This window comes from Cyprinodon tularosa, unplaced genomic scaffold (genome assembly GCF_016077235.1).
Source record: "Cyprinodon tularosa strain WSP-4 unplaced genomic scaffold, ASM1607723v1 ctg64, whole genome shotgun sequence".
NCBI lineage: Eukaryota > Metazoa > Chordata > Actinopteri > Cyprinodontiformes > Cyprinodontidae > Cyprinodon > Cyprinodon tularosa.
Genome location: NW_024039385.1, coordinates 239,090 through 358,546, shown reverse-complemented (window position 1 = coordinate 358,546; position 119,457 = coordinate 239,090). Strand labels below are relative to the sequence as shown.

Genomic DNA, 119,457 nt, shown 5'->3' with positions numbered 1-119,457 from the left:
GTAACAGTTTGTTAATAATTGAACTTTACTGATCTCACATTGCAGAAGTTTACCTCTGCATTAACCCACTGCCTTGGAGAGCAGTGGGCTGCCATTGTGGAGCGCCTGGGGAGCAATGTGGGGCTAATGCTACGTTCACACCAACCGCAACAAGAGCAGCAGAAATGCTGCTTCATTTCTGATGCTTTTACAAGTTTAATTCTAGCTGCGCGGCGGAAAAGTGAGAGACAGCAAGCTCAATTCGTGGCAGTGGCTGTGTTGCAGCAGTTCCGGTGGCAGTTCTGGTGGCAGTTCTGGTGGCTCGATGGCTCGCTGTGGCTCGTTGCAGCAGTTCCAGTGGCTCGTCGTTATTTTACTGGCAGGAGCCACTAAATTATTTTTTCATGTAGTTTTTTAATCCCTTTTTTTTGGTATTATTCTTGCCTTATTTATAGTACTTCTAAATCGATTGTTTTTTCCTTAATATTGTGATGTGATTGCTTAATAAACTGCATTAAAACTTTTATAATGTCACATTTAATGGATGGAACGGAGTAGTTTGTCTGCCAATAAGTGGCCTCGGCCGGCAGCAGGCACCATCAGCCACTACGGGGGCAGCATCTGCCGGCAGCGGCCACCACCGGCCACTACACAGTCACTCCATCGGCGACTACGCAACCACTCCGGCAATATTTGGAGGTGTGTTTAGGGTCATTGTCCTGTTGTAGGATGAAATTGGCTCCAATCAAGCGCTGTCCACTGGGTATGGCATGGCGTTGCAAAATGGAGTGATAGCGTTCCTTATTCAGAATCCCTTTTACCCTGTACAAATCTCCCACCTTACCAGCACCAAAGCAACCCCAGACCATCACATTACCTCCACCATGCTTAACAGATGGCGTCAGGCATTCTTCCAGCATCTTTTCATTTGTTCTGCATCTCACAAACGTTCTTCTTTGTGATCCAAACACCTCAAACTTGGATTCATCCGTCCACAACACTTTTTTCCTGTCTTCCTCTGTCCAATTTCTGTGTTCTTTTGCCCATCTTAATCTTTTTCTTTTATTGGCCAGTCTCAGATATGGCTTTTTCTTTGCCACTCTGCCCTGAAGCCCAGAATCCCGCAGTCCGCCTCTTCACTGTAGATGTTGACATTGGTGTTTTGCGGGTACTATTTAATGAAGATGCCAGTTGGGGACCTGTGAGGCATCTGTTTCTCAAACTAGAGACTGTAATTTATTTATCTTCTTGCTCAGTTGTTCAACGTGGCCTCCCACTTCTTTTTCTATTCTGGTTAGAGCCTGTTTGGGCTGTCCTCTGAAGGGAGAAGTACACACCGTTGTAGGAAATCTTCAATTTCTTAGCAATTTCTCGTATAGAATAGACTTAATTTCTAAGAACAAGAATAGACTGTGGAGTTTCAGATGAAAGTTCTCTTTTTCTGGCCATTTTGAGCGTTTAATTGACCCCACAAATGTGATGCTCCAGAAACTCAATCTGCTCAAAGGAAGGTCCGTTTTGTAGCTTTTGTAACGAGCTAAACTGTTGTCAGATGTTGCACAAGGGTTAATATATATACATATATATATATATATATATATATACATATATACATATATACATATATATACATATATATACATATATATATATATATATATATATATATATATATATATATATATATATATATATATATATATATATATATATATATATATACATATATACATATATATACATATATATACACACATATACATATATATACACACATATACATATATATACACACATATATATATATATATATATATATATATATACACTCCCATCCTAGAGGCTGCAGAGTGCAGGTACCACTGGCCACTTAAGCAATAACATCACAATATTTAAACAACAATCTACTTAGAGGTACTATAAATAAGTCATTTGGTGGCTATGGTCACTATGGTCGCAGCGGCCACTATGGTCTCAGTCTCTGCTGGCAGCGGCCACTACACTGACACTGTGATGGCACCATAGTGGCAGCGCTGCCCCCGGAGTGGCTGCGTATTGGCCGATGGTCAGAGATGGGAAGTAACGAAGTACAAATACTTCGTTACTGTACTCAAGTAGATTTTTCTGATATTTTTACTTTACTACTTATTTTTATGGCGACTTTTTACTTCTACTCCTTACATTTTTACACAAATATCTGTACTTTCTACTCCTTACATTTTAAAAAATTGGCTCGTTACTTTAGTTTTGAATCATTTCAGTTGAGTTACCGTTATTATTTTTCACGTCATCAATACCAAATTCAATCTAATTGGATGGGAATCTACGTTGCATTTGACGCACCACTACAAGATGAATCGACAGATTCGGCGGTATTCATTTGCGGCAAATCATTGCAGCTTGGTGGCGGTGGCGTTAGCATAGTAGCATGGACGACGAGATGATTGAAAATGAACACAACGGAGATCTAGTCCTATTGGCAGACATCCATTTAAAATGTAGGCAACGGCATGAAAAAAGTGGTTTCTACTTTTAATTTTATACTTTAAGTGAATTTACAAGCCTGTACTTTGTTACTTTTACTTGAGTAAAGAAGTTTAATCAGTACTTCCACTTTTACCAGAGTATTTTTTAACACAAGTATCTGTACTTTTACTCAAGTACGGAAAGTGAGTACTTTTGCCATCTCTGCCGATGGTGCCCGCTGCCGGCAGTTCTGCCCCCGGAGTAGCTGATGGTGGCCGCTGCCGGCAGATGCTGCCCCCGGAGTGGCTGGTGGTGCCCGTTGCTGGCCGAGGCCACTTATTGGCAGACAAACTACTCCGTTCCATCAAATAAATGTGACATTATAAAAGTTTTAATGCAGTTTATTAGCAATAACATCACAATATTAAGAAAAAAAAACTATCTAGTTAGAAGTACTATAAATAAGGCATTTGCCGAAAAACGGCAAGAAAGATACCAAAAAAGTTATTAAAAAACTACATGAAAAAACAATTTAGTGGCTGCTGCCAGTTATACGCCGTGCCATTTGCCGACGAGCCACCGGAACTGCTGCAACAAGCCACAACGAGCCAACGAGCCACCGGAACTGCCAACGGAACTGCTGCAATGCAGCCAATGCCACAAATTGAGCTCGGCCCTGCTGGAAAAAAATGGGTCTGACACGCGTTGGGTGGAGCTACCGTATCCTTTCTTTGCCCTACAGCTATATTTGCTGTGATCAGTGGGAATAAAGTAGTTTTAATATGTTTTTTAAGTGAGAAAGTCTGACTGAAAACTTCATCAGTTCAGACAGTTCATTCAGATTACCATCCTGCCTTCAAATATTATTTCTATGTCGGAGCAGCTCAGACCCCCACATTTAGCTGTGCGCTGTCACTGGGAATCCCATTCAACAGCAGCCTATGACCCGATCGCAGTCGTTTTTCATGTACATAATCCAAACTGCAGACACCAGGATAATACAAAGAAAACATGTTTTGTCGGTAGGTTTCAGCATTTTAAGTTAATTTGGGCGTTAATAAACTATTTCAGAGAAGTGAACTCAGTGATCTGTATCAGCAGTGCTGTGTCTGTCTCCCTGCCAGCTCCTAGATCAGCTTCTCTGATTGGTTGATGCGGCGCATCGAGCAGCTAAATTTTTCCAACTCCTGCGTTTGCGTTTGCGCCGCAGCTGCTCAGACGCTGTGGGACATTTTGCTGCGCCTTGATGGGCGTCAACCATTGACTTTTTATGTAAACTAGCTGCTCCTGCTACCTCTGGTTTGAACGTAGCATAGGGTCCTGCTCAGAGACCCAGACTGTGGGAGTTGAACTCTTTACGCCCTAACTATGGGGCCAAAATGGTAGCTTTAATATTTGTAAATGTGTGTGGAGAGTTGTGTGTCTGTATCTCGATTTGTGTGTGTGCAGTGGGATTTGAAAATGTGTAAATAAATCTGTAAATGTGTGAGGAGATTTGTGTGTCTGTACAACAATCTGCAAATGTGTAAAACTACTTGTGTGTAATCCGTTTTGCAAATGTGTAAAAAATCCACAAATCTGTATTCAGATCTGCAAATGTGTACTGAGATTTGCAAATGTGTAAAAAATCCACAAATCTGTATTCAGATCTGCAAATGTGTACTGAGACTTGCAAATGTGTAGATCAATCTGTAAGCACACACAGAGACACTTGCGTCTGAAGTATTTTCGCTTCAAGACCCAGAAATACAGACAAATCATTGGTTACAAGTCAAGCGGTTTTTCGGTTGGCTCTCTTTACACACGTGATTTTTGCTACTCTTCTGCCGCGTGAGATGCACAAATGTGTAGAAGGATTTGTATGTGTATTTTCGCGATTTGTAACCCCTTGCGCAGGCTCGCAGGCTCACATGCTGCCCTGACCGCAGGCTCGCAGGCTCACAGACAGCCTCTACCTTTTTTTCCCCTCCGCTGCGGGAGTTGACGTGACAAGGACATATTGATACCATTCAGTAAGGAAAAAATTTAATCTATTATTAAACAAAAGGTTACGGAAAGATGGCAGAAGCTGTGGGAAGAGCATAGAACTGGAAGTTGGCTTTATAGTATTCAAAGGAAAATTGGTGAAATGAGGAGAACGGAAAGGAATAAAAAAGAGGTTATATCTAGATTAAGTTTCGGAAACACGGGGTTAAATGGAAACTTATTTAGAATGGGAACAGGAGGTTGTGGTTTTTGTTATCAAGGGGAGACGGTGGAGCATGTTTTGTTGTTTTGTTATAAATATTCTATGGAGAGAAGGGTTACAAGAAAATAAATTACAGTTAAATATACAAGATATTTTGGGGGGGGGAAATCTACTTATGATTATTTTTGTAATTTGATAAACAATCCTGAAAAAACGAAATTGGTAGAAAGGATATAAGTTTATTTATGTAAATATTGTTAATATTTATTTTTATTTTTCAGTGGGAAAATACATAGCATCCCGATCCACACTCCACTGAAGTAGATGGTGGTAATGCACATCATAAAGTTGCTTGCCAACCGCCATAAAACAGAAGCAGAAGAAGAAGAAACAGTTTTACTAATGCAAACTATAGGAAAAATTAAAGAAATATACTTACAGAAAGCTGACGGGATTCCATTGCTCTCAACTTAGCAGGTACAACCCCTAGGACCCCAGTAACGTCACGTACTGTACAATACCGCCAACTGGTGGTATGTGGCTGTATGTGAAGCAAGTTGTGCTGAACTGCCGCAGCAGAGAGAGGCTGTCTGTGAGCCTGCGAGCCTGCGGTCAGGGCAGCATGTGAGCCTGCGAGCCTGCGCAAGGGGTTACAAATCGCGAAAATACACATACAAATCCTTCTACGCATTTGTGCATCTCACGCGGCAGAAGAGTAGCAAAAATCACGTGTGTAAAGAGAGCCAACCGAAAAACCGCTTGACTTGTAACCAATGATTTGTCTGTATTTCTGAGTCTTGAAGCGAAAATACTTCAGACACAAGTGTCTCTGTGTGTGCTTACAGATTGATCTACACATTTGCAAGTCTCAGTACACATTTGCAGATCTGAATACAGATTTGTGGATTTTTTACACATTTGCAAATCTCAGTACACATTTGCAGATCTGAATACAGATTTGTGGATTTTTTACACATTTGCAAAACGGATTACACACAAGTAGTTTTACACATTTGCAGATTGTTGTACAGACACACAAATCTCCTCACACATTTACAGATTTATTTACACATTTTCAAATCCCACTGCACACACACAAATCGAGATACAGACACACAACTCTCCACACACATTTGCAAATATTAAAGCTACCATTTTGGCCCCATATAAATGTTATGATTTTTTCTTCGTCTTCAGTGGATATTTTGTGGATTTTATATTCAGATGGAGCCACAGTAGATCAGGTCAGTCTGTTCTCTTTTACTTTAGGTCAGTTTTTATGGGGCCAAAATGGTAGCTTTAATATTTGTAAATGTGTGTGGAGAGTTGTGTGTCTGTATCTCGATTTGTGTGTGTGCAGTGGGATTTGAAAATGTGTAAATAAATCTGTAAATGTGTGAGGAGATTTGTGTGTCTGTACAACAATCTGCAAATGTGTAAAACTACTTGTGTGTAATCCGTTTTGCAAATGTGTAAAAAATCCACAAATCTGTATTCAGATCTGCAAATGTGTACTGAGATTTGCAAATGTGTAAAAAATCCACAAATCTGTATTCAGATCTGCAAATGTGTACTGAGACTTGCAAATGTGTAGATCAATCTGTAAGCACACACAGAGACACTTGTGTCTGAAGTATTTTCGCTTCAAGACCCAGAAATACAGACAAATCATTGGTTACAAGTCAAGCGGTTTTTCGGTTGGCTCTCTTTACACACGTGATTTTTGCTACTCTTCTGCCGCGTGAGATGCACAAATGTGTAGAAGGATTTGTATGTGTATTTTCGCGATTTGTAACCCCTTGCGCAGGCTCGCAGGCTCACATGCTGCCCTGACCGCAGGCTCGCAGGCTCACAGACAGCCTCTACCTTTTTTTTCCCTCCGCTGCGGGAGTTGACGTGACAAGGACATATTGATACCATTCAGTAAGGAAAAATTTTTATCTATTATTAAACAAAAGGTTATGGAAAGATGGCAGAAGCTGTGGGAAGAGCATAGAACTGGAAGTTGGCTTTATAGTATTCAAAGGAAAATTGGTGAAATGAGGAGAACGGAAAGGAATAAAAAAGAGGTTATATCTAGATTAAGTTTCGGAAACACGGGGTTAAATGGAAACTTATTTAGAATGGGAACAGGAGGTTGTGGTTTTTGTTATCAAGGGGAGACGGTGGAGCATGTTTTGTTGTTTTGTTATAAATATTCTATGGAGAGAAGGGTTACAAGAAAATAAATTACAGTTAAATATACAAGATATTTTGGGGGGGGGAAATCTACTTATGATTATTTTTGTAATTTGATAAACAATCCGGAAAAAACGAAATTGGTAGAAAGGATATAAGTTTATTTATGTAAATATTGTTAATATTTATTTTTATTTTTCAGTGGGAAAATACTTAGCATCCCGATCCACACTCCACTGAAGTAGATGGTGGTAATGCACATCATAAAGTTGCTTGCCAACCGCCATAAAACAGAAGCAGAAGAAGAAGAAACAGTTTTACTAATGCAAACTATAGGAAAAATTAAAGAAATATACTTACAGAAAGCTGACGGGATTCCATTGCTCTCAACTTAGCAGGTACAACCCCTAGGACCCCAGTAACGTCACGTACTGTACAATACCGCCAACTGGTGGTATGTGGCTGTATGTGAAGCAAGTTGTGCTGAACTGCCGCAGCAGAGAGAGGCTGTCTGTGAGTCTGTGAGCCTGCGAGCCTGCGGTCAGGGCAGCATGTGAGCCTGCGAGCCTGCGCAAGGGGTTACAAATCACGAAAATACACATACAAATCCTTCTACGCATTTGTGCATCTCACGCGGCAGAAGAGTAGCAAAAATCACGTGTGTAAAGAGAGCCAACCGAAAAACCGCTTGACTTGTAACCAATGATTTGTCTGTATTTCTGGGTCTTGAAGCGAAAATACTTCAGACACAAGTGTCTCTGTGTGTGCTTACAGATTGATCTACACATTTGCAAGTCTCAGTACACATTTGCAGATCTGAATACAGATTTGTGGATTTTTTACACATTTGCAAATCTCAGTACACATTTGCAGATCTGAATACAGATTTGTGGATTTTTTACACATTTGCAAAACGGATTACTCACAAGTAGTTTTACACATTTGCAGATTGTTGTACAGACACACAAATCTCCTCACACATTTACAGATTTATTTACACATTTTCAAATCCCACTGCACACACACAAATCGAGATACAGACACACAACTCTCCACACACATTTGCAAATATTAAAGCTACCATTTTGGCCCCAAACATTTACTGCGATGGGACAGCAGCTCACTGAGCGCTACGCCGTTAGCTATGGAGGACCGATCCTGCCATAATTAAAAATATGTACAGAAATAAATGAAGGACTTAATAATATAAAATTGCTTTAAAAAGTAGCTAATAATATGAATTTGTGTGTCATTAAATGGGACAAAATAATAAAAAGAAGATATTTCTTCAACAATTGATAAATTATTCATCAAAAAACGTATATATATATATATATATATATATATATATAAAACTTACTTTTATAGGGCTCGGGATCCGCTTTGCATTCTGGGACGTGGTTGCCATGTTGACGGCTACGCTAACAATTTCATAGCGCCGACATAATGTATTTGCACGAGGAAAAGCAGAAGAGAAGAACGATGTTGAAGTCCCGAAAAGGATCCGGAATTTACCGGGATACACTTAATAGAGAAGCCAGGGACCGGTATGTAGACAAAATCAGCATCATAAATAATTTGGATCCGTATGAGGTTCCAAATAATGAGTGGAGCACCAACGACGAGTTGTTGCCCCTGTTCTCCTTCTCTGACGTCTTCGGCTACCTTGTGTGTGGAGTAAGCGCATATACACTATATTGCCAAAAGTATTTGCTCACCTGCCTTGACTCACATATGAGCTTAAGTGACATCCCGTTCCTAATCCATAGGGTTCAATATGACGTCGGTCCACCCTTTGCAGCTAGAACAGCTTCAACTCTTCTGGGAAGGCTGTCCACAAGGTTTAGGAGTGTGTTTATGGGAATTTTTGACCATTCTTCCAGAAGCGCATTTGTGAGGTCGCACACTGATGTTGGACGAGAAGGCCTGGCTCTCAGTCTCCGCTCTAATTCATCCCAAAGGTGTTCTATCGGGTTGAGGTCAGGACTCTGTGCAGGCCAGTCAAGTTCATCCACACCAGACTCTGTCATCCATGTCTTTATGGACCTTGCTTTGTGCACTGGTGCACAGTCATGTTGGAAGAGGAAGGGGCCAGCTCCAAACTGTTCCCACAAAGTTGGGAGCATGGAATTGTCCAAAATGTCTTGGTATGCTGAAGCATTCAGAGTTCCTTTCACTGGAACTAAGGGGCCAAGCCCAGCTCCTGAAAAACAACCCCACACCATAATCCCCCCCTCCACCAAACTTTACACTTGGCACAATGCAGTCAGACAAGTACCGTTCTCCTGGCAACCGCCAAACCCAGACCCGTCCATCAGATTGCCAGATGGAGAAGCGCGATTCGTCACTCCAGAGAACGCGTCTCCACTGCTCTAGAGTCCAGTGGCGGCGTGCTTTACACCACCGCATCCGACGCTTTGCATTGCACTTGGTGATGTATGGCTTGGATGCAGCTGCTCGACCATGGAAACCCATTCCATGAAGCTCTCTGCGCACTGTTCTTGAGCTAATCTGAAGGCCACATGAAGTTTGGAGGTCTGTAGTGATTGACTCTGCAGAAAGTTGGAGACCTCTTCGCACTATGCGCATCAGCATCCGCTGACCCCGCTCCGTCAGTTTACGTGGCCTACCACTTCGTGGCTGAGTTGCTGTCGTTCCCAAACACTTCCATTTTCTTATAATACAGCTGACAGTTGACTGTGGAATATTTAGGAGCGAGGAAATTTCACGACTGGATTTGTTGCACAGGTGGCATCCTATCACAGTTCCACGCTGGAATTCACTGAGCTCCTGAGAGCGACCCATTCTTTCACAAATGTTTGTAAAAACAGTCTGCATGCCTAGGTGCTTGAATTTATACACCTGTGGCCATGGAAGTGATTGGAACACCTGATTCCAATAATTTGGATGGGTGAGCAAATACTTTTGGCAATATAGTGTACCTCAGAACAATACAGAAGCTACAAGTCCTTGGAGTCGCATGTGCAGTTCACCAATGGATGGGTTCAGGAGCTGCAGATCATAAAGCCAGCAAACACTGGGAACACAGTGATACGCACCAAGGTAAGCTGTGTTCAGACGAGCTCTGACAACTGCTAGTTTAGCAACTTCTAACCGCTAGTGCTGACAACCACTGACGCATGTAATGTTCTTTTAACTAGCTGCTATGTGTTTCAAAGGTGTAGTTTGTAACGGTAACTGCCAACCCTCCGGGTTTCTCACGTATCTGAGCCTTTTCCTGCTGCAGATGTAGGATCAACATGAACGTTAGCCAGACCCGGCTGCAGAAAGAACTTAAAGGGAGGGGGGCATTCCATTTGATTTACTTCAAGCTTAACACTAGCTTTGTGACCATTCATTCAGTGAAAGGAATCTCAAATCTTCATCAAAACATTTATTCAAATTATTTAAAAAAATTTTAAGAATAATTTGCTGAAATAGAAATCAGCATTTGTTTGATTCTTAGTGTTAGAAAAAAATGTGTCCTGACAGGTTTTCTGAACCATCTTCTGATCTAGTCTCCCCCAGCTGCTGGTAGAAACAAGATTTTTTACCATCATTCAGAAACTGGATAGGTGTTACATCTGTATTTTGTTGAAAATCATTTATTGAACATTGTTATTAATAAAATTTTAAGGAACAGATTAAATAGTCAAAGATCCGCAAAATAAAAAAAAATAAACAATAGTGCAGTGCTGTGGCCATTCAAGTTAACTCCTAGTTTGAATCAGAGTCTTTCAAAGTGAACTATTTAGAAAAATGAGTGCAGTATTGACTGCGGGTTATTAAATCTGACCTCATAAAACACTGTAACGGGTAACTTTGAGCTTAAATCATTCAGTCAGAGGCATTATGCAGGTTTAAATGTCCTGTGCTCATTTCATTTCTTTTAAGTGATATAACAATATAACAGCGTGGTTGTTATACTTTACTGTTGTATAACTGTGATTTATATGATATGTATACACATGCATGAGGGGTTGAGGTTAACGTTTGTTTTCCTGCATAGAATGAAATATAATGGTGTCCTTACCTGCATAATTTATGTCTATTTTTTTTCTCCTCAGGTCTTGCACTCTCAGCGCATTAATGAGACTCCCCTGAAGCCATGGGTCATCATAGACATTTTTTATAAAAAGCATGTAGTTTTTATTATTACATTGTATTGTTATATTTGCATATTGTAGGGGCTAAGCCACGCTTAAAGCCACTGGAATGTTTTTAAACCGGAATCTTATGGTTGACGCGCTTTGCCGGGGTTAGATGGTGTGAATAGGAAATGTCCAGACGCTGTTCTTGCTGTTTAAAAGGCTGATTTATTCCCACTCTTGCTGCTTACAAAACAAAAAAAAATTATACAACAGCCAGCTGTGAGTTGACAGCGTTTCCCCGCCATGCGGTCAAACCGATTTGCCCTTTCCGGTGAAACACACGCCCATACACACATCATTTCCCTCTTTTATAGAGCTTATACATAATGGCTTCTACATACCGGCCCCTAATTGTTAGACATAACAATTCCACAGTACATATTTTTACAAGCCAAGAATATTTAAATCAAGACCATAAGTTACATTTCATGCAAAAGACACAATTTGGTGATGGGCCGCTCAAAAACACCACTCTTTGTTTGCAACTTTACAGTGCGAACAAAACCCCTTTTGTCAGGCAAAACCTCTAATACTCTTCCCAAACACCAAGAACCTCGTGGTGCTAAAGAGTCAATGATTATAACAATGTCCCCAATAATCAAGTTTCTTTTAGTTTGGTTCCATTTTTGCCTTTCTTGGAGCAATGATAAGTATTCCCTGGCCCATCGTCTCCAGAACAGATCAGAGATGTATTGAATCTGCTTCCAGCGTCGTTTTGCATACAAATCCGCTGTATCAAAAAGTCCAGGTGGTAGTGCTGGTTTGCCTTTCAGTAACAGCAAATGATTAGGTGTGAGTGGTTCCAAATCCTTTGGGTCTTCTGAGAGCTTTGTGATTGGACGATCATTAAGAATGGCTTCAATTTCACACATAACTGTGTTAAGACCATCCATATTCAATGATTGCTTTTGTAAAACTGAGCTTAGAATGCGTTTTATCATGCGTGGGTGGGTTAAAACTCCATTCTACTCCAGATGAAATTAGTGTCTTTTGAATCTTCTCGTGATTTAATGCATCCAAAGCTTCTTTCAGTTCTCTTGCTGCACCGACAAAGTTTGTTCCATTGTCTGATCTTATGTGAACTACTTGACCTCTTCTACTGATGAAGCGACGTAAAGCATTTATACAGTCATCGGTACTTAAAGAATTTGCAACTTCCAAATGTACAGCTCTACTTGTTAAACAGGTAAAAATGACACCATAGCATTTTTCTGTTGTTCTTCCTCTTTTCACCTCAATGGGTCCAAAATAATCAACTCCGACATTGGTAAATGGAGGTAAATCAGGAGTAATTCTCTGCTTTGGAAGGTCTGCCATCTTTTGGTTTACTGGTCTTGCATTGTGACGTCTGCAAAATTTGCATTCAGAAATCACTTTTCTTACTGCAGAGTGTCCATGTAGAATCCAATATTTCCTCCTAACAACAGCCAGAGTATGATTGCGTCCACTGTGACCTAGTGTTTCATGAGTATGTCTGAGGATGAGCTTGGTTATGTGCTGATTTTTTCCGAGAATGATGGGATGTTTCTCTTCCATAGGCATGGCTCCTTTATGCAGTCTTCCTCCAACACGTAGAAGATTGTCCTCCCAAATAGGGTCCAGCCTATGGATGGAGCTTTGTTTGCTGATCACGCCCCTTTCAGCCAATCCTGCCATTTCCTCTTTGAACTGCTGTTGCTGACAATAGCGTACGATGTCAAACTCTGCCTGTGACAGATCCTCTAAATTCAGAGCAGATTTCTCATTCAGTTCATCTTGAGAAAATTTGTTGGTAGTTTTTCTCCTTCTACAACGCTTGAGTAGGATGGATTTTAGCTTGGTAAACCAAGCGACTGATTTTTTCAGCCTTTGCCAATCAGAAAAGTAACTGATGAGCCGATCAGTAGGATTTAATTCATTACAAGAAGACACATTCACAGCTGCACTTTTGTGGACCTCAGGATCATCAACTTCTATCACAGGATCAAAGGAAGCTTGTGGCCATTCCTGGTCAGATTTCCATAAAAAATTGGGCCCTTTAAGCCAGATTTGATGTTCAACAAAGTCTGATATTCTCATTCCTCTTGAGGCGGCATCTGCTGGATTGCCCTCTGAGCAGATGTGTCTCCATTGAGAAGGATGTGAAGCCTCTCTTATAGCAGAGACTCTATTTGCCACAAACACTTGAAATCGTGTGCCTTCATTGTAGATGTACTTCAATACTGACATACTGTCGGTCCAGAACACAGAATCATCAATCCATAGTGGCAGCTCCGCTTTCAACAGGGTATCCACCCGAGCAGCCAGGACAGCAGCTGTTAATTCCATTCGTGGGATTGTGATGGTCTTCAGTGGAGCAACTCGTGCCTTGCCTAATAGAAAAGCAACGTGGATGTCATTCTGGGAGTTCTTTTGCCGAATGTATGACACAGTGCCATAACCATCTTTGCTGGCATCAGCAAAATGATGCAATTCTGTACAAACAGACTCCCCAAAGTCTTTTGGTAGAATGCATCGTTTCATCTGAAATGATGTCAAGAGTGCAAGCTCTTGAGTCCATGAATTCCATTTTTTCAAAATATCTGGAGGTAAAGCCTCATCCCAACCACATTTTCTTTTGCAGAGTTCCTGTTGCAACATCTTGGCATAGAGAGTGACAGGTGCAAGAATTCCCAAAGGATCATACACAGAGCTGGTTACTGACAGCATACCACGTCTAGTGAGACATTGCTGTTTTACTTCAATCTTGAACTTGAAATCATCCGATTCCACACACCAGAGTAGCCCTAAAGCTCTCTCCATAGGAAGTTTGTCCCGATCTAGGTTGAGCTCTTTTAGATCCTTTGCCCACCGATCTTCTGGAATACTTTGCAAAACCTCTCGATTGTTACTGATCCACTTTTCCAGAGTAAAGCCTCCTTTCTCACAGAGAATGCTTAGATCTTTTATCACCTGTTTGGCTTTTTTCTCTGAACCAAAACTGATTAAGCAGTCATCCACATAGAAATTTTGTTTAACCGCTTTCACCACATCATGAGAGAAATCAGCCTTGTTGTCATCAGCCGTCTTTCTCAGTGCATAGCTGGCACAGCTAGGTGATGACACAGCACCAAATAAATGAACAGTCATCCTGAAGTTTTGAACTTCCTTCTTCAGATCTCCGTCTTCCCACCAGAGGAAACGAAGAAGATCTCTCTGGTGCTCTGCAACCTTTACTTGATGAAACATAGCATGTATATCGCCCATACATGCTATTGGCCTCTGTCTAAACCTGATGAGGACTCCAAGCAGAGAGCTGGTGAGATTGGGACCTTGTAGTAACTCCTTATTGAGGGATCTTCCTTTGAAAGTGGCTCCACAGTCAAAAACCACTCGTAGAGCTCCTTTTCTTGGATGGTATACACCATGATGTGGAATATACCATACTTTTCCTGATTTTCCTTCCAACTCTTGCTCTGGCACCTTTTCTGCATACCCTAGCTTTATTACATTTTGCATGTATGACACATACTCTTGACAAAACTGCGGGTTGCTCACTAGCCTTTTCTTTAAGCTAAGAATCCTCTGCTTTGCCATAGAAAAGTTATTGGGTAATGTCATAACTGGATTTCTTAGGGGTATGTTAAGAACATATCTGCCTTCCTTCAGATGTGCAGTAGAATCCATTATGTCCATAAATTTCAAATCCTCCCTTGACATCTCTTTACCTGCTGAGGGTTTTTCATTAAAGTCATGATTGTACTGGTTTTGTAGCATTAGCTCCAGATTTGTCACAGAAATTCTGTTCACAACTGCTGTTCTGCTCATTTCGTTTCCATGCGTCGGTCCATTGATGACCCATCCCAATACTGTCCTTATAGCGTAAGGGCCATCCGATCTGCTGTTGATTACTTCCCAGGGCTCCAATAGCTTGGGTGCGTTGGTTCCTATCAACAACTCAACAGTAGCATCTATGTTGGGAATAGAAATCTTTGACAAATATGGAAATCTTTTCAGATCTGCAGGTGTAGCAATATTTGACTTTAATACTGGCATTTCCTTTTGTGTTAAAACCTCTGGAAGCAGGTGGAAAGTGTTTGAATTTATCCCTGCAACTTCAATTCCAAACAACAGGTGTGCTGGAACCATCTTTTCCTGTCCCATTGTAGTCAACAAAAACTGAGTTTGTCTTCCTTTAATCTTTAATTTTTTCATAAGCTCTTCGGTGCAAAATGTAGCAGAATTACCAGGATCGAGAAATGCATAAGTCTGCACCTCTTCAGTTCCTGTAGTGGACTTGACACGAACTGGAACGATGGATAAAAGACAGTCTTTTCCGGCCCCTGTAAGACCACATGTTTGTGTAGGAGTAGAAACAAGATTAACAGGTGAATTTCGTTCCTTGATTGGACTAATATGAAGCACAGTTGGATGCTGCTGGCCACAGGTTTGACAGCTCAGACGATTAGTACAATTACGACTCATGTGCCCTATGCACAGGCAACCAAAGCAAACCCCTTTCTCTTTTAGAAAAGAGATTTTATCTCTGTTTTTTTTACTTTTGAACAGTTTACAGTTGTCTAGACGATGAGTGTGCGAACAGCAACAACACAGCTCCATTTGAGAACCATCCAACACACCTTTGTTGTCAGAGTTCACTGGTTTCACAGTAGTGGCGAAGCTTCCCTTTACTCCTCCAGAACGTTGTGCCCTTTGTATAGATACCCTTGAACTGTTTCGTTGTGCATGCTCGATGTCTCCATAAATGGGATTTAAAAGAATCCGTACTTGACGTTCTAAATATGTCACCAAGTCATGTAAGTGAGCTCTTCGGTTGTGTTGTTCCATGATGTCATGGGCCTTTGTCCTCCATCCTTCCCTTAACTTGTATGGTAATTTAGAGACCATGATTTTTATATTTGTTGGCATGTTCAATTCTTCCACATATTCAAGCTCCTGCATCACATTGCGACATCCACGCAAATATAAAGCATATGCTTGAAGTGATTTGCCATCCTCTGATTTTATTGTATGCCAGGCCAAAACTTTTTCAATATAAGCATTAGCAAGCTTATACTCATTTCCAAAGTGTTCTTTTAGAAGTTGCTTGGCCATACTGTATCCATTTTCAGGAGCCATATGCTGGCAACTACGGACCAATTCCCTTGGCTGTCCTCTGGTAAATTGCTCCATATAATAAATACAGTCTGCTTTGCTGGCCTTCTCTTCAACGCCTTGTTCAAATGCTTTTATAAAATGGTGATACTGCAATGGATCTCCATCAAAAATAGGAATGTCCCGTGGTTGAAGAGTCAAACAACGTTGCTGATGCACAACTGCTTCCATAATCCTATTCTGTTTCTCCATGATGGTGAACATGTTACTTGATAAAGCTTGATCATTTTTTTGATCTTGGGTTTCTGCAGTGTCTGTTGCCTTTCTTTGAGCTGTATTTAATGGTTCCACTGACAAACAATATGCTTCTTGGTCGTCTTGCCTGTATTGTAGTTTGTAGTCCTTTTCTTTAGGATTAAGTGAGAGAGATATTGACTTCCTTTCCCTTTCCAAATAAGAGTTCATGCCATTGGATTTTGCAGTTGAACGTTGATCCTCCATAGCCTAAAAAATGTCCAGTTTAGCTGTGGCTGCAGCAAGCTCAGTTTCCATTTGAAGTTGTTCTTTTTTCCTTTTTAACAACAGCTCTTGTTCCTCCAATGCATGACGCTCCTTCAAAGCTGCCATACGAGCTAAAAGAGCTGCCTTTTCTGCAGCAGCTTTTATTCTTGCAGAGGAAGTGCTTGTTCTTGAACTGCTCACACTGTTTGTACTTTTCCCCACATTGGAAATACTATCATTAGGATATATGTTATCATGACAATCTTTTGTTGCATCAACCCCTTCATTTTCAACATTATATGCTTGTTTTTGTATCACCCAAAGATTAGCATTTTTGACAACATCTGTATTAAACATCATTTTTGCTTTAAACCAGGTTTCATGTTTTTCCTTTTCCTCTGGTGGCAATAAACCCATGATAGAATTGTGAACACCATATATTTCATCACACAACTCAGACATAACATTCAAAGTATTTTTCACTTCACAAACATTTCCCATTTCCATTAGACCTTTAATAGTTTCTCTTAACTTACTAGCCTTATTCAGTTTGACTTTTCTAATATTCTGCAATTTCTCAATCTTCTCAGCCAAGGCCTTGGCAGTAAGTTTAACCACCCGTTTACCCAAATGAGTTTCAGTCACAAGGCTACCAGCCTCTTGTTCTTTAAGAACATCTTCTTTTACAGTTAAGTCAGTGTTTTTATTTGCATCAGAGTTTTCCATGGCTGAGCTGGATTTTTAATGTCAGCCAAAGAAATAAATAAATAAATAAATAAATAAATAAATAAACAAAAAATAAATAGTTTATTCCTGAAGTTACTTATCTCGGTTTTTTTTTTTTTTTTTTCAAATGGCAACCAGTGCACTGGAATTACGCATTGTTATTTTAGATAGCCATGGCCTGAATGTAGCGCTACACGTACCTATGTGTGGAAAATCCACGTTTGTGTCACACCTGCGCAACCAAGCCGCTGAAGCTCCTCAGGTTCCTTTACACGGTGATCCTCCTGCTCGCTCCTCCACTGATGGATGACAGACCCACGCTCGCTGATGGCATCTCTCCTATTGCCCACACAACCACTCCAATCAGTCGATCAGCATGCCGGTCATCCTCTGCGCGCTGCTGCCTCCGCTGCGCCGTCGCTCCTCTCTCTCCTCCCAAGCCGCCGCTCGCATTCTCCCCGCATCACAGGTGCCGACAGGTGACAGCCAGCCACACCAGCATAATTAGGAAGGAATCCTTTGATCCAATAATACGAGACACTTCTTCTATGTCTCGATGTCCTTTCCAAAGCTTGACTTGGGGCCACGGTTTGACTTTATTTGTAGGGGCTAAGCCACGCTTAAAGCCACTGGAATGTTTTTAAACCGGAATCTTATGGTTGACGCGCTTTGCCGGGGTTAGATGGTGTGAATAGGAAATGTCCAGACGCTGTTCTTGCTGTTTAAAAGGCTGATTTATTCCCACTCTTGCTGCTTACAAAACAAAAAAAAATTATACAACAGCCAGCTGTGAGTTGACAGCGTTTCCCCGCCATGCGGTCAAACCGATTTGCCCTTTCCGGTGAAACACACGCCCATACACACATCATTTCCCTCTTTTATAGAGCTTATACATAATGGCTTCTACACATATTATTGCACGTTGTTATATTATTATACAATTATAGATTATATTATTGTATATCATGACATATTGCATCGCAGCCTTTATTTATACAATTTAAGTAATGCATATTATTATAAGTAATGCATATTATTATAAATACTTATATAAGAATTTGCACTAACAGTGTTTAACTGTTAATGTTTACTATAACTACAATTTGTATAATAATAATTTGCAATACCTCCACTTTCCATTTCTTCATTGATGATTCATTAAGACCGACTTATTAATAGGATTGAACATTTTGTATAAATACATACTATGTTATTGTAAGTAATTGCACTGCATTTTCATTGCGTCCATTTTTTATTTGTAACCATTTACCTACAAGCATTCAAACTGCACTGCACTGTTCTGCGATACACTGTGTTCTCAAGTTTCACTACTTGCAAATAAACACTGAAAAGGATCTGATCGTTTGAGACCTCTTGCTTTTGGGTATGGATGCAAAACACACCTATGGCTAAAAAACAACCCACTTGTTAAATGTTTGCTTAGAGTGTATTGTTGATACAAAGAAGTTGTCAATTCCATATTGAGCATCAATCTTTTCTTTAATACAGTAATTCATAAACACCAGAATAAAGTGGTTGACTTTAAGGTGTGGAAGTCCAGTGTAGTATTTCACTTTGCCGGTGTCTTCCTTCAGGAAATCTTCATCCATTTTTCTCTGGCCAAGCTCACGTTTCAGGGTCCTGTTCTCCTCCAGCAGCCGGTTGATTTCAGCACGCCGGCGCTGACAGAAGTCACATTCTGTCAGCGGTGTCTGCTCAGCTCCATCCTCAGCTGGTGCTGGTGTCTCCACTATGGATAAAATAAGGACATCTTTTAGCTAAATGTGCATCATGCAGCTGAAAAAGCCACAAAAGCTACATACGGTGTTGAATCTGCTGGCTCTGTAAGGCTTACCGGGCGGAACAAGGTCATCAATAGCTGTCTCATCCATCGCAGGTGTACTGTCAGTCCTTTGCCGTTTTCTCTTTTCCTGTCTCTCATAGCGTGCAGTCTGTGTGGCCTTTATCTCAGTGTGGCCCAAGTGTAGTGATGGTGCCCAATCCGGATGTGAGGTGTACATTTCATTTGCTGGTTTTCCTGGTGACACAATTTAAAATTATTATCCACATCAGCAGTGTTGAACACATATAGAACCATAATGTTATCAATGATCCTCAATATACACATTATTATATTGTATTATATGATTACATTACATTACAAGACGGCTGGTAAGCGCTAGGATCAGCAAAATTTGTAAGTGGTGCTATGACAGCTGTCAACCTCAGGGTTTTTTTTGAAAATGGAGAGGGATGTCCCTTTCGTGGTAGGAACTGGCAGTGTGTTCTACCGAAGAGGATAAAATGCTATATCAAATGCTACATCAACCAACGAGGATGAAATGCTATATCAACCAACGAGGATGAAAATGCTATATCAACAGTCTCTGGGCGCGCGTTCATGCATGTATGTGGTGCCACGGATGAAGGAAGGAAATACTGTAGGCTATAAAATAAAACCGTGCATCTTTAACTTACCAGAATGAAAATGCAGGGAACACACTCGCATTGACATCGGGATACTGTGGAAAGTTATGTTCTGTCGTCTTACAGCCGCGATCCAAGCTAGCCGACAACTCTTTGTCATCTGTGAAACTTGGTCTCCGTGTTTGCGCCTCCAGGCAGGAAAGCGTGGAAAGTTATCCCATTTTGTAGGTTTTTCCCTCGGCGATCATGTGATGCGCTGTTACAGCCCACAATACTGCAACGGTTTACCATGGTTGAAATCAAGTTACAGTGAAATTAAACGACATAAAACACGGCTGAGAGGGAGAACAGTACGCGTTAGTCACAGGCAATAGTCTAAGGAAGCTGTAAAGTGCGCCGTCAACATGGCGACCACGCAAAGTGGTGACGTCACGACGACCAAGCCCTATTTTTGCGTTTTTTCTTGCTTTTATGCTGACTTATTTTTAACACACTTCTTTTTTGTTATACAATTTTATTGAAGTCTTTATTTTGTCTTTGTGTATTTATTGCAATTGGGGTTTTTTGTTCCGTATTTCCACTGCAACCTTTTTGATTTTTTCATATTTATTCACACCCAAATTTTTTTTTACGTTTTTTATTTATGTCTCATAAAGATTTACATTATAACATTTTTAAATCATGTTTTCACTTCACCACAAATATTATTTCTACTTTATTTTAACCTTCTATTTCTAAAACAGTTATTTATTTCTACCTCTTTTCTAACTTTTCTGTTTTTTTGTTTTTTTTTACTCGAAGGATTTACGCCTCTTACTGAGCAGGAGTCCGTGTGCTTGGATTTTGATATTGGACGATAAAGAACATAATCGTTGGAAAATGTGTTGTTTTCTGACAAATCAGGACCTTGTCTGAGCTCATTTGCTATGGCATTCCACAAGTTAGCCATCGTGACACCTCTGCCTGGAGGGAAAATCACACAGACATGTATACGGAAAAATCCAATCACGCGCACTCCTGGTCAGTAACCGCCTCCGGGGAGCCAGGCCTTGGCCAATAGTTGTGAAGCTTTGCCGGTGACGCGGCTCCCCTCCTCCTCCCTTCCCGGCATCGTTTAAACATTAAGGGCTGCAGACGACCAATTGGAAACAGAGCAAGTAAAAAAACACGAAGTAGAAATATACAAAGTGGAAAAAGAGAAGGAAATAAAAGGGCAGGTGGAAATCCTTTGGGTGAAAAACCCCCCAGAAAAGTTAGAGGTAGAAATAAAACATTGTTTCAGAAATAGAAGGTTAAAATAAAGTAGAAAGAAATATTTATGGTAAAGTAAAAACATGACTTAAAAATGTTGTGGTGTAAATCATTATGAGACAAAAATAAAAACATCTTTTAAATCAAAAAAGGTTGCAGTGAACAAAAAACCCCACTTGCAATAAATACACAAAGACAAAATAAAGACTTCAATAAAAATGTATAACAGAGAAAAAGTGGGTTAAAAATAAGTCAGCATAAAAGCAAGAAGTAAAAATAAAAAGTGTAAGTTAAAATATATATATTTGAATAAAAATTGATCAATTGTTGAAGAAATATGTTCTTTTTATTATTTTGTTCCATTTAATGGCACACACATTCATATTATTAGCTACTTTTTCAAGCAATTTTATATTATCAAGTCCTTCATTTATTTCTGTACATATTTTCAATTATGGCAGGATCGGTCCTCCATAGAACAGGGAGAGGACAGTGATTCTGACTGTTTTGTTTCCCCCCCGTCTGATTGGCTGAAACTATAAAGGGTCAGCCCTTTTCCCCTCGATGAATGTTCCTCTCAAACGTCATGTGACTTTAGGAATTCTTCTGTGGAAATAAGCCTCATGTCTGATGCAGAGATGGCGGCAGCGCAACCTCGGCACTCGGATCCCTTTAAGAAAACTTTACCGAGTGATATTTTAGGCTAATTGATTTACGGCGATAATCTGCATAAACTGGCATGTGAATGGTTGAGAATGGAAATACAGATAGAAAATTAGGAAGTTATGGATTTTAAGGAGAGAAACACAGCAGCACTCAGTTAATTTTAACCGGCAGCTACTTAGATATATGTTAAATTAATAAAAGTAAGGAGACGGGATGGTTAAAAATATTGAAATGCCACCGCAAAATCCGTTCGTTAGACACAAGAGGCTTTAAAAAATGGCAACGGAGTGAATGTTTAATAAGTTTGACCAAACAAAGGATTTTCTTCTTCTTTACTAGTCAAAAAGCTGGGCTTCTCAGAGGACCATGACTCCCAGTTACAGGTTAGAATTAACGCATATCTGCCAATCAGACTGCAGAGCTTCTACATGTCTGGAAAATAATTTCATTATTTTAGCAGACAGGTTTATAAATCTGTTTTTAAGCAGAGCAGAGACACAATTAGGGACAGTTGCTGATTTAAATGTGAAACTGATTTACTGGGATATGCAACATGCAATAAAAATACATCTCCTAGTTTATCAGAAAGTTTACAAGAAAAAATAAAGCTATGCTGTGATTACATTTTCAGCAGGACTCAGAAATAGCTGTGCCAGCCAGACTCACAGGAACCAGACTTAAAATTAGAATATAAGAAACCTACAAGAATTAAAGCACAAATAAAAGAGTAACAATCAATATATCAATGATTAATTAAATATAGCTTTCAATACATAGACTTCTCCTGTCAATATGTGACACATTTCTAAATTAGGTTTTGCTGTTTGTGAAAGAGGAAAATCACTGTTGCTGAAGGGAAACCATCCATCCATCCATCCACTATCTATCCATCCATCCATCCATCCATCCACTATCCATCCATCCACTATCCATCCATCCATCATATGAAGAGAATATTGCGGCTAAATAAAGGTTCTTTCCACTCGGGATGGAGCCTGGTCCAGATCAGGGAATTTGTTTTTTTTTTTTTTTAATCAATAAATGTATATATTAAACATGTTTTTTCCGGTAATGATTCTAATAAGGTAAAAAAAAAAAAAAAAAAAAAAACATATTTTCTGTGATTTACTTTGTGAAATAAAGTCTTTCCGGCTGCTTTTAGAGAATGATGGAGGTAAAACATTGTTCCTCATCAACAACCAACAAAGGAGGACGAATCTAGAATCTCCAGCCTCCTGAATGTTGTCAACTACTCTCAGTTTTACAAAAATAAAAAATCCCCTTAATTAATGAGGCCAGAAAAAGTAGATTTTAGAGCAACTTTTTCAGAAGATGATCAGTTGGTTTGGTTTGGCTCTCAGGCCAACAGAACCTGGAAGGACATGTGGGAGTAGAGCAGATGGTTAAGCTGACTTCATAGTAAAGAAAAGCTGCCATTTTTGCAAAAGGATGAACAATTTACAGCATCGTAGCAGTGTGTCACCTCAACCTCTGGGTAAAGTAACAGGATAACGTCTTAACATTTTTAACATAAAAAAACAGGCATCTGAGGAATTGACTTCCAATGTACTTTGTGTATACTGTTTTTGTAGCCCTTTGCTCCATGTTTCACTCATGAGCTCAAGCTGAACGGCGCCACACCGCTAATCCCCTGAAACACACCGATTTTTTATGTGTTCTTGTTCCTGACTTCTAAAAGTGACCTTATGACAGCCCGGCCTTCCTTTCACCCACTTCATCCCCATCTGCTTCATTTTTCCTGCTCCGTAAAAAAAATATAAGAACAATCATTTTGTACATCTTACAAGAAAGTATTCAGTGCTGTGTAGTACGACTGCTGTGTCCACCAGCTGTCCTGTGATGTCTTTATTTTGGACATTTTTCATGTGGGACGTGTCTGTTTGCATCCTGAATAAACTGGTCATGCTGGATGGAAGTCACTACAGAAAGCTGAACTGAAGGAATGGCACAAGAGGAACTGAAAAAGTTCAATTTCTATTTTTCTGAAGCGTCTCCCATCTAAACTTCAGAGTAAGAGCAGAATGTACCTGACAGCTCCACCAGAGGAATTTCTAAAACATATTCTAAAGTCTTTGTGGAAGCAGCAGCAAGGCCAGTGGATAAAGAGGATATTCCAGTGCAAAAATATCTTTATTACCAAAGTGAGGTTTTTCAAAGAACAAATGGGTTTCAGGACCGGAAGTATTTTCTAAATAATGTATAGTACTCTAAAACTGTGCATTGATTTACTGAGCTCCATGTTTTGGTCATGTTTCAGTCATATTCCTGTTCCAATAGGGTTGCTTGCTGCCATAAAAGTCACTTTCAAAGGACAATGACTTGATCCTAGAGATGGAGATTTAGATAACTTTTTGTTTGCATTCTGCATGTGAAATATCTTTAAAATAATGTTTGATATTTACAGTTGACTGTTAAGGTGCATTTTAGATGAACAGCGCCTCGCCTGGAATGTGGATGAATGTGTGCTTTGGCTCACCTGTCGACTTCATTAGAACAGACATTTAAAAAAGTCAACAATCCCTGTTCAGTTAGGGAGTCCTGACTGAAATCAGGCCGGCAACAGTCAGTCAGCCTGGTTTACTCAGCATTCCTGTCAACCTGCCAAAAGGTAGAGATTTAAATCTGTGCAAAATGACCATGTTATAACAAACAGTATTCCTCCCTAAAAGATTAGATCAAATAAAACTGGGTTGATCAATAAAGAGAGAAATAAAACTTTGTACATCATTTTTAAACAGAGAAATACATGAAAAAATCCCACCATAAAATTATAAACAGCATCTCTAATCACATTCTTCATCAAACTGTGTAAACCAGGATTATAAAAAGTAAAAAGAAATTCTTGAGATTTATATTTATCTTAATTCCAATATCAAAGACAGAAGTTTAATGCAGAAGAATTATAGAAAAACAGAAACTCATCAAAACCATCGAAACTGGTAAGGATTTTATAAAATGACTTTAATGAATGAGACATTTGGAAGCTCAAAGGTCAGAGTCACTCAGCAGACTTTGGTTAATGAGTTTAAAGCGCCACCGTGTGGTAAAACAGACTCACTGCAACTTTGCTTAAAACAGGTGAAGAAAATATAAACTCACGGTTTACATTAAAGTAATCTGACAAAACATATAAATTAATTTTACATCAACAGAAACATCTAATATTTATCATCTTAGGAGCTCTGACCTCAGTAACAATCAGATGTTTTAGCATTAAGACATAAGAAAAAATAAAGATCATTGTTTCTGGAAGAGAATAGAAATACTTAAAAAAATATTTTGAAACATTAACCTGGAATAAAACAAGGAACAGATCAACGTCCTTATGTTGGTCTTTATGTTAATGGACTTGGAGGAAGATCAGAAGAGAAATCTGATCTCTGGTAAGTTAACAAAATTTGGACTACGAAAAAATAAACAATTTAAATCCTCTGCTTTTCAGCTAGCGGGTCAAACAGTGTTCAGCCTTTGCTAATTTCTCACTGAAGGATCATGTTTTCATTCAGAGGAAATATGCAGAACATTCTGATATGCAAAGGAATGTAGGAAGGAGAGAGAATAAAGAGTGGAGCAGAGGTGGAAGTATCGTGTTCGCTCCTTCCTAAAACCCTTCATGAGAGTCACATCCAGTAACAAGGATCAAAAGGTCAGGGAGGATCAGACTCCTGGTTATGACCACCCATAGGAGCCAGAAGATGCAGCAGCAGGGTCATCAGGCACAAGAGCTCTGCTGCTTAGTGAATAAATAAATATGCATTTTCCTTTCTTATGATTATAGCTTTAATTATTGACATGACAGAAATGTTTCCTGCTCCTGATGTGCCAGAGGAAGCTCCAGAGGCTGGTCCATCCTCTGCTGCTGCCAGGGGCGGAGCTAGATGGGGGGCCAGCAAGAAGGTTCCAGGTTAGATTCTCTGTCCAGGGTCTCTCTGCATGTTCTCCCTGAGCATGCGTGGGTTCTCTCCAGGTACTCCGGCTTCCTCCCACAGTCTAAAAACATGACTGTTGGGTTAATTTCCTTCTCTCTCTGCTTTCTCTCCTGCTAAAGTTGCCCCAGCATCCAAGGACTACTTTAAATTTCAAATTCATAAAAGACTCGATGAAGAAAGCAGTTAATGTGGAACCATTGGAGCCCACTCAATAAATACTGAATAGAGAGGACATGTTTTACAGGAGAGGTAACAAGAACGTTCTTTCTGCTCCTTTCTCTGTTTTAAAACTTGTTGTAGATGACAGGATTACAATATAAAAGCATATTTGTCAATAAATATTTTATTTCTATTCGGGTGGACGAGATCCGACCTGAGTATCTCAGAGCTCTGGATGTTGTCGGGCTGTCATGGTTGACACGTCTCTTCAACATCGCGTGGAGGTCGGGGACAGTTCCCCTGGATTGGCAGACTGGGGTGGTGGTTCCCCTCCACAAGAAGGGGGACCGGAGGGTGTGTTCCAACTATCGGGGAATCACACTTCTCAGCCTCCCCGGAAAGGCCTATGCCAGGGTGCTGGAGAGGAGAGTCCGGCTGATTGTCGAACCTCGGCTGCAGGAGGAGCAGTGTGGTTTTCGTCCTGGCCGTGGAACGGTGGACCAGCTCTACACCCTCTGTAGGGTGCTTGAGGGTTCATGGGAGTTTGCCCAACCAGTCCACATGTGTTTTGTGGACTTGGAGAAGGCATTCGACCGTGTCCCTCGTGCTGCCCTGTGGGGGGTGCTCCAGGAGTATGGAGTCAGGGGCCCTTTATTAGGGGCCATCCGTTCTCTGTACAAGCGGAGCAGGAGTCTGGTTCGCATTGCCGGCATTAAGTCGGACCTGTTCCCGGTGCATGTTGGACTCCGACAGGGCTGCCCTCTGTCACCGGTCCTGTTCATAACTTTTATGGACAGGATTTCTAGGTGCAGCCAAGGACCGGAGGGGGTCTGGTTTGGGGAACAGCGGATCTCGTCCCTGCTTTTTGCGGATGACGTAGTTCTGCTGGCTCCCTCCTGCCAAGACCTACAGCGTGCGCTGGGGCGGTTCGCAGCCGAGTGTGAAGCGGCCGGGATGAGAATCAGCTCCTCCAAATCCGAGGCCATGGTTCTCGACCGGAAAAAGGTGGCTTGTCCCCTTCGGGTTGGAGGGGAGTCCTTGCCTCAAGTGGAGGAGTTCAAGTATCTTGGAGTCCTGTTCACGAGTGAGGGAAGAATGGAGCGGGAGATCGATAGACGGATCGGTGCGGCTGCTGCAATAATGCGGACGCTGCACCGGTCTGTCCTGGTGAAGAGAGAGCTGAGCGAAAAGGCAAAGCTCTCAATTTACCGGTCGGTCTACGTTCCTACCCTCACCTATGGTCATGAAATTTGGATCATGACCGAAAGAACGAGATCCCGGATACAAGCGGCTGAAATGAGCTTTCTCCGCAGGGTGGCTGGGCTCTCCCTTAGAGATAGGGTGAGGAGCTCGGTCATTCGGGAGAGGCTCAGTGTAGAGCCGGTTCTCCTCCACATCGAGAGGAGTCAGTTGAGGTGGCTCGGACATCTTCTTCGGATGCCCCCTGGACGCCTCCCTCGGGAGGTGTTCCAGGCATGTCCCACCGGGAGGAGGCCCAGGGGACGACCCAGGACACGCTGGAGAGACTATGTCTCTCGGCTGGCCTGGGAGCGCCTAGGGCTTCCCCCAACAGAGCTGGAGGAGGTGTCTGCGGAGAGGGAAGTCTGGGAGTCTCTGCTTAGCCTGCTGCCCCCGCGACCCGGTTCCGGATAAAGCGGGAGACGACGAGTACGAGTACGAGTATTTTATTTCTAAATATTTGGCCTGCTACTTTGTTGAAAATTCTACCGATACGTCTTCAGAATTAAAATTTAATTAGTGACTACTTTTATTTAATTTTAGAAAGTATTTTCTATTAATAGCAGAAATATATAAACACCACAGGAGAAGCATAGAGAAGAATCAATGATTTGTTTGCATTGTGTTTAATTAATTTCACTCCATCCTGGATTTAGGTCACATATTGACTGTGTGTGATTAACCTGAACCCAGCAGCGTCATCAGGAAGCTGTTTTCTGCTAATAAAAGGAAGACAGGTTCATAACATACAACACTTTAGCTAGAAATAAATATCTAGATGTATTGCTGAATGTAAATAAGTCCCATAATCAAAATGTTTCAACAATAATAGAATCTAGGCTCTTATGTTTTTTGTGGGCGGCTCTGAAAAGAGCCGTTTTGGGTCAGTCCTGTGGAGGACATGACTACTCCTTGGATTGCCATGACACCGCTCCCTCTCATAGGCCACGAATGCATCTGTTGCATCTCTGGCTGCATTGTTTGCCCCCATGCGTCTCACACCTGGGAGTGGCTCCTCTTGTGCTCCAGCTCCTCTCAGTGCAGGGACGCTGCTGTCTGCTGTGGCTCTCAGAAAGTCATTTCTCTGCTACTTCAGGATGGATTTCAGGCTTCTCCACTGTGCAGACCAAATCCCAAATGTATCCTCATCCACCAGCCGAGCCCTGAAGACACGTTGCTCTGGGGTGAGTCTGCTGCGTCCAGGGAAGGGCCGCATCAAGTTCCTCCGCAGTGGGAATGCCTCATCTGCTACGTTGACGTAGGGCTGGGCTCCTCTCAGCTCCGGGTAGATGCTGGTCAGGAGGCAGATTTAGACCACCCTCTCTCTCAGAGCCTGACCAAAGGTGGAGTCGGCCAAGATTCCCCCATCACCTGTCCTGCCGTACCCTCCTACATCTATGAGCTGAAACCTGTAGTGGGCGTCCACAACAGCAAGAACAATAGAGTGGTCTACATTGTAATAAAAAGAGAGAGCCAGAGGAAGGGGGAGCCTTTAACCAGACCTGCTTCCCATCCAGGGCACCAAAACACAGAGGGAAGTTCCACTGCTCTGCAAACGGCTCAGCAATGGATCTCCAGCATTCTGTTCCTGGTACAGCCAGAAACTCTTCCACTAAGCAGTCCAGATGTCAGTCACCACATCTGGAATGATTTGGCAGACTGTGGAGATGCCCACATGGAAGCTGCTGCTGATGGATCCGTAAGAATCACCTAAAGGAGAAATAAATCAATAAATATCCAAGCTGTTAGCAAAAGTCTCATTGAGAATAACAGCATCATAAACAACATCTACTCTGAAAATATTTTGCCCTACAGGTTGTGTGACCCTTGAAATTAACCCATAGTTACGTGTGTTTGTTATTTTTTTCAATGTATAGTCATATCGTTCTCACATTCACTGTTATTCTGTTTGGCTTCCATTTTAAAAAGACCAATATCACTGTTGGGATGTAATGAAACTAAAAGTTAAAGTATTAATTTTTGTTTTCCACTTTTACTTTCGAGTTGTGAGTAGAGTGAAATGTTCACATAGATCCGCCTCCCAGGCCTTTCTGGATAGATCTAGTTATAGAAAACATTATTAGACCTCCTCTGGAACAAGAAACTGAATAAACAAGGGTGGTCTAATCATTTCTTTCCATGATTGTATATATATTTTATTTGCTAACTCCAGCTTGATGCTGTCTCTGACTATCAGTTCAAAGCAGAGTAATAAAGGCCTTCAGGCTGGTGAACCTCAGTGCAGCTTTGCTGAACTCTTAACAGCATTTGGAGCTTTTAGAATTGACCTTGATCAAAGTTATTTCACAGAAGCACTTTAGTAATAAATGACTATCACTGATTGATGATGCTTATATTCTTCTTTCACATAGTGACATCTATCATTATATAGTTTTAACTTTCCTATGAGTTCTTCATGAATATCCAGGATGGTTCATTTGGTTGGACTGTTTGTGTTTAGACTTCTAGCTGAACACTTCCACACAGTTTCTGTTGAATGTTGGTGTTTTGTTGTGTTTAAAAGGTTAACCTGTGGTTTCATTGACGTCTTTAAGAAAGCTGCTGAGTTGGATTTTAAAGTCATTCTGGTTAAACAGTCCCACTCTCTAAATTTTGTTTGACATGAAAATATCCTATGCATTCTTTATAGCAGACATGCAGAATATTATTCTATACATGAAGCTCTATAACAAGCCATGCTATGTCACTATATTATCATTAAACATTATTGGGGGGTGCACCGCTCCTGGAAGTACTGCAATACCAGGTCGATGCGTGGAGTGGACGGAGCAAGCCCCTATTCCATCTCCCTGTTCCAAAAATCAATTTAATATATGGTCCCCGGGTAGGGGACGTATCAGATATTAAACTGATAAGAACAGATACTACACTTGATCTTAGCCAAAAGGCCGAGAAGCGATAACCTGAAATGGGGCTGAGGAGACCAAGTCATTCTGCTACACCTCATTTTAACTCATGGTTCACAATCTTTAGCCTTTAGAAGCTCAGCTACGATAGAAAATACTGATTACAGAGCAATAAACTTGTTTTACGACGACAATTCCAAAGATAAAGGAGTAAAACCAAGAACTAAAAACAAGCCGGTCTGTTTATTTCCGGTCACGCGGTGCGCTCTCCTCCAATAGGACTTTAAAAGGATTAAACACACTAAAGGAGCTTTCCTAATATTTATGTTTAGATGTCAACCTAACTGCTAGCTGTTAGTGAACGAACCTTTGCACTTTCATTCGATTATATTTAATAGAAATGTACGATTAGAATTTACAACGGAGTTGGTACAACTGCAGCCTACAGCGGCCTCTGGTGGAGATTAAGGGATACTGCGAGCGTCTAAGTTTCACACAATCAGCACCGAAATTTACAAGTTAATTTACAAGAAGGTAATCTCTGCGGGGTTATTTGTTCTTTGTAGACTGCTAACAAGATAAAGAATTAATAGAAATATGGTGAGAATTACTTAAAGTTGTTCTGTAGAAACCGGAGCCACCGTACAGCACTCTACACCACAGCTACAAACTACTGCAACCTTCCCACGCCCCGACCAGAGACAGGTTTCTAAACTGGCTATTCTTCCAACATTTAACCTAAATTAGTCCAAAACATTAACAAAACAAGTAGCATTAAATAAAAACATGAAACCATTTAAACTGAAAATCTAAAAATACAGAGAATATGATAACGTTATATAGTTAGTTGGTTAGCTTAACTGACAGTTAAAGTTATCTTTTAATTCTAGCTATTAATGAGGTCAAAGGTGTAACAACTATAGTTAAATCAACCTTGATTACAAAGATAAGATAAATATCAAATAAAACTCACAACCTCGTCGAGTTATCCTCCAGCATGGCTCGTTTAAAACTCGGTGAGCTAACGGCTCTCCTTTCCTCCTGTGCGTGCTCAGACACGTGACCTTAAACACCTTTAGCTAACTGTACCCAACTACATCTCGCTGCAGCAAACAGAAATGGGCGGGGACAGACTTTTCCGTCAGTCCCATACCTTACATGGAAATGGGACTGTTTCATTCCGGAACTGAAGAGGGTGCTATTTTCATAATCATTATCTTAAATACCTTAAAGACGAGGGGTTAAGAAGAAAGGAAGAAGAAAGAAGTTTCAAAAGTTCGTGCGCTGGTGTTCGGCACACAAACAATGCAAAACTCACAAAGTCAGTGAAAGGTATTTTTAATTTTTTTCACATAGTAAATCAATACGCTTTTCTAGATTAGGTTGAAAATATGATTAACAGCTGTAAACTAGTGAAAGTCGTAATTCATACAGGGGAAAGTTAATTTTAGCATGTAGCATAGCTAATTATTATCCTGCTCGGCTCCATTAGTTAAAAACAGAAAAGTAGATGACATGTTTAATTTAGAAATGTATTTTATGATCAAACTTTGTTTATTTATTTTCATGATACAGCTCCACCTATCCATTTGCAATATTTGGAACGGAGTGAAGATTCTTCCGTATTGCATAAACGAAATATCTTTCTGTCCCATTTGCTGGTACAGTGCCAATGCATCGTACAAGCTACAGAACCACACAGCACAGACTGCTATGGTTCAACATAACCAGATGTAAAACTACACTTGAAAAACAGGACATATTTTTTACATACTTACCAGTTTTCTAGTGTTTTTCTTTTATTTTTAAAGGTCAATCTTTTTTTTAAATGTTTTGTAAACCAATGTTTTACTTCTGGAATATCTAATATTTTTTATAAACTAACAGCTTTTTTTTTTTTTTTTTTTTTTTTTTTTTTTTTTTTAAACTAACAGCTGCCATCATAGCTGGGTGTAGTAGCCAGATGTGATACTCTAATGATGAGCAGCACTACTTCAGTATAATTATTTAGTACGTAACTAAACAACACAAGTAAGAGTAACAAAGTATTTGGTGAAATAGCTGTTATTAAGTACTGCTTTACTGACCATAATGTGCAATGTAATATTACCCATTTATTTCCGCAGACATGAATAAAACGGTGCACAAAAAAGTTATGTGCACTGTTGGGTATTTTAAAACCAAAAAGGAGAAATATTAATAGATGACAATAGATGAAGGTTAGAAAAAAACAAACATAAACAACATTTATGTGTATAATTTTTTATTTTTTCATAGATTAACATGTGTTCTTCATTCAGTTAAGTTACTTGCATTAGGTTGCATATCAACAAACTTTACTCAAGAGTATAACATATGGAAAAAGAGCCCTTATTTATTTTTATTATTATTGTTATTTTGTCAAAAGTTACAGAGTAATTGAGTAAATCTAATTAATTAATACCTGTTTGACCAAAATCACTTTTACAATTTCAATAATTTTTTTGCTGAATATATATTTGGTGTCTGGAAGCCATTGTCGAAAAATAATTGTTAAATTCTACAAAACAGTAACAATAATGTGAAATAATCTACAGGGATTAATTCAAACATGCCTTTTTTCTACCAGTCATTTGTATATTTCCTGATGCGTAATGATGTTTTCTTTTATGTTAGTAGCTATTGCGTTTTGATCCTGCTCTATTTTAAGTGGGAATGAACCACATTTTGTTTAAACATATCTGCATTGTATAAATAACAAGGCTGCTTATTTCCAACCATTCCTGCTTTAAATGTTTATAATCAATACTGTTGGTAAGGCTCTTTTCCTATACCTCAATTTTATTGTAATGGCGCATTAATGTTCTTCTCCCTTCTTGAATTTTGTCTTAAACAACACAGGGATTGCCTAAACAAGGATTGTCCAACTACTGCGGGATGTTCTTAGTGATGGTAACATCTGCCTCCAACAGTATGCACTGTACTTTGTAATGGGAGCATCATTTGAATTCAGTGAGGTAAGGATACAGATGAGAGTCTATGCTTTCTGTTGGAGATTTCATTAAATGTGAGCCTGTGATGTCCACAGGATGATATGATAACAATATGCAGATGGTGGTGTCTCTCTCTCCTGAAAACCTTCTCTGTGAGGTAAGAACAGTAATGGTGCACTGTACCACGTCATGTTACACATATGTGAGTTTTTTAAAGAAAACCTTCAATTTGTCCTTTTTTAAAAAGGTCCATAGAAGAAGTATAACAGGAGAAAAAGGGAAAAAAGGTTGGTGAGAGGGCAACATGTGAGGAAAGCTACAGCTAAAATTCATCACTTTGTAGTTTTGAATCATGTAATTTGTATTATATCCATTCACGGAGTACTTTTGTTCTAAGCTTATTTTTTTAAGTCTGAAAGAAAATCAGGATAGAACAATTAAAAGGGTTGAAGCAGTTTTGATGTTATTCAGACTTGCATTCATCTTTCACTTAGAAAATCTCTGTATTTTTTCAGACTCTGAGCTGATGACCACACCTATGGCAAAACAGCCCAGGCACAAATTGAGGTACATTTTTTTTAATTTACACATAACTAGTAATTTTGATTTGTATATCTTTATGTGCTAATGAGACTAAAACACTAAATGATTTAGAAAAAAAAATAAAATTCATTATTTGCACAGCATTCTTATACATTAGAGATGGAAGGGATAAGATACAGAGAGATATAAAGTGCTAAAATTGTTTAATGCTCTTCACCATGCAGGTACAAAGGATACCATCAATCTTACAGGTAAGATTCATTCATAAACACATGTGTCATAGCCATTCCTCCAGTATGACAGTCTTGCAATACACCTGTGTTTTATTTTGTTTTTGGGTAGGGGGGGTTTCAGGTGCCTTTGCCTGTGCTTGAAGCTGTTCTCCAGGAGGTGATTCTTGCATAGAGAGACTCAGCTTACCTCATGAAAGTCCTTTCAAGCCATTGTGTCTGAACCTGTTTTTTCAGAAGAAGACTCACTTTGCTTGGCTGGATGGTAAGGACCTTTGACTTTTTTCACCTAAAACAAGTGAAATTAGATTTTAACTACATAAAATCGATTTTTCATTCAGAGGTGAGATCAACTGGGGCAAATTTTCAAAAACATTCAAAGCACAAAACCGGATCCCTTTTGCAGTTTTTAACGTTTTCTTCCTGCGATCGGCCATATAAAGACTGTGTGGGCTTCACCGGCAATGGAAAACGAGGACGGTACCCTCCTTATTACTGTGATGGCATACTGGTGCCAACACTGAATCTGTCAAACATTACAGTTTTCACACATTGTTAGTTTTTTCATGCCATTTAAAATCATTTCTAATAAAGTACATTTCCCCTTTGACTTGTCTAGTCATCCTTTTTCATAATGTGTTCTTTCAATATTATGTACATTTTTGAATGTTCCTTTTGTTGTAGCTCAGTTGATTTAAGTTATTTAGTTTTCATAGAAATTGTTGCTTTAATTTGTTGGAGAGAGAGTAGAACCAATAAAGTCGTTGGAAACATATTGTAACAGCGTTGTTTAACAATAGAATAACCTTATTTTAGATATTTTAAATGCAAGCAAAGATAATAACTTGCAATATACAATGCTTCCTATACGTTTTGAAAATTGATTGGAATCAATACAAATGTTCTTTACAAACCTGACATACAGCTAAGTTATGTTTTAACAGTCAGAATCAACTTGTTTTGTTTTTTTTGTAATATACATACAGAAACATATTGTTCAGACACAAACATAAGATTAAACGAGCAGAGCGAAGGTGTAGATGGGGTAGAGGTGATGGAAGCTCAGGTGAGAAGCAGTTGCACACATTAAGCTGGACTTTATGAAGGGTGGAGGAGATGAGGCCGGCGCCGTTAGGCGGGGATGGAGGCGCATGATCAGGTGATTGGCTGAGCGGGGGAGTTGAAGAAAGTTTTAGTTAGAAATTACTCATTGGTTTAATTTATGTATCCAGTTACTTTATTCAAAAGGTTTTCATATAGAAAATAACTCATCCACAGCAGATCATTCTCTCTGGCGGTTACCAGCGCAATGTCTACTGCCTGGGCTCTGAGCGCCTAAGATTATTTCTTGTCAAATAAAATTTCTAAAAGCTACATTTAAAGTTTTAATTAAAGGAAAATTCCGGTTTTTAACACTTTTAGCCCTTTTTCTGTAGTGTCCAGGATGAAATCGAATGATCGACACCAAAATTTTGACGATTGGTCCTGTCTCGGCTATTTGGCTCATGCAGAATCCCCCCCTGGCTGCTTCAGAATGGCTTGCATAGTGCATGTCAGATAATGTCCTTAAAACAACCTTAAACCTTCTTTTTTTAAAATATGCTACTCACCGGGTCGTCAGCGCTGTTCAATGACGTTCAAAAACAAGTTTCGTAAAGAAAAAACGTTCCTGTAGTGTTTTATTTAGCATTTTGTAAATCCCATTGAGTTCTGTTGGAATAGTCAATATCCCTCCACCACCGGAACCGGCAATGGCAATGCTTCACTCTGTGTACTCCGACGTCGAGGTGCTAACGTCTCTGTTAAACACTTTAAAAAACTCTGAAAATGGAATACGAAAAGGTGGATTCTTGAGGAGGACATATTGGACTTTGAGTTTGACGGTAGAGGATACCGTTTTGAACCGGAATATACTGAGGAGGAGTATATAGAGACATTGTCGCCAACTAGTGGTCTGGAGTGTGCAAAGCTTCAGATTCGAACGGGAAGCGGAAGTTTATAAGCGGTTGTGATGTATCGGAAAAAATAGTTCTGGGATTTACAAAATGCTAAATAAAACAAGACAGGAACGGTTTTTCTTTACGAAACTTTTTTTGGAACGTCATTGAACAGCGCTGACGACCCGGTGAGTAGCATATTTTAAAAAAAGAAGGTTTAAGGTTGTTTTAAGGACATTATCGGACATGCACTATGAAAGCCATTCTGAAGCAGCCAGGGGGGGATTCTGCATGAGCCAAATAGCCGAGACAGGACCAATCGTCAAAATTTTGGTGTCGATCATTCGATTTCATCCTGGACACTACAGAAAAGGGGCTAAAAGTGTTAAAAACCGGAATTTTCCTTTAAACACTTTGGGTTTTGAAATATATAATAATTTGATATTCAAGTTTTTAGAGTGCAGATCATGAATCTATTGCAACTGGTAAAATTAATGTGGAATTTCTAAATGGAATAGTGGGACATAAATCAGTTTACTGGTTGAGCTGGAGTCCTTATAGCAAAGGTTTCCAATAAGACACGGTAAACAACAATAATAGCTGAGCCAGGTCACCTGCAACCAAGAATGGACGCACCAAGTTGGCCAAAATTGTTGACTAAATGTTTTACTGACCAAACCTCTTTTCCATCTAGTTCCTTTTAAATAAGCCAAAGGCTATTATATTTGATGTTTTAATTTATTTTAAGAGTACCATTCACAACATCAAAATCTATTATTTGAACTTCAGCACCAGCAAGTATTTGTTTATATTTGTTTTCTTAATCTGCAATAGTCTGAAGATCTGTCCAGGGTCAGCAGCCCTCATGACCCCACTATAAGGATAATTAATGAATGGATAAATGTGCTCTTAATGTGATGTACATTTATCTCCAAAATATTGATTGGATTCATGTTTTATAGCTTTTTTTTTTAGATAGATAGATAGATAGATAGATAGATAGATAGATAGATAGATAGATAGATAGATAGATAGATAGATAGATGTAAGAATAGATAAATACATCTCCATAATGATTCCTTATTTTGGCTTATTTTAGATTGTTTGTTACTAATATAATTTTAAATAAAGATTTGATAAAGATTTAAAAATGAAAAAGGTACCTGCCATGTGACATATCACATTTTCTAGCCATTTCTTTACTGTTTAATTTGTATTTTTGATGTTAATATTGGTCTTGGTTATTTTGAAAGTCGTTGTCAAATAAAATACGTTATTTTTTGTTTTTGCTTTTTTATAAACTTTATTAGAAAATGCTTTATAATACAGAGAGAAGTACAATTTCCAGTGAACTTTTCCTAACACAACTGGTTGATGACACTACCCTGTTCTTAAAGGACAAGAATCAAATTTCATTAGTGATCCAAGTATTAAATAATTTCTCAAAAGCTTCTGGTCTGCATTTGAATCTCAAAAAGTGTGAGATTATGGCAGCTAAAGATTGCACTGAGACATCAATTGAAGGCATTCCAGTTAAAAACGAGGTTGTTTATGTAGGCATAACCATTACAAAAGAACAACAAAATCATAGCTCCTTAAATTTTGATCCTTTAATTATAAAAGCTAAAATGAAACTTAATCAGTGGTTGGTAAGGGATCTTTCACTATGAGGTCGTATTCTTCCTACTAAGGCTGAGGGCATCTCTAGGCTAACTTATGCTGCTCAGGCTCTAGATCTTGATAAAGGCACTGAAAAGGAAATTGACAAATTCCTCTTTAACTTTGTCTGGACGAATAGGACCCATTACATTGGAAAATCTACTTTAATTAACTCATTTGAAAATGGAGGGCTTAACTGTTGATCTTTCTCTTCCTTAAATAACACTGAAGATAAATTGGATCCACCAGTTTTTCGCATCTTAAACTTCGATATGGAATACTATTCCTCATGACATTTTCTAAAAACCTGGGGGTTTAACCTTTTTCTTGGTTTGTAATTTTGATACACATAAAATTCTTATCAAACTACAATTTCCATTGCCAGGCTTTTTTGTCATGGTCACTTATCTACAAGCACATCTTTCACCTCACCTGTATTTCATTGGGAACAATTAGGACATGCTGTACAGAAAAAAGGTCATTGTTTTTGGATCTGTGGTTCAGTCCTGGTATGGTACTCTGGTTGATCAACTGTTTGATGATAATGGGACCTTATTGAATTATGAAGGGTTCCTCTCTAAATTTAACCTCCCTGCTTCTTCTGGAGAATATGCAAAGGTTTTTGGTTCTATTTCAGCTGGGATTTGCATGTTGTACAGACAGAAGCAGAGACTCGATTGCTCTTCATCTCCTTCTCTGACTCCTATGGACTCTCCTGTTGGAAAAATATGTCTCACCTCGTCTCTTCATAAGAACAATAAGTCAATCAGATCCCTCTTTCAGAGAGAGGTGGCGACTGTTCCTGCTGTTGCTCCATATTGGAACCGATTTGTCCTGGAAACATACTTGGCTGTTACCCATTCACTTTCGTCTCACCAGCAAGGTGAAGGAAGTCTCATTCAAACTCATTCACAGGATCTATCCCGCCAAAGACCACCTAAAGAAGTTCAAACCTGATATTTTGGTGAACTGCACTTTTTTAGATCTTATCCCAGAATCTGTTACACATTTCTTCTGGTTGTGTCAATATTGTAAGACTTTCTGGCAACACCTTTGTAACTATGTGAATATTTAAAAATAATTTCAGCTTCATTGGAAAGACATTTTATTTGGTTTTCAACTGCAAAGTAAAAATTTTTTCCCGAATCTTTCCTTATTAATCTTTTAATTATCTTGGCCAAATTACACTTGCATATATTTAAATTTCTAAAAAAAAAAAAAAAATAATAATAAAGTAAAGAAAAATTTAAAAAAACAGGCTTTAATTTTTATTTAATTAATGAAGTTAATGTTGTAGAAGAAATGTTTATTTGTATAATGTATATATGTATACATACATATGCACATATGACACTCCCCAGCGCATATGTTTGTCAATCTCTTTGTCTTTCCTCCTGATTGTATTTATTATTTGTAACATACACCCTGGCATATTTGTTTACTTGTATGTTTTATATATTATTGTTGACTTTAAGTGAAAAAAAGTACAATTTCCAGTGAACAATCGCCAGGGTTTTGAGCAAAAAGTAATAAATAAAGAAATTAATAAAAAGTAACTGAATAAAAGTAAAAATAGCAATAGTAAACAGAAGCATGTAAAGGGATTACATAAATACTTTACATTTTGATCATAAAGATAAAGTTTTACCAGCGTTTTTGTTATTGGAGGATAAATACGTGATTTTTCGGTACAGGAAATAGTCTGACTAGCGCCCCCTTCAGTTCCGAAATGCAATAATCCTGACGGAAAGGTCTGTCCCCGCCCCTTTCTAAAGGTGTTTAAGGTCACGTGTCTGAGCACGCACAGGAGGAAAGGAGAGCCGTTAGCTCACCGAGTTTTAAACGAGCCATGCTGGAGGATAACTCGACGAAGTTGTGAGTTTTATTTGATATTTATCTTATCTTTGTAATCAAGGTTGATTTAACTATAGTTGTTACACCTTTGACCTCATTAATAGCTAGAATTAAAATATAACTTTAACTGTCAGTTAAGCTAACTAACTAACTATATAACGTTATCATATTCTCTGTATTTTTATACTTTTGGTTTTGATGGGTTCATGTTTTTATTTAACGCTGCTTGTTTTGTTAATGTTTTGGACTAATTTAGGTTAACTGTTGGGAGAATAGCCAGTTTAGAAACCTGTCTCTGGTCGGGGCGTGGGAAGGTTGCAGTAGTTGGTAGCTATGGGCCGCTCTCCAGCAGGCCGAGCTCAATTCGTGGCAGTGGCTGCGTTGCAGCAGTTCCGGTGGCAGAACTGTTACCGGAACTGCTGCAACGCAGCCACTGCCACGATTTGAGCTTGCAGTCTCTCGCTGTGGGGTAGTGTGCTGGACTTCGGTTTCTACAGAACAACTTTAAATGATTCTCACCATATTTCTAGTAATTATTTCTATTAATTTCTATTAATTCTTTGTCTTGTTAGCAGTCTACTAAGAACAAATAACCCCGCAGAGATTACCGTCTTGTAAATTAACTTGTAAATTTCGGTGCTGATTGTGTGAAACTTAGACGCTCGCAGTGTCCCTTAATCTCCACCAGAGGCCGCTGTAGGCTTTAGTTATACCAACTCCGTTGTGAATTCCACACGTACATTTCTATTAAATATAATCGAATGAAAGTGCAAAGGTTCGTTCACTAATATCTAGCAGTTACGTTGACATCTAAACATAAATGTTAGGAAAGCTCCTTTAGTGTGTTTAATCCTTTTAAAGTCCTATTGGAGGAGAGCGCACCGCGTGACCGGAAATAAACAGAGCGGCTTGTTTTTAGTTCTTGGTTTTACTCCTTTATCTTTGGAATTTTCGTTGTAAAACAAGTTTATTGCTCTGTAATCAGTATTTTCTATCGTAGCTGAGCTTCTAAAGGCCAAAGATTGTGAACCATGAGTTAAAATGAGGTGTAGCAGAATGACATGGTCTCCTCAGCCCCATTTCAGGTTATCGCTTCTCGGCCTTTTGGCTAAGATCAAGTGTAGTATCTGTTCTTATCAGTTTAATATCTGATACGTCCCCTACCCGGGGACCATATATTAAATTGATTTTTGGAACAGGGAGATGGAATAGGGGCTTGCTCCGTCCACTCCACGCGTCGACCTGGTATTGCAGTACTTCCAGGAGCGGTGCACCCCCCAGTAATGTTTAATGATAAAATAGTGACATAGTATGATTTGTTATTGAACAAAACTTAGAATTTCTTAATAGCTAAAAAACTCAGATTTTTTAAGTATTAAATGTTCATCACATGATAATTAGTGGGTTCGTTTCATAGTTTTTCATTTTTATTTTGTAGTTGTCTTAAGTGTAGAATGCATTACTATTTCTATTCATCTCTTTGTTTCTGTTGATTTTTTTTCTTCATCTATTTTAATTAATAGTTTATTATAAAATTATGATGATGAATGTTTGCTATGATGTTCACAGGTTTGAAATCTATGAAGTTGACATGTTTTAGATCTATGAAGGTGTATTTCTATGTATTTTTTTCTGCTAGACAACATTAATAGTTATAATTTTAAGTCATTTTCTATAAATGAATGAACTAAAAACATAATTAATGTAGCTGTATCGTTAGACAGGTAACCCAAAGGGATGAAATGAGCTCAGACCTTCAGAAAATATGTCGCCCAATAATGTCTCCCCCTAAAACTACTAAAGAAAAGGATAATTAACACAGAACCCAGAGAGTGGGACTGTTTAACCAGAATGACTTTAAAATCCAACTCAGCAGCTTTCTTAAAGACGTCAATGAAACCACAGGTTAACCTTTTAAACACAATAAAACACCAACATTCAACAGAAACTGTGTGGAAGTGTTCAGCTAGAAGTCTAAACACAAACAGTCCAACCAAATGAACCATCCTGGATATTCATGAAGAACTCATAGGAAAGTTAAAACTATATAATGATAGATGTCACTATGTGAAAGAAGAATATAAGCATCATCAATCAGTGATAGTAATTTATTACTAAAGTGCTTCTGTGAAATAACATTGATCAAGGTCAATTCTAAAAGCTCCAAATGCTGTTAAGAGTTCAGCAAAGCTGCACTGAGGTTCACCAGCCTGAAGGCCTTTATTACTCTGCTTTGAACTGACCGTCAGAGACAGCATCAAGCTGGAGTTAGCAAATAAAATATATATACAATCATGGAAAGAAATGATCAGACCATCCTTGTTTATTCAGTTTCTTGATTCAGAGGAAGTCTAATAATGTTTTCTATAACTGGATCTATCCAGAAAGGCCTGGGAGGCGGATCTAGAGCTAAAACTCTGGATTGTCCGTATCTCTGAGGACGACTTCATAGCTGGTTGCAAATATTGAATCCAGAAAAGTGAGCAAACAGATGTGGATGGAATCCCCAGAATTTGCACTCAGGGAGAAAAACTACTTTAAAGTGTAGTTTTAACAACAGTCGATCCAGTAGTTTGATGAAATATTTTAAAATGTTCAATCTATTTACCTATATGCAAAAGTAAATAAAAAAGGTCACATATCGTTTATTTCTTATTTTATATTATTTGTTTTATAAAGGCTAACGTTTTGCAGTGCTCATTTTATGTGCAGTTAATTTAAAATGCTGCATTACTCCTGGAGGGAAATTAAATGATTAAAACAGTTGATATAATTTGAACCATTCCTAGTAATGTTTATTAATGAAACCTTTGGCTTCATTTTCTGTCATCTACACATGTTTTATTCCTTTATTTGTTGTTGTTTCTCAGTTCTTCCTCACTGTTCAGAGATGGATTTCTTCCCTCCTCGCCTGCAGACGTCTTACCAGATGGAAACGTGTTCATGCATCAATGTGGCTTTTAAAGCAAATCACCCTTTCGTTTTCACTTTAGTTCATGTTATTTACGAAGGGCGAGAGTTCGTTTGATTCCAGAATGGCGGGGGAGCGACTGAAATGGAGTTCTTTCTGTAAAATTGTAGTAGCCATGTTTGCTCAGCTTTGTCCGCACTGGAAAATCAATCTAGAAATAAGCGAAAATTTCTTCAATTAAGTGTAATTTATCCTAACTTGAGTAGGTAAATGAGATGGCTTGCCAATGGAATGAGTATTTTTACTCTTGAAATAACATATTTAGAAATAAGACAATGCGAAAATTCTTATTTTAGGTGTAAATTGTCTTGTTCCATTGTCAAAATGTCTCTTTTACCTCCTCAGTCCAAGAGCAAATTAACTTATTTGAAGAAAAAGTGACTTCTGTATTTCGATTTTTTTCTAGTGCAAATACATCGCCGCCTCAGAGACCAACTTTGACTCCAGAAACAGAGAGGCGAGGAAGGATCTTCCTCTTCATCCCACTGACAGCAGCAGCTCTGATGATAACGTTGATCCTTTGGATCAGAAGGAGAAAACAAATCAAATGTCAAATTTTACTGAATGAATGTATTTTAATAATAAGGATGCTGATCCTAATTTTATTTCAGGTTGATGTTTTCAAATATTTTTCTAAGTGTTTCTGTTTTCATCCAGAAACAATGATCTTTATTGTCCTTATCAGAATCTGATTTATTACCAAGTAGGTTTGCACTTACAAGGAATGTCACTTGGTATTGATGGTGCAGACAAATTCAATATAAATACAGAATCTGTAGCCATATACAATATAAAACTATCTACAATATATAGTACACAGCCATATACATGTTAATGCTGGAACAGCTGATGGAGATTGTCACTGAGGTTGGAGCGCTGTACATGATAAATATTAGATGTTGATGTAAAAGGAGTTTATATGTTTTGTGAAGATGTTTTAATGTAAACAGGAAGTTTTTTTCTTCTGTTATAAGCACCAGCTGCAGTGAGTCTGTTTTACCACAGGGTGGCGCTCTAAGATTATTGACCAAAGTCTGCTGGGGGACTCTGACCTTTGAGCTTCCAAATTTCACATTCGTAAAAGTCATTTCACAAAATAGTTTCCAGTTTGGATGGTTTTGATGATGAGTTTCTGTTTTTCACTCAGTCTGTTGCCAAAAAAAAATTCTGTTTGATCGAATTAAGATCATTATTAACCTCCAGAAATTCCTTAATTTAACCCTTTTTCATAATTCTGATTCACAGTCCGTTTAAGATGTGATGTTTATTATTTTATGGTGTGATTTTTATTTTTCTCACTCAACTGTTCTATTTTATTTAATTTGTTAGGGAGTAATACTGTTTGAAAATTGTTGATGTTTCTACCTTTTTCTGTCTTTAGACTCTCAGTATTAACTGAGAGTCAAACCTTTGACCTCCATCTTGGATCTCAGATCAGCTGCTACTCTTCCAAACTGAAACTCTCAGGGATCATTAACAGCGTTTCAGATGATCCTTTAGCTCCAGATCAACTGGTTAAACTGGAGTTTTGATCAGGAAGTTCTGATTATCTTGGAGGTTCTCAGATGTTCTGCTCAGAATCCATAGCTGGACTCTCCCAGCTTTTCCAGAGGGATGCAATTAAAGTAGATGAAAAGCTAACAGTAAAAAGCTAAAGATCTGGGATTTAGATTTTATGCTATATTTCATTCTGAATGCTTTTTTTTTTTTTTTTTGCACTGTGTTTTTTTTTTTCTTCTTCTTCTCCCACTCTGTTTACATTAGATCACTGCTGAACTTTAAGGAATGGAAATGTCATGAAAGCTGTACCAAACGAAATTTTATTTTGTTTACAGTCTTTGTATACGACAGATAATAAATGTCTTAAGTCTTCATTTAAACATCAGATTGTTTTTTTTATTATGCATTTTACTAAGAGCGTTGAGTATCAAAAAGCAAATAAAAAGTAATGCAAACTTGTAACTTGGGTTGAATTTCAAGTTATTTATGTTTGGAGATACATAATTTACCCAGAATTATGATTTTATTTATAATAAAATGACTGTTGTGTTTTTCCCTAATCAGGCTGTGGATGATGTCTCTGCCAGAGAAGAGACGTCATGTTCAGGGGGACTTTTAGGGACAAAGGCATCAAAAATGTTCTTCCAGAGAGCCTCTTCATAAACACATTGGAATTATAATTGTTCTGCTGTTTTAGCAGATTCACAAAAATAAAATGTCATTTCAAAACCTTCCTGTTGGTAAACATGTTTCTCATCTTAATAAAAGAATCAACAGACATAGTTAAAAATATAATATCAAGAAAAAGTGGGGATTAGACACGACTGCAATAATAAAATGAGTTGTGGGACAAAATGTTATAGTTTCCATAAGGGAATAAAAAGTTAACCGTGGAAGGAATTTGATTGGAAACATAAATTATCTTAAATTTTGTGATAGATCAATCTGCAGCGTTATGCTGGAGACAATGTGGTAAAATAGGCGACCATACTCATATATTATGGAACTGTCCAATAATCCTTACATATTGTGAAAACATTAAAGGAGAGATGGAGAAAATTGTAAAAAGTGAAGTTCACTTAAATGTAGTTTTACTGAGTGTTATATCAGTTGAATTTTTCAATGCTGACCAAAGATATATGCTACAAGTATGCTGGTGAAGATTCTCAGTCATCCAGGTCATAGTCACTCTAAAAAAGTAAAAAAAAAAAAACAATCCACTGGACTTTGTTTTTCCAAGCTTTATATTCTGGCTTTTCTACAAAGCCTTGAACTCTATGCTATTTCTGACATTTTAAATTGGAAAAAAGCTTCCTGGATGGGAGGCGAAACGTCTTCAAACCTGGAAACAAAGTCAAGTGAATTGTTTTTTTCCTCACTTTTTTTGAATCCTATGAGTATTACTACTCATTGCCAAAAAAAAAACATTACTGTTAATTGGAAGAAGGGGAAATCACCAACTGTGACTAAATGGAAACAGAGACTGAAACAGATTTATTGAAAAAAATGGCTGCTTCATTACAACTGAAAACCGACATTTTTAATCAGTGATGGCACATGGTTAAAGGATACTTAAATCTATAAATTACAGGGTTCATAAAGAAGGGAAGAAAAAATAATATGGACATATGATTGAAATTGTGTGAATGTTTTGTTTGTTTTTTTTATATATATCTTATATCACTAAATTGTATATTATAGTATAATGTTTGCTGAGATGAGAAAAACATACATATTATCTGAAGCAGGTTATATCGAGAAAATTTCTCTATTATCATTATTATTCTTTTCACTTGTCTTAGATCATATTCTTTTTGTATTGTTCTGTAAAAAATTTAAATCAAAACTAAAAACAAAAAAATTTAATTTCAGGCCTAAATCGTTTCCTAATGATGTTACTGGATAAAATTCAATTTCAAGTTTTAAAATGATATTCTCTGATTGTCATTGTTAGAACCAACACATGGAGTTTCTAAATGGAGAAATAGGATATCAGATATTATCCAGTGGGTTTCTGATGATTTGTAAAGTAGAGCAGTTTTCAGAGTTGTTGGTGCTATAAAACTCAGGGCAAAATTAAGACAAAAATTATGCACAAAAATAGATTTCTTCACTACAATATATTTTCTATGATTATAAACAATAACTTAATACTATATAATTTTGACATGAAAAACTTTAGCGACTAAACTTTGAGGTTTTATGTCTGGAAGGATTTTCCCACATTGGCTGACTGGAGACTGAAATTTATACACATGAGAATCTAACTGAGAGCTTTGATTTCTACTGTTTTGTTCTGATCAAGTTTGTTGAAAAGTTTGGTATTCAGTGGGATATAATACAGATTCATAAAGTTCATGTTCTTATGGTAAACAAATCATTATTCTAAAAATAACAGAACTCACCAGTGAGCTGTGTCTATATGTAATATCTAAAATAAACATGACAAATATGTTTCAAATACTGTACATGAAGTTTCAGTGAACGTTGACTCTAGTCAGTATTGGTAGAAATGTTTCTATTCTAACATATAGCTTGGGTAATGAGTATGCTCTGATTGGAAGCTCTGGTCTGCAGTCCTTCCCATCAAGCATTCTGGTAAACAGGGAATATGGTTGAAGGCTCCACTCATTACTCCCATTTAGTGCTGCAAGGCTGAATATCAGAGCAGCCCAAGTGGTGGGTTTATACATTGGGAGAAAAACATGCAGACTTATGCTGATATGATGGCTTCGCACCCAGGGTTCTTAAGGCCTGTGCTGCAGAGCTGGCGGTGCCTTTCCAGGTGCTGTTTAAGTGGAGCCGCCACACAGGGAAAGGTACCAAGGCAGTGGAAGACAACAAGCATTGTGCCAGTGCCTAAGGTCAGGAGGCCTACAGGGGTCAAAGACTACAGACCAGTGGCCCTGAAGTCTGTGGTCATGAAAACCTTTGAAAGGCTTTTACTTAGGGGGGTGGCAGATTAGTAGTTAGTGCATAGAGCTTGGAGTCCTGAGGTTGTGAGTTTGAAACCCACTCCCAAGCACTGCCACTCTGGCTCTCTGAGCAAAGACCCTTTACCCCCAGTTGCTCCTCGGGCGCCTCATGAAGGCAGCCCACTGCTCCCCAAGGGGATGGGTTAAAAGCAATTTTTTGAGGGGAGTGTTGGACTAGTGGTTAGAGCAGTGTTCTTGTGTTCCGAGAAGGTTGCAAGTACCCAGTTCAAATCCCCCTGCCTCTACTGTGGATTCCTGAGCAAGACCTTTAACCCCACATTGCTCCCTGGGCGCCGTACAATGGCAGTCCACTGCTCCCTGGGCGCCATACAATGGCAGTCCACTGCTCCCCAAGGGGATGGGTCAAATGCAGAGGTACATTTCTCCAAAGTGAGATCAATAAAGTTCAATTATTATTTGGGGATGGCGGCCTAGTGGTTAAGGCATTGTGCTTGGAATCCTGAGGTTCTTAGTTCAAGCCCCACTACCACGAGCTGCCACTCTTGGTTCCTGAGCAAGACCCTTAACCCCACACTGCTCCCCAGGCGCCGCACAATGGCAGCCCACTGCTCCCCAAGGGATGGGTTAAATGCAGAGAGTTCATTTCATTGCTCTGTACTCATGACAATGACAATAAAAACCCTGAAAAGGCTGCTTGAGCCACAACTATAACCTCTGACTGACCCCTTACAGTTTGCCTACTGAGCGCAGATGGGTGTGCAGGACACCATTCTTTACTTGCTGCACAGGGAACTCTCCTTTTTAGATGGTACAGTGCGGCTTATGTTCTTTGGGCATTCAACACCATCCATTCTGCAATCTTGAAGGAGAAACTTCAGAAAGGCAGGTGGACCAGAGGTTGATCTCATGGATCAACAGCTACCTGACAGAGAGGCCACAATACGTCAGACTGGGGAAGGGTGTGTCTGGAACAGTGATGACAAGCATGGGTGCTCCTCAGGGAACTGTCCCCCCCCAGTTCGTCTTCATAGTTCATACATCTGACTTTGCCTAGGTGTCTCCAACATGCCATATACAGAAATACTCTGATGATACAGTACAGAACTGTGATCACTGAGTTCTTATAGTGGAGCAAGGGCAATGGGCTGGTGTTAAACACTGGCAAAATAAAGGAGATGATTGTGGACTTTGGCAAGGGAAGAGCTCAGCATAGACCTGTCATCATGTAGGGTGTGGAAATCTAGATGGTCTCCACATGTAAGTATCTCAGAGTCCACCTTGACAAAAAGGTGGACTGATCGATGCAGGCAAATGCAGCATTAAAGGAGCAAAGCAGACTCTACTTCCTCAGATGACTTATGTCATTTGGTGTGTGTAGGCATATGCTTTTCCTCTTTCATCCGTCGGTTGTAGCCAGCTGTTCTGTTTACAGTTTTCTGCTGGGTAAAACAGAATTACTAGCAGGGACAGGAGCAGAATAGAGAAGTTCATCAGGAAGTGTGCAGCAGTGATGGGAAGAGGCAGTCCCTATGGAGGAATTGGTGGGGAAAATGACTGGGGCAATGATGAAGTCCATATGGGTCAATGGGAGCCATCCATTGCACAGCACTACGGTGGCTCAGGAAAGCAGCCATAGTTTGAGAGACTATTTGAGAGACCTCTGTGAGAAGCAGAACGGAGAGATATAGAAGGTCTTTTGTCCCGGCGTTCTGTCAGATAAGCATACCTCATCAGACCATCATACCTAGAGTCAATATGCATGCGCAAGACGTCAGATTTGCATCTATCCCTCTAGTTTTGTACGAAAAGATAGACTTTAAACTACCTCAATGGGCATGCATCCCTTAAGTCATGTAGAAAAAAACTATTTAAGATGTGATCGCCATAAGCTTCAAAAAACACCAAAAAGTAAGTAATTAAATAGTTTTTGTCCACGACTAAAGGGATAAATGCCCATTAAGGTAGTTTAAAGTTTATTTTTCGTACAAAACTAAAGGGATAAAGTAAAGGGATAAATGGGTATTGACTATAGGTATGCTGGTGTGATCGAGTATGCTCATCTGACAGAACACCGGCCACCATTTTTTAGATTATTTTTACTATTTATTTATTTTATCTTTTTTTATCTAATTTTGTGTTTTTTATCCTATTTTGAATGTTTTTATCTTTGTTATTGGGGATTTCTCCTATCAGGGATTACATTTCTATATATCTACGGTATATTACTGCAGGTGCATAGAAATACATTAGAAAATCATAAAACAAAAATCTTTTTATCTTCATCATAAACATCAAGAACTCTTATATTACTTAGATTTATTAATCATTGGTATATTTCAAGCATTCTAACTCAATCTATAGTTACAAAGATTGAGTTTTATCAATTGAATTTTATATATTTAAATTTTCTGTTACTCAAATTTTTAAATGGAACAGAAAAATAAATGCTTGAAATATGTCACACCCTGAGCAATGAATTGGTAGATTAAATCAATATTTATCTGATACATTAATAATACTAGATATGCTGGCTTCAGTAGCAGCATTTAGTTTAAGTTATAAAAAAGTGTAAATAAATCAATTATCTAAGGTTTAAATAATTCAAAGTTTGCTGTTGAATTAAACAAAAGTCTTCTATCTGACTGAAAGCTTCCTGCTGGGCGTTCCTGGCCACTCTGACCCCGCCCACACCGCCAGCTCCCCGGTGCCGTCACGTCGGATCAGCTGTTGGCTCTTTTTTTTTTTCCTTTTTACCGGTTTCCTGTCAAACAAACTCCTCAACATCCCAACATGTAGAAGCATCTGGATGTGTGGATAAACGGCAGCTTCAGCAGGCATCGCAGGGAGGCGGCTGTTCAGGAGAGCAACAGGTGTCCTACCGTCGGCAGGTAAAGGAGCTGACCCTCCCGCCTATCAGCTCTCATTCTCCTCTAACACCTATAATCTGCTGTGTGAGTGCTGATTTCAGTCGCAAAACTGTTATAAAAGGATCAGAATTGGGCTGTTTTGATAAATATATGCATGCATTTAGCTAATAACATGATTAAAATTAGTTTAAAATGTAAAAAATGTGCCTGCTTTGAGAAAAATCTTACAAAAAACACCTTTAAAAGCAAAATTATCACCTTATTTATGAATCTTCCAAATATTCTGTGATTTTTTTGTAGTATTCAAGGTCAGATACTGCGTAGATGGCATATATGTTGCCAAACAATTCACAATAGGGGTGATGATTCACCCTGAAGCAGTTTTATTCACAGGTACTCAGTGAGAGCATTGGCTGTGGTTTGAATTCCTTTCAGTAGCTGTCATTAGAACAGTTGCAAGTTTGACCACATACCTTCTAAGCTGTTGTTAGGAACCCATTAAGGAGGCTTTCTACATCTTGTTTCTAACATTATGGAGATTACACAAACAAGTGGTGGAATCCTAAAGATGGGAAGAATTTGGGCTACAAACAAAATCTGGTTCCACGTTCAGTTTATTTTGTAAAGCTGTTCCAATTAGTGTTCATAGCGCCAACATAAGCTCATTCTACGTCACATCACTTTTATGAAAGTCTTTAAGCATATAAAGCTCAGGGTGTCATGCATCAGTTAGCATATTGGTAATGTAATCATGTGGCCATTAAGGCGGAGGTCTTCAACAGGAGGTCGGTGACCCCAAGGAGGGCCAAGAAGGTTCTGAATGGGGGTCGCGAAAGTTTTTTATGACTTTTTTTTTTTTTCCCCTGCTTTTTTTCCACTTATGAGTGACTATAGGACCAGTTTCATATGACACTATTTCATACAATATCTCCATCTCGCCATCAGTTTGGGGTCCTTGGCCTGGAAAACGTTGAAGACCCTCCATTAAGGCATGGAATAGGAAGCTCATCTACAAATCTTCCATATTCTCTCTACTTGTTAAAACTGTGTTTAATTTTTTTTTTTTTTTTTTTTTAACCTAAAAATGAGGTAATTCATGAAGGATTCATTTTTGACGGATGCCAGCCTAAATCATTGTCATTGTTAGTGTTCCTGTTTACTAAAAAAACTGGTTCTTTTTAAACAACACTAAGTTAAACTGAGCTGTATGATTGTCTAGAGGAAACTTTGGGGCGACATTGTAGCTTAAACTGCAGCTTTATTCCTCTGGTTGTCTGCTGCTCATTACCTGCATGCGGCAGGCTCCTAAATAGTAAGATTGGGTATAAAAACAAATCTACAAATCTGCCTTTATGTTCAGGACAGTAGTTTAAGTTTAACTCTATGAGAAAGAGGCTGACATTTTTATAAAATACATCCACAGGAGAAAAAAAATGCATGTAGGAAACAGTCTGAAAACATAAATGGATACACTAACACACTACTGCCTCCAAGTTCTCAACTTTGAGGGCAAATAAATCTCAAATGATGATGATATCATAGAGAGCCTCCTTTATATTTGTCCTTTATCTCTACAATGCTAATGCTTATAATGGTCTTTTTGCACATTGTTTCTGTTATGGTAAAACAAATTTTGAATGTTTCTGTTAAATATGTATTTTTAGTGCCTGGCATTTAATTATTGATTTAATTCCTTTTCATTCACCCGCAGGGTTTAGCTCATAACAGAAGAAATGTCTGCTGACATCCTGCAGCGACTCAGCACCTTGACGCTGAATGTCAAGCAACTCGGCAGACTCCCTCACCTCTCGGACTTCCTCCCTTCCTCCCTGCCATCACCCTGCCCTACTGTCACCGCCTCTCAAGTCCCTGCTCTGTTCCGAGAGCCCTACATCCTGTCGGGCTACCGCCCCGTCCAGCAGGACTGGCGCTGCTACCTCCTGAGCCTCTTCCAGTGCCACAATGAATCCTTGAACGTGTGGACTCACCTGCTGGCAGCTCCAGTGCTGCTGCTCCTGTGGTGGGCCAATGTGGGCGCCCTGGGGTACACCCTGGATGTGGCCTCCATGCCTCTCACCCTCTTTCTGCTGTCTTCTCTTACATATCTGTTCCTCAGTGTGGCAGCTCACCTCCTGCAGTCTCACTCTGAGCATGCCCACTACTACGTCTTCTTTTTGGACTATGTGGGTGTAGCTGTGTATCAGTATGGCTGTTCGCTCGGCCATTACTTCTACTCGTCGGATTTGGCATGGAGAGAATGTATTGGGATGTTTTTTCTGCCTGGAGCTGCCTTCTTTGGGTGGCTCTCCTGCGCTGGTTGCTGTTACGCAAAGGCGAGGTACAGACGGCCGTATCCACTGCAGCGTAAAATCTGCCAGCTGATCCCCACCAGCCTTGCCTATGCGCTGGATATAAGCCCCATAGCCCACCGTCTGCTCGCCGTTTCTTGGGCCCAGGAGCCGTCCTCCCCTTTCCACGCCCTTCAGATTGGCTGCTTCTTCCTGGCTGCCTTATTTTTCTCCTACCCCATTCCTGAGCGCTTCTTTCCAGGTCGCTGCGACTTTGTTGGCCAGGGTCACCAGATCTTCCACCTGTTCCTGTCTTTGTGCACCTTATTCCAGCTGGAGGCTCTGTTCCTGGACTACGCCAGGCGGCGGGACGCTGTGGTGGGCACGTTCGGAAAGAGGCAGCTGTGGTGGGCTTGCGTATCATTCCCAGCTCTCTTTATGTGTTGCCTTCTCACAGCTTTTATCTCCATGAGACACATGAACAAAAAACTTCAGAAAGCCGAGAAGAACAAGTGACAAAAAAACAAAAAAACAGGGCCGGCCTTAATCAAATTGAAGGACTTTTTTTTCAATCCATTGCCTACTTTAATTTATGTATTTAACAGCCTGTGTCTTTAAATGATGTGATTACTCTTAATATGAAAAAAATAAAGCCAGTTTTAACTAAATCGGTGCGTTTCAATTATCAGGTCATGTAAAGATTCTTAAAGGGTCTAATTAGTAGGGATGGGAATCGAAAACCGGTTCCTGTTCAGAACCGGTTCCGTATTTTCCGATTCCATGGCATCGTTTGGCAGCTCGCTGAACGATTCTTTTTTCGATTCCCGCAGCACCACAGCCTAGAGGGCCGGCTCTGGGGAGCACGACTTACGTTACGTTTTGTACGTAAGTTACGCAAGTTACGCAAGTTGGAAGAACTATTCGAGGAGGAAGACAACGAGCTGCGGTCACTTTGTGAATCAAAGCCCCGTCTTTCCTTAGCCCAGAGGGTAGATCAGGAAATCCAGCTCTGTAAAAGCTTGCCCTCCATCCCCTGCAGGGATAGCGCCACAATGTGGTGGTGGAACAAGCAAGATACGCTGCCCTTGCTATCTGGACTGGCTGAAAACTACCTCTGTGTGCAGGCTTCCTCCACCCCATCTGAGAGGGTGTTCTCCACAGCTGGAGACACCATAAGCGCTGAAAGATCCTGTATCCTTCCAGAAAAAGCAGATATGCTCATCTTTCTGCAAAAGAACTGTTAATTTTCCCTACTACTGTTTTATAATTAGTATTTTTTGTTATTTAAAATAGGTTATTATCCCATCATTTGTTATTAGACATTGTTGGTTATTAAGTTTGTTCTTGTATTCATTTTTCATTTAAACACAGATGTTACTCCAGTTTCACATTTCCTGTGGACATCTTGATCTTGTTGAGTTTGTAACATTGTGCAATAGTTTAGTAAACAAAGTTGATGCTGATAATCAAACTGTTTGTTCTCCTTTTTTCCCCAAATTGGAATCGAAAAAAGAATCGATAAAGAATCGAATCGTTTCATAGAATCGAAAAGGGAATCGGAATCGTGAAAATCTTTTCAATTCCCAACCCTACTAATTAGTGACTAATTATTTCAGTGCCTATTCTAGTTTTCTATGTGTAACTCTATGGAAGATGATTAAATGTAATTTTTTTGGGAGTTATAGGTTGGATATCTTTCAGTGGGAGATTACACACTTGCAATATATTAATTTATAAACGCATGAAAGGATGTGAGACATCTGGGATCTCTGACTTGCAGTCATAGAAAGAGCAAAGGAGCCCGTCTGTCTGGCTGTGTGTTTCCTGGACGGGAAACACACAACTTACAGTTTCTTTCTGTATCTCTGCTTCTGTCTCCTTGAACCCTAGTCAGCCTCAGCAGATGGCCGCTCACACTGAGCCTGGTTCTGCTGCAGGTTTCTTCCTGTTAAAAGGGAGTTTTTCCTCTCCACTGTCGCTACAAGCATGCTTAGTGTGAGGGATTCCATTTTAGTCAATGAGTCGATGCAATGAACTAGTTTTCCTTAGATAGAAAACTTTGAATCAATTTGACTGCATGATCTGGGTGAACTGAGATGACACGTGTTGTGAATTGAATTGAATAAAGTATCCCAGGATTTGTGCAGAAGACCCAATCAATGCTCAGCATTAGCCACAGGTTTAAAATGTCCTTTTGCTACAAGCTTTCGTTGCCCTCTCAGGTAACAAGTAGAGGAATGTAGAGTGAGTGAGTATATCTGGATTATTGTGTTTAGCAAACTGGGCAAACCAAAATCTGGGGTTTAGGTGAACAAAGGAGCTCATTTATTCCAAATGCAAACAGTTTGAAGCCTTGCTGGCATATCGGTCCTTGGAGCAGGTGCCATGCCAGGCCAACCTAGCAGAAGGGTTCACCCAGCTTGACGCTTCTCTTCCAGATGCAGGTCGCTGTAACCTAGAGAACCAGTAGGAAAATGGCTCACAGGGTTATGTTTCTGTGTGGTTTAACCAGTTCTTTGCAAGGTTGGACTTTTTTTCATCTTTAAGTTATTCTAACTCAGCAGACACACCCATAGTTCCTAGTATGTGGAGTAAATTCTGATAGGACAGGTTTCAGGGCGACCCATTATCAGAGAAGCAAAAACATGCCTCACCAGTATATCTGTCAGCGTGACAGTAGTTTGTCAGTGTTGGTCATCAGATTTATCACTGAAGGCACATGTAGTATGCTCATTGTTCACTTAGGATCTTTTTTTTGTAAGACTTTATTTTTATATCAATCTGTTCCCTGGCTTAAAAATTCTCTTGGAGTTGTTTGGTTTTGTAAACTTAAGAGAAAGTTTTTTTTTTCCGCTTTTTAAGCAACTGATCAAGGAAAATAAGTTTAAACTGACAGCAACAACTATTTAAAAAAAATACAACATTTTACTTGAGACATAAACATTTCCTTAATGAAAGTTTCCCTGTGGTATAAACCCTGCAGCAGCACGTCAGGTTCATGCACACAGCCAGTAATCCTATTTTCCTCTGCTGGGTTAAACAAACAGAAGTTATTTGTTAGCTGGTTTCCTGAGTGCACAGATTGGGCTTTCAGGATAGCAGTTTAAATATCTGAAATCGGCCTTGACTTTCCTCCATGTCCCCAAGTCCCCTGCTGTGGCACAGAGCCACACTCAGTGGTCAGACACTGTTCAGGTGTAGACTGTCTGTTTCATGCAGTTTTAATAGATGATGAATGAAAATATGAGTTTTTGTCACAAATATATATATATATATATATATATATATATATATATATATATATATATATATATATATATATATATATTGTTTTCATATATACGGTCCTTGCTAAAGTGAAGCCTCCCTGCAGCCTAATGCAGCCACCATCATGTTTGATTATGTACTGGATGGTGTGTTTAAGGTCTTGTGCCTCATTTACTGTATGTTGTTAAAATGAATGAGTCCCCCCCACCCATGGTATAACCTATAATGATATTCCACTTTTTAACACAACAGCTTTAATATGATTTAGGCCCACCATTTGCAACAATGGCAGCTTAAAATCCTCTGTGGTTGGCTGTATATGGGTTTAAAAGAGGTACAATCACTTGTTTTAATTATGACATTGATATCAGAATAAAGTACATTTGTTTGTGGTTTTATGTTTCGCCAATTCACCTGTCTCTAAAATATTAAAGTGTTATTCAAAATATGAATCTGATCTTAATACCTTACCTGATAAACACAGATGAGGTCAAATAAAGTATTAAGGATATTTTACAACTAAACATTGGCCTACTGCATAAGGAGTGCTCTGTTGCGTTAACTCGCTGGAATTTGCTGAACTCCAGAGACGAACCCATTTAATTACTGCCTGTAGAAGCAGTCTGGATGCAGAGGTCATTGTTTTAAACACTCTGGCAATTGAAGTGATCCGAATGCCTAAGGTAAATGCATCTGAGGGGTAACTGTCTCATCTGAGGGATAATAAATATGCAAACTATAATTCACAGCAACCAAAGACTTTATGAAAACTACACTGCAAATTACTTTAACCTTTTATCAATTATATATGCTCATTTTTAACATGAGTAATTTAAAAAGATATTTAGTTTATGTCTGTGCAGTAAGACTAGCATCTAAAGAGGTAAACAGTCTCTGCAAAACCAAACAAATTCATTTCACAGCAATAAAGTCTCAGTCAGACTCAGTTTTCATGTCTTATTTGCTCAAAAACTGTTCTGACTAAAGTCTGGATCAACCTTCTTGGTGTAGTTTCTGTCTAAGTCATGTTAATGCATTTATCTAGGCTAGTGTCCTGTTGATTGGCCATCAATTGGCAGGACCCTTTAAAGAGCCGGTAAAAAAAAAGTTTCTCCACCAGTTTGAGGGATGTGAAGAAAGCTGAGAAAAAAAAGGCACAGAAATGAACCATTTTTGATGATATGAGCAAAGCAGAAACAGATTCATTATTCCAGACGCAGCTGGTTCGTTTCTGTTTTTGCTGTTGTTTACACAGAAAAAGGTTCATCAGCTGATCTTCTTTCAAACTGAGAAACTCCCTGACTTTAAATTATGTCACTTTGGTTCAGCACGTGGTAAAGACATCCTTAAATGTTACATTTATTTAAAATTTGCATTTAACTAAGTGAATTTTCCTTTTCAATGCTTACCAGACATTAATTCATTTATTCCATCTTTTTAATCTGAACCACCTACAGACACTAATAGTCTCCTTAGTATTTTTAATGCAGCTATAAACTGTATACACTGTAAAACAGTAAAGATTATTTACTTTTAAAGGAAAATTTAAACTGATAAAAAGAAACTTAAAGAAATTCCTAAAATTCTTTACTCCTCAACCTGCTAAAAACTGAGCCTCAATGTCATACAGTCAGTTTCCGACAGACTCGGCTACTAACGTCATTTTACTGCTATCTTCATTTAGTTAGGAAATAGCAGAAAAGGTTGAGATGCTCTGCATATTTGTGCAGGAGTGGCTCGAACCCTTCACTCCACCACTGTAGTTAGATCCCCTGGAATGTGTGTCACCTTCTACACCCACAAACAAACAAAATTATCTGCACAGATTCTTGTACAGACGTGACTCCCTATTTTCAACTTTCACAATGACACGGTGCGACTTGGCACACTGACTCTACTTTAACCACTACGAACGCTTCTAAATCGATCAGCCGCTGAGGCCTGTAATTCAATTAGACCAGGGTTCTCCTCAGCGTGCAGCTATTAGCCGCCTGTGAAACACAACAAAGCTCCTCTTTTATTCTCTAATGTCGTGATTGTGAGAACAACTCTGAGCTTCCAGCATTTTCTCTGTCAGAAGGGCGGAGAAACTAAAACAGCAGAGAGAGCTGCAAAGTATTTTCTGAACGGTTCGATGTACACTTCCCAAGAAAACAGTCTTATATGTGCCATCATGTGTTAAAAATTCATTTTTATTATCTAGAGAAGAAGTGACTAATATAACTGGAAATAATTTTAAAAACATGTATGATTTTAATATATATATATATATAAATATATAAAGGTTCATTAGATTATCAGTTTTACATCTACGGGTTGTAAAACTGAAAGCAGAAAAAGCATCCGTCTTCTTTTTGAAAATGTTTTTCTTTATTTTAAAGCTCAAATTTAGCCATAAAATATATATTTTTTAGCGGTTTTAACACGCCTCAACACTTTAATACAGCACATCTCTTAAACGGTTTTATTTAGGTTTAGACTGAGGGAAGAAACGGCTTTTTAAAGGTCGCAGACCTGACCTACACAAACACACAGGGTGGATGCTGTACAGGAAACTATCCATGGAAAGAATGACCTTCACCCGAAGACTGAAAAAAGCTACATATAAAGAGAGTTCAGCAATCAATTTTCTGTAATATGTCAATAACAGCTGCAAGTTGAAGTGCTTTTTACATATGTAAGAATTGCCAGCTTTGAAATGTCTATTTGTGGACCATAGCTGAATAATCAAATAATGACACACTTAAAAAAAACACTATGTCAATTTAAATGTCAATATAAAGATGCATTTTGATAAATTAGAGTCTAATAAAATAGTATATATTACAATTTTTCTATATATTCTGACTCACAGCTAATTTAAAAAGATATAAATGAAGTTTTTCTGAAAATGACATCATAATTCAGGCTGTTAAAAAATATGTTTTCTCACAGAATGATGGTTCTGGCATTAAGGAGCCCCAGGTTGCTTTAATGGCGGCCTTCAGGTCATCTGTGGAAGTAGTCTCTAATAGAGATCTATCTAGTACTTTTGGTGGTGTGGATCTTAACAGATTTAAGAGGAAAAAATAAAATCAGCATCTTAATACATTATAGTGTATGAAATTTAGACCAACTTTGATAAAACATGGTGGTCCGACATCAGCAGACTCCGTCCATCTGTACTAAGTGGGACTTTGGGAAGATATATTTTTCCTTCCACTGAACTTTTCATTCATCCTTTGAGCCTTGAGGTGAAATTAGTCTCCTTAGAGCATGTCAGTGTTTATCTGTTCGGTCAGCCATCTTCCCTATAAAAAGGATCTCACTTAACAGTTCTGGGTTAAAATATCATATGTAATATTAATATATTCTTAGCTTAGGTGTTTTATTAACTGTAGGCCAGATTCATTGAAATCAAGAGAAACAAAATAATAAAAACATAACTTTTCCCTTTAATCAATCTAAAATGACCAAAATAGTCCTTAGTCCTCTTGTTACAGGCATCATGTTAAATCCAAGGCAACAACATATCAGATTTGCTGCAGTGATGTTATCTGCTGCTAGGTGGGGCTGTTGTTTGATTGAGGGTGTGTTTGTGTTTATTTGCTCTAAATAAACAGGTTTCCATGAAGCAGCTGCCTACAGATGGGTTAGCTTCAACTCCTGTTTCTTAGAGTGTGTCTTTCTTTTTCTTAAATCCTAAACTTGAGTCAGTGTAAATATCTCATTGATCAACCTGTTACACTATGAAGAAAAAGTACATTCTTACATTCCTTCTGCGCCCCACCAGCATGACAGATACTAAGACATTCAGCTGCGATGTGATAAAGCAGACGATGAGTAACCTGTGTCAGCACCTCCTTCCTAGCAGGCCGGATGCCAGCCAGCTCAGTCCCTCCCTAACCTACCTGAGAGCTGCGAGGCACTTAAAGCACAGGCAGGTGCATGACTGACAGCCAGTTGAGGGATAATCTGAGCTTCAGCACAGCCCGGCAGCAGATCATGTAAGTAGGAACCTTTGGATTGGATTTACTTTTCAGATTTCTTTCATTTCTTTGGACAGTTTCTTACATTTTGAGGTCTTTTCTGCAAATTGTTGAGATTCAGTTTCTGATTTTTGATTGAGCTGAAGGAAGCACTATAAGAATAAATATTTGGATAAGATCTGACTAAACTGACATCGGCTGTGAATTCAGGCTACATACATGAACTGAAGCAAACTGCCTGGTTAGTCTAATGTTTGTTCTGTCAAATCTTATTGTTGACAGATCCTTTGGGGACAATGGCTCCGATTGGGATGGACGGCGTTGTCAGCTTGTTTTCCTCTCCAGAGGTGGGCATCATCTCTGCGGTGGCCTTCCTCGTCCTCAGCATCACTCTCCTCGCCCTCTGTGCCAGATGCAACAGGTGAGAGGTCAAACAACAAGAAAACGTTGACCTTTAATTTTTACTTTTAATGACATTAAGTCTGACTTCCTCGTGTTCCCTAATGAAATAGACTCAGTCATTACTAATTAATGCTTGGGGTGCCGCGTCGCTGGAATGACAGGAATTAAAACGTTGTCAGCAAATAAACAATTAAATGAGACCAACAGGTTTCTGTTTGGAGCGGCACACACCTCAGGTGATTCATATTTTCTGCTCAGATAGGACTCTGAATACCATCCAATTGTCTTAAAGCGCAGCAGAGACTTGTTTAACTTGACAGGTGGTTTTTGGATGTAGGGCGTCGTCAGGGTGTGTGTGTGGGGAGGGGTATCATTCTAAGGCAGGGGGAGGGTAGCTGAGCCCGATGGGCTGGGCCTGGAGCTGCCTTGGTTCTTATTTGATCTTATTGTAAGTGTTGCACAACTCTCACACACTGACATGCACGTGTTTGAATGTCTGTCTCACCAAACATACCAGCCATAGTGACATAGGGAAGGGAAAACTCCAAAGGCTGGTTTGTTACTTAATATTCCCCCGACTGCAGAAGAAAAAAAAATTTTTAAATGTGGTTCGCTATAAAGATCTAATATCTGACAGCTCTCTTGGTGCCTTAATTTGGTATAAACCCAAATTTTATTGTTGAGAAGACTAAAGCTAACAGCTAATGACAAAAAAAGGCCAAGAACAACATGAAGTTCTGCTTTCCTAAAACATTTGCAGCCTTAGAGACATCCTAGCGGTTTATGCAAACAAGATGTGCTGAATCAATAATCTGTTATGACATTTGCATGGGATGGTTATTTATAGGAACATGAATTATTCTTTTAAAGACAAAGCGCTGCTGATAAGAGTGAAACACAGGTGGAAGTTATTGTCTGATGTGAAAGTAAAAGAGCAGGAATATGGAAATATTTAAATAGAACGTATATTTAATAGCCTTTTTTATTGCATGGTTACTTTGAGCAGAAACACTTTCCAACAGAGGCCTGAGTCACAGAGGTCTTCTGCCAACTTGAAAGAGCGGCCATTTTCAAAGCGTCATGTTGGTTTATGCAAATGCTGCATAAAAAGCCTTTCAAGTATCATGAGATTTACATTAGATGGTTATACGCACAGAAGCTTATGATAATCAGAGCTTCCTGTGCATTTCACACATTCAGGGTAAATGATCAAAAATCTAAATCCTAACAGGCTAAGCTAGCATTTATTTATGGACTACAGGCAACCTTACTTTCTTCTAACTAGTTACACTTACTGGGAGTTTTAACTCCTCTGTGGAGAAGATGAAGGATGATGATGATGATGTTTGATTATATTAGGTTTAGATTTAGAAATTTTAATAAGATTAATAAAAAAAAGCAATTAAATGAAACAGGTTACAAATGTTTTCCAAATTAAACAAGCTCCCGTACGTACTGTAAATATGGCAGCCCCTGCAGTAGGGTCACTTTTATAGGAAGGTTCTGTTAAAACGTTGCTATAAATTAATATCTGAGCCACAGAATATTTCTCTATAGACATTTTTATTTAGTACAATTTCAGATTAGTTGATCCTGAAAGCTAAAGCTACGAGCTATTCTGAGAGATTTTTTTAAAAATCACCGCTATACTTGAAATCATATGGAAGAGGATTAGGGCCGCTGGAAAAAAAAAAAAAGATAACTGATTTTTAAATTTTAAATAAGTGCAATATGGAATAAAAGTAATAATTCCATCTTTTTTCCCATAATAAAATTTAAAATTCAGTTAACATTCTATTTTTCAGTTGCCCGGATCCTCATACGTATCCTATTTTACAACAAAGCTGATGATTTCTAAGCTTTTAAATGGCATTTTTTTAACCATATTTAAAATCTTAACCTTTGATATCCTGCTTTGGTTTTTACCTCCCTCTAACAAACTTGTAAGAAAAAACAAGTTAAGGTGATCTTAAAAAGGGTCTCTCTGGATCAAACTCCCTGAATAATATGAAGGAGCCAAAGCGGCTGAATGTTCTTTATTTATTGGGAATGGTTGTCCGCTCCTGCAGAACTGAAGGTAACCTGACCGGCTGACTGAGTAATTCACCGCAGGCCCGGCATGGTGTCGACATAAACAGGAATGAACAGTTCAGTGGATGGGCTGTGAAGCAGCACAGGGAAGCCTGCAGCAGGAGCCTTTATGGCATCAGAGCAGGACGTCTGCGAATAAGAGAAGCCAGACTTACAGGTGGAAATAAAATGTCACCAGTAGTCCCAGCTTTAATTCATTGATCCACATTTCACAGATAAATAATTCCTCATCCATAGAGAGAGCAAACAAACAGTGGATAATGAAAATGTCTTCTCCTCACTTGATGATCTCTCATGTTTCATTCTTACATCCACAGGGACAACACCTATGACGTGAACGGTACGACGGTATGAGCTCTCTCCTTTATTCTATCCTCCTTTCTTTCAGCTGTCACATTTCTTTAACCTATTCATCTACAAATGTCATGCAGCACCGCATTGATATAGCAGCTGTAATATATTACAGTGCATTAGTAGCTAATTCAGAGCAAATATTGACCAATAGGGTGGAGGATGGACCAGGTTTTCAGACTGTAGTTGCGGCCGGTCCTGTAAGCTCCAAACCACAGCAAGAGGTTGAAAATGGAGTAAAAGGAAAAATCTGAGACTACTTCAGCAGCAGTCTAGATTAATTATCTGAACCAGATTAATGCTAATATACAGACAGATAGATAGATAGATAGATAGATAGATAGATAGATAGATAGATAGATAGATAGATAGATAGATAGATAGATAGATAGATAGATAGATAGATAGATAGATAGATAGATAGATAGATAGATAGATAGATAGATAGATAGATAGATAGATAGATAGATAGATAGATAGATAGATAGATAGATAGATAGATAGATAGAACAAAGACTACTAATGACTACTATGTAAATAATGTTATTTTTAAATGACTACATTTAAATAATGAGGTTTGGCAACACAAGTAAATAATAATTGCAGTAAGTAAGTAAATAAGTAAGTAAGTAAGTTAGTTAGTTAGTTAGTTAGTTACATCTTTCTTTTTTAATTTAATGTAAATATGCCCTTACAAAGACTTTGCACTGATCTGTCTGGATTGTTGCTTTTCCCCCTTTTTTAAATTTGTTTTGTAAAAAGGGAATAAATATGCTGTCTGTACCCTTTTATAAATTTGTATGTGGACTATGATTATTATGTTTATAGAAATAGACTGAGTCACATCATAAAGTCTGCTCGCTTCTTACATAAATTTGAACTGCATCTTACAATAGCTTACTTCAAGTTCCAAATGGATCAACTTAAACTGACACATTAGGAGCAGGGAATATTTGTGACTCCATTTAAGGTGTTAATATCAAAGAATTATATATATAAAAAAAAGTGTTTTCCATATAATGTCTTAGTTTCAACCACAAAAATTCAATTAAAAAAAGTCAGTGCTTGATAGCATCAGGAACTGATGTTCACTGGAAATGAAAGTGCTCCACCTGAAATTCCTGAGTTTGATGTGTAAAAACAGAAAGGATCTATTAGACTTAGACTGAGACCTAGATTTAGACTCAACTTTATTTATCCCTAGGGTTTAGTCCTTCAGGGAAATTCTGGATGCTATATGTTGTATGGAGCAATAATAAATGCATATTGCCTAACTATATAAAGCAGGTGTATCATCTTTGATACACGAGCTTTTGAGACCTGTGCATCATAAATGTAATATTTTGTTCTTAAAAACCCCGACTTAAACAATCAGACACATGTAGTGACCATTAAGATTAAAAGGAATGCCTGATGTATCAAAATTGATACAAATAAATTATCTACTTAAAGTGGCTCTTAGGACTAACTTTATTTTTAGGACCAACTTAGGATTAACTTTGCAAAAAAATTCTTATTTAATTTGTCAAAAAGTTAAATAACAACTCTAATTTAAATGTATATATATACCTTCTGTCAATTATTTCATGGTCCAGTATTTACAGGGTTAATTGGCATTCTGAATTAGTCTGTCCAGATTTACCATTTTTTTCTGAGCACGATTATTACTTTTGTATCAAAATAAATGTTAGCATTTGTTTCACAAGCAAACGTGACAAATTATTCCACGTTTTTACGTAGAATCTCTGAAGAATAAAACAAAAAACTTTGAAATTATCAGTGCTTTTGATATATAAACTGTTTAAACTCATCTTTATTTTGATTTATGTTTTGTAATATATTTAATTATTACCCTGTGTAAGTATTTATAATCACTGTAAGGTATTTATTTATTGAGGAATTAAAATTAGAACATATTCAAATAATAATTTCACTACATCTATTTTTAACCTTGTGCCACTTTCCTCTCAAAACTTACCTATAACTCTTCGTAAATATCTTTGGTTTTCGCAGTTTGTTTGTGAAAATCTAAACTAAATAAGGCTGAAATGTGTTGGGTGTGGAAATTAGAATCATCAGATAAAGTCCTTTTTTTTCCACAATGGTTGTTTTTTTTTTATCATACTATCACTTTAACATTGTTCTCTGCTGTTTCAAATACCACACTTGGGTGTGACACCATTATCAAAGATCTCAGTTGGAAACTTGGGCCAAAAAAAAAAATTTTTTTTAATTAAATACTTGTTTTTTCTGGGCTGTTCAGTTAAATATATTTAGAAAACCGCAACACCGCTTAGGGAGTTTGATGCTTTGACTGAAGAAAGCAGGAGTGCTGAGAACTCCCAGGTAACACCAAAGATAAAGTACCGTAAATCCCCACATTAGCAAGTTAGGAAGCAATGCTCTTTGTTGGTGGTTACTTTCCCGTGCCGTGGTCAGTGACCGTACTCAGTGTGTTTGAGCTGAAGGCGTTGCCGCGTGCAAGGCATGAAGGAAGCTCAAAAATGTTGCAAGAGTCTGTTGTTAGTCTACCTCATCCTCCTAAATCTGTTATGTAACATTGACGAGCTGACAGACTGCTGGCGTATGTAAAAATCTCAATTGAATAAACAATTTGCGATTAAACTCTTGATCTCAAAGGCTTCAATGCTGATTTTTTCTTATTAGCCTTTTAAGAATCACAGTTAATTAAAACCTGGCTATTAATTGCAGCTACAGCTTGTTTAAATTACCCTAGTTTAAGATTCTATTGTTGATAGAAGTTAGATTAAAATTTTTTTTGTAAAAATAATGGCTGTAGATACCATTCATTAATTGTTTTGATACACACTGAGCAGAAAAAAGGACGTCTTTTCCTTTAGGTTACACAACCTAAAGTGCTTTCACACAAGTTCAACAGGGTTGTCATGTAAAAGCATCCGTAGCATGTTTCCTGCATAGTTTCTATTCATTATTTAGTATGTAAACCCAAGGAAATTGAGGGAGGACTTCCATTTTCAGAGACAATGACACAGTCATGGAGTTGTTTTTTATGTTTGTTTTTTAGATTTTATTTCCAGGTCTAATTTTGATAAAGTATCCAATATTATCATAAATCACAATGATCTCCTGGGTATAGAGATTTGACACTATATGTAGTAGAGATTTATGGGAGAGAATGCACCTCTCCTCCATAAGTGATATTACTATGGTCCAAAACATATCAGTTAATAGCTGTTATTTAAATGGATGAATAAATGTAGCCTTGACAAGAAAATAGAGAAGTATCATCAGCATAAGGACTACATTTGCAACCAAAAAGTGACTATGTATAACTCCTAAACTGTTAATTTAAAAAGTCTTATGACAGAACATTGAGGTACACCACGGCAAATAGGACAAGGGCTGAACTAATTTAACACAATGCAGATGTATAGGGAGGTGAATTAGCACGCTTAAACAACAACTTGACAAAAATACACCTGTACAATGTTTTGTATAAACCTCTTAATATTCTTGATAGGTTTACAATTATTGCTTAACAACTAATATGTAGTTTAAATAGCTTTGATATTTATTTGAGTGTGACTTTAATAGCTGAAAACGGTTGTTTTACAACTGAATATAAATGCAGGTCAACAGAATAAAAAATATAAAGCATGTTTTTAATTTCTAAACTATTTACGTATCAAGAAAAAAAAAGACGTGGTCCTTACCTAGTACTAAAGTGAGAACATGAGAAAACTGATTTGTTTGTACAGAGCTAAAACTGTTGCTAATGTTAGCAACTAGCCTAAAAGATGACAAAATGAAGTATTTTTTAATATATTTCCAGGGAAATTGATCAGAAAGTAAACATTTCTTGGACTCTTTTATTGTATGAATTACTGAAACAAGAGTTTATGCTCAGTGGCGCCACCAGGGGATGGCCTGGGGTGGCCACGACCACCCTGCGCAATGCCCTGGCCACCCCAATGGCCAGAGTAAATTGCATTAGCATCAGTTTAGCATTTCCTCCCATTATGCACAGCCAGCGACATAACATTAAAAATCACAGATTAAACCAAGATATAAAAAGGTGTTTATTTAAGTCTTCATGATTTCTACAGGCAAATTTACCACAATAGTAGATTCAAACCCTGAAAAAATGGCTTTTACTTTCAGTGTGCCATCCCAGGATATTTAGTGGCTCCATCTGGCCCCCCCTACGAAACATTTCTGGAGGCGCCACTGCTTATGCTACCTTCAAAAGGCTGATTTCAACATTTAGCTTACTTTTAAAACGTCTGTCCGGTAGTTTTAATTTACAAAAAATGCTAGCTAGACTTTCTTTTCCAAACTATAATGTCTCTATTCAAACATCTATTCTTAGTGTAGATGGTGTGGTGTTATAGTCTATAAAATCCTCCATGTTTCTCTTTGACAGACTGATGAAGGAGCCAATGGGAACACAAGATCAGGAGGTAAGTTTGCATTTAATGGTAACAAGATTATAGCAAATGTGAAACTACATGTCCAAAGCATTCAATTGCCTCTCATTGTGTTGCAGAAACAGAAATGGAAATCCACACAGCATGGAGAGATCACAGAAACATGCCCCCAAGCAACCTGGAAAGACCTAAATCAATAACTCACTAGCTACCCACCCTTTCATCTGAACATTATTTCACAAGTACGCCACAAGAAAACCTCACTTGTCAAGAAGAAAAACACAACATCTTCTCATTATGGTCCACATCCAATTTTCCTCACCTGACATTGAACCAAATGGATAGCTGGACGAGAAAGGATTATCTCTCCTGCCTTTAAAGCTAGCATCCACCTTTTTTTTCCTCAGACATCTATCTATCTAGGAACAATTTTGAGAAAGCATTCCTTTGTTAACTTATCTTCTGATCTTAACGGTATCAGACTTTTAATTTTAATCTGCATTATTTTTGTTCTTTAATGTGATCAGAAAGTATGTTTTCCTTAGTTACCTAAGTACAAAGCTATGGGTTGATTAAATGCATCTAATAGTAAAATGTATTGAAGCATAAGCAATCCCGTTTAATGTTGCACATTCTTGTATAAAAATGGTGAGGATGCCCAGTCTTGTGGCTAAGCTATCCATGTGTCATTTTATGATGCTATCAGACTCATCACAATTCACAACATTGCTATTTGGTGCTATCTGCTATGTTGACATCTGATATTATATTAAAAAAAATACCTTTTCTTTGTGATTTTTGCTTCATACTATAAGTTGATTTTTTTTTTTTTTGTATTATTAAATTACACTATTGAGTATGAACATTGCATTTTAGGCTAGGGTCACAAGAAACACTTAAGCTTACACTATAGAGTACCAAACCAGAACAGGAGAACGTTTTTTGACCTGTAAAAAATATTCTGCAGGCTACAGCTTTTGGATTTACATTGGTGCTACCTATATGATCCAATGGCAGCATTACTTATGCTGATATAAAACCTGGAAACCCTGTCTTCACTAATTATGATTCACTCACCTCAGGGTGGAAAATGCTTGAAACCTAAGGTGAAACGGATGGTTCAGTTTTCTTATTAAAGGCTGCAAATTGAATATGTGAAAAATTGAGATAACTAATGGAGCACTGCCAACCCTATCTAGACAAAACAGAAGACTGAATATTGCCCCCATAATACCAAAACATCTGCAGCATTCAAAGGTTTAAAAAGATTAGATTGTCTGTCTGTCACTATAAATGGAATGAAAAACAGTATGAAAGCATCTTAATAGTTCTGTCCAAAGAATATACATTGGTAACTTCAAAATTTAAAGGTCAAATAGGTGTTTCTGTTAATCTATACATTATGATAGATCTGTCTGTTTTACTCTGAGGGAGAATTTGAAGTAATCCTGTCAATTAGCTTTAGATTGAAATTATAAATATGACCATTTCTTTCTGCTGGTAAATTAACACAGTGGCAGCATCAAATATCTCTCTTACTTTTGCACAACTTACAGAAGTGAGGAATATATATATATATATATATATATATATATATATATATATATATATATATATATATTGCTTTCAATATAGTTGCTTGATAAAGAAGCTTTTAAATTATAAAACAATTCTGATGTTTTTCTTTCTCTTTTTCAGAGAGTTAATATAACCATCAATAAACATCAGATGCAATCTAATGCTATTATGATGTTTCCTTTGAACATTTCCTTTCTTAATAACCATATTCATGTTCTATGCCCAGAGAAGCACTAAACTAAACTAAAGTGTATTTGTTTTACGTATCTCATCTAGTCTATTGGTTTCTGCCTGCTCCATGGTTTGAACAGTGTCTGTTCTGGTTATGCATGTGAGGTCTATGCTAAGGTTTGACCTTTTATGTAAACAGAATATTGTTGGTTTGAAGGGAGGGGCACCAGGGATCTCCTACAGTTCAAAAAGAACCACAGGTCACAAGGCCTGAAAGCCGGGTGGAGTAGTCATTCTTGCAATGTCTTTTGTCATGCCATCCGTTACCATATAAACCAGCTGACCCGTTTAGATGTGACAGCACGAGTGTAAACAAATGAGTTTTAGTTTGTTAGTTCAGTGAGTCTGCTCTTCCTTTTACAGTACATTAAAGACTATTAGGCTCCATTCTCCACTTTTATTCCTGTTTTTGTTGGGATCTAATAGAGGAAGGGCAATGATACCGTTAAAGAAAAGCTATGTGTTACACCTTGAAGATTTCTCTCTCCGGTTCATTTTCCTGAAAACATATCACAAACTCTTTAAATAACACTTCATAACTTATATGTATCCAGTGGTGTCAAAAGTACTCATTTGTTACTTAAGTAGAAGTATAGATATTGCAGTTTAAAAACACTCTGGTAAAAGTTGAAGTATCAACTTGACCTCTTTACTCATGTAAAAGTGAAAAAGTATGTGCTCCAAAAACTACTTAAAGTATCAAAATATAAAGTAACCTTTAAAAAAAACCAGCCAGATGCCGCTATATGAACTGAAAGCTCAAGTTTTTGACTCTTTCTAAAAATTCTTTGAGATAGGGCCAAGGATGAGGGAGGTCTTGTTGGTCTCCATCTCCCGATACGCTCTTGCCTTTCAGACATTTCAACATCTTTTTCTTAATCCTACATTGTAGCATGGCATAGACAATTCACGTTTACAGTTTGAAGAACACCTGCTTGATTCTGATGATTTCCTTTAGCTAACCAATGAGTTTTTGCATTCTATGACTCATCCAATCACACTAGTTTTCACTAGATGTGGATGGAGCCAATGATCTGCATTGGATGGAGCACATGACCTGAAAGAAATATTTATAAACATTAAAACGAAGCCAAGAGTAACGACTAACGTTTTTTTTTTTAATGTAAGGAATAGAAAGTACAGATACTTGTGTGAAAATGTAATGAGTAGAAGTCAAAAGTAGGAAGAAAAATAAGTAATGAAGTAAAGTATAGATGGTTAACAGTTAAAGAAGCATTTTATACATCTCCATATTTTGATAAGGCTCCAGCCTTATCAAAATATTACACTTTATTCTTAGCTGAAGCACACCGTTCTCATTCCATTCTCAAATCTTTGCCACGTACAGAATGAAGATTTTAACTGTATATAGCCGGACAGAGGAACTGGCCTAATTAGATAAACTACTGTACTGGAATAAATCCAAATCTAGATGAGTCATTTTTTTTTTTAAATAAGTGCATTTGTTCTTGGATTGAGGAGGTAAAGGAGACATTTTGCCAATGGAACAAGACAATTTACACTTAAAATAAGAAAACACAATTGCATTGTCTTATTTCAAGTGCATATGAGCTAATATCTTATTTTAAGAGTAGAATTGCTCATTCCGTTGGCAAACCATCTCATTTACCTGCTCAAATTAAGGGTAAATACACTTAATTTAACCTCTTACACCCTAAGGGGATATAAATAAATTTCTGCCTGACAAAAACACACAAAAGTAAATAACTTATAGCCTCAAAGCTATTAGATTTAAGAAGAAACTTTTGGTACGTCTGTAAAGGTAAGATGTCATAGAATGGTTTTCTGGTGTCAGCACCATTGTAGCTTTGACCCTGCCCGAAATATTAGGGACAAAATACAAAATATTTTGCAATTTTTGAACCTCGCCAAAATTTTCTTTGAAATAAACATTGCAAAACACTACCAAGATATTATTTATAGCACAAAAAAGTAGTACAGACTTTCAAATCTAAATGTTGTGTAAAAATATACAAAATGTGGACTCAATCAGATGAATCATATTTATTTTAGAATGGTATTAGTGAGAAATTTCTTAGGCGGAGAGGCCATTTTGGCACATTTATCCATAAATGTCACCAAACTGTGCCAAATATGTTTTTTACATCAAAACTGGGGGTTTGGTAAAACTACAAGGTCATGTAGCAGCTGGACCCGCCGGTGGGTCCGTAGGGTTCAAGGGGTTAAGACAGTTTTTACTCATTTTAAGACATTTTTTACTCATTTTAAGACATGTTTTACTAATTTTTAGATCATTTTTGCAGGTTGGGGAAAACATCAGTTCTGACATGCAACAGGCAGGTAGTATTAAGGTGTCATAAACTCTCACATCATCAATGATAATTATCATAACAATACAAAGGAAAAGGAAACAGCAGGAGGTGGACTGTTGAGTGAATAGATGTTAGTATTTGGGTTCTATGTCTGTCATTGCCCCTAGATGTCCTCAGTTAGCTAATCTTGTAGATTAGCTTGTCACCACGTCACCAGTGTTCAGATCTGATCAGTCCACATCATACCGCCCACTAATCCAGTTATAAACACCCTCCCTACAGTCTTTACTGCTATTAGACCTCCTTTGTGTACTTGTTTCAATCTCATTTTAAATTAGTTTGTATTTCATTAGTCCTGGATTTGTTTTCCTCTTGGGATTTATTTTAAGCTTTTTGTTTCTATACCAACCTACTCTCGATCCTTTTCTAGAAAGGGAATAAATAGAAAACAGACCATTAGCTTTTTAATTAGCAATATTAGCTTCGTGGAAATTTCAGTACTGTCTCTAGACAATTCTCCACAGCATAATACCACCACCACCATTACATTACAGTGCTGAAGAGTTCAGGGTAACATATAATGTTTGTTTTCAACCAAAAGTTGAGAAACTTATGCAATAAAGTAAGTTATATTTTGGTTTTATCTGAGCTTAGCATGTCCTTCTACATGTTTGCTGCCTCCCAGCAGTGCTTGAGGAAACTGCAAACAGGGATTTTTCTTTGTGTCAACAATGGCTTTCTTTCTGCCTCTCCCACCAGAACTGTGGATATCTACAGCTCCTTGAGAGATACCATGGACCTTTCAACTGTTATTCTGATGAATGCTAGTGGTAGGGATGGAGCCATGTCCAGTCCTACTGATAATTGATTGAGTGCTCTGTATAATGGTTAAAGCTTCAGATCTTGCTTCAGATCAATGGGGTCCCTATTGAACAAATATCACAAGAAAAATATTTAGGAATAATTCTGGATGCTCAGTTAACTTTTAAGAGCCATGGCGATAAAATCTGCAAAACTGTTCGATCAAATATAAACTGTTTTAAAATTATTAGACATTGTTTGACACTTCACTGTGCAGAGATGTTTCTGAACTCACTGATCCTCTCACATTTTACCTATGGAGCTACTGTCTGGTCTCAGACTAATCAAACTATTTTCAAACCACTAGCAAATCTTTATAATCGGGCCTTAAAGGTTTTATATCAAAAGCCAATTAGATTCCATCATTGTCACATTTTGGCTAAATTTGGCATTTTTGATTTTACAAATTTCCTAAATTATAACGTTTTAAAAATGATTTTTAAGTGTTTAAATGGACTAGCACCAATACCATTAAGTGATTGCATACAGAGACTGCAGGGCAATAGCAGATCTACCAGAGCAGCTTTGGATGGAAATTGTAAGGTCCCCTTTCGAAGAACCACTTTTGCTCAAAGTGGATTGTCTGTGAGAGGATCTGCAGCTTGGAACTCACTTCCTGTTCACTTAAAGTCTGCAACCAGTTTTAGTATGTTCAAAAATCAACAAAACTCTGGTTATGTCAAAAAAAAACCTGTACTAATTTTTAGTTTTTTTACACTTCTCTGTTTGTATATATATTATGTTGTGTTATTTCAAATGATTTCACTTCACTTTTTAGAGTTATTTTTAAAAGCCCATCTAGGGATAAGTGCTGCGAATTAGCTGTTGCTATTGCACCATGATGCAAATATGGGACTGCTGTTTCATTCAGTTTGTCTATGTAAATGTGTGTCTGTCCCTATCAAATAAACTTTAATAATAATAACCTAACTTTGTTTTACATTTCTGCATAAACTTCTCCTTGAGTTATCTGATGTGCACTGTGGTGCCTCAGGAACCCCTCACACCAGATTAAAACCTTACAAGTGTTAAAAATGACCAATCCATGGGGGAATCGCATAGTCTTCACTGGATGTTCTAGATTATTTGTTAGAGATCTGCCATTTGTTAAAGATCTATTCTAGATCTATTTGTTAAAGAGCGTAAGATTTCCCAAAATAATCGAAGCAACCCTAAAACGTAACCTCTCTAGAGAGATTATGGTGAAATCTTAATGTTTTTGTGGGTGCTTAGTAAATGCTGTAACACTCAATACACTTTAGCTGCAATTTAAATCATTTCCTGACAACCAGATTTAAGACAATACTGCATCATTCTTACATCCTTAGTGTACTGTATATAATGGATTTGCAACATGCCTCTGCAGTACAGCTTCTTGCAGAGAATAAGCACACACATCTCCAAATTGCACCTAGCATCCCCTTTACTAAAAAGGTGTGAGCTTAAAATATGTTGTGAGACTGTATGTATTCATGCATCTATCTTATGTATCCATTTAGTTCAGTTGCAGGTTGCAGAGCACCTGAAGCATCTTCCAGTAAGTGGAAAAGGTCAACAGTTTGCATTTTCAACTGATTTACAGATTAGTTACAACACAAGCACATTTCTCACTTGTTGCAGGTTGCAGGCCTCGGATCTAGCAGATAAAAGCTGTGATCCTATCTTAGTATGGGCAGAGCTAAAAGTGAAACATTTTAATTCTTTCCGTCCTTGTTGAATTAAAACAGTAAATTAAAAAAAGTGAAACTGATACCAGGGATCAATTACAGTTTAATAAGAAACAGATTTAGTGTTATGTCCTTTAGTCTTATGTCATAACTGGACTGGACCAGTTCTACAGGGACACTGGAACTTGTTGGCCACTGTCTGCAGAAGCAGAAAAAAACAGGCAGAACAGTGTAACTTTACAACCAGGATTTAAACACTCTAATTAAACCTCAGTCTTTATAGGCTACAGGAGCACAAATGAATACATTTGGTTTAGGTGTTTAACATACATGCAATATGGATGAGAAATGTGTCATGAAACGATTCTCTCAATTTAATCCATTGTGATAATTTTGATTCGTTTTTACAGATTTAAATGAAAGATCAAGGGGATAGGGGGCCACATTTAACTTTTAAAAAGAGGGCTGCACTACCACCAACCTGGCTTATCTTGGCTATGAGAGGATGAGAGGCTAAATCATTTCCTCTGCCTACATCTCCCAGAATGCCATGTGGTTCTGGATCACAGTTCAGTGAAATTATAAATTATTCTATGCAACCTATTTTGTAATGATACTGAACAGGTGTCAATATTGAAAGTTGTTATTGTTTTATTGCCCACATTTGTTAACTTGAACACTTTTTAGAGATGTTGGCATTAAATGTACAATGCCTCACCCTCTCCTTTATAGAACAGCTGAGTCCTTGCCGGGATACACTGTAACTTCAGGAAGGACAGTGCTGCACCTTATTCCTTTCCTGGTCTCTTTGTGGGTCACATATATCCTTACATGCTTCCTCTGACACTCTTTGTCTTTTTCAGGAAAGACCAGTAGGGCAGGGGTGGGTGGGTCTGAGCCTGCTGAATGCCAAAGGCAGCCTATGGGTTGTTTTCTTTTAGAGGAATGCACCTTAGGTGTAAGCTCTTTTTTAACAATGAAGAATTATCTCTAGGCCTTTCACATCTCTGCTTCGCCTTCTAATATTACTTTACTTTAAGCAATTCCTATAAGTTAATTAACTTTGGTATATAGAAGTTGTATTTGCAGAATTTAGACAGAATCATCAAGTCATTTTCTCATAGACACATTTCGAGCAAAGGTAGGTAATCCTGATCCCTCACTTTAGAGATGATGCTGCAAATGCAAAGATTCTCTCTAAACTCTAAATAACTGTAAACATATCTACTTCAACATATCAGCACATTGAGTCAACAGTTCACATGGCCTGATGCAACCGTTTTTGGCATTTACTCAATCATATTTAGTTACTTTAACACAACTGATTCATGTTAGCAGGGTAGGACATGAACCAATTGTGTTAAAGTAACTAAATATAATTAAGTAAATGCCAAAATAGGTAGCATTTTATTGCCAGTTCAAACCATAATTCAGATTAGGAAGGAAAACATTAAATCATGAATGTATCCTGCTATATATCAATGGTTAATGCTGCTGCTGCTGGTGGTGGTGGTATCATTGTGGGGGGGATAATATTGTCTTTACCATATTTGGGCCCTTTGCGCTAATTTTGTGTCCTAAAAATACCAAAATCTGAATAAGACTGTTCATCCAATAATTACCACTCTGTACCTTTGATCTCTACTTCCAGAAATCTCAAACTGGTTTTCTGCACATGAGTTCACTGGACCTCTACGGCCTCTAAAGTCACAATTTCTCCATCCAATAGAGCAGGGATGTGTTGGAACAGTAGTTTCACATCATGGATCTGCAGCCCAATTTAATATTCTGCAACAGTGATGCTATTATTCTAATATTGAACAGAACCTTTAAGGAGTGTTTCTGTGACCTTGTTGAATTTAAGCTTATGTGTTCTCAGTTGTTGTTTCCTCATAAACATGCCTTGTCTGGTGATCTCTGTATTGTCAGGGGTCTCTTCTAGGTCAAGAAAATCAAAGTGTCTTTTGTTTACTTGCTTTATTACCAATTACAGCTTGATATTTTTAACATTCCCCTCATCATAAAAGAAAAAACTATCTGGAAACCTCCTGGTCTTTATAATACAAATATAGCAACAGATAACTAGGGGCACTGGAAGAAAAATGTATATTCCTAAAGTAGCCAATGACTAGTTGAATTAACACAACTCCAAGAAGAAATGGCTTCAGCAATAAAGTCAGAGAGGCAGCTGTTGTGCCCATCAATCAGTGAAGAGCTAGATCGCTCTTTGCATAATAGTAATCCTTCCACAGCAAAAAAAAAAATCAATGAAATAAATATCACTATTTTCACAGAAAAAGAAATTAAGCGGACATATCTAGAAAGTTCTTAAAAGGGTGCTGAGATGGAACCCACTGACAAATAAAGCGCAAACACTAAAGGGTACTTCCTGTGGAGGATGAGGAGAACCCACCTGTCCCCATCCATCCTCCCCACCTTCTACAGAAGCACCATAGAGAGCGTTCTGACAAGCTGTCTCACTGTGTGGTGTGGAGGCTGCAGCACCTTAGACTGGAAGAAAGTGAGGATAGTGGAGAGAACAGCAGAGAGGATCATCCAGGCTCCACTTTCCTCCATGAAAGTGGGAAGAGGCTTCGCAGCATTCGATGCAGGACCAGCAGATTCTGCAATAGCTTCTTCCCCGCCGCCATCAGACAGCTGGACTGCTGAGAAAACTCTAAAGCATGTCATAGACTCTGCATCACACTGAAACACCAAAATACTGCATGATTGCACCATATTTATCAATGCTCTGAACTTCCATATAAATGCGTTTTTTTCCTTCTCACTGTTTACATTTGATCATTGCTGCACTTTAAAATATGGAAATGTCATGAAAGCTGTACAAAATGAAATTAGACAATAAAGGTTGTCTTAGTCTAAAATTTTGGAGTGTCACTTCAAGAACCAAAAGTTCTAGAAGAATCAATTAAGTTTGAGGGTGTGTATGTCATACAGGCCATTTACATCCCAAAACTCCACCACTGAGAGAAGTCTCGAGTACAACCAAATCTCCCTGTATGACCGGATCATTTGCAAAAACACAGGGGCTCAATTTCAGCCTTTTTTCTGTCCCTAGTTAGCATTAATGAATACAGTTTAAGACAAGTTCAAGAAAGCATATTTAGAAAATGTAGGGTTTGTTTAGGAGACTTGAAAAACTATGTTCTCAATAAACCTTAAGTTATCATGACTTTAGCTTGCAAAGTTACACCTCAGTGATGATCTACAAGCATTATCAAAGTAATTAACCATAAGGCATGATGTATTAGCACAGACAGGCTACCTCACATCAGCAGTCACACATAGTTTCCAGCCCAGGTCTCCAGTCTCACTCATGAGTAAAAACCTGTGTGTCTTTAAACTAAGGGTAGATAATACAACAATCAATCTAAACCAAAGTACGCTCAAAGAACTAAAATTCTCCAACCCTCTTTGAAGTTAATTATTATTAAGCATACATTTATTGTCATATTACCAGATAAGCTACCAAAGCCACGTTTGAAACTAGCTTGCAGAAATAGGAAACTTCTAAAAACATGTCTCTAAGATGTGCTTTGTACTTGTTTTTTATTTGTTACCTACTTCATTGAGAAACGGAACCAGTGCAGTTTGCTGAAGCCTGGCTGTAATTGGGTCATGTTACGGAACAATGGTCCCATTCAGAGCAGCAAATGTACAACAGAACAGCTGAAACCAAAAACAGATAGATGTGTTGCAATGACAGAGTCAAAACCCACAGCTAATCCTGGTTTATTGCTGTGGTAGGAAACATCCTCTGGACAATTCTTACTGAAAGATGTGGAGGACAATATGCTGCTGAATAAATATAAGTTAGCTGCTGGTAAATATGTATACTTATGGTATATAGTCAATATTTATCAAAGAACCAGATGAGGCTTTCTCTGGCTATGTACAACATGGAGTAATTGAAAATTAATGCTCTCCACTGCGGGTTAGCTGGCTTAAGAAATGCCTGTCTGTTTTTCTTCATTGCATAAAGATATATTTGTCTGCAGGGAAATCCTCCAGCAGCTAAAAATTCAAATATTCATGGTGTAGACATCAGGTTAAAAGCAGTTTTGGCCCCCAATGTGCAAATGTTTTAGTTTTGTTTTTTTTTCTCTAACAAAGGGAAATAGTCTAAGAGAGACAATCTAAATTAAGCCCAAAGCCAGTTTATTATTAGGATAACAGCAAGGTGGCCTTCCTACCTCAAATACTTCATCGCCCTATATGATCAAAGGCCAACATTGGGGTCGCAGATCAAGATCTTTGTCACGATTTGGTTAAAAGGTTTAGATAGGACCCAAAACGCAGAAGCTGGGAGGCAGAGATGGATTCTTGGAGGGTTTATTACAAGATCAGGCAACAAAAACAGGTTTCCAAAAATCCAACTTAAAAAATGTTAAACAAAAACAGGAATCCAAAAATCCAACATAAAAATCAAAAACTAACCAGAACCATGGAGACATCAGGGAAAAACCAACAAGGAGCCAGGGTGAGGAAAGGTAAGACGAGGAACCAGCAAAGAGGGACTGCAGAGGGAGTGTATTTATGGCTGACTGAACAAAGAGAGAGCTAACGACCTGATAGGGAACAGGTGTGATTAGAACTGATGAGGAAGCCAAGGGAAAAGAACACAAGGAGGCAGCAGAGGACAGACAGAAAAACCTAAGCAACTTAAATGAATCCAGACACACCAAAAAAGCTAGAAAACAATGAAAAACCTGGTTAAACTTGAAACAGAAAACTTAAAGAAAAACAACAGAACCAAGATCATTACAGAGCCCCCCACTCAAGGGCGGATTCCAGACGCCCCTTTAACGTCCAAAAAAACAAAAAACAACCCAGGGTGGGCGAAGGGGGAACCAGGAAGGAGGGCAAGAAGCCAAAAACAGTCCAAGAAACAAAACGCAACCCATCCAGAGTGGGCGAGGACAATTGAAAGTCTCTGAAAGGCTGGCCGCAGGGCCGGAGACGAGGCAGAGTCTCTGGAGGGCGGCCGCGGGGCCGGAGACGAGGCAGAGTCTCTGGAGGGCGGCCGCGGGGCCGGAGGCGAGGCAGAGTCTCTGGAGGGCGGCCGCGGGGCCGGAGGCGAGGAAGAGTCTCTGGAGGCCGGCCGCGGGGCCGGAGATGAAGCAGAGGCCTTGGTGACCGGCCGCGGGGCCGGGGGCACGGCAGACGTTCAGGTGGCCAGCCGTGGGTCAGGCAACGAAGGGGGACCATTGGAGGACGACGTCTCCGTTGCAGCAGGAACCTCGGAGGAGCACGACGTCTCCGTTGCAGCGGCTCAGGAACAGGGTCCGAGGAGGCCGTCAGCTGCGGCTCAGGAACTGGAGCAGGAGGGGTCACCGACTGCGGCTCAGGAACACCCCCAGAGGCTACCGCCGACTGCGGCCCCTGGACAGGAGCAGAGGGGCCCGCCGACTGCGGCCCCTGGACAGGAGCAGAGGGGCCCGCCGATTGCGGCTCACCCTCAGGAACAGGGGAGCCCGCCGATTGCGGCTCACCCTCAGGAACAGGGGAGCCCGCCGATTGCGGCTCACCCTCAGGAACAGGGGAGCCCGCCGATTGCGGCTCACCCTCAGGAACAGGGGAGCCCGCCGATTGCGGCTCACCCTCAGGAACAGGGGAGCCCGCCGATTGCGGCTCACCCTCAGGAACAGGGGAGCCCGCCGATTGCGGCTCCACCTCAGGAACAGGGGAGCCCGCCGATTGCGGCTCCACCTCAGGAACAGGGGAGCCCGCCGATTGCAGCTCCACCTCAGGAACAGGGGAGCCCGCCGATTGCGGCTCACCCTCAGGAACAGGGGAGCCCGCCGATTGCGGCTCACCCTCAGGAACAGGGGAGCCCGCCGATTGCGGCTCACCCTCAGGAACAGGGGAGCCCGCCGATTGCGGCTCACCCTCAGGAACAGGGGAGCCCGCCGATTGCGGCTCACCCTCAGGAACTGGGGAGCCCGCCGACTGCGGCCCCTGGACAGGAGCAGAGGGGCCCGCCGACTGCGGCCCCTGGACAGGAGCAGAGGGGCCCGCCGACTGCGGCCCCTGGACAGGAGCAGAGGGGCCCGCCGACTGCGGCCCCTGGACAGGAACAGGGGAGCCCGCCGATTGCGGCTCACCCTCAGGAACAGGGGAGCCCGCCGATTGCGGCTCACCCTCAGGAACAGGGGAGCCCGCCGATTGCGGCTCACCCTCAGGAACAGGGGAGCCCGCCGATTGCGGCTCACCCTCAGGAACAGGGGAGCCCGCCGATTGCGGCTCACCCTCAGGAACAGGGGAGCCCGCCGATTGCGGCTCACCCTCAGGAACAGGGGAGCCCGCCGATTGCGGCTCCACCTCAGGAACAGGGGAGCCCGCCGATTGCGGCTCACCCTCAGGAACTGGGGAGCCCGCCGATTGCGGCTCACCCTCAGGAACTGGGGAGCCCGCCGATTGCGGCTCACCCTCAGGAACTGGGGAGCCCGCCGACTGCGGCCCCTGGACAGGAGCAGAGGGGCCCGCCGACTGCGGCCCCTGGACAGGAGCAGAGGGGCCCGCCGACTGCGGCCCCTGGACAGGAGCAGAGGGGCCCGCCGACTGCGGCCCCTGGACAGGAACAGGGGAGCCCGCCGATTGCGGCTCACCCTCAGGAACAGGGGAGCCCGCCGATTGCGGCTCACCCTCAGGAACAGGGGAGCCCGCCGATTGCGGCTCACCCTCAGGAACAGGGGAGCCCGCCGATTGCGGCTCACCCTCAGGAACAGGGGAGCCCGCCGATTGCGGCTCACCCTCAGGAACAGGGGAGCCCGCCGATTGCGGCTCACCCTCAGGAACAGGGGAGCCCGCCGATTGCGGCTCACCCTCAGGAACAGGGGAGCCCGCCGATTGCGGCTCACCCTCAGGAACAGGGGAGCCCGCCGATTGCGGCTCCACCTCAGGAACAGGGGAGCCCGCCGATTGCGGCTCACCCTCAGGAACAGGGGAGCCCGCCGATTGCGGCTCACCCTCAGGAACTGGGGAGCCCGCCGATTGCGGCTCACCCTCAGGAACTGGGGAGCCCGCCGACTGCGGCCCCTGGACAGGAGCAGAGGGGCCCGCCGACTGCGGCCCCTGGACAGGAGCAGGGGAGCCCGCCGATTGCGGCTCACCCTCAGGAACAGGGGAGCCCGCCGATTGCGGCTCACCCTCAGGAACAGGGGAGCCCGCCGATTGCGGCTCACCCTCAGGAACAGGGGAGCCCGCCGATTGCGGCTCACCCTCAGGAACAGGTGAGCCCGCCGATTGCGGCTCACCCTCAGGAACAGGGGAGCCCGCCGATTGCGGCTCACCCTCAGGAACAGGGGAGCCCGCCGATTGCGGCTCACCCTCAGGAACAGGGGAGCCCGCCGATTGCGGCTCACCCTCAGGAACAGGGGAGCCCTCCGATTGCGGCTCCACCTCAGGAACAGGGGAGCCCGCCGATTGCGGCTCCACCTCAGGAACAGGGGAGCCCGCCGATTGCGGCTCACCCTCAGGAACAGGGGAGCCCGCCGATTGCGGCTCACCCTCAGGAACAGGGGAGCCCGTCGATTGCGGCTCACCCTCAGGAACAGGGGAGCCCGCCGATTGCGGCTCACCCTCAGGAACAGGGGAGCCCGCCGATTGCGGCTCACCCTCAGGAACAGGGGAGCCCGCCGATTGCGGCTCACCCTCAGGAACTGGGGAGCCCGCCGATTGCGGCTCACCCTCAGGAACAGGGGAGCCCGCCGATTGCGGCTCACCCTCAGGAACAGGGGAGCCCGCCGATTGCGGCTCCGCCTCAGGAACAGGGGAGACCAATGACAGTGGCTCCACATCCAGCATGGGGGAAACCACCCATGGCCGCAAAGGTTCAGTCTCTGAAGTGGCTTGAAGTGCCCGCAGAGGGCTCTGGGTGGCTTGGGGCGCCTGCAGAGAGGTCCTAGGAGGCGTAAAGCCACATACCTCGAATTCAGACACCTCCTTTAAGTTCTGCTCAGGGGTCTTTGGACGGCACAGAGCTAACTCAGGGGTCTCTAAACGGTACAGAGCTGACTCAGGGGTCTCTAAACGGTACAGAGCTGACTCAGGGGTTTCTAAAAGGTACAGAGCTGACTCAAGACGGCTCAGGGCTGGCTCAGGAGTCTCTGGCGCTAGGCTAAACGGCCCGCTAATGGGCTCAGGAGTCTCTGGCGCTAGGCTAACCGGCCCGCTAATGGGCTCAGGAGTCTCTGGCGCTAGGCTAAACGGCCCGCTAATGGGCTCAGGAGTCTCTGGCGCTAGGCTAAACGGCCCGCTAATGGGCTCAGGAGTCTCTGGCGCTAGGCTAAATGGCCCGCTAATGGGCTCAGGAGTCTCTGGCGCTAGGCTAAACGGCCCGCTAATAGGCTCAGGAGTCTCTGGAGCTGGGGAGACTGGCCCTCTACTGGGCTCTGGAGCTGGGGAGACTGGCCCTCTACTGGGCTCTGGAGCTGGGGAGACTGGCCCTCTACTGGGCTCTGGAGCTGGGGAGACTGGCCCTCTACTGGGCTCTGGAGCTGGGGAGACTGGCCCTCTACTGGGCTCTGGAGCTGGGGAGACTGGCCCTCTACTGGGCTCTGGAGCTGGGGAAACTGGCCCTCTACTGGGCTCTGGAGCTGGGGAAACTGGCCCTCTACTGGGCTCTGGAGCTGGGGAAACTGGCCCTCTACTGGGCTCTGGAGCTGGGGAAACTGGCCCTCTACTGGGCTCTGGAGCTGGGGAAACTGGCCCTCTACTGGGCTCTGGAGCTGGGGAAACTGGCCCTCTACTGGGCTCTGGAGCTGGGGAAACTGGCCCTCTACTGGGCTTTGGATGTGCTGGCTGACAGGGAACCGATGGAGGTGGAAGGAAAGGGAATAGATCCTCCCTTTGCCCATAAAAGTAGTCCCATAACTTTGACTCCTCAATATGTGGTGCTCTGACTGCAGTGGGTGTTATCATGGTGACAGAATTTAAACCTCCAACTCGAGGAGCTAACTGCTGGTCATGGAGGTGACGGCGAAGGCCATAGGGGAAACTGACCTGAAGAGTGGGATTGAAGCAGGCGTTAGGCTGACCCGCCGGAGAGGGAGTGGAGGCGTCAGGCTGACCCGCCGGAGAGGGAGTGGAGGCGTCAGGCTGACCCGCCGGAGAGGGAGTGGAGGCGTCAGGCTGACCCGCCGGAGAGGGAGTGGAGGCGTCAGGCTGATCCGCCGGAGAGGTGGTTGTCTTCCTCCTCCGGCGGCGTTGCTTACGCCTGGAGGAAGCAGATGGCAGGGGAGGACCAACAGCTGGTAATGGTGGGGGAACAGGATCGGAGGTAAGAGACAGCAGAATGGGAAGGTGATGGAATGATGGTTTGGGTGGTGGAGGTCTATTGCAGAGTTGGGCGAAGGCGGCTTGGCGGTTCCACTCCAACTCCTCGAATAGCTCAGACAAAACTGGGGGTGATAGAAGTGAGGAGTTAGAGAGGAAGATCGGCTTTAATTGGTCAGCCGCACTCACCCTCTTCCAAGGTGGACTGAGAGTAGACATGGAGTCCAGAGCATTCACAAGAGTGAGAGAGATTCTCCTCAGAGCGTCTGTGCCGAGTTCTGCTGGGTCCATGCTTGGCTGGTTCCTTCTGTCACGATTTGGTTAAAAGGTTTAGATAGGACCCAAAACGCAGAAGCTGGGAGGCAGAGATGGATTCTTGGAGGGTTTATTACAAGATCAGGCAACAAAAACAGGTTTCCAAAAATCCAACTTAAAAAATGTTAAACAAAAACAGGAATCCAAAAATCCAACATAAAAATCAAAAACTAACCAGAACCATGGAGACATCAGGGAAAAACCAACAAGGAGCCAGGGTGAGGAAAGGTAAGACGAGGAACCAGCAAAGAGGGACTGCAGAGGGAGTGTATTTATGGCTGACTGAACAAAGAGAGAGCTAACGAGCTGATAGGGAACAGGTGTGATTAGAACTGATGAGGAAGCCAAGGGAAAAGAACACAAGGAGGCAGCAGAGGACAGACAGAAAAACCTAAGCAACTTAAATGAATCCAGACACACCAAAAAAGCTAGAAAACAATGAAAAACCTGGTTAAACTTGAAACAGAAAACTTAAAGAAAAACAACAGAACCAAGATCATTACAATCTTTAGATATTCTAGAAAAATTAAACTAAACAATAACAATTATCATGAAGCATATTTATATGTTTAAAGGTATAAGAGCTTCTCTTATGGGACGACATTCCAGTATATTGGTTGTTGATGCTGTTTTAAGTACTATTGTATCAATCGTTAGCAGATTTTGTTTAGAAATACTTGTATTATAACCAATATTGATGTTCATTCTGGTCCTGGTTCAGAAGCCAAAAAGTTTGGGAACCTTTCCTCAAGATGGTCAAAATATAAGTGAAAACAAGCAAAAAGCTGATCCGCAAATATAAGAATCGTTTAATTGCTTTAATACCTAGAAAGTTCATTCAGACGAACACTGATTTTTGAGAAGGGTAGAAATCATTTCCCACATCTCATCAGTTGTTAAGATGGACATAAAAATGATTGTTTCTAACTCCAGTCTTCAAGAGCTGGAAATCTGTAAGATTTAAATTCCTCCTTAGTCCAACACACTGTTAGCTTGAGTCTAATATTCTTTTTTTAGGAGAACTTTAGTCCTCCGTTTGTGGATCAGTTTCTTTTTTCCTATGATTTTTGCCTCTTATGTTGAGTGCAGTGACAGGAAGGTTTTTTTTTCTTTTTGGACATTTGTTATGACGGATCACTATGGCAACCATAGCTAGTTGATTTTTTTACACCTGGGTAGCAGCTCAATAAAATCTCTAAAGCTGAAATAATACTTCAACTATTTCCACAGCTGAGTTGGAAAGAAGGCAGGAGCCAGAAGAGAAAGGAGCAAGACTTTTAAGCTGTCACTTCCATCATATCATCATGGGCAATGTGAGAACTTTAGGAAACATATTAGAAGAGCTTTAAGCCCAGGCAAGGAGCAGCAAGAATATTGGCAATGCAGCATTATGTGTTTTACAGAAAAGTGTCTGTTGAATCATATCTCGGACTGCAGTGTCTCTCTGACAGGACTTCTGAATTAACGAGTAGACACAGATTTAAAGAAGACGGGAAAACTCAAGGAAGGTGGGTTGGCAGAGCTTAATAATCAATTGTGTCATCCAGGACATGTTACTGTAAAGATTTGTCACTACTGCATACCAGTGCTTTTCTTGTGTAAGTTAAAAACAAAACGACTAGATTTTTTTTTCCAAGTTTGAAGATGTTTCTCTTCCCACTTGCTTCACTTCAAACTTGGAAAAAAGATCCAGTGGTTTTGTTTTTAACTTTTTTGGAATGACGGTGACCTGGATGACTGAGAATCCTCACCAGCGTATTCTTCTTACGTAACCGTTTTAAATTCTACTTTCTGTAGAATGTAATACTACTTATATTATACAAATGTTAACGACTCATATTATCTCTAAAGTATGGGCTCCCCTTCGGAAATCAGATCACAATCTTGTTTTGCTCTATATATATTTAACTTCTTTGGATACTGTTGACTTATTGAGGGCCACTCTATTTGACTTCAGTTGTGAAACAATGACTATAACAATGATGTTGAGTCCTGACATTATTCGATGTTTATCACACCTATAGACATCTTAAACATAAATAATTCTATTCTGGGTCAGCATTCTTTCGTGGAATGCTGACCCACTTTCTGTAACAGCCTCCGTCGGCTTCCTGACTGACCGGCAATAGTAGTGAGGAAAGGGAGCTTCCTCTTGCTCTCAAACACACTGAAGCCTCCCCAGGGTTATGGTTTCTCTCTATGCCAATTTTAACTCTAAACAAATGACTGCAACCAACCTGGACCTTTCTGTGAAACTCTTGAAAATATGACACAAACTTCATAGGGCTGATTCATGAAAATGATGGATCTGAATGACAGGAGGTGGACTGGCTATTCCACTGCTGTGCTCAGATCCCCCTGGAGCTAAACCTACAATAAAAAAGTGGAGGTGAAGATGGACTTCTTGGTTACAGGCCCAACACTGTCTCCCCCACCATCCTGAACAGTGTAATGTCGACTGTGAGACACATCCGGTTCAAAGGATGGTGGTATTTCCTGTGGCTTTTAAAGCCGGGCATACACTGTATGATATTTTTCAATCGTTGCACGCAGCTACAGCTCAAACTGTACGACGAAACCACGTTTAAAAGTTCACAGTTAACGATGTATGCTCTCACGCTCTGATGCGACCTGACTGAATTTCAGGCCCCGTCCACACGAAGTCAAAACGAACACGAAACGCTGATATTTTCCAAAACGTTTGCCGTAAAGACGGAGACGTAAAATAAATGTGAGCGTCCACACGAATGCATGAAAACGCTGCAAAATGTATGCCAGGCCTGTAAGTGGCGCTGTGGTGCCAAAGCAAAAATAAGCGACGAATGTTGGGCATGCGCACTATTATTGATACATGGTTGCCCTGCGGGTCCATTTTCGTGGTTAAGTCAAATTCAGGTGCTGAACTATGTGGTCGATATCGCTCTGTTCTTCCTGGAGATATTCCAGAAGAAGAAGATTCTGTTGTAAGCCCGACAGCAGGGTGAGAAGCATTAGCAGCAACGGCGCCATTGTTGTTGTGATACTGGTCGCGCATGCGTGTTTAGAGGCGACGCTATGACGCATGCGTGTAAAAAAAAATATGCGGTTAGAGCGTAAAGATGGAAACGCCAAAACGGCGTTTCGAAATCTTCCCACTCTGAAGGCTGAATAAAAAAAAGATCGTTTACAGACCCCCGAAACGCCGGCTTCGTGTGGACGAGAGGCTGGTTTGGTGAAAAATTTGTGCGTTTAGGCCAGGGTTAGGCTTCGTGTGGACGGGGCCTCAAACATGTTTGATTTTCTCCCAACCTTACGATTCCTGATCGGGAGGTGGTTGTGAGAGGCTTATTACCCCTCGTTACCACCTGTATATCACACAACTCACAATCAGGCTGAAAGTTGGACCGATCTAAAAATTCTCACATGACTGAAGAATCGGCCAGAAAAAGGTAAAAAAATCTTACAGTGTGAGTCCGGCTTAAGGCAGTACAACCTTTCACATTGGCTGCTTAACATCTACACCACCCTCAATCGGTTTTGTGCCCATTCAAAAAAAAAACAGGACTTTCCTTTAATCTTGACCTGTGCTAGCCTTGTTCCAAAAAATAAGCAACTAACAACTATGTGTGTGGACTCCACTCATCCCAGTGCAGAGCACTAAAGCTACAAAGAAACAGGCCAGAAAGACAGTTTCTTTCCCTACTCTATCTCTCTATTATACCCAATGAACAATCCATAGCCAGGGTAGACACTTTGCTAGAGACATATAAGCCTTCACAAAAGAAAAGCTTCCCTCTCATTTTTTATTTCTTGAAAACAGATGGTCTACACATGCACGCCTTTACATACAGCACTTATCCTTGTTTCTATCCCTAAGCTTTCCGTATATGCAGTCTGCTCTTCTGAACTGCTATATATTATAATGTGAGCGAAAACTAAACTCAAATTCCTTCTTCATGCACACAAATGTGTCCATCGAAGTCAATTCTGATTTTGTCTGCTGGGTTTCAGACTACACAAACCCTACCTACCTAGACCCGAAACATGTGTTTAATTGATTGATTGATTTACTTTATTGATCTCACAGTGGAGAAATGTACTTATGACATCAGCTCAAATAGTTAAAGAAGAAAAATGTGCTAAAGGAAGAAAAATGTGAATGGGATATAACAGTATATATAGTGGGTCCACATATGACAGCTTTTTGAGTTGTTTTTTTATAGTAGGATCAGGATGTTTACATGGGAATTTATATAGATGGAAATTTATATTTATTATATATATTGTTATTGCACTGGTTGTTAAATATAGAGTAACAGTTACTGCACAGGATATCAAATGGTAAATTGCACATTATACATTGCACAAGTTATTGCCGTTGTAGTGTCTGATTGTAGAGTCTGGTTGCAGCAGGGATAAATGACCTACAGTAGCATACCTTTTTATCGATGCATATATATGTATTATTTAATCATATATACATAACACTACAGTGATTTGTTAACTCTCACTGCCATAAACAATTGGAAGATCTCTGCTCTGAGTTTTCTCCATTATTAATCACTGCAAGTCCCCTTGTGTCCCGGCCATGGGCCTCTAGGAGTCTGTGGATAAAACTATCATTTGATTCAGATAAATCCCGTCAGGTTCATGTGCATGATTGTGATAAGGCCTTGGTTATACTCTCTCAGACTGTATCAGTGCTCAGAGCCTAAAATCCCTGCTGACTGGATGTCTGGTGGAGAGGGTGCAGACAGCCGACACTAATCCGGCCGCTCCAACACACAGAAACAAACACGCGTACACACAGTCCAGTCCTGTGTGATATGCAGGCAATTCATGGTGTGATGTTGGGGGGTTGAAATGCCAGAACAAAGATGTCATCTGTTCGGTTTGTTGTTGTTAACTGAGGGAATTTTGATGCTAAAATACATTTGATACGGCTGTTTTTAAATAAAAATTCAAAGGGGAGGTCTTCTCTTAACTGGATTAATAGCAGTCAGATTACACAGTCTAGACTAAAACAAATCTACAGGAAATATTCATGTGATGTGCATGTGGGATTTGCAGTTTTTTTTTAATGAGGCATTAGTTTGAGGCCATGTCTAAGTAACCAATATGCACTCATATTCAGCAACTCTTCCAGAGAAGGTTATTTTTGCAACCATTCTGCAAGAAGTTGCATATATTACCCAATCCAAGGTTGTGCAAAAACCTCAGTGCAGTGCAGAGAAAACAATCTATTTTAGTTGTTTATGTTTCTGGAAGGGAGCCATGTTGATCAGACTGAAACACATGAGCTAAGAAGGAGATGTGCTGCAGACAGACAGGAAACAGACAGACAGTGGATGCTGCTGCTGCTGCTGCTGCTCTGCTCTGCTCTGGTAACCCCTCACCTAGATCATTCCTTTGTGCACAGCGCGCCGCGGGCTGATATCTCTGCGCTCTGCCCAGCTGTCACCTCCGGCATTGGTCCACCAAGCAGACACACGTAGGCACGTATCCGACCAACCCCCTTTTTCCTCCGGCAGACTACAGAGCTGAGGAGCGGCGGGACAGCATAGGAAGGCAGGCAGCGACGATCCGCTGCTGCAGCAGCTTTGACCCGGACGATCAGGAATCAAAACTTACAAGTAAGTACGAATGAAATGGCATTTAATAAATGATGTAATCAGCCCTGTTCTGATTTGTTGTTGCAGAAAATCTGTTTTCTGTTATAGCATGGGGGAGGGAGGGGGTGTTTCTCCACAGCTCAGCCTGTGTTGCCGGGTGGAGAGCAGTGGGCTATGAGGAGGGATAACAAACATACACTTTTATATAATTATTATTTACTAACACAAAATAAACTACAATAAACATTTGCATCACACTTTTTCATTAATTTATAAAAATCTATTATCCCAATTCGAAAATAATCTATTTTATCTGTCTGAAGCCTTTCAATATGCATTAAAATAGTATAAATAGTATAGCAAGATATTTAAACTATGTGCACAAATCGGGATATTTATGTTTATCTCTTTGTATAGATGGTGTTTACGGCAATAAAAGATCAGTATTTTACATTGGTGTTGCATGAAGTTGCTTTTTTTTGCGGTCGGTTTTTACTTGACTTTGCATGGAAAAAAACTATGTTTTTCAGCCGTATCCCCCCCCCCCCCCCCCCCGTCCAGCTCAGACCCTCCCGGTGAAACTCGTGTCCGAACACGTTGCTGAAGCGGGGGTGTGTACCCGAGCAGGCAGCGCTCAGCCAATCAGCGGCCGCGTTCCGCCCACACTGTGCCGCTTGTTTACTACTAACCGCGCGCGCTGATTGGCTGAGAGCGGAGGAGTAGAAAATAGGGCCTTGTGCTGCGTTTAGGTGCGTGGAAAATCACAAGACAGTCGGTCTTTCTTGTTCCCTGCACCACTGAGGGGGGAGATGAAAATGGCGTAAACAATTTCCATTCATAAGTATAGCTGGGAAGTTATTATTATAAGCTAATAATAAGCAGTTTGGTTGCATGTGAAAGGCTGCGGTGTTAATCCTTTTATGCAATGCTTTACATGTACAGATGTACTTGAACAATTTTGTTTTTGATAGGTTTTGATTTTTGTACTGTTTTTATTGTTGCTTTCATTTAGAGATGCACTGATCGCTCTTTTCAGAGCAATACCAATTACAGTTTTTCTTTGGCCCTACCTGACAAGTCCAAGTGTGACAGAATGTTTTCCTACTGAGGATTAGAGCACGTTATAATTTGCTGCATACTGCTTTATAGTGGTTGTTTTGTTGAAACCAAGCATACATGTCCCCGTATGTCTCTGATTTTTACATATTTTACATGTAAGTGCATTTAATTTGATTTTTTTTTTTGCTTTGCAGCATAAAATGAATGACATCTGATTTCCCCTGTAGTTGATCAGAGCTAATCTGGAATTTTATCAGATTCCACTTTCTGGTCAGTTAATTAATCTGCGGTATTATTAGATTCAAATAAATATAAAAAAATTTTATATATAGACATTGAGTTAGATGAATTCAATAAAGGAGTGGTTCTGCAGGTGGTTCTGCACAGACCGCATCTCAGTGCCTATGTTTTCTGGCTGATGTTTTGGTCCCTTTTGAATATTGGTGGTGCTTTCACACTACTGTAGCTTTTTTTCATTGGTTATCCCTACTTGAGCTAAATACAGCATTGGTCTTTTCACCTTTTCAGGCAATAGGCCAAGGTTCATGCAGGTAAATGTTAGATTACGTCTGTAGAGAGTGTGATCACTCTAATGCTTCACAGGGAAGGAGGTAAACAGTAAGATGTGGCTTAGATATTAACTAAATCTATTCAAGCATGTTTCATCATTTCAGACCTGTGGGACTATTGTTCTTCATGCTGCAAAGGTCACATACAGGAGCCTTTTCAAGCAGAGACTTGGGGGGTTTGCACAAATTCAGAAACACAAATCTACCATTTATCTTCATTTCTTGAGAGACATGGGATTAATACAAAAGAAAAATGACGTTAATGTGAAGTCATTTTGCAGGATGCTGAGCTTATGGGAGCTGTTTAAAGATATTGACCCTGTTTATAGTCTCAGTATGATTGCAGGTGTTCTCTGAAGGGCTGAGAGGTTTGTTAGAGAACATTATTGAATGAAAATTATTGTGGAAACAGTCAGGTGAGGTTAAAAGTTTTAAAACAGTGTTGGGGAAATTTACCTCTGCATGTAACCCATCCCCTTGGGGAGCAGTGGCATGCCATCGTGGGGTGCCTGTGGATCAAAAACCAGGGTTGAAAATATGTTACACTATTGAATGATTCTATTGATCCTACTTGCCTCCATTTTCTCTTTATACTTTTGGCCCCATTCATCTCCCTGAGCATCTTGGATAGTGAGATCAGCTTTATTAGACTGCTTCCTAACAAACATGCAGCAACATCACTTCGTTCTTCTATATCCAGCAAGTTGATCTGCTGATATCATGGTTCATGTGTGCCCTGCACAGCGCCCTGCAGTCTAGTCAGAAAAAACATGTGGCTGAGTTACGTGTTAAATGTTTTTTAAATAGCAGCAAAGCTAGTTGTTTACCATCTTCAGCATGTTGTTATCTTCACTCCTACTCATAAACTGTGATAACTGTAGCAATTAAACACGCAAATTTAACAAATTGACATGATAGGGAAGGAAAAAAAAAATCTAAAAGTATATTGAAAGAAAGCTATAGTGCATCACTACAATCCATGAAGAGGACGCTTCAGTTAAAAAGACCAGAAGTGAAAGATTTGGTCTGCACATTATCTTAGCTATAGCCTCATGTGGTGGGAATGTTTGTCCTTAACAGGGACTGGGAGGATAGTCAGAGTTGGTGGGATCATGGTTGACACTAGCTGAGGCAGAGTTTTACCTTTCAAGAGTTTAATTAATAAAAAATAAAACCTGAGCTATGGTGAAATTATTTAGATATGATTGTAAAACATTTTTCACAGACTTTTTCTTTAGCTATTTGGAATAAACCGTCTGAAATGTGAGTCCCTAGATGAACACAGCAGGCGGAAAGCAAATGCATGCCACATTTTTCACAACAAAAAATGCCTTCTAAAAAATAGTGAATTCACTTAAAAAAGTGAATTATTGCCTATTTTTAGCAAAATAATCTGCCAGTGCAGCAAGCAAATGAGACTTGGTAAGATTTCTTAAAACAAGAACATAATATCCAAGTAGTAAGCATCCAAAAAAACTTAAGTCAAGTATAAAAATCTATTTTTTCTCTTATTTTAAGCAATGTATTCTCATTTATTAGTCATTATTGCTTAGAATTAATTAACCTCTAACCAATTATTGCTCAAAACAAGCATACAACAGGCTTAAAAACAAGGCAAATGTACTTGATACCAGTTCATTTAAAGGCTTAAAACTAGTCTGTTTTTCTTAGCTAGAATTAATTTCATTATTTAGGTGTAGTGAATGTATTGGAAAAAGGCATGTGAGCAAAACTAGCAGCAGTTCAGCAGACAGGAAGAATGAACGGTAGCCGACGCACGTGGATGACGTCATACACGCGCCGCTTCGTTTTCAAAAGATAAAAACATAAAAAATATAACCGCGGATGTCTGGGGGACAGTGATTCGCCTACGTTATGAATGCTGGCGTACCATAAAGAATAAATTATGAACAGTTCAGATTGTGCTTCAAGTTGTTGCTCATAGGAAGACGTTACTTGGATATAACCTAACAGAATATCTTCAGAATGGCTTCAAATCACACAAAACTTATAAAACACGATGTAATAACGTAAAATAAAGGGCCAAATGTAAAAAAAAACGGCGTTCCCTTTTAAGGCAGAGCTTCTATTATAATAAGCATATGTATGATGTACAGTAGTTATGATGTATTGTAGTTTACTTTGTTCTGCAAACAGTGAATGGTCCACTGATGAGGTTCAGAATCTCAAAGCTAAATCATGAATGACAATCTCAATGACCCTATCAATTTGAATGCAATCACAGTTGATTAGCTGGATTATCTTAATGAGATGAGGTCAGTTCTTAAAACAGGTTAATATGGATTGTCTTATGGTCTTGAAACAAGTAAAAATTTACTCACAGTCTAAATGTTAATGCGACTCAGTCCACAATGTGTGCTATTTTAAAGGAATAGTACACCCAAAACATGATTAGCCTTCATTTTCTACTCACCCCCATGCTGAACAACACCCTGGAGTACTTTTTTGATATCTCAAATGCATCTGGAGATCTGGGAGGCTTCTTGCTGTCTGCTGACATTCAAATAATGGAGGTCTATGGTGACCGAGACAGAAAGGTCCATAAAAGTCCACAAAAAACGTGTCAATATTCCTCCATACTGCTCGTCCAATGTATTCCAAGTGTCCTGAGTGGGTAGCGTCCAGAATTTACTCGAAACGAAGTCATTTAGAATGTTTTTAGAGCATAAACAGTAGTGTATAGGATTTCCTGAAAGCGCGCACCTGCGCGTTCACAACGCTACGGAAGCCGGCAGACCAAACCAGATGAAAGTGCGCATTCAGCGTCTGCTCTTCCAATAATGTTAGCGTAGAAGAAGAAATGTGCCGTTTACCTGTGCAAAGAAAGAAACAACGAAAGAAAAATGTCTGAGGACTTCAGTGTTGAGGAAGAGCATGAGTTCTTTGCAGAGCTGAATGCGCTGGTTTGGTCTGCCGGCTTCCGTAGCGTCGTGATCGCGCATGTGCGCGCTTTCAGGAAATCCTATACACTACTGTTTATGCTCTAAAAACATTCTAAATGACTTCGTTTCGAGTAAATTCTGGATGCTACCCACTCAGGAAACTTGGAATACATTGGACGAGCAGTATGGAGGAATATTGACACGTTTTTTGTGAACTTTTATGGACCTTTCTGCCTCGGGCGCCATGGACCTCCATTATTTGAATGTCAGCAGACAGCAAGAAGCCTCCCAGATCTCCAGATGCATTTGAGATATCAAAAAAGTACTCCAGAGTGTTGTTCAGCATTGGGGTGAGTAGAAAATGAAGGCTAATCATGTTTTGGGTGTACTATTCCTGAAAAAAGCTGCTCAGAATTAGTTGTATTATCTAGTTAGGATTAAAAAAAAGAATTTTCTTAAAACAAGTCAAATAATCTTAACAATATTCAGTCTTACTAAGAAAATACATTGAAAACAAGTGTAATAAGACCAAAATGCTGAATTCAAGTTTATTAAACTTGTATAGATTTTCCTTTTTTGCAGTGTTCATATTTCTATTTGTTAAAAAAAACAAAACATGATATCACTGTCATTTCCTTCACATGTTATGTTTCGCCTTGTGTTTGTGCTCATAGAACTCCTGCAAAACCACATTAAACTTTGTGCAATTTCAAACTAAACAGTGCAGTTTAAGGGTTCATAAGTAAAAATGTGACGGGGTGTCTGATTTGTCTTGTCTGTAGGCAGGTGTGTCTTCCTGAGTCCTCCTCACTGTGTGCAGCAGCACCATGGCAGCTATGGGACCAGAGAACGGTGCTGGAACGGCAGCAGGCGGGACGGCGGCCTTCCGGGTGAGACCGCAGGACGGCACGTCAGCAACGGCGCTTAGCAGCAAGGAGTTTGCCTCACAGCAGATTCTGGTAAGAAGCTGGAGTTTTATTATTCAGATGTTGAAATTGTTGCTTCAGACTCCCATATCATTGTCAGCTTAAATGGATCAAAGCAGTAGTTAAAGATTGACCAAGTTAAAGCTTTACTAGAGGAAAACAGAGCACTCCCACAAACAGGATCAGTGTTTTCCCTCCTGTGTGGAATGTAGCACACGGCCGGCTCTGAACCTGGCAGATTTTGCCATCAGCAGGCGGGACGCCACAGATGGACAGGAAATATTCTCTTGTCTGTGTTATTCATGGCAGCAGTGAGGCTTAGCTGCAAAGTATCAAAGTCTGCTTTAAACAGGCTTAAACACAATGATTTATCCTGATTCACTGAGAAGGACGTTGATATTTGAGTAAAGCTCTGTGTCCTCCTCCTCTCTGAAGGTGCACACTCAGAGCTGCGTCCCGCCAGACCATCACAGGGCCAAAAACGCAGGCTGGGGGAACTTTGCTGCTCCCCTGCAGAACATGGGAGCCGCCACTCACCCCAGCAACATGCCCGCCAGAGGAGACGCTCCATACAGGTGGGGGAGGAAAACGTCAGGCAGACCTGGTGTAGCGGAGAGCATCACAGCTAAAGCTTAAAAATTTTTCTGTTTGTTGCTTTTTTTCAGCTTCCGGAGCCCAGAGTCTGTGGAGATGGACGAGATAATGGCTGCCATGGTTCTTACCAGTTTATCCTGTAGCCCAGTGGTGCAGAGCCCTCCACAGACAGATCCTGGTCCAGGTCTGACCACCTTCTGTGAATCAAACACAAATCTAAATATTTATTAAGGACACATAGAATCACTAATAATAAAAAAAAAAAGTACACTGTTGATTTGCATATTTATTAAAGATATAGTGGAGGATCTTTACAAATTTTGAAAAGACCTGCCCACTCTACTATAAAAAAAAAAAAAAAAAAAACTATTGCACATGCACAACCCTGTTCTGCCCCGAGAGGGAACATTTAATGTACGAGTGTGCATGAGCCCATTTCTCCTGGTGCACACAAAAAAGTTGCTGTTTGCATCACTCATACAAGCTTACTTTCCTACAGGTGCTGGTCATAAAATTAGAATATCATGAAAAAGTAGATTGATTTCAGTAATTCCATTTAAAAAGTGAAACTTGTATATTATATTCATACATTACATACAAACTCATATATTTCAGATGTTTATTTTGTTTAATTTTGATGATTACAAATGACAACAAATGAAAATCTCAAATTCATCATATCAGAAAATTAGAATATTGTGAAAAGGTTCAAAATTGATGGCCCCTGGTGCCACACTCTAATCAGCTAATTAACTCAAACCACCTGCAAAAGCCTTTAAATGGTCTTTCAGTCTAGTTCTATAGGCTACACAATCATGGGGAAGACTGCTGACTTGACAGTTGTCCAAAAGACGACCATCGACACCTTGCACAAGGAGGGCAAGACACAAAAGGTCATCGCTAAAGAGGCTGGCGGTTCACAGAGCTCAGTGTCCAAGCACATTAATAGAGAGGCGAAGGGAAGGAAAAGATGTGGTCGAAAAAAGTGTACAAGCAAGAGAGATAACCGCACCCTGGAGAGGATTGTGAAACAAAACCCATTCAAAAATGTGGGGGAGATTCACAAAGAGTGGACTGCAGCTGGAGTGAGTGCTTCAAGAACCACCACACACAGACGTATGAAAGACATGGGTTTCTGCTGTCGCATTCCTTGTGTCAAGCCACTCTTGAACCACAGACAGCGTCAGAAGCGTCTTGCCTGGGCTAAAGAGAAACAGGACTGGACTGCTGGTGAGTGGTCCAAAGTCATGTTCTCTGATGAAAGTAAATTTTGCATTTCCTTTGGAAATCAAGGTCCCAGAGTCTGGAGGAAAAGAAGAGAGGCACTTCATCCACGTTGCTTGAAGTCCAGTGTAAAGTTTCCACAGTCAGTGATGGTTTGGGGTGCCATGTCATCTGCTGGTGTTGGTCCATTGTGTTTTCTGAGGTCCAGGGTCAACGCAGCCACATACCAGGAAGTTTTAGAGCACTTCATGCTTCCTGCAGCTGACCAACTTTTTGGAGATGCAGATTTCATTTTCCAACAGGACTTGGCACCTGCACACAGTGCCAAAGCTACCAGTACCTGGTTGAAGGACCATGGTATCCCTGTTCTTAATTGGCCAGCAAACTCTCCTGACCTTAACCCCATAGAAAATCTATGGGGTATTGTGAAGAAGAAGATGCAATACACCAGACCCAACAATTCAGAAGAGCTAAAAGCCACTATTAGAGCAACCTGGGCTATCATAACACCTGAGCAGTGCCACAGACTGATCGACTCCATGCCACGCCGCATTGCTGCAGTAATACAGGCCAAAGGAGGCCCAACTAAATACTGAGTGCTGTACATGCTCATACTTTTCATGTTCATACTTTTCAGTTGGCCAACATTTCTATAAATCCTTTGTTTTTATTGGTCTTCAGTAATATTCTAATTTTCTGATATGATGAATTTGAGATTTTCATTTGTTGTCATTTGTAATCATCAAAATTAAACAAAATAAACATCTGAAATATATGAGTTTGTATGTAATGTATGAATATAATATACAAGTTTCACTTTTTAAATGGAATTACTGAAATCAATCTACTTTTTCATGATATTCTAATTTTATGACCAGCACCTGTAAAGATGATTTGCAATTGTTCCACTATGTGAGACTCAAAACCGGTAAGTGAAAATGGGGATGAGCACGTAGGACCGCCTTATCAACAGAATGATTGACAACTAGGAGGACCACTTATTTTGGTGATCTAACCGGAAAAAGGACATCCTCCCCTATACCTTTAAGTTATTGTTAGTTTCTTAAAAAGCTTCTTCATTGTTGATCTGTTGCAGGGAATCTGTGAACTGACTGAGTAAAAACAATAAGATTAATCCTGTCAAATGAACGGAAAACAGAGCAAAGAAGAATAAACATGCTGCTGTGTTGTTGAACACTTTAACAAAAGCTGCAAATCACAACCAGTGTGAGACACCTGCTGTTCTCTGTAGGGTGAACACAGCAGAAGCTGCAAAGCTCACACCCTGTCTGCAAAGAAGCTATTTTTATTTTCCCAAAATACCTCTAGGTAGATAGTTAGTGTTGACTTTTTGGAGGAGGAAACATCATTTGCCACTGAAAAAATGACATACCCTATGGCTCAGAAAGCATTTCTAAAAAACAAAAAACCAAACAAAAACATGTCATCTATTGCAGCTGGATCGTCCTCATCCGTTGACATGGAGAGCGGCGGCGGAGAATTGTCTGACAGCGGCAGCAGCGGCTACTGGAGCTGGGACCATGGCAGCGTGAGCCCCGCCCCCTCGCCGTCTGTCACCGAGGTGGAAAGCAGCCCAGATGAAGGTCTGCACATGGAGCTGGAGCAGGGCGGGGAGCTCACTGCCAAAAAGCCAAAGGTACCTTCCTGGGTTAAACCATTTACCCAGAAATGGCTGCAGTGCCCTTCCACGCCCCCTACTTGACCTCTGTTTGTTCTTTCTCCTACAGAGCGCTCTGCGAAGTGTCTATAAGTGTCTATGGCCCAGCTGCGGGAAAGTGCTAACGTCTTCTGTTGGAATAAAAAGACACATCCGTGTCATGCACCTGGGGTGAGCGGACATCTTTACTGCTTCCACTCTTAACACTTAATAACAGTAATTTCTCCTCCCACACTGTGACTCCAGCTAATTGGTAAAACACAGAAGAAAGCCCTTTAAAATGGCACATCCATGAATAGAGTGAAGGGCCCAGAGTAGAGTTAGGGCTGAATCCCCTTCTAATTGCTCTATGAATGTTTAAACACTAGTGTTGCACCGATGCCATTTTTTGGCCCCGACATGATACCGATACCTTGCTGTGCAGTATCGGCCGATACCGATACCATCTGTTTGAAATTGATGTCTGTGTGTATATATATGAAGAACTGCTTACTACTCTGATGTAAAATAATTGCCATCATGGTTTTATCAAGCTGCTGCCTTCCTTTGTGAAGCAGGAAAAAGACTAATAAGACGAAGTGAATCCAGTAGAACTTTTTATTGCCTACCTGAATGGGTGACAATAGTTGAATAAACCTTTGGCTCTCAAAATGGTATCAGTGCCCTATTTGTTGCGATACCGATACCACCATTTTAGTGCTTGATCGGGGCCCTGCCCGATACAGGTATCAGTGCAACACTATTTAAAGGGACACCATGCAACATTTTTCAGTTAATTAATGTGTTCCATAACGTTATGGATGACTAAATGAGTCATTTCAGGTTGAACAAAGGTATTCTCGGCCGCCCTGGTGGTCTGTGGGGGAAATACTGCACTTGCAACTGCAGGAGCACCGACCCGCACCCACAGGCTCAGAAGTCTCGTGAGAGTCAGTCTTGCTTTACGGCGAGAACTGCTACACCCCCCAGTTAAAAGCATTCTCGTTGCTAGCACAGTGGCAATCTTTGTGCAGTTATGCTACGTTCACGCAGCAAAAGCAGCAAAATCGCGTCTGCTTCTTCATTTTTACTGCTTGTACCAGTTTAGTTCTGACGCGTGGCTGAAGCAGCTTTGCTGCTCTGGCTGCCCGGTGCAAAAGTGGCTCTGACGCGCGTTGGGCGGAGCTTCACTATCCTTTCTCTGCCTTGCAGCTATATTTGCTGTGATCAGTGGGAATAAAGTAGTTTTAATATGTGTTTAAGTGAGAAAATACACCTGAAAACGTAATCAGTGCAGTCAGTTCATTCAGATTATTATCCTGCCTTCCATATTTTTTTTCTGTCGGAGCCGCTCAGACCCCCACATACCAGCGGGGCGCCGACAGTATGGATCCCTTCATCAGCAGCGGTTCACCGCGGCAGCTGGTAGGTGTTTTTCATCTAAATAATCCAAACTGCATATTCTGCCGGCAGATTTCTGCATTTTAAGTTAATTTAGGCGTCAATAAACTGTTTAAGAGGAGTGATCATCAGCGCTGTGTCTCTCTCCCTGCGTTAAACGCGCCCGATGCGCTGCTTCAGCTGCTCAGACGTGCTGCGCCTGGTGCTCAAAACGCGCCGCGGGACCTTTTGTTGCGCCTTGACGCGCGTCAACCATTGACTTTGCATGTAAACTCGCTGCTTCTGTCGCGCCAGCTACGTCCAGTGTGAACGCAGCATTAGTCACTCGCTGCTAAGCTCAAAACAACCGCGCCTGGCTTGACGGAGAAACCAGGGGAACAGCTGAGCATATTTACGACAGTGCACTTTTACTTTCGCCCTCTGGAGGGAGCCTCACTGGAAAATCAACACCGGTTGCATAGTGTACCTTTAACACTCACCACAAGCTGCACAGATGGAGTGAACGTTGTTTTTTCCTCGTGTACATCAAAAATCTTAATTTATCTTCACTCATATTTTTTCTGGCTCATTTTTGCCCATTTCTAGTGGTATAACATATCTTCTATTCTTTTGTTTTCCTAATGTGTGTCCTGATGCAGTGTTTTTCTTAATGCCGATGTGGCTATTTCTTCAGAGAACTCCTGTTTGTCTCATTTTTGTCCTTTCAGCACCAAATCGTAGATTTTTTTGTTTACTAAATTGGTCCATATTGTTTGTCTTTGGCGCCCATTTTAAACATGTAACATCTTACTAGTTAGTGAACTTTAGCCTGGTCTTTTCTCTGATCACTAAACACACCACATATAAGCAGAGATAACTTCTGTTGCTGTGTCCTTTACTAATTAATTCCTTTTTGATTGCATCTTGTCCATGCTAGCTACCTTTTTTTTCTGTTGTTGTTTTTTAGACTGCGTATCTTTCTTTCAAATAAATGTGACCTTAGTTTTGCTATGTTCACACTGCAGCCTGAAGTGACCATAATCCAATTTTTTGCCTATATGCTTGTATCTAATCTTTTCATGACAGTCTGAACTACTCAGATCCGATTTTTTCCAATGCGACCTAGGCCACTTGGCTCTCTAGTCGTGAATCTGATATGAATTGGATCTTTTCAAATGCGACCTGTGTGCCAGGTCGCATTCATCCGACCTGTACGCCATTAATACCCGGCAAATTTAATTCTTCTGCATCTTGCTATGCAAAAGTGGCAAGAAAAACAACAACCATAGTGGTCGATAATTCGGAGAGCAGTATTTATGTTTAACCATATTGAAAAGATAAGAGTTTTTAAAGATCACTGGATGCACTGGGGAAAGATCACTGGATGCGCTCCAGCACTACCATCCATGTTTACTTCCGTAACCACAGTGCACACAGGCCTGTGACGTCATTGCGTCCTCTACTGCGCATGCGGGACACTTAAGTTGTATGAATGCAGTTCACAGAGAAGATCAGATACAAGTCGCATATATTTGGAAATGTGAACTGCAGTGGGTACGTAGCCTTTAACATCTGGTTGAAAACTTGTGAACTCAGTGTATGCACCTTAGATAACCGCTAACAGGAGTGCTAGCAACAACCCTCTGATTTTAGAAGTTACAAGAGGAAGAGTATTCAAAGTTAGCTGTAGTCAGTATATGTAAAGTGTTTCCAATCACAGTCTGATAAAGCACAATGTGTGAGAATCTTCTAGAAAGAAGCTATTGGCCTACACTGCATAAGACCACCCAGTGTTGACAGTAATCCTAATCATATTAGGGCAGCGCCTTTAATGGCAGCAAGGCCTTGTAGAACCACATCCCCCAATGTGTAATGTCTGTGTTGCGTTCATGTCTTCTTGAATGTACTGTACTGAAACCGAATTTCCCTTTGGGATTAAAAAAGTATTATTGAATTGAATTGAGGAAGCATTTAAAGCTAATATTAAAAAAAAAAAATAGCATAAAAGCTACAGGGCAGTTTGTAATATTAACCATATTCTTCAAGCTAATCATTAACACTAAACACCAGCATGAGGAGCACAGGAAAGTTTGAAGCTGAAGAAGTTCCGCTATCTTTTTTTTAGCTTCAAAACTGTAACAGGGGAAGAAAAATTGAGCTTATCACAAAAGAATTGGAGATTTTAGACAAAGAAAACAACATTTATAATGAAATTATAATACGGTACAACGTTATAATGCACTTTAATTTGGGTAACTGACTATGCTAAAAGAGGCTAACCTGTTAGCTACCTGGCAAAGCTAGCCGAAGCACTACACAAGTTATTACACAGGTGGCCATTACACCAACGATTCCCAAAGCTGGGGTTCCTGATCAACCAGCATGAGGTCTAGAGATCCAGTTCAGATATTAAACTAAACAATAAACATTTATGTTAAAATGCTAAAATAACTTAAAGCATTACTACAAATTGACAAAACCAACTATTGATGTGTTTGTAAATTATTACACCTGTTGTTAATAGATTACCCAACCAGTGGTTTGGGTCATCAGTCGACTGGTACCATTTTGTTAGTCAGAAGCTGAATAGTTTAAACCTCTGCTTTAAACCATTGTCCTGCAGTCACTGAGTTCACCAAAAACAGGTCAGTTCAGTTTTAAAAACGTCATGGATCATTAGACGCACCAACACTGCAGGTGCTCCATGCGCCGCATTATGTTGTGATAGTTGACCAACTGTAGTGTTTTACGTCAACGTTGCAATGTTTAGCCAAAGCAACGTCATTGGCAGGTGCAGGTTTCACCAGAGCAAATCTGGTCCCTACACCTGAAAGACCAGGAAACAACTATATCAGCCACGTTTGCAATTTTGTTTACAGCAGAAATGGAGATCTTTGACAAACTGAGATTCCTTAATATGCTCTCTGGATCTGATGGTTTCATGCACTCACAGCCTCTTTTTCACGGCTAATCTTGTTCTTCTAACTAGCAGAGCTATTGCCAAAAGGATCCAAAAAGATAAAAAAATATTGCAAACATTTTACAAAATGATTTAACAACCCTAAATATTACTTTTTGTCTATATTTTCAAGTATGCAAAAAAACATCTAGAGAAGTCTCTATGGTAAACATTTGTATTGAATTATTTTATTATAAATATGTGTATGTATTTTTAAGATGAGTAAAATATCCAGTTATGTGGAAGGAATGATTTTTTTAAATTATTTTCTAGTGTATGTATAGAAATTAACTCTTTACTGGAGAAACTTACATGGTAGAACGTTACAAAAATTGGTGTAACCGGCCATTAAATCTCCAATCGTGGCATCCCTGTTCATAACATACATCGTCCCCATGGGGCTAATTTGGTGAACGGAAAACAACCATTTCAGCTACTTTAGAAGCAGCCAGCAGCCGTCCACTTATGGTAGTTTAAAACGTTCTCATTCCTCTAAATATTTAATCATCCAACAGAAAACTAAAATCTCTAAACTATAGTGAAGAATCCATGAACTTGCCAAATTTTTTAGTTTTTAATCAGTTTAAATCAACTGCTTGTTTATTTTCACATCAACCTAAAATACTTAAATTCTACCATTATTTTTTATCAATAGGTGAAATGTATTATTGGATGGTAGAAATAGGGAAAATAATGACATGGTTTTGATTTATTTGCTTTATCTCCTTACTGGTGTAGTTCTGTTGTGATATGAGGCAGTCTAATATCAGAGGTGTGCGTGCAAACTGTTTGACCACCATGCAGCCTGAGTGAGAAAACCAGACAGTTTCATCCCTAAAAACATTTCTCAGCTGCAAAACAGCATTAAAAAAACAAGAGGGAATGAAATTTTCAGCTTGCTAAAAAGCTCTGACTTGCTGAGGAGAAGTGAGAGTTTATATCTGGGCCACAGTGAGTGGTGCTTTAAGTACCTCTCCAAACAGACAAGTCACTCCTTTTTCTCTATGTGTCGCCTGCCATACACATGCAGCAGTGGATCAGATCAGTCCCAGAGAGAGGAGGACTTCTACTACACCAAGATCTGCTGTGAGACCGTGGAGGCCAGTCCTGCACCTGCTCCCGCCCAGCAGACTCCAGGCCAGCTCTCTCCTGCTTTTCTTGGCTGGGCTTCGTGTGGTTCTCCTTCAGGATCGGACCTCCAGATCCCTGTTGCTCACAGGCCCAGGTCCAACTCCAGCTCTTTGCCAGGTCCGAGCCGGCCCTGTCCTCTCAGCCAGTCGGCACCCAGCAGCTTCTGGCAGATCCACACTGAGCATCTCTATCAGGTGGGTGCAGCAGTGTGGTATGTACAGAAAACTACAAAACTGAAAATAAACTGAGGATAATAAAATAACAGGGGTTCTGAGCCTGGATTGGAACAAAGGAAGGGAGAATGTATTACAGTTGTCCAGTGGTAGTGGAATCTAGAGTTGGGGAGCAGAATGTGAAGGTTTTTTGTAAATAGACATAAAAAGGAGTGGTTTGGGCCTAGGAACTCTGCCCTGGATCCTGGTATTTCCTCAGTCTCTTTCCAACTGTTGAACCATGTACTGCCTTTAACAGATGGAGGTGAAAATATTCAGATGTTGTTCTGGGCTCTTCTGGGACCTCCTGGATGAGTTTTGGAGTGACTAAAGCCTCTTTCCCACTGAAAGTACCGGGTTTACATGTATTTTTCAACCCACTTACCATCGGGATTTGGCTCCCTTCACACTGACAAAAAAAGAGGCTTGCTGGGAAGATGCTTGGCCTCTGTACCCACCCCACCCCACCCCAGAAATCCTGAAAGTAAACAATGGAGGGCCACACGTAAGGAAGTCAGTGTATACTCTATTATCTGAAACCCTCTCACCAGCCATGCGCCATGTTTAACAAATGTAAACAGAATAGTCTTGGTTTGCTAGATCTCACGCAATGGGCGCAGTGTGTTGACGTCCGTATGTTGCGTTCAATAGTGTCATGTAATTTAGCAGATCAACCCAGCTCTGGTATTCCCACTGCATGCCGATCAGGGCCATGTCAATTTTAACACGAGTCGCTTGCTTAGTTGTTTGACGTGTCAGTGAGCTGTTCCCACTGCCACTAAAACCCGATTGTTCCTGGTTTAGACCGTTTTTTTGGCCAGTGGTAAAGGGGTATAAGATTGTCTCTCCTGGGGCGGTTCATCACTAACTTTGATGTTTTCTCCATTGGTCAATAATCACTGGCACTGCAGTTCACTGGAAGCCTAACCCAAGGCTTTGGGAAATGAAAGGTCACTCTTATTTGGATAGGACCATGATGGGTTCCCTTTTGAGATTCTATAGTCCACTACATGGTTTTAGACAGACCTATATCGTACAAAAAGAAAACAGGAAAAAAAGTAGGCATAACCGTTTTACATATAGAGGGACTTACCCAACTCCTACAGGAAGCACCTACGTTGATCTCTCTGCACTTTTACCAGGCAGGGCATGATCAGTTCTGCTCAAACTTTTGAAAAAGTGTCTCTCTTAGCAGCTAATCTGTGCAGTGACAGCGACTGTTGTGTTATTAGCTAACGTCTTCTATGTTTTTCTGCTGTGAGAGGTCTCACACTTTGTTCAACTTTCCCAAAGAAAAACTTATGTTCCATTTACACTACCCTCTGAAAACCGATCCGTTCTGAGTTCGGACCGAGATCGGATCAGTTAACCATGCCGAGCTCGGTTCCTTACATCTGTTTACACATCACACTAGCACAGTTCCTCGCCTCCTAGTGACAATCTATGGTACTATTGCTCTCTAGAAGTAATCAACCAAACAAACCTGGCGGCACCCGTAATATTCCAGAAGTTTGGTTATAATTATTTTTTGTTGTGCTCCTAGTGGCTGAAAGTAACACAGCATTGCTTTCAGTAAAGTATTTTTATTTGGGAAAAGACTGATTTACTTCTAGGAAGGAAAATTTTGAAGCAAATGGAAGAAGAAAATATTAATGAATATGAATTTTATGGGAGTCCAAGCTTAATGTTTCTGGGTTGTTATTTTTTAACTGCTGTCATATACTCTCTTTTTTGCTGGATTTTCTGCTCTGAAGGAGTCTAATATTATGAGCTGGCTGTGCCGTTTCAGAGGCCCTGCTTACCAGACGACCCCCCCCCCCCCTTGCCTTCCTACCCAGAGCAGACAGCATTTCTAACGAGCCAATGAGCTGCAGTGTTGTTTATGCATCACAAAGCAGCACATTTCACTGGTGACCTGCATTTACCCTGAGCTGTGGAGCCCGTAAATGGATGCTTTGTGACAGAGAGAGAGTGAGCCGGCCGGCAGCTTCCTCTCTGGGGCAGACCAGACTCCCAGCAGCCTGCAAACGACAGGAAAAAACACGCCTGCTGACTGTGTGAAGCACAGCCGGCTCTGAAGCCAGGTCCCTGTTTCTTTAAGAAGCTAAAAACAAATCTATTTAGTTTGTTTTTTTTAACATCAGGGCAATATTTAAAGATCAAACTGTATATCTCTCAAATTTACTCCTAATTTCAGCTGCTGTCTGTTTCTGATCTTCCTATAAGCACGGTTGTACCCACAGGAGCAGGCCTTCTCTTTTATCCAGACATTTTTTCCCTTTTAATGCTTGGGTTAACACAGTTAATACTTTATCATGCTTTGTTCTGGAGACCTATTTTAGTCCTCTCTGTCTCCCCTCGCTGTGATGGGATGTGAGGCAGTCTGTGCCGTGTCTCTTCAAAGAGCGGCTTGCTGCACCGGGAGGAAAAATGGTTAAACAGCACAGGAAGTGATCACTGATGATGATTGAGTTGTTTGTCAAAACAACTGGTTGCAATAAAAACTCCCAGGCTGTTTTTTTTGCAGCGATTTGCCTGTTTATGTTTGAGGTTATTGGATTGTGGATCTCAACTCTGGAAACCATCAAAAGTTTTTTTTTTTTTTTTCTGTGGTTGTGTGTTTGCTCTGCATGATGTCCATCAACTGTGTAACAGAATAAAGTCCATAAAACTATCTAAGCCCTCCATTGTTGGGCGTTAAAAATAAAGATAATGATTAATTTAAACAAGCCCACAGAGAATCAGGTATAGTTAATGATCTGCAGGATGGCTGCTCCCGTCCCTGTTAGTGCTTCAAAGGGAAGCAAACACTCCAGATGGGAATTTATTGTCCTGTTTTCTGTCCAATCTACATCTTAACCACCAGAGATGTACTCAAGTTTTTCAGTAATGAGTAAAAAGTAAAGATAAAGCTTTAATTTATTCCTAACCTGATTATTACTTTTATAGCTTTTCAAAGAACACACTTAAAGTTCTCATGTAACTGAAGGTAATACCTCCACCACTGTGTGTGTAGCAGCTCTGATGATTCAGGTAGTTTGAAATGATTATTAATAATCATAATAATAATAATCTGGGAACTTGAGAACTTTTTTCTCCCTTTTATGAACTTCTTTGATGAGAACATTTGAAAGTATGTTCTTTACATTACACAAATTAAAACTTTTTTCTTTTATGTTTTTTTGTTACCATATACACTCTTTTTATATCGGTCTTTGACAGTGTGCGTCACTTCCGCAAAAGCGCAATGCATTTAGGGTAGTTAGCGCCATTTCTGTGGTGAAGAGACAGCAGCAACTAACAACAGAAAACTAACAGAGAGTAGAGGTGTTCTAGTTGCTTCCGTTGGAAATAATGGGACACTGGTGCTGCGTCAAAGGATGCAGTAGTAATTCTAAACAGAAAACAGCAGATGGGGCCTTACGGTTTTTCGTATTCCCCACTTGGAAAAAAAAATACGGACCGCAGACAGAGGACTTAACAAAGAGGCGTCGGGCTGCATGGGTCGCTGCTGTAAGAAGGAAAGACATCATGTTTCATAAAATATCTCCTCATGCTCGTGTTTGCTCTCGGCATTTTCAAAAAGGTAAGTCCTTATAAATATACACTAATAGAAATCAACACGCTGAAATGGTTTGCTTATAAAGTTGCAGGAGTTCATGTAAACCTACTGAAACATGCTGTGGAAGAGAAGCGGAAAGTGATGTTTGTTTTGTTTATTTCTTTTTTAGACCGCTAAAATTTAATAAATAATGCATTCTCTGTATATAATCATTTACACAATCTGCAATACAAATTTTTTTTTAAATGAATAAATATATGTAAATACACTGTACATATAAAAACACTGTACATACCCACTCGTCAGCCAACTCACTGTATTTATTTATCCTGTGCAATCTACTTAAGTATATTATAATCCTTTGTTCGTCTGTAAGCTTTTCAGTTTATTTATTTACCTCTGGCCTTACTAGTCCGATGTACTTGTGCTGTTTCGGTATAGCAAATTTCCCCACTGTGGGAAACATAAGGTTATCTTAATTTATTACACATCTAATCTAATGGGCTCTGTTATTTAGGTGCTTTATATAGTGTTTTGAATAGATGTGTAAAACACTCAACCTTTCATCTACTTTGCAGGTCAACCCGCATATGAGATGATGGAGACTGACCCAGACTGGGCTCCATCCCTGCATCTGGGCCACACTGACATCAAACCAACAGACACAGACCGCTCTTTAAGACGTGGTTATCGGGAAAAGCTGAAAAAGAATGCCCTGCAAGCAACTGAAACGGGGCTCCATCGGGCTGATGAAATCCTTGAGCAACAGGATGAAGTAACACATGAGGCGACAGAGAACCCTAACCAGCAACAGACTGACACGCAGAAGGCTGCTGAAAACGTTGGCCGGCCAAACACCAAGGATGACACAGAAGGTGGTCGTCAGGAAGGACAGACAGAATGTAACCTGTGTGTGCTCAGGTGTGCAGAGATGAACCATCTTTTGGAAGAAAACAGAGAGCTGCGGCGTGAACTTGATGAGCTGCGGATCTCTGATTGCTTCTTTGGAGACAGTAATGAAAAAGTCCAGTACTATACGGGTCTACCAAACTTGGTGACCTTTATGGCTTTGTTTAATTTTATGCTGCCTCTCATGTCTGCTCAAAATAAAATTCTCAGTCCATTTCAAATGCTTCTGTTAACCTTCATGCGTCTGATATTGGATCTGCCCTCACAACACCTTGCTTATCTCTTCTGTGTTTCACCAAAGACAGTGTACAGAACATTCAATGAAATGGTGTCATTTTTATATGCAAATCTAAAGCGTGCAATTGTGTGGCCAGATAGAGACACCTTGCACAAAATTATGCCTCATCCGTTTGTGGAGGCCTTTGGACATAGAGTCACAGTGATTAGTGACTGTTTTGAAATTTTCACAGAGAAACCAGCTAATAAATGAATGCCAGATCAAGTACTGTTTCAACTTTCTTCTTCTTTTTTTATTCTTCTTTTCACACAAATAGAATTTTGCTTTTTTTAAAGTTACTTTTGAAAAATAACAGCAAAACAAATATAAGTTTCACCATCACTTCAAATATTAACAATGTTTCTGAAGTTGTAAAAATGTGTGTACAATAAAGAGTGGAGTTTGAAATTTGAAACAAGCGTTGTTATTATCTTTTCAATCAAGCAGAGAATTTATGAAAATGCAATACAAAATCTCAAATACATAAATAATGCAGAACAGTGCAAAGCTTCAAATGTTTTACTTTGTCTTCCTCCCTCGTATATAGCCGATTGCTCTTCAGATTAAATTAGACGATTTTCATTTTCCCTGGACTTGTTTTCACTGTGGTCTTCCGTAGAGATATGACCTAACAGGTGATATCTGTGAAGAAGACTGCAGATCCCAGTGAAAACAGGCCTGGGTAAAGTGAACAGCAAATACAGTGTGCAACTTATCAATGTGCAAAAATTCTGACAAGTTTTTCCGTTCAGTCTGATGAGCAGCACAAACTACTCTAATAACTGCAGCGATCTGTGCAACTGCCAACAACATCTGCCTTGTCACTGTAATAATAATATATAATATCGTTCCCTAGTAGCTTTAGAAAGTTTGTCTGGGTAGGGTATCCGTTCAGTTTTCTTGTTCTTTTCCATTTAACTGATAATCCTCGCTGCTGGCTTGCAGCGCTCTCCTCTTGTTTTCTGCTGTTTTGTTTTTCTTCCGCTCACCACAAAAATGGCGCTAGGGGGCGTGTCAGTCACGTGGCTGACAAAGACCGATTGCCTGTCGTATTTTTATCTTTAATAGCGTCTTCTTTTTACTCTTTGTACTATATATATGCTACTGGAACCAGAATTTTCCTGTTTAGCTGTGACTCCATTCTGGAGAGAAATATCAGCTGCTGCCATCAACACCTTTGCTTATAGATGTTGGAGATCAGCCTGTTTTTTCAGTGAAGTCCTGTTTCTCCGACTGTGACTGGCTGGATGTGCTCTCTTCATCTTCCTGTTAAAAGGGAGTTTTTCCTCTCCACTGTCGCTTCAAGCATGCTTAGTGTGAGGGATTGCCTTTGAGTCAATGAGTCGATGCAATACACTGGTTTTCCTTAGATAGAAAACTTTGAATCAATTTTAATGGATGATCTGGTGCATGGAGATGACATGTGTGGTGAATTGGCGCCATATAAATAAACTGAATTGAATTGAAGGAATAATTCCAAGGGATAAAGAAAGTTGAGTCTAAGTCTCTCATCAGGTTCGGTCTTCAGCGAGCAGAGAGTGCTGCTGGGAGCCCCTCCCACAACAACAAACCCACTCCACTCCATTTCTTATTCTAAATGAGTTAGCCATGTGGACGGCTACTGCTGCTCCTGGCCTGGATTACAAATCAGGATGTAAACTTAATATAGCTCCATTCCTGCATTCGATTCCCACAGAGCCTCAGTCACTCTTAGCTCATTCCCAGCTCTTTTACATGGAGCGATCACTCTGTCAATAACGCTTTAAAAATCACTTCTTCTTATAGTAAAAACTCTCCAGAACTTAAACTTCAACATGGTTTAATATAAGTTTAGCAGATAAATCCTACAGGATTACAGAGCTGGGCTCATTTGTTGGAAGTAGAAAGAGTAAATAAGTGTCAGTCTACCTCCTTGCTCTCCACAATTCTAAAGACATTTTCTCCTTTTTCACACCGGGCCATTGGGATGAGTAAATGTGTTACTACTACCTATATTTGCCCCGTATCCTCCCATCCTTTTCTCCTAACCTTGTGACTCACACTATCAAGATGATTACTTTTTATCCTGACTAACTCTCCTTCAGCTTTTCTAACTTCTGAAGGAGATAACTTTAATATATTTATATATTACACTTTTGGCATTAGAAGCTATCTACTGTATAACTGGTGGAGAAATATTAGCATCTCTTGTATTTAACAACTTGGCTATTTAGGGTTCAACAAGACTGTTTATTAATAATTGTTTTATAAAAAAAAAAAACGGTTGAGGCAAAGTACATTACAAAAAGTTTCAATAATATACTTATTTCATAAAGTTGTAATTTTCCACGTTTATCACTTTCTTTCTTGCTGACATCATCTAGCAACTGCTAATGACTTCCAGGAAAGGCCATTTGCTGCTGTTCTTGCTGAGGATTTGGTCTGGATTTAACTCATCCCTTAGGGAGCATTCTGGGGTTAAAGGTCTTGCTCAGGGACCCAGAGGGAAGTCTATATATTTAAAATCAGGGATCTTTCTGCCTCTCCAGGAGGCAGATGCTCTACTCCCAAAACTACTACGCAACCACTCCTAAAGGATAAGGGGACTTGTTTGCTTGCATCATCAACTGATCTATTGCTTCATAAATGTTTCCTTCTGTTTGAAGACAAAGCCACAGCATGACCGAGCCATCACTGTGCTTTACTGCAGAGTAATAGCAAGACGATGCTCCCTATTAGCAGATGTTTCTATAGGCAATTTGCCTATTGTTGTCCAGGTTTTTTCCTCTTCTCATGAATGCTGTAGAAAATGTTTGATGCATTAACTAATATATATTTTTATATGCATTTAAATTTGAATGCTTATTTTTATTTAAAACCGGAAATATTTTTTTTTTATGTCATCAACCTGACTGAGGTTCTTCTGGTTTGATTGAATCCTCTCCTCTTCTCTTCCAGGCCTGCAGCCCTGTCCAGGTATCTGTGGCCCCCAGAAGCCCGTGCAGCCAGGGTTGGACCCCCGCAGCCTCAGTATCCAGCCACAGTAACACTCCAGTGGGTCTTTTGTCTTTCCCTCCATGCTTTATTACTTACAGTTAAAGCTAAACTCCGCAGTAGTCATTTTTTCCTAAATAACAGGATATTAGTAGTTAATCCTGAGGTTTTTTTCCCTCCTCAGATGGTGAAGCCTCGCTGTCGCTCTGTCAGTGTCGGGGAACAGTGGCTACAGCAGAACAGGCTGCAGCCAATGAGTGCGTCTCCCTCCCGCACCCACTGCTCCTTCAGGTAATAAAGCATCAGCAAGTTTCCAAAAGTTTAAGACTTTTTAAGACTTAGAACAAAAGTTAATACCCATTTCACAGGCATACAGAAAAAAAGAGCATTCCTGGAATTTAAGATAATGTATTTATTTAAATCAGACTAAAGTTTGATTGCCAACTACACACAGAACTGTGTTGAGGTGTCTGCAAACTAACAATTTAAGTATCTAATAGTTTATTTCTCAGCTCTTCTCCACAATCTCCTTTTAAATAAAAAAAAGCTTAAATTGAAGGTCAACCTGAAATTCACTCAGTTTATTAAGATATTTCAACACCTATCCAGGATCCTTTGTCAATCTGTAGGCTCACACCAGAGCCAAGTCTCCTTTTTCCAGTAGTTCAATCTCAGCGCTCCTTGCTGTCTCTCCTCAGGATGAAAAATAAAGTTTCTCCAGCTATTTTCATTGTAGAACAGTTTTTGTTTCCTGTTCTTGGAAACTCAATGGTGCCAGCAACAGTACGCTAAAGTTACCCTGAAATCCCCCATCCTCCGTAACTCTGTATTTTGAAATACCAATATTTTACGTCCATTCCTTCTTTGGGAATATATGAAAGTATGCACTAATTTTTTTATTTTTACCGATCAGTCGTTGCCATATTTAAATCTGACAACCCGGACCTTCTCGACATTCTTTTTCCTGTTTGGTGCGATTCCAATTGCGAATCTTGAACTAGCCGGATCTCATCATTTCTGTACTTTGAAGGTGAAGGACGGAGAATCCAATTCAATTTAGTTTATTTCTATAGTGCCAATTCACACCACATGTCATCTCAAGGCACTTTACAGTACACCAGATCATACATTCAAATTGATTCAAAGTTTTCTATCTAAGGAAAACCAGTTGATTGCATTGACTCATTGACTCAAATACAATCCCTCACACTAAGCATAGTTGTAGCAACAGTGGAGAGGAAAAACTCACTTTTAACTAGTCTTGCTCCGATGCCATTTTTTGGCCCCAATACCCGATATCTGGCTGTGCAGTATCGGCCGACTACAACACCATACCGATACCATCTGTTTGAAATTCATGTGTGTGTATATATGAAGAACTGCATACTACTTGGATGTAAAATAATTGCCAGCTTTATCAAGCTGCTGCCTACCTTTGTGAAGCAGGAAAAAGACTAATACAAAGTGAATCCAGTAGAACTTTTTATTGCTTACCAGTAATGGGTGACTATAGTTGAATAAACTTTTGTCTCTCAAAATGGTATCAGTGCCCTATTTGTTGGTACTCGCCGATACTGATTCCACCATTTTAGTGATTGATGGGGGCCCTGCCCCATACTGGTATCGGTATCAGTGCAACACTAGTTTTAACAGGAAGAAACCTCCAGTAGAACCAGGTGTGAGCGACCATCTGCAAAGGCCGTCTGGGGTTCAAGGAGACAGAAGCAGAGATACAAAAAGGCAACTGTAAAAGACAAACATGGAGGATGATGTTCAGAGGAGTACAGTTGGATGTGGAACAGTTCTCTTTGATTAACATCACTGCCTAAGTAACACCACATAAGTGGGCGAAGCAAAGTGGTGAGAGGGGATGCGTAATGTGGAGTTCCGTCACTGCTCCGCCCTGCTTAGAGGCAAGACGAGAAATCTTGTCCAGTGAAGTTATTTTAATTTTGATAACCTTTTGCTCTCAGATTTAGTGTTCTATAAATCTGTTTTACAAATGTTTTTTTGCAGCTTGAAAATTAACATACACGATAGTTTATTAAATAGAAATAAAGATGTGAAGTCTACAAAAAAAAAAATACCATAGAGTATATCCTAATCAAACCAGGGTATTAACACCTGGCAAGGTTGAATGAGCAAATCTTGCCCAGTCCAGATGTGGGATGCTGATTGAATTCTACCAAAGACGACTGAAAGCTGATAGAAATCATTAGCTGTAGTTTGCAGTTGAGTTCCTTTGTTTTTAATTGAAAAAAGCTACAGAGGTTTGCCTTGAAAGTTTTACCAAGGGTGTTATTGGCTAAGGTGGGAAATTTGCTCCATTATTGTTGCAATAGTGCAATAGGTGTATTTGCCTTTAACATAATAAGTATTTTCACCCTTAAAATAGCTTAGTTAGATATTATGCATTTGAAATAAGATAGTTGAGTTGCTGTTTTTTCTTATTTTCTAAGTAATTCATCTTATTTCACAGGGGAACTGTTGTATTACTTGGTCATTTCAGAGTAAAATACACTTATATCAAGAAAAATGGATTTCTGCATTGATTTACACACCGGAAAAATGATCTAGAAATAAGTAAAAATTTTTTAAATTAAGTGTATTTACCCTTAATATGAGTAGATAAATGAGATAATTTGCCAATGGAATGAGTATTTTTACTCTTAAAATAAGATACTTAGACAATATGCACTTGAAATAAGACAATGCCCTATTTATCTATATACTATATTCATCTATTAGTAAGGTTCTCTTTATAATGGTATTCATCTCTATGTTTATTCAGTAGAGTCCTGTATTTATAGAACGATTATTTATCCTGCAATTGCTGCTATTGTACTTCTGGTTAGACCTAAACTGCATTTCATTGCCTTGTACCTGTACCTGTGCAATGACAATAAAGTTGAATCTAATCTAATCTAATTAATCCAAGAACAAATGGACTTATTTTAAGAAAAGAATACTTATCTAAATTTAGATTTTTTTTCCAGTGCAGTATATAATTTCTGATAAAGTGATGCATCCTACAATGTCTGAACCACTTCTGAGTTCACCTTGGAATCATTTAAAGGAATAGTACACCCAAAACATGATTAGCCTTCATTTTCTACTCACCCCCATGCTGAACAACACTCTGGAGTACTTTTTTGATATCTCAAATGCATCTGGAGATCTGGGAGGCTTCTTGCTGTCTGCTGACATTCAAATAATGGAGGTACCCAGCGCCCGAGGCAGAAAGGTCCATAAAAGTCCACAAAAAACGTGTCAATATTCCTCCATACTGCTCGTCCAATGTATTCCAAGTTTCCTGAGTGGGTAGCATCCAGAATTTACTCGAAACGAAGTCATTTAGAATGTTTTTAGAGCATAAACAGTAGTGTATAGGATTTCCTGAAAGCGCGCACATGCGCGATCACGACGCTACGGAAGCCGGCAGACCAAACCAGATGAAAGTGCGCATTCAGCTCGGCAAAGAACTCATGCTCTTCCTCAACACTGAAGTCCTCAGATATTTTTCTTTCGTTGTTTCTTTCTTTGCACAGGTAAACAGCACATTTCTTCTTCTACGCTTGCATTATTGGAAGAGCAGACGCTGAATGCGCACTTTCATCTGGTTTGGTCTGCCGGCTTCCGTAGCGTCGTGATCGCGCATGTGCGCGCTTTCAGGAAATCCTATACACTACTGTTTATGCTCTAAAAACATTCTAAATGACTTTGTTTCGAGTAAATTCTGGATGCTACCCACTCAGGACACTTGGAATACATTGGACGACCAGCATGGAGGAATATTGACACGTTTTTTGTGGACTTTTATGGACCTTTCTGTCTCGGGCACCATAGACCTCCATTATTTGAATGTCAGCAGACAGCAAGAAGCCTCCCAGATCTCCAGATGCATTTGAGATATCAAAAAAGTACTCCAGAGTGTTGTACAGCATGGGGGTGAGTAGAAAATGACGGCTAATCATGTTTTGGGTGTACTATTCCTTTAATATGGAGGTCTTCAACAGGGACCCCTAGGGGGTCCTCATAGGTACTGCATGGGGGTCGTGAAAGTTTTGATTGATTAGACTTTTTTTTATAATCCCCCTGCAATTCTTTCCACTAATTGAAATGTCTTTTGACATTTGAATTCAACACACTGTAGTAAACAGATAAATGGAGGCATAAGAAGTCTTTCAGTCATCAATGCACACATTCAGCGACACACAGGAGCTCTTTCAAGCTGGGCACCGTTTCATTCACAACACCTGTCCCATCAACCAGGAATCAGAATCAGAAACACTTTAATAATCCCAGGGAGAAATTACTTTAGTTACATTACTCCATCTGTAATAGAGTGACTATAGGACCAGTTTGATATAACACAATTTAATACTATATATATAAATAGGGGGTCCCTGCTCCATCTCGCCATCAGTTTGGGGTCCTTGGCCTGGAGAACGATAAAGACCCCTGATTTAATCCATAACTGATGCATCTTTCTAAAATAGTGCTTTGTTTGTGTCCTGCTGCAGGAAAGGCCGCGGAGAGGCCAAGAAGTGCCGCAAGGTATACGGAGTGGAGCGCAAGGACCAGTGGTGCACCGCCTGCCGCTGGAAAAAGGCCTGCCAGCGCTTCCCTGACTAGGTTCCACTGAGTGACAGAGACAGAGAGCAAGGCGGAATGTCGGATGAGTGTGAACAGAGACTTTTATCAAAAGAGAAGACCAGAATATAAATCAGGGCGTGAAAGCCTTTGAGAAAAAGCTAATTCCTTGTGTTTTATTTCTACTTTTTGTTTTGTTTCCTAAAAGGAATGCAGATGGACTTTTGTGTATCTTTGTATCCTGATCCTGAAAACTGAAGTTTGCGATGATGCTGTTGACTGACTTTGACCATGTGATGTAATAAGCCCTCTTTTCCTTTTATATCCAAAGGTCATATCGCTGCCCCCTGTAGCTCCACTGAACCCTCAAACCGCTACCTTTCCTTTCTTCCAGTCTATTCTCTTCCAGTGGTTACACAGTGGTTATGATGTACATTATATTGTGTGCTCTGATTTCCGTACGAACATTTTATACCTTTTTTTTTGTTGTTTTTCTATCGTGTCGTTCAGCCTGTGTAATGGGGCTCGACTGATGTTGTTTTTTTAAATGTTTTTTGGCACTTTGTTGGGATATTGACTCACAAGAATAAGCTAATTTTGGTTCGACTCAACCAAGTTCCTTCCATGAAGCTGATTTCCTTCCTGCCCGCACGTCGGCGCACAACCAGTGTTAATGGTTTTATCCGTGAAGGTATGTTTGGAGTCATGAGAGTGGGGATAGCAGGGGAATGAGTTTGTACTAGAGGAAAATATATTGTCCAACACAATAAAAAGCACTGAGAATTTCTGACGTTGTTTCGTTTTCTTCAGCAGACGGTGAACGAGAAAAAAACTCTGCTAGGTTTTCTCTATTGATTTTCTTTCCATGTTTTTTTAGGGAGACAGAAAAATGGTTAAAAGTCAAACGTATGGTCTGAAATAATCTCTAAAACAACACTGAGGCAGTCACCCACACACAGCCATTAGCACGGAACACTGGATATTTTAATCAAATGTTAGCAAACACTTAAACACCATTAAGCTGCAAAACGACCTGTTCATCATTGCAAAACAAAAAAGTGAAATTCTCCATCTCCACCAAGTCTTACAATCATAAAAACTAGTGTTACGCCGATGCCATTTTTTTGGCCCCGATACCTGGCTGTGCAGTATTTGCCGATACACATACCATCTGTTTGAAATTGATGTATATATATATATATATATATATATATATATATATATATATATATATATATATATATATATATATATATATATATATATATATATATGAAGAACTGCATACCACTTGGATTTAAAATAATTACCATCATTGCTTTGTCAAGCTGCTGCCTACCTTTGTGAAGCAGGAAAAAGACTAAAACAAAGTGAATCTACTAGAACTTTTTATTGCCTACCTGGAATGGGTGACAATAGTTAAATAAACTGTTCTCAGAATGGTATTGGTGCCCTATTTTTTGGTACTTACCTATACCGATACCACCATTTTGGTGTTTACTGTTATCGGTATCGGTGCAACAATAATAATAAAAACTAGCCATAAGGTCTTTTTTTTTATTTGTTTGTTTTCAGATTGTAACGCACAGCGGAAACAGTGGGTAACACTTCTGCATTGCAGCAACAAGGTCCAGGGTTCAATTCATGGGCCAGTGTCTTTCTGCATGGAGTTTGCATGTTTTCCCTGAGCATGTCTGGTACTCCAGCCTTCTCCCATAGTCCAAAAATTTGACTTTTAAGTTAATTGGCTTCTCTAAATTCTCCTTAGGTGTGTGTGAATGATTGTTTGTCTGTGTGTTGCCCTGCGATGGACTGAAGGGTGGACCCCGCCTCTCACCTGTAGACAGTTTGAGATAGGCACCAGCACCCCTTGTGTCCCCACCTGGGATAAGCGTGACGAAAAATGGATGATGGATGTTTTCTGATTGATATACAAATCAAGAGCAGATTATGAGATTATTAATCTTCTGTTGAGAAAATTCTTTTAAAAAGAAAGCAATAATCTACCGGTAGGACAGTTACATTTTGCAAGACTTCTTAAAACATGACATATTCTCCAAACAAGTCTTACAAAGCTCAGTTTTCTCACCGGACTTCCAGATTATTATTGCTCTTATTTAGTAGAGTCTTTTCAAAAGAGGATTAATAATCTATTGAAATCTCTTAGTATATCAATCTTAAAACAAGATCAAAAAGACTTCTTGGCTAGATCTTAAACATGTTTAGCAGATAATACCTGCATTAGATTATTTGTCTGCCATTTTCATTTCACATGAATGTTCTTCCAGGATGAAGCTAACAGCCCTTCCCTAAGCGGTTCTTCTTGACTTCTGTCTGGAAACGCCTAAAATCTCAGATGCTATTTTAAGAACCCTTTGCTCTGTCTTTAGGTTTTATCTGGTCACTGAAGCAGAAGTCAATGGCTCAATCTGATCACAGTATTTTAAAGCTACTTTTGTTTTTTGTAGTTTTATTTTCTTGAAGGCTGTGGTCCCAATTTGACTATCATCATATATGTGCTTTCTGTTGCATACCCATGTAGTAAGGTTTTTATGGTTCACCCCATGAAGTAATAGGGAACACGATGCAGGAGACACAAGGTATTCAAAAGCAGCTAATTATTTTTATCATGGGAAAATACAACAGGAGGCGGTGCAGCATTTAATAATAATAACACAAATTCAGAACAGGTAGAGTTGTTTTCTATAAATAATCCATAAAATAATATTAGCTTGAGTATACACTAATTTGCTGATTTATATTTGTTTAAATCTATAACCCAGAACATGTTCCTCTGATAACAGTACAGTTTACAGTCAGGGTAGCTGATATAAAACTAAACAAAGTAAAAATCTCTAATATTTCAGCATTTTTACGAAATCAAAGTCTATCGCTTTTTTTATTTGCCTGGATTTTCTGTTCAGTACTTTCTTTTCCCAGAAGCAGCCAGTATGTTCTGTTATCAGTAGGTTTCATGGAGGGCAATAATTAATGGTGCATCACCTCCATTATTATTATTATTATTATTATTATTATCATTATTATTATTATTATTATTGTGTGTAAACATTCATTACCTTCTGTTTCAGTTCCGACTCATAACCAAATTATAAGTTGTAAAAGTTCCATTTGCACAAACCACTTTTAAAAGTAGAGGTTTTTATAAAGCCATTAGTTTTAACCTCCAAAACCAACTCATTTAAACCTCAACTACTGCAGGTAAGATATTAACTTATTCTAACCTAATTATATAACCTGTTTGTTTTTTTAACTATGGCGGTAAGTTAGACTTCATCTTGTTAAACTTCTCTCATATCCTGGCGCAGCCCACCAGCCATGATCCAGGAAGCTTTCAGCTCCATTTGTTTTAGTGCTTTTGGACGCTTAGTGATGCATGGGGATCGACTGCAGTGCTTTCTTTCTCATAAACTGTTGTGTTTTGATAAAAAGAGAGAAGCTAAGAACAGAAATGATAGGATAAAAATTTCTGAAATTTATTTTGGGTTGAATAAAGCTGGACAAATTTCCTTTTTAAAATGCAATTAGAGTTCAAATTAAAAAAATTACAATGAATATGTAACATTTTTTTATCACAATTCAGTGATTTCTGCTATTTATCAAGTTACTCTGTGCATGAGGACAGTGGTTTGTGTTTGCTGCATGTTTATGCTTCAGACACTAGAGGGCAGTAATGTTCGACAGAGAGAGAGCCTGCCAACCTGCTGTTCTCCTCTGCTTTAACTGACCCACAGTCTGCAGAGCTGGCAGGGAAAACCTGCACATCACGACCAAATCTAAACACTGCAGAGCAGAGACAAGCAGTTTGGTTTGATTGTGTTGAGTTTACAAAGTTCAGAAAACCCATTTTATCTCCATTGTGTTTAATTAATTAAATTTCTTTAAGCAGAAAATTGGACTCTCCCAGCAGTAATTAAGTGTTTGCGCTTCAGCAGTCCCACAGTCCAAACTTATTTACATCTAATTGAGCTATCTAAGAAACACAGAGTTGGTTCATTTCCAACTGAATTACTTAAATCTACTCTGACCTTTGGGAAACTTGGGATTTATAGTTAGGTTAAAGCTGTGGATTAGTTTAGAAAGTAGGAACCTGTTTTCTACTCGTTATATTGAGTTCATTTCTATAGATGCTGCATAGTGGAAAAAAAAAAAAAACAGCTTCCCCAGATTCTGCAAACACATTTATTCCTCTTGGGTTTTCATACTTGACAGTGTAGCAGGATCAATGGAAAGTTCTTGGATTATTGTCAGGGGTTGATGGAAGAGATATGATTTTGCTTTATTTATTTTTTGAATAGGTAGAAATTGTGGGCTGGATTTGTATTCCACCACTGTGGCTCATAGAAGCACCTTTCATTGTAACTACAGCTCTGCCTGTCATGAAACTGAAATTCTTCTTACTCCTATTTACAACATACTGTATGAATTGATTGGATTGAGAATGAGATCATCTGCTTCTCTTTGCTTCATCAGAGCTGTTTTGTTTTTCTTTCATGTTTTTTTTGTTTCTCATTCCTGTAGAGTCATTTGCTCTCAGCCACCACCAACAATATCAGCTTCGTTTATTCCACCTGTGTCATGGCAATCAGCTTCTCTGTCCCACCTGCTGTT

General features: G+C 39.9%; 3 protein-coding genes, 1 long non-coding RNA gene and 2 other non-coding genes across 7 annotated transcripts; 4 read left to right on the top strand and 2 right to left on the bottom strand.

Moving 5' to 3' along the window:
• Window positions 1-17,530: 17,530 nt before the first annotated feature.
• LOC119798903 lies at window positions 17,531-19,971 on the bottom strand. Its single transcript, XM_038308573.1, has 4 exons — window positions 19,741-19,971; window positions 19,118-19,300; window positions 18,723-19,012; window positions 17,531-17,716 (listed from the first exon to the last, which is right to left on the bottom strand). Exons 1-4 carry the CDS (start codon window positions 19,847-19,849, stop codon window positions 17,531-17,533), a joined length of 768 nt encoding a protein of 255 aa, XP_038164501.1. The 5' UTR covers window positions 19,850-19,971.
• Window positions 19,972-29,684: 9,713 nt separating this feature from the next.
• LOC119798915 lies at window positions 29,685-29,875 on the bottom strand. Its single transcript, XR_005282781.1, has one exon. It is a non-coding gene; the product is annotated as a U2 spliceosomal RNA (small nuclear RNA).
• Window positions 29,876-32,552: 2,677 nt separating this feature from the next.
• On the top strand, window positions 32,553-33,071 carry LOC119798886. Its single transcript, XR_005282776.1, has 4 exons — window positions 32,553-32,614; window positions 32,702-32,817; window positions 32,889-32,950; window positions 33,041-33,071. It is a non-coding gene; the product is annotated as an uncharacterized LOC119798886 (long non-coding RNA).
• A 7,033-nt stretch (window positions 33,072-40,104) lies between these two features.
• LOC119798916 lies at window positions 40,105-40,295 on the top strand. The gene has a single exon (XR_005282782.1). It is a non-coding gene; the product is annotated as a U2 spliceosomal RNA (small nuclear RNA).
• An 8,821-nt stretch (window positions 40,296-49,116) lies between these two features.
• On the top strand, window positions 49,117-52,246 carry paqr8 (progestin and adipoQ receptor family member VIII). Of its 2 annotated transcripts, none has more exons than XM_038308536.1 (2): window positions 49,117-49,374; window positions 51,002-52,246. In XM_038308536.1, exon 2 carries the CDS (start codon window positions 51,024-51,026, stop codon window positions 52,092-52,094), a length of 1,071 nt encoding a protein of 356 aa, XP_038164464.1. In that variant the 5' UTR covers window positions 49,117-49,374; window positions 51,002-51,023; the 3' UTR covers window positions 52,095-52,246. The 2 variants fall into 2 exon arrangements, with proteins under 2 accessions (XP_038164464.1, XP_038164463.1); XM_038308535.1 differs by having other exon boundaries at window positions 49,118-49,311.
• A 35,436-nt stretch (window positions 52,247-87,682) lies between these two features.
• On the top strand, window positions 87,683-115,615 carry znf395b (zinc finger protein 395b). The gene is made up of 10 exons (XM_038308558.1): window positions 87,683-87,921; window positions 93,214-93,390; window positions 93,793-93,932; window positions 94,023-94,135; window positions 96,633-96,832; window positions 96,924-97,024; window positions 102,202-102,496; window positions 110,200-110,295; window positions 110,420-110,526; window positions 114,759-115,615. The coding sequence occupies exons 2-10, from the start codon at window positions 93,259-93,261 to the stop codon at window positions 114,868-114,870; spliced, it is 1,296 nt and encodes a 431-aa protein (XP_038164486.1). The 5' UTR covers window positions 87,683-87,921; window positions 93,214-93,258; the 3' UTR covers window positions 114,871-115,615.
• Window positions 115,616-119,457: the final 3,842 nt, after the last annotated feature.

Bases quoted from the DNA above. Each gene is read 5' to 3' on its own strand.
- LOC119798903 (XM_038308573.1), bottom strand. From the start codon at position 19,849: ATGACAAAGAGTTGTCGGCTAGCTTGGATCGCGGCTGTAAGACGACAG. The intron at 19,013-19,117 runs GTAAGCCTTACA...TTTTATCCATAG, and splicing joins TGATGACCTTGTTCCGCCCG to TGGAGACACCAGCACCAGCT. The intron at 17,717-18,722 runs GTATCAACAATA...TGATGCGGGGAG, and splicing joins ATGGAATTGACAACTTCTTT to AATGCGAGCGGCGGCTTGGG.
- paqr8 (XM_038308536.1), top strand. From the start codon at position 51,024: ATGTCTGCTGACATCCTGCAGCGACTCAGCACCTTGACGCTGAATGTC.
- znf395b (XM_038308558.1), top strand. From the start codon at position 93,259: ATGGCAGCTATGGGACCAGAGAACGGTGCTGGAACGGCAGCAGGCGGG. The intron at 93,933-94,022 runs GTGGGGGAGGAA...GCTTTTTTTCAG, and splicing joins AGAGGAGACGCTCCATACAG to CTTCCGGAGCCCAGAGTCTG. The intron at 97,025-102,201 runs GTGAGCGGACAT...ATACACATGCAG, and splicing joins ATCCGTGTCATGCACCTGGG to CAGTGGATCAGATCAGTCCC.